Genomic DNA, 115,350 nt, shown 5'->3' with positions numbered 1-115,350 from the left:
GGAGAAACCTAGAGAGACAGCTGAACCAAGCTGGTGGCTTAGTTTCCGAGGTCCAGTCCTTTATGATCATGACGGGGAGCGTGGCAGTATGCAGGCAGATGTGGTGGAGCCAAGAGTGCTACATCTCACAGGCAACAGGAAGTCAACTGACATCCTGGGCACAGGAAACCTCAAAGTCTACCCTCGCTGTGACACACTTCCTCTAACAAGGACAAACCTATTCCAACAAAGCCACACCTCCTAGTAATGCATTACCTATGAGATTATGGGAGCCAATTACATTCAGACCACCACACCATTATAATTTATTTAGTGTATGTGTATGTATATGTATGAATGCATGTGTATTTATGCTTGTGTGTGTGTGTGTACATTCAGAAGACAGGACAACTTTCTGGAGTGTTCTTGTTCTTGTGTTCCAGTATGTGGGTCTCACACGGATCCTCAGCTGTCTCAGATGTCCCACTGAGCCATCTGCCCATGGTTTTCCAACATCATGCTAATAGTTTCCTTTGATTTCATAAAATATTAAATATATTTATAATTTTCCTCTAAACACACTGCTTGGCTATTTCTATCACCCAAACCTCTCTGATATGTTCCTCTGAGGCAGTTTCTTTTCCTCTGGAATCATAGACTTCTCTATATCTGTACATACCAATTGATTTTTTAAAAAACCTGGAAAGCAGTCATTATGAATTTTATATTATAGGCTATTTTATATTGTCCAGGCCTCATTTTTCTTGCTTTTTGACACAGGGTTTCTTGGTGTCGTCCTCACTGTTCTAGAACTCTATGGAGACCAGGCTGGCCGCGAACTCACAGGAACCCCTGCTTCCGCCTCCCGATGCTGGGATTAAAGGTGTGCACCACCAGGAGCGGTGTGTGCAAACCACAGTGTGGAGTCCATCAGTCTTGAGAGCATTTATCTTTATGAACTTTCTGGCTCCTCCATTTCTGAGGTAGTTGGGATTGAGTCCATGATTTCACCCACAGCAGACAGGTGCCTTCACTGAGCAATGGACCCGGCCTGATGTTTGATTTTCTAAATGTTAAGTGTCATTAGCAGGATGAGCTCCAGTGCCAGCCATTCCCTGCAGATGATGCTAGTCCAGTCCTTTTTTAGTCTTTGACTCATTATTCATTAGCAGCCTTCAGTTCTCTGCTCTCCCTGCCAGTCTCCCTACCTGGGACCCATCCTGAAGTTTTGATTCCTACAGCAGAAGCAGTGGAGGATCACCCCTTTCACCAATGGTGACCAGTGGTGAAGGGACTGCACAGTGCAGGGTCTCCTCCTCTCAGAATCAGGGAGACAGGCAGAAAGGAGCCAGATGCCCCCAGGGGGAAAGGCAGGTCTGGAACCTGCTGTTTCTGGAGTCCTGGACCCCTGGAGGGGCTTCTGGGTGGACTGCCAGGCTGGACCACAGGTGTCTGGACACCCCAGGAGACACTTGCCCACTTCGGGTGAGGGAAGGTTTGGCTTGAATATGCGGGGGGGGGGGGGGTATCTAAGTACTTTGTGTGGAATCAGATGGCTGGAGATCATTCCCTTGAGAGAGGCTCTCACCAAACCTGGAGGTAGGTAGGCATCCAGGAAGCCCCAGTGACCCCCCCCCCCGTCTCTCCCCACCCAGTGCTGGGATCCAGCTGTGTGCCATGCTTTCCTGCAGGTGCTGGGATCCAGCTGTGTGCCATGCTTTCCTGCAGGTGCTGGTCCAGCTCAAGTCCTTGTGCTTGTGTGGGAAGGCCCAGCTGTCTGCTCAGCCCTCGGGTTGTTTTTGAGGTTTTCTGATTTTGGTTTCCATACATATGAAGTCCTTAAGTGTGGCCTTTTTCCCCATCATTATCACATACATATGATATATAATCTATTTATATACATGCCATATAAAGTATCTTTTTTTTTCCCTCAAGACAGGGTTTCTCTGTGTAGTCTAGGCTGGCCTCAAACTCAGAGATCCACCTGCTTCTGCCTCCCAAGTGCTGAGATTAAAGGCGTGACCACCACCACCCAGCTATATAGCATCATATATATACACATGTGTATCTATAAATTTTTTGAGTAGGGTCTCACTCTGCAGTCCAGGCTGACCTTGAACCTGCAGTGATCCCTTACCTCACTTTCCTAAGTATGAGGTGAGTTTCCTTTGATCCACATGGGACTTTGCAGGCTTCTTGCCCCTTTCCCTAGTCACTGCAGTGGTGATGAAATAGCAGCAGAAACTGCCTGAGAGACTTCAAGCAAAGTTGCAGGGCTTCTGGACTGAGGCTTGTGCAGAGTTCAGGGTGGGTCCAGATGGAGGCTGGCAGTTCAAACAGGCCACAGTAGGAACTCAGCTGAGCGGCACCCCCAGAACACCTGGGAGTTGGCTGCCTGCCGCTCCGTGATAGACAGACCAGGCAGCCAGGTGTCTTCATGAGGTCTAAAGGAGGATGCTACACCTTTCCTAGCTCTGGTGGGTTTTGAGAAATTCTTGGGTCTTTTCCACCTGCCTCTGCCTCCCAAGTGCTGGGATTAAAAGCATGGACCACGATGCTCAGTTTGAATTTATTTACTCTGTGTTTTACCTGCACGCCAGGGCATGATGTGCATGCAGTGACTACAGAGACCAGAAGAGGGCAGCAGATCCCCAGGGCTGGACAGCTGAAGCTGCCGTGTGGGTGTTGGGACTCAAAGGTGGGTCCTCTGTAAGAGCAACCCGTGCTCTTAACTGTTGACCCATCTTCTCAGTTTCTATTTGTTCATTTATTATGAGTATATTTTCCTGTGGATCTTGGAATGTAGTTATAATAGCTGCTTTAAGTCTTGAATGTTGCCATGCATGGAGGCACACACCTTTAATCCCAACACTTAGGAGGCAGAGGCAGGTGGATCTTTGTGAGTTCAAGGCCAGTCATGGCTACAAAGTGAGATCATGTCTAAAAGTCTTGAATGCTGCTAGGTATGAGGGCCTATGCCTGCCGACCTGGCTACTCAGGAGGCAGAGTCAGGAGGCAGAGACAGGAGGATCAGTTGTGGCAGCCTGGGCAACACAAGGATATCTGTCCCTGAAATAAGGCAGCTCCCTATTCTGAGCTCCACACGCAGTGTGGCATACATACATAAAACAGGAACACATGCATACATATTTATAAGTAATAAAAATAAAAATAATTATCTAGAAACCTTTATGGTTCTAGCAACACCTGGGCCACTTCAATTGGTACAAACTGCCTTGAAGTACGGGTCTCATTTTCTGTTCAAATGTGAATAACTAGAACTGTGTCCTGAGGATTCGCACACCACAGAAATTCTACTGAGGAGTTTCCTTTAAATCTGGGCGCGTAGGCCTGGGCGATGGCTCAGTTGGTCAAAACACCAGCTGTTCAAATTTGGTGACCCAAGTTCAATCCCTGCATCTCACAGAACAGGCAGATATGGCTGTGCACACCATGACCCCAGCATTCCTATAGAGACAGAACTGCCCGAGGCTCTGGGGCCAGCCAGGCTAAAGTGTGCAGCCAAAGCCAGAGACCCTACCTCAGCAAGGGGAGGACAGGAACACTCATGGCTGTTGTCCTATGTAAGGGCAGCAAGCACTCTTCACCACAGCCACCTTTCCAGCTGATGGCGGCTCGTGGAGGCCCTCGCTAGGACATCTCCCCCTGCTCCGTCACTCCTCACTGCCTCTTGGGTGGTTTATTTGGTTGGGACTTCACAGTTGTCACTTCCAGGAGGGTGTGTGGACAGGGGCTCCTCCTGCCCGTCAGACTTGGTACCCTTTTTAGTACCACTTGGGACATCCTGTTTCATGTGTCTAAGGTTCTGTCTGGCAGGACTGCAGTCTCAGTGGCAGCTGCTGTCTTCACACTGGCCACAGGCGTTCTGCTGCTGACATCAAATCTGCTGGGACTCTGGCTGGCTGAATGCACGCATCCTGCTGCCTCCTTTCTAGGGATTCTTGGTTTGTGTGAAGCTGTGATCTCATGATTAGGAAAATCAGTTTGTGTTTAGAGATTTCTTCTGTAAACTTTGCGTGTGTGTTCACAGGTACTAGGGCAGAAGCGTGGCGTCCCCTGGAGCTGGGGTTGTGAGGGGCCCAATGTGGGAATGCTTAAAGCCCTCTCTGTACTGGTGGGCAGAGGGTTTTTCTGGTCCAGTCTGGTGCTGTGGCCTGTCCTCTGACACCGATAGCACCTGCTTCAAACGACAATGGGAGTTGTTTCTGATGCCTGGTGGCTGTCATCCACCAGACTCACTAAAATTTCACTGGGCTGATAGCCTATTCCTCCCGTCCTCTGGCCTTAGGGTCTCAGGCAGCAGACCTGGTTCTGAGAAAACTCCTAGCTGTGTGGTCCTGGGCTGTACTCTGTGTCTCATACATGGGCGTGGTGCCAGGGTGAGGCAGAGGAACTGGCACTCACGGCCTGGAATGCTGGCAGGCGGCCATCCTGCTCTTTGTCCTGTGGACACCCACTTCTTTCATTCCTTACGAGGCGTAGTCTCCCTGCCCACTGCTTGGCTGATTCCCCTGCCTGTGTCTTAGCCTGTTTCCACCCCTGCCCAACAGCTTCCCTCCTGCCCCCTTTTCATCTCTGGCAGGGGTGGGACTTGGAGCAGTCGAGGCTCATGGATTGAGACCCTCAGTGCCTTTGAAGCTGGAGTACCAGCACCAAGCTTCACACGATCTACTGAACAGGGAAGTGGCCAACTAGGCAGAACCAAACCACGGGAAGTAGAGGCTAGCCTGGTCTACAGAGTGAGTTCCAGTACAGCTGGGGTTAGAAAAACCAGAGGACATGGACTACCATTCCAAGTGTCCATGCTAGGGTTTGTAATTCTTCTGATCTTGTAATGTTCCTATATAGGCCGCCACACCCAGTATGACTCAAATACCCAAGGCAACAGCACACCGGTTTAACTAGCATTAAGTGCCACACATAGGACTGTCACGCCCTCCTGGCCGGGGAACGCCCCTAAGACAGACTTCTGAGCCCCGCTGTGCTTAAAGGTTACTGTGCCGTGCTTTCTTTCTGTGGCCATTTATGTTACATCTAACAGGAGCCCTGGCTTCTGCACCAGCCTGCTCTTCAGTCCTCTCTTGGCCAGCATGTCTAGCTCTGCCACATGGGACTTGGGATGCTGTGCTATCCATAGGGAGGCAGAGTAGGTAGCGAGCCATGGGATCTTCTACTGAGCTCAACGTGGAGATGCTGTGTGACTGTGTCCTTGTGTCCAGGGTTGGCTGCCACATCAAGTGTTCACGAGCTACCTCTCCCATCCTGACTGCAAAGGGAAAGGGACTAGAACATTAAACTTGGTTTGTGTAAATACCCAGTACCTGTGCCAGTAATGACATATGACTGACCGTCTTACAAGAACAGAAAGGACCTTGGGTTCTCAGGGAGAAGTGGAGGGAATCTTCAGGAGGCTGAATGCAAACCCAGGCAAGTTTGAGTTCGCACTTCCCGAGAGCAGCTGGACTGTAGGCATCAGCTCCAAGTTTCAGCTGACTGCTTTCATCTCCTGTTCAAAGACATTGGGGCCACCATTCCAAAGGTATCTATCTCACTGTCACGGGTGCCAAAGAAATGGGCAGTGGTGAGGTTTGAGGGGCGAGCCCTGGAGAGTAAGCGTGCATACTGCTGGCTTCTGTCTCAGCATCTTTAAGAGGTGGACAGATGGTTCAGTGGCTAAGAGCACTTGGTCCTGCAAAGGACCTGGGTTTGGTTCTCAGTACCCATAGCAGCTTGCAAACACTTCTGATTGCAGTTCCTGGGGAGCACACATACACGCAGGGGAAAACACCCACATCCACTCTTTAGAGAAGGGGGCGCCTGCAGAGGACTCACTGGTATCTAGCGTTCACAAGACAGTTCACAACTACCTGTAACTGCGGTTTCAGAGGAGCCGGGACCGTTTTCTGGCCTCCATGGACATCAGACAAGCACATGGTGCACCCTTAAGACCTAGAGATAAAAAGAATAAAAACTCATTTTATTCCCCAGCTCTGAAAACATGTGCTTCCTAAACTGCAGTATCTCCACAAGGGCTGACTGGGTGGCCCGTACGGAGTGCTCCACAAACCCCAGGTTCTACTTTCAACACTAGTGACAAGACCAAATCCCTTTCCCACCACCCTTTATTCTTGTGGGTACAGTAGACAACCCAGGTAGCGAAGGCTATGCTGGCCTGCTGGAAGATTGTCCCCACAGCACCAGCTGTCCCACACAGGGAGCTATGTGGCGCACCTTACTGGAAGATAGCCTATACCATGGCAGTCTGAACGGAGCACGCCGCACTTTGGGTGAAATATTTACCAGCTCACCCGTGAGTGGGTGCGAACGCAGCATGCAGGTTTGGGAACCAAATCTGAGACTGATGAAGACCCTGCCTAACAGACAATTGAGAACACATCGAACCCAGGAGGAGCAGGACAAGAGTGTAGCAGGCACAGGGAGGGGACAGCATCTCCCCAGGCCCCATTTCCCTCTGATAGCCTTCCAGAACAGGAAGACATTCTGGTATCTGCCAAGGCTTCTGGGACGTGCTTCCAAGCTCTGAAGACAGGCTTGTGAATGTGTGCTGAAGTCAAAGTGGCATGCAAGATTTTCCTCACAAACTCATACCATGGCAAGTTAGAGTCCCATTCCTTAGTCTGGGACTGAAATGACCAACTGCTGGGCATTCTTGGCCCTTACAGGCACTTACTATGGAGTTCCCTCCCCACCAGCACTGAGTGCAGGGGCCTGATTCAGGGGTCACCAATGCCACATGTAGCCTGAGCTTCTGCAGACAATGGAGCTTCCACACTGTGACACTGCCACAAAGGAGCCAGAGCCAGTGTCTGGCACAGTGCAAGTTACAGGAGCTCAGCATCAACCAGCAAAGCGAGTCAGGACAAGAGCTAGAAAAGGAGTCATTTATTAGACAAAACCCCAAACCCTCAAACCCTTCAGCAGAATTTGAAGATGACAGAGGAACCCAACACCACGATGGCATCCTGCTCTGTTGACAAGATAGGCCACAACTGTGATTTCTGCCAGAAGACAGCAGTCTTGGGGTCGACAGCACCAACTTACTGCACAGGCAGGCCATGCTGGCGGTGATCCCAGGCAGTTTACCAGCCTGAGAGACGCTGTAATAAAGGTGAGCAGACACTATGCTAGTCACTGGGTGCCCGGCCCTGTAGAGGCCACAGACAGCATGGGGCCAGGATCTGAAGTCATGATGCAGCTTCCTCCGGCCCCAGCTTGTGGACTTCAGTCCCATTTTCAGAGAGGCAACTGACATCTGTCCCCAGATGTCACCACAGGTGAACCAAGACTGTAACCACACCAGCAAGGACAGGATTGTGTTGATTTTTTTCCTTTTTTTTCCTTAAAGGAGTGAGGGCATGGAAAATACAGCGCACCAATGAAACGAAATGTCAAAAAAAAAAATACAAAAAAATATAAAATAGAAAACTGTATTTACAGGTAGTACATTACTATGATCGGAAAGCACAAAGACACCTGGCTGCTATAATACATGCACTGGTTCAAGAGGCGATTACTAAAAACTGTGAGAAGCCTGTAAAAAGAAAAGGGCCAAAAAGTTGAAACTTTTTATCCCTAATTTGCTACACTGATCAAAAGAAGTAGGGGTCCCCAGAGCCCACGAGTGACTCCTGAGGGAGAGGCAGCTTATGCAAGGAAGCCACAGTGACTGCTCTACATGCTTAAACCACAGCAAGCCCTGTCTGCTACACGGCATGATCTTAGCAGGGTTAGTCGCTGTTTACTCATAGATATCTATGTGCGCGTATATATATATGTATATATATATATGTATGTATGTATAAAACCGTGTCCTTGCTTACTGCCAACACGGTTGGACACAGTCATTACAACAAATTCTTATGTGTATGTTGTAAGAAGTCATTCAATGTCTGTGGATTTAATAAGTCACTTCACACCACAGAAAATATTTAATAAATCCAAAAGAAAAAAAAAATAGAAGGACAGAACTTCTGTCCCAGGTCTCTGAAATGGAGTCCCCCATAGGAAACTGGTCCCAAAGTTTTGGAGGGTTCACTGAAGAAACTTCTGTTTGCTATTTTTTCCCATCCTTTTAGTGTTCAACGTTCTAGAACAAGTCCTTGCTGTCTGGAGTTGTTAAATAAGTCAGCTCCGCTGCTCCCTGCAAGGAAACAGTCTGGTGCAGATCCATAAAAACCCAGGGAGGGAGTGCTGGGGAGAGCAGTCACTTCTGGAAGGTCCACTCTCCTAGCGTGCAGGAAGCGAAGGGCTTGCAGGCTCCAGCACCCTCCGGCACTCCCTTCAGAAGCAAATCCCAGTCACGCTGCAGCTCCTCTGAGTACCAGGCCAGCTTTTAGAGGTGAGAGATAGGGCGATGATAACATCCTGGTCACTCCCCACGTGATCCATCATACTTCCAGGAACCGGGAGCTGCTGGACTTGGAGTGGAATGGCTCAGACCACATCCTTCTTAAGTCACCCTGGGGACACAAGGGACATTGATGAGTTCAGGGTCAAACTCCTTTCTCATGTTGGAATGCTCTGTGGTAGTCACAGAGCGTCAGCCTTACTCAGTGCAGGTGCCTAGGCCTCTAGGGACTTGGTGCACTCACTGTGAGCCTTTCCTGAGGGAAGGTCTACCTCTCTGGCACGTTCATGAACATCTGTCTGTTTCTTATCTGTAAAACGAGAGACTAAAAACCTGGTAAATAAGAAATCACTCTTAGGGCTGACACAGGTATACACAAAATCTTTAGGGTTGTGCATGGTGGTATGTCCAGTATACATAGGAAGCAGAGGCAAGTGTATCCTTGTAAGTAGGCCAGCCTGGACTACATAGCCAGTTCCAGACCAAGCAGGGCTACATTGTGAGACCCTGTCTCAAAAACAACAAAAATCTTTAAAAAAAGAAAAAAAAAATTACTCCAAATTAAGGATTTGGGGGACTGAAATCATATACTGTGTTAATAGTAAATATTAATTTAGGTTAATATACATGTGTATGTACAGCATGTGTGTGTCTGGTGCCATGGAGTCCTAAGATGGTTGTGAGCTGCCATGCAAGTGCTGGGAACTGAAGCTGGGCCCTCTCCAAGAACAGCAAGGACTCTGAACCACTGATCCATCTTTCTAGCCTCAATATTAAATAATTTATCCCAAACAAAGCTAATAAAGTCCCAACAGGATGACTCTTGTGACTTCAGTTAATTAATCAGTGACCTGTGACAATGTAGTGACTTAGTCACTAGCCCTTCCTGTCAACAGCTCTAAACAAAACCTACTAAAACCAAGAGTGCACGTGGCTGCAGCTCTCTCACCTTTAAGTAGGCCATGGTGAGGAGTGGCAATAAGGTAAATGGCACCAAGTAGAGGAGGGCAGGTTGGGCAGCTCGGTGGATTCGAGATGCCACAGTTGCAGTGAGCAGTCCTAGGAGAGAAGACATTGTTGAGTGGCTCTGAGTGGCCAGAAGACAAGAGAGACCCTTTGCCACCTGACTGTGACACAGTTAACAGGTAGAACTGTCACGGCAATTCCCATGACTGGCTCACAGCGCACTATGCGGACGGTTCTCACATTAAGCCCAGACTCTTGAGGTGACGACAGACTTAAGATACTTGACAACTTGCCTGAGCATTCCCCTCTCGGCCTCCTTACCTGCTAGATGCGGTAAGACTACCCTGACTCCTCAGGGTTTACAGACTGACAGGACCTCAGGTGTATGCCAGGTCAGTAAAGGCAGATGCTTTCTTATACTTACCCTGCAGCATCAGGAGAAGGAGAGAGAGGAGCTTGTGTATTGTTTCTATTTCTAGTCTAGTAACAACTGTTTCTTTCTGTCTGTGGTTTGTGTGTTGGCTAGAGAAGCACTAAGATGGAGGAGTCAAGAGGCGATGCAGGCACTGGAACCAATGGAGGTAAACAACAAAGAAACAGGACAGTTTATCTGGCGGCTAGACCCTTGGCACCTGGCGTGTGCTGGACTGAGCAATGGCCATGCTCTTCCTACATGTGTCTCAGACATGGGCACTGGGCACGTGGAGCACACACCTTCAGGGTCCCTCCCCTTGGTTATAAGCGGCAGAGTCACCGCTCTTCTGGGCAGCAGCTGAAGGCGTGGTCTAACTGCAAGTGCTGGGGAAGGGAGGAAGGGACTGGCTGCTTTCCTACTGGCCTTTCTTACCTACAAAGTACCCGATGAGGGTGCAGTGGAAGTAGGAGACCTTCTGCATGCGCCCAGAGATATTAGCCGGACCAGGGGCACCACAGGAGTCGCCACTGGCTTGTTTCTTGTAGTTGTCATAGCGAAGGACAAAGCATAACAGGAGTCCAGGCATCACAATGTCCCCGATGCCCAACATAGAAAAGTGACTGCCAGTGGAGCTGAAACACAAGACCACTTGTTAGGGAAACCACACTCTACAACCTCTATGCTTCTGTTTGAAGTCCATTAGCTTTTTAAGACATAAAAGGATCTCTACTCGTTTCTTTTGGTTTGAGACAGGGTCTCATTGTAGCCTAGCTTGCCTGGAACTCACTATATAGACCAGGCCACTTTGAACTTAACAAAGATCGACTTGCCTCTCCCCCAAATTCTGGGATTAAAGGCATGTGTCACCATGCCTGGCCCTGTCTGTTTCTTTCTGATATAGGATTTTGCTATGGGCCAAGGCTGGCCTCAAACTTACATCATTCATTAGCCTTCTGAATGCTGAGATTATCATCATGCACCACTATGACAGGCTCAGCACTAGCTTTAAAAAGTGCAAAGACCTCAGAGCATTGGCCTTGGCGGTCTCCAAGGTAGCTGCTGCTTCCAGGAGACAGTGAGTTGAGTACTGGGTGACCTCTTATGGGAGTGTCACCGTCTGTGACACATTCTCTCTTGGAACACATGAGACCTATCCACATGTTACAGGAATCACTCCACACATCTGGGGAAGTAAGGAGAAAGCTCTTCACTCAAGAGAATGAAGAAGCATGAGGAAAGCTGTGGCTAATGTTCTAAGAGGAGCCAACAGAAGAGAAGATGTTACTAACATATACATCTTAGGTTTGTACCTCCATACACTGTCACCCTTAAATCTCTTTTGGTTCCCAGGCCCAGTTTACACTTTGAACAGTTTAAACAGACAGGAGACTGTAAGTCTGGTCAGTTAGGTAAATGGGGGATTAACACAGCAAAGCCAGAACCATTTTAAGTACATCAGCGTTGGTTTTTGAATAGCTGTCACCCAGGGTCTCTTGCCCACCTAACTGAATTATACTTTTCTTGGTAAGAGCACAGGGGACTTGGTGGTAGGGATCCTGCACACATAATGGAGTTGCTTCTTTGAGTATGTCTTCTGTTACAGGATTGGGTTCTAAGTCAGGGCTGTCTCCGTTGTCATGGGAATGGGCCTAACAGCTGGTGAGCCCCGGTGAATAGATGTTTACACCCAGCACCCTACATTCTCTGGCAGGCCTTGCAGAAACTCCTTGCTTCTGACACTCTGCAAGCAGCTCCTTTAGCTAGACTCTACCTGGGCAGAATTGGGAAGAATTAGGAGTCCTTCACAGGGCCTCTTCCCCATCAGACAGAAGCTGAAGCAGCACATTAGTTGCCAAGGCTGCTTCATCAAGACTGTGACCATGAGCCAGGCGGTGGTGGCGCACACCTTTAATCCCAGCACTCGGGAGGCAGAGACAGACGGATCTCTGTGAGTTCGAGGCCAGCCTGGTCTACAAGAGCTAGTTCCAGGTCAGGCTCCAAAGCTACTGAGAAACCCTGTCTTGAAAAACAAAAACAAACAAACAAACAAACAAACAAAGAGAGACTGTGACCATGAGAATAGTTTTACAAATGTCTCAAAAAAAAAACAAACAAATATTCTGTTCATTTCAGCCAACTGTAAGAAGCAGAAACTGCAGTGATATGCCACGGTGTGGCAATATTAAGCAGTACTTGTTCCAAGGTGGAAGATGGCAGCCTAAACAATGTCTCTATGATGCTGCGAATGAGAAGAGTCAGAGTGACAATGAAGGAGCGGCATCAGAAATCACATGAGATGCCAGGACAGCTGAAAAGCACAGAACAACAGAAAGGCTATGAGCAGTGAGACAGGAAGGAGGGGAGCCAGGGTCTCATCTACAGGGTCAGCCAAGTGGCCAGGTGTGGCAGGACAGACAGCACTCTGCCCTCTTCTATCTCAGAGGGCTCAGAACTAGAAGCCACCTTGAGAGGGAGTTTTGAGTTGAGAGTGAGCTACTCTGAAACCTTGAAAACTAGGACTAGGCACATGTCAGTCTGGGGACGGTTGGATGAGGTGGTCTGGCTTTAGACATGCTGAGTTTAGATGGTATAAGTGGTAAGTGCACAGGGGACAGCAGGCCTGCACCTCTGGTGAGAACTGACACCCGAGAGGGTGCTGGATGCTGCAACCTCTCCTTCCCACTTCCCACAGGACGATCACTGCTGGTGGGATGTGAAAGTGCTGAGCTTGGTCCTCAGTACAGAGCTCTGGTGGCTTGCTTCCCCATTCTCCAAAATGAGTGTGATTACTTTTGTTTTTTTGAGACAGGGTTTCCCTATGTAGCTTTGGAGCCTGTCCTAGAGCTTGCTCTGTAGACCAGGCTGGCCTTGAACTCCCAGGAGAGACTACTCATGACTGGAAAAAACTGGAGAAACCCTAGCACGGTGGTTTCTCATCCACCCTGACGCTGCAACCCTTTAATACAGTTCCTCGTGTTGTAGCAGCCCCAAGCATAAAATTATTTTTGTTGCTACTCCATAACTGTAATTTTGCTGTCATGAATTATAATGTAAATATCTAATCTGCGACCTCTGTGAAAGGTCCTCTGTTCAACCCCAAGGAGTCGTGACCCACAAATTAATAACCACTAATCTAAATGCAGGTGATTTTGATTAAAAAAAAAAACCCTAGATGTCTACAGACTATTTCAATTGCTGTGGAGTACACATTCTTCATGGTAGCCTATCAAACTTTAAAAAAAAAAAAAAGTCAACACATCACATTTTAGGTAATAAAGCAAGTCTTAAACCTGAGGTAATTTTATGAATCTTATCAGAGCATACAGGAATAGAACTAGAAGTGAATAAGCAAGAAAACTATAGAACCTGTGTCCTGGTTTGAATACAAAATACCCCAAAGGCTTGTGTTTTGATACTTGGCCCCCAGCTGGTGGTTCTGCTTTCCAAGTTTGTAAAAACCATTAGGAAGCAAGACCTAGGAGGAGGAAGGAGTACCTCTGGGGGCAATCGGGGTGGCATACTGAGGGACTCTTTGCTTCCTGATCCTTGGAGAGAACAAGTTATGGCCCAAGCTTCTACCATCAGAGACGAAGCCACAGCCACACATGCACCTCCCCTGCCAGGATGGACAGTATCCTTTTAGATCATGAGCAAGATAGCTCTGTCCTCTCTTGGGTGGGTATCTCTGTGGTATTTTGTTATTGGGATTACAGAAAACAGACGGATGCCCGTGGTGGGGAAGACACACAAGAAGGCAGGATGTTCATTGCAGGATGGGGACCCAGAGGCCAGTCCTACCTTGGGAAGACCAATTTTCCAGGCAAAGACAGGCGAGGAACATCACGCCCAACATTGGGACCCAGATGGAGTTTCCGGGATAGGACATCAAGGGGATTGTCAGCAGGCTGTGTGGCCACTTTCACCATGACATTGCTGTTGAAGATGTAGGCTGAGAAAAATACCTGCCAAAATGAACACACAACTGTAACAGAAGCTGCACGCCACCCACGTTAGTCAGTTGTCCCCACAGCTCAGAACCAGAAGGCTCTGACTGAAGAATCTTTACTTCCTGTACTGGCTGGCCTGCAGGTCGCTAGGCCTTTCCAGTGGAAATTCTCCTACGCAAGAATTCTCAACAGCCTGTTGCACCAGTCACACATACACCTACTGTATCACAGAGGCCACCAACAAAGGGACAGATGAAGCTTGTACAAGGTCAGCACCTGCAGTTCCAGAGTAGCAGGACTCACCTGGGATGATCAGCACGCCAGGCCTTGCGTATTTAGCAGCAGACAGCTTTTAGCAGCAACTGCTTCAGTTAAACTCAAAGGAGCACAGGGCTTGTACTGAAGCAGACACTCACCCAGAAGACATCGTAGATGAGAAGCCCTGAGAGAAGCAGGCAGGAGACCTTGAGGCTTGGCAGGCGGACGAAGGCGATCATGGCAACACAGAGACCCATGGCCAGAGCTGGGGGTGGGGTGAGCATGGGGATTAGTCAGTGTGTGGATGGTAGGTCTCTCTGCACAAGTCTGTGACTACCCAGCCCTCTAGTCTGTAGTAGTGCTCTGAACTCTCATTTCAGACAACGGTTCCTACTGCAGCAGCCCACCTGGATCTGCTGGGATTTCCAGTAGGTGACAGCTCTCTTTATGCTACTACACAGAGCTGAGCTGTCTGGAGACCCAGGGGATACATTCCCACTCTCACCCTGTGGGTAGAGTATATTATTCTTGCTAAGAACAAGAGTGGCACACATCTTTAATCCCAGCACTCAGGAGGCAGAGGCAGGCAGATCTCTGAGAGTTGAGTTTAAGGTCAACCTGGTCTACAGAGTGAGACCCTTTTTCCAAAAGAGGGGAGTCAACTTATTCCCTGAGTCACGCCCCCTTACTTCATTCAGAAACACCATTAAAGCAATTCACTCTTCTCTATTGCATTTCCTCCATCAATCCATCAATGTAATATTTGCAACATTTTAGTCTTGAACAACATAATATTTGCCAGCATCCCTCTCTCTAGCTGCCTTCCTTTCATTTCTCTGATCTAATTTATACAAAAGTCCTTTAAAGCCAGTTTCTTAAACTGTGTTTAGCAAAAAAATTAGTAAAAGTGAAGGTTTGTAAATACACAAGTCAAAAATTAATTAGAAAACCTAAACACGACAATTGGGAGATCATCCAACAGCGTTCCCCCATGTGCCACTACACCACCTTACGGTTATGTGACTGCTCACGTGACAGGACACGTGGTGTTGCCTGGAACCCAAATGGCTGCACACAGCAGATCCCAGCATTTTTATGCACATTAAGTTTTCTTTCTACTCTTACAGAACAATGGTTAAATTACAGAAATGAAGAAACTAGGTTTTGGATTGTAACATGTTAGCTGCCTTAGGCTTCATAAATGACTATTAAATAAATTCTGTACTCGGGAGACAGAGGCAAGCAGATCTCTGTGAGTTTGAGGCCAGCTTGGTCTACAAGAGCTAGTTCTAGGACAAGTTCCAAAGTTACAGAGAAACGCTGTCTCAAAAAACAAAAACAACAAAAAAGAATTCTGACTTGGGATAAGAACACAATCTCCAACAGTTTCTGATCTGACCCTGAACACCCTCTGCCATTTTGCACTGTGTTTCTGGGAAATGGCACTGCTGGCCCTGGCGATAATAAACTCAATGTGCTGATCATCTCTGGAAGACACCAGGGATAGTCTACAGTGAAAGTCAGCGTGCACACACACACAATTTTTTGGGTAGAGGTAAATAAGCACACCCATTTCATTAGTATGCATGTTTTTGTTTTAACAGTGGAGAGCAGAGTGCAATAAGTAAGCCTCCCTCTTGGAAGTACCTTCAGATCACAGCACTCCTTGCCCTGTGAGCACTGAAATGCACTGTCTTTAATAAATATCTCATGTCTACCAAAAAATTATTCTTCTTTGGGGGACAGGGTTTTCCTATGTAGCCCTGGCTATTCTGGAACCTTCTATGTAGACCAGGCTATCACTAACTCAGAGATCCTCCTGAGTGCTGGGATTAAAGGCACACAGTGACCATCATCTGGATAGAACATAGCTTTTAAAAATATTTTAACTTTTAATGTGTGAATGTATACTACAGGGGTGCAGATGCCTGCAGAACCAAAACAGATGGGATCCTCTGGAGCTGTTATTACAGGCTGTGTGAGACACCCCATGTGCGTGCTGAAAACTGAACTCAGGGTCTCTGAACAAAAGGTTCTCAAAAGGAAGAACTAGAGAGCAAGGCTAAGACTGGTGACCTTGACAACATTCTGCAAACTGAAGAGGTCAGAGGCAGCCTGGGAAAGCTGACTGGCAGACGTCAGTGGGTATAGCTGAGGAATCAGGGTCATGAGTGTTCTAGGACTGTGTGTCTGCGATGAATTTCTAAAGCAGGCTTACATCTTCTTTATTGGCAGCTTCCTTCTGCTTAATAATTTTTTTGTTGATTTTTATTGAGTTCTACATTTTTCTCTGCTTCCCTCCCTACCCCCCAACAACCCTCTCCCAAGGACCCCCATGTTCCCAATTTACTCAGGAGATCTTGTCTTTTTCTACTTCCCATGGAGATTAGATCTATGTATGTTAATATTTCTTTAAGTGTCTTTTAGTAATTTTAGATTCCTCTGTTGAGAGTTCTCTGTTTAGGTCATTATTCCATTTTTTTTCCCATTGGATTATTTGTTCTTTTGATGAACAATTCTTGAGTTCTTTGTATACTGTGGAGATCAGACCTCTGTCTGATGTGGGGTTGGTGAAGATCTTTTCCCATTCTGTAGACTGCCATTTTGTCTTGTTGACCATGTCCTTTGCTTTACAGAAGCTTTTCAGTTTTAGGAGGTCCCATTTATTAAGTGCTTCTTTCAGTATCTGTGCTACTGGGGTTCTATTTAGGAAGTGGTCTCCTGTGCTAATGCGTTCAAGTGTACTTCCCACTTTCTCTTCCATAAGGTTCAGTGTGGCTGGTTATATGTTGAGGTCTTTGATCCATTTGGACTTGAGTTTTAAGCATGGTGATAGATATGGGTCTATTTTGAATCTTCTACATGCTGATATCGTTATGCCAGCACCATTTGTTAAATATGCTTTCTTTTATTCATTTGATATTTTTTGCTTCTTTGTCAAAAATCAGGTGTTCGAAGGTGTGTGGATTGATATCCGGGTCTTCTACTCAGTTCCATTGGTTCTCCTGTCTGTTTTTATGTCAAACGAGGCTGTTTTCAGTACTCTGTAGTAGAGCTTGAAGTCAGGGATTGTGATGCCTCCAGAAATTCTTTTATTGTACAGGATTGTTTTGGCTATCCTGGTTTTTTTTGCTTTTCCATATGAAGCTGAGTACTGTTCTTTCGAGGTCTGTGAAGAATTTTGCTGGGATTTTGATGGGCACTGCACTGAATGTGTAGATTGCTTTTAGTAAGATTGCCATTTTTACTATGTTAATTCTACCTACCCAAGAACATGGGAGATCTTTCCACTTTTTGGTTTCTTCTTCAATTTCCTTCTTCAAAGATTTAAAGTTCTTGTCATACAAGTCTTCCACTTGTTTGGTTAGTGTTACTCCGAGATATTTTATGCTATTTGTGGCTATGGTGAAGGGTGATGTTTCTCTGATTCCTTTTATAATCTGTCTACAGAAGGACTACTGATTTTTTTGAGTTAATCTTGTGTCCTGCTACATTACTGAAAGTGTTTATGAGTTGTAGAAGTTCCTTGGTAGAATTTTTGGGGTTGTTGATGTAGACTATCATATCATCAGCAAATAGTTAAGAGTTTGACTTCTTCTTTTTCAATTTGTAACCCCTTGATCACCTTCTGTTGTCTTATTGCTCTAGTTAGGACCTTAAGAACTATACTGAATAGATATGGACAGAGTGGACAACCTTGTCTTGTTCCTGACTTCAGTGGGATCGCTGTGAATTTCTCTCCATTTAGTTTGATGTTGGCTGTCGGCTTGCTGTATATTGCCTTTATTATGTTTAGGTATGTTCCTTGTATCCCTGCTCTCTCCAAGACCTTTATCATGAAGGGATGTTGTATTTTGTTGAAAGCTTTTTCAGTACCTAATGGGATGATCATGTGGTTTTTATTTTTCAGTTTGTTTATAGGGTGGATTACGTTGACAGATTTTCACATGTTGAACCATCCCTGCATCTCTGGAATGAAGCCGACTTGATCATAGTGGGTGATGGTTCTGATGTGTTCTTGGATTCTATTTGCCATTATTTTATTTAGTATTTTTGCATCAATGTTCATGAGTGAGACTGGTCTGTAATTCTCTTTCTTAGTATTGTCTTTATGTGGTTTGCTCAATAAATGTTTATATGACCCTGGATAGTAGGCATATAAAACTGGTATACAAAGTAAACATTCACTGGTAATAAATTATAAACGTACAGAAAATCTTTGGTTTACATATAATTTTATCATTAGAAACAAAAGAAAATCTGCATACTAATGAAAATTGTGCATGACAACTTTTATATAAATAAATCTTGGCTGAATGACACTGTCTACAAAGACATCTTCACTATTTCCTAAAGTTGATTGCTATCTTGGTCAGTGTCAATGCAAGAATGTTGCTCTGTATAAATATGTAATACAAAACACTAGAAGTATCCTTAGCACCATTTTAGAAACTGTTGGAAATTCTGTCCTAATTCCAAGCCAAAATTTACTAGATTATTTTTTAAAAATGAAAATTAGGTCAGCAACTCAAAATACCAATTCTATTGATTTATTAGATTTTGAGAGGGTCTCACTTAAGCTCTAGAGATCCTGAGTGCTGGAATTAAAAGCGCATGCCACCTGGTCTACAAAAGGAGTTCTAAAACAGCTGGGATACATTTGGAAAATGCATACATACCAAAAAAAAAAAAAAAAAGAAGAAGAAGAAGAAGAAGAAGAAGAAGAAGAAGAAGAAGAAGAAGAAGAAGAAGAAGAAGAAGCAGCAGCATGTGCCACCATGTCTGGCTCAAACAGCAATTGTAAAACTCAATATTCTAATAAAACCCACTCCAAAGCTATGCTTATTCAGTATTTACATGCTGAGAAATGACAGTAGGAAAATACTAAATGTTTCCGTTTTCTATTATACCACTGTGTTTCTATGAGACGAGACTTTGTATTGAAGCAAAAACACTTCAATTATATAACATATAATAGGTGTCATTAGGAGCAGAAGTGTTTTAGGCAGAGGGTGTTGTGCTTTCCGGACTAAGATTGGTGAAAGGACATGATGCTCCAACATGGGTGACACTGTGAGAACACTGTGGATTCATTATGTGTCCTCTAGTCACAGCATGGCCAGTAACCTACTGGTGACGTTCTCTTTGTTTGTTTGTTTTTTATTGCAATTCACACATTCACATGGGTTTCCGGCCCACAGTTGAAGCCATGACCAACTATGAAAGCATGCTAGCTACAATTACAACCTGTCACGTTACTCACCATCCATAAGCAGCCAGTGGCCAGTGAGAACCCAGATGAGGACAAGCATGACAGACAGAGAGAATGACAGTAACTCAGCAGCAGTGAAACGCCCACAGCAACCAAAGGAAATCCTGGAAGACACATTTATAGGACTTAGGGGCGTGTTGCAGTCAATAACCAAATCAGAGCTGTAGGAAACACCTAATTATCTGGGAAACTAAAAGACCCAAGCCTCGTTGGGGTCATCTTTAGCTCCTATTTGGCAAAGCATTTCATTTTTAAAATTTCTTTCTATTTATTACTATTATCGGGTGTGGGTGTGTGTGGGCGGGGTACATGTAGAGGCCGGGTGACAACTTCATGGAGTCTGTCTGTCCTTCCACTGAGGATTCTAAGGATCAAGCTCAAGCCATCAGGAGAGCTCAATGAGCACTTTCACCACTGAACCACTGCACTGGTCTGACAGTGTTTTTATACTGAATTATTGACATGGGTTTCAGTCTCTAGGAGAACTGAACTTAGGGAAACCCTTCTCTTAAGGGAAAATAAAATGAAGAGAAGGAACAGATTCCATTCATTTAGCAATGATGAAATAACATTTGTAAGATGGGAGGAAAATCTACATGGTCAACACTAATTTCTGGAAAACCAGCTGCCACAATTGATTAGTTTCAACACCACTTCCACCAGCATGCTGCATGGTTTTCATGGAGCAATGGCTTCTGGAGGGAAGGTGCAGACAATGCACTGACAAGACAGCAGAATAATAAGGAGTTCTGAGTTCAATCATTATTCTCACTGCCTGTCCTTCCTAATCTAGCTAAGCAGAAAGCAGATTACATCAGTTCCCACTTCGGAAGATTTGTCTGTACTTTCTCTGCCATGAAAAGGTGCAATGGGGACATTATCTCCTAGTTTTAACAAGTGCGGCCAAACATCTCCATTCCCCATCCCTGGCTGTTTGTGTATTCCAGCCAATCCCCATCACTCTTAATTTAGAGGAAAGCGCGAAGAACTTACTTGTTCTGAGGTGAACAGGGTCTTGTTAAATACTGGCACATCGGGAGAAGAAGAAAAGCAAAAGCTATTGTTGCAAGAACTAGGAAAAGAAAATGGTTCATTAAAAACCCTTTTCTTTACTAATTACAAGAAAAATGGCATAACTATGTAAAACAGATTTCCAACACATCTTTCTTGACAACTGGGAAAGTTATGGAAAGATTTTTCTTATTCTCTTAACTCAGCAGGAAAGAATAAGCAGCAGGCAGAGATGAACTGCTAAAGCCAACTAACTTTTGTTAATTTTTCCTGTACTTCCACCATGGTTTAGCTTGAAAGCACACTGGAAAGCTAATGACTTTGGCTGGCTGTAGGCTCAGTGCTGGAGGATGCACTGGCCACTATGCTGAAGGGGGGCTTTGGGCTGCCTGACAGAAAGACGCCACAGACATTTGCTGTCATTGAAGTTCTTCACTTTTCCAATGCCCACCTTTCTTCCAGACTGTGTTAACAGAATGAAGAAGATTTGACTTTCATGGCACAGTAGATAATATTTACATCATAATATTTGAACAATCATTAAAATATAATTTTTTCCTTTTAGTATACTTGAAGCTAATTTACCTGCTGTACATATTGTGAAAACTACTTGAACTGAGTCAAAGAAGAAGAACATTACTAGGAGAGAGACGGATGCTCCAATGGGCAGGAACAGAGCTTGGGTGGAGTCAATTGTCTGGATACCTGAAAGAGAGAAAAAAAGACACACTGACCACTTACTTTATACAGGCCACATGCCCTCCCCCTTCACAATTTACTGTACAAACTGAGTCTTACACAATGAGCCAACATCACCTGTTCTAGGCTTAAAAGAAGAGCTCAGGCATTTTAGAATCCATTTATGTAGTTTTCACAGCTTAAGGATTTTTAAGACCTTAACTGGAAAGTAACAGAGCAACAAAGAAATACTCAAATACGTGGCCAGAACAGAATCCATTCTACTCAAGAGAGTATAAAAAGTACCAAGGCTGGGCGGTGGTGACGCACCTTTAATCCCAGCACTCAGAAAGCAGAGGCACTCTGTGAGTTCGAGGCCTGTTTGGTCTACAGAGTGAGTTCCAGGACAGGCTCCAAAGCTACACAGAGAAACCCTGTTTCGGCATACCAGAACTTCAGTGTATTTTTTTAAATTTTTAGGAGATTTGTCCACATGTATGCAGTGCTCACAGGAGCCAGAAGAGGACACGAGATCGCTCAGAACTGAAGTTACAGACAGTTGTGAAGCACCTCAAACTAAGGTCCTCTGGAAGGAAGAGTCAGTTTCTTAACTGCTGAGCTCTCTTTCCAGCTCTCTGAAATATTTAACATCAGTGAGCCATCTGTCTCTAGACCTACCATTATTTCAATTTTTGTCCAAACTCCATATCCTATAGCTGCCATCTCTGTCCTTCAAGGAATCTAGTTTCTCACTCAGCCTGGGCAGAACATGTCTACATACTTTATGCACTAACCCATGAAATGTAGATGGCTTTTAGGATTACTGTGTGACATGTGTGTTCTAGGCCTGATGACTTCCTCTCAAAGAGACTGTGAGCTTCTTGCTGCCCTGGGTGCTTTCACTACTCAGTGACCACAGACATTCCATCTGAGCCGGGTGGTGGTGGCAGTGCAGGACTTTAACCCAGCACTCGGGAGTGAGAGGAATCAGGCGTGGTGGTGCAGGACTTTAACCCAGCACTTGGGAGCCAGAGGCAGGTGGATGTCTGTGAGTTTGAAGCCAGCCTAGTCTACAGAGTGAATTCCAGGTAGCTAAGGCTTCTTAGTGAGACCCTGTCTTGAAGAGGGGGGGACCCCAAGAATAATTTCCTGGTGCTGGGGGATAGCTTGGTAGGTAAACACTAGTTTTGGAAGCCCAAGTACCTGAGTTTAATTCTCAAAAACATATGTAAAACAAAAACAAAACAAAACTGCTCGGCGTGGTGTGTGCATGTGAGGCCAGCACTAGGCAAGAGCAGACAGGAGGGTCTCTGGAGCTTGATAACCAGTCAGTAGAGCATAACTGTTCAACACCAGGTCAACAAGAGACTGTCCTAAAGGAGGTGGATAGCATTGTCAAAGTGACAACTGAGGTTGTCCCAGAGCTTCATACACATGTACACACATGCTTATGTATTATTAAAAAAATAATTTTGGGCTGGAAAGATGGCACAATAGTTTAGAATATTTGTTGTTTTTGCAGAGGACTCAAGTTCAGGTTCAGTTTTCAGAACCCATATGGCAGCTCCCAACAGTCTGTAACTCTAGTTCCAGGGGGACCTGATATCCTCTTTTGGCTTCCTTGGACATGAGGCATGCTCATGACACACACAGACACAGACACAGACACAGAGAGAGAGAGAGAGAGAGAGAGAGACAGACAGACAGACAGACAGACAGACACTTATAAGCATCATTTCTCTTGGTAGATTCACTGTCATTCTGGTAGGGAGGTGTAGGCAGCTTCAAACAGCCAGTCAGAGAAGGTATTGAAGGTGAGCTTTAAAGACACCAGAACAGGAGGGTAATAGAGAATAAATCCTGGATACAACAGGATGTAGCTCACTGGTTGTTGTTTTTTCTCTTTTTTAAATATTTTATTTATTTATTTGTATTTCTGTACACATTTGTCTGTATGAGGGTGTCCTCTGGAACTGGTGTTACAGACAGTTGTGAGCTGCCATGTGGGTGCTGGGAATTGAATCTGGATCCTCTGGGACAGCAGTCAGTGCCCCTTACTGCTAAGCTATTTTTCCAGGCCCCTGTTCTTTGGTCTTTCTTTCTTTCCTTCTTTCTTTCTTTCGTTTACTTATTTTTTTAAAACAATCTTTTCTCATTTTACATACCTATCCCAGTTCCCACTCCATCCCCTCCCCCACCCCTCTCACCTCCCTCCCTCCATCCACTCTTCAGAGAGGGTGAGGCTTCCCATGGAGAGTCAACAAAGTCTGACATATCACTTTGAGGTAGGACCAAGCCCTCCTCCCTATATCTAGGCTGAGCAAGGAAGTCCTTCAAAAAGAATGGGCTCCAAAAAGTCAGTTCAAGCACTAGGGATAAACCCTAGTCCCACTGCCAGTTGTCCCCACAGTCTGCCCCAGACACACAAAACTGTCATCCACATTCAAAGGGCCTAGTTTGGTCCTATGCTGGTTCCCCCGCTGTCAGGCCTGAGTCAGTGAGCTCCCACTAGCTCAAGTTAGCTGTTTTTGTAAGTGTCCCCACCATGGTCTTGACCCCTTTGCTCACATTATTGCTCCTCCCTCTCTTTGACTGGTCTCCAGAAGCTCAGCCCAGTGTTAACTGCTTCCATCAGTTGCTGGATGAAGGTTATCTGATGACAGTTATAGGGCAAGGCCAGTTCAGGCAACCTCTCTTCACTATTGTTTAGGTTTTTAGCTGGGGTCATCCTTGTAGATTCCTGAGAATTTCCCTGGTGCCAGGTTTTACACTAGACCCAAAATGGCTCCCACAATCAAGATATCTCTTTCCTTGCTCTCGCTCTCTTCCTTCTCCCACCTGGACCATCCCATTCCCTCATGTCCTCTTCCTCTACCACCACACTCCCAATTCACTCAAGAGATCCTGTCTATTTTCCCTTCCTAGGGAGATCCATGTATGTCTCTTTTAGGGTTCTTCGTTACCTAGCTTCTCTGGGGTCGTGGACTGTAGGCTTGCTATCCTTCGCTTTACATCCAATATCCACTTATGTGTAAGTACATACCATGTCTGTCTTTCTGGGTCTGGGTTACTTCATTCAGGATGTGTTTTTTTCCCCTAGTGCCATCCGTTTGCCTGCAAATTTCAAGATATCATTGTTTTTTACCACTGAGTAGTACTCGACTGTGTAAATGTGCCACATTTTCTTTATCCATTCTTTGGTTGAGTGGGCATCCAGGTAGTTTCCAGGTTCTGGCTAATAAGATAATGCTATGAACATGGTTGAGCAAATGTCCTTGTGGTATGAGTGTGCATCCTTTGAGAATATGCCCAAGAGTGGTATCGCTGGCTCTTGAGGTAGGTTGACTCCCAACTTTCTGAGAAACCGCCATGCTGATTTCCAAAGTGGCTGTATGAGTTTGCACTCCCACCAGCAATGGAGGGATATTCCCTTTATTCTACATTCTCTCCAGCATAAATTATCACTGTGTCTTTGATCTTAGCCATTCTGACTGGTGTAAAATGGTATCTCAGAGTCATTTTGATTTTCATTTCCCTGGTGGCTAAGGATGTTGAGCAATTCCTTAAGTGTCTTTTGGCCATTTGCAATTCACCTGCTGAGAATTTTTTGTTTAGATCTGTATTCTATTTTTAAATTGGATTATTTGATATTATGATGTCTAATTTCTTGATTTCTTTATATGTTTTGGAGATCACACCTCTGTCTGATGTGGGGTTGGTGAAGATCTTTCCCATTCAGTAGGCTGCCTTTTTGTCTTATTGACTGTGTGCTTTGCTTTACATAAGCTTCTCAGTTTCAGGAGGTCTCATTTATTAACTGTTGCTCTCAGTGTCTGTGTTACTGGTGTCATATATAGGAAGTGTGTTCAAGGCTACTTCCTACTTTCTCTTCCATGAATTTTAGTGTGGCTGGATTTATATTGAAGTCTTTGATCCATTTGGAGTTTTGTGCATGGGATAGATATGGATCTATTTTCATTCTTTTAAATGCTGACATCCAGTTATGACAGCACTATTTGTTGAACATGCTTTCTTTTTTTCGATTGTATAATTTTAGCTTCTTTGTCAAAACTCAGGTGTTCACAGGTGTGTGAATTAATATCAGGTCTTCGATTCGATTCCATTGGCGCACTTTTCTGTTTTAATGCTAATACCAAGCTGTTTTCGTAACCACAGCTCTAGAGTAGAGCTTGAAGTCAGAAATGATGATGCCTCCAGAAGTTCCTGTATTGCACAGGATTGTTTTGGCTATCCTGAGTTGTTTTTCCATATGAAGTTGAATACTGTTATTTCAAGGTCAGTGAAGAATTGTGTTATGATTCTGATAGGGATTGCATTGAATCTGTAGATTGCTTTTGGTAAGATTGCCGTTTTTATCATGTTCATCCTGCCTATCCAAGAGCATGGGAAATCTTTCACTTCTTTGGTTAGCATTACCCCAAGATATTTTTTGTTATTTGTGGCTTCTCTGATTTCTTTCTCAGCATTCTTATCAATTGTATATAGGAAAGTTACTGATTTTTTAAAGTTGATCCTGCCACATTACTGAAGGTATTTATCAGCTGTAGGAGTTCCCTGGTAGAATTTTTCTACACAGAAAGATTTATTTTGTACCCAGACTAGAGAACTATGAGCATAGTACTCACAGAGAAGGGACTGGCAAAATCTGATCATCACTGAAAGGGAAAACCCCCACAGTGTTTTGTATGCCAGCTATATAATTAATCCCACTGAGATGTCATACGAAAAACTGTCACACAATCTAGTATAATGGATTATTTAAAGTAAAACTCTGTATTAAGGCTACAAGTAAAATACATGACTAGGATAAAACTTAGGCATAAAGGGCTGAAATGACAAGTCAACATTGAAAATGTTAGGGCTGGAGAGAGCTGTTATTGCAAAGGACTTAAGTTCACATCCCAGTACCCACACGACGCAGCTCACAACTGCCTGTATCTATAGTTCCAGGGGATCTGACGTCCTCTTCTGGCCTCTATGACTACCTGCACTCATGTGTTCATACCCTCCCATACACACATGTACATAATTTTAAAAATAACTCTCTCTCTCTCTCTCACATACATACACACACACACACACACACACACACACACACACACACACACACACAAATCTGCCACAGGGCTGGCAAGAGAGCTCATTGTTGGGCAAAGACACATGTGCCAAGCCTGATGTCCTGAATTCCAGGACCTGCATGATGGAAGAACAGAGAGACTCCTGCATCTTACCCCCACACACCTACACTGAGCAAAAATAAAGTAAATAAATAAAGTAAAAAAATAAGTAAGTAAATAAATAAAGTAAAAAAATAAATAAGTAAATAAAGTAAAAAATAATTTTTTTTAAAAAAAGAACAAACACAAACAGGCAATGGCAAAGGTTTATAATCTCAAAACCTGAGGAATGTGGGCAGGAAGATTATGGCTCAAGGACACTAAAACTTTAAAAATCAGAAACAAACAAATCTGCCCTTAAAGCATTTAAATTTGCTTAAGTTCCACTGGTCCTCCTGTATATTTTTATGCCAATACCAGGCTGTTTTCAGTACTGCAGCTCTGTAGTAGTGTTTGAAGTCAGGGACTGTGATGTCTCCAGAAGTTCCTTTATTATACAGGATTGTTTTGGCTATCCATAGTCAAACATATGCTTTTCCATATGAAGTTGAGTACCATTCTTTCAAGGTCTGTGAAGAATTTTGCTGGGATTTTGATGGGAATTACATTGAATCTGTAGATTGCTTTTGGTAAGATTGCCATTTTTACTATGTTAATTCTTCCTACCCAAGAGCATGGGAGATCTTTCCATTTTCTGGTGTCTTCTTCAATTCCTTTCTTCAAAGACTTAAAGTTTTTGCCATACAGGTCTTTCACTTGTTCGGTTAGAGTTATTCTGAGATATTGTGTTATTTGTGCCTATTATGAAAGGTGATTGTTAAGTACTTTTCTTAACCAACAAACCTCTCCACCAATGCAGTAATTCCAGTCAGACCAAATTAAAAGATGTCCAGGTTTAACGGCTGCCAGCGCTCCCAGGTGGCCCTTGGGAAAACACCAAGAATTTGAAAGGAGAACTGGAACGACCATGGGAAACATGGAGACCACATGTTCATGCTGGCGGCGGCGGGAGGGGGGGGGGGGACGGACACGGGGACGGACACGGGATGACCAGTTTAAATACCCTATGGGAGTGGTCTTCACGTTCCCTGGGTAGGGTTCATGGTTTGGCAGGCTTTCTCAGAGGTGGAGTTTGAACTGAGGCAATTCCCAGGGGGAGGGGGCTTTGAAATGGAACTTTCCACCCAACATTCCAGAAATGAATGTCAGCGGGTTGGGGAGAAGCCCCCAACTAAACAATCCAGACTCTTTGTATAAAGGGGTGCCAGCGAGCTGAGGTGATACTTCCAACCAAAGTGATGTTTCTCTGATTTCCTTCTCAGTCCATTTATCATCTGTATAAAGGAGGGCTACTGATTTTTTAAAGTTAATCTTGTATCCTGCTACATTGCTGAAGGTTTTATGAGTTGCAAAAGATCCTTGGTAGAATTTTTGGGGTCACTTATGTGAACTATCATACCACCAGCAAATAGTGAGAGTTTGACTTCTTTTCCGATTTGTATCCCCTTGATCTCCTTTTGTTGTCTTACTACTCTAGCTAGGACCTCAAGAACTATATTGAATAGATATGGAGAGAGTGGACAACCTTGTCTTGTTCCTGGTTTTAGTGCAATCACTTTGAGTTTCGTGCCATTTAATTTGATGCTGACTGTTAGCTTATTGTACACTGTCTTTATTATGTTGGGTATGTTTCTTGTATCCCTACTCTTTCCAAGACCTTTATCATGAAAGGATGTATTTTGTCGAAGGCTTTTTCAGCACCTAATGAGATAACCATGAGTCCCCCCCCCCACCAGTTTATTTATATGGTGGATTACATTGACAAATTTTTGTATGTTGAACCATCCCTGCATCTCTGGGATGAAGTCAACTTGATCATGGTGGATAATTTTTCTGATGTGTTCTTGGATTCTGTTTGCATGTATTTTATTGAGTATTTCTGCATCACTGTTCATGATGGTCTGTAATTCTCTTTCTTAGCAATGTCTTTGTGTCGTTTGGGTATCAGGGTAATTGTAGCCTCATAAAAGTGTTTGGCAATGTTCCTTCTGTTTCTATTATGTGGAACAATTTGAGGAATATTGGTATTAGTTCTTCTTTGAAATCTTGTAGAATTCTGCGCTGAAACCATCTGGTCATGGGCTTTTTTTTTTTTTTTTTTTGGTTAGGAGGACACTTTTGATGACTGTTTCTATTTCTTTAGCAGTTATAGGTCTATTTAATTTGGGAAGTACCCTTGAATGCATTGGCACAGAAGATCACTTCCTAAATATAATCCCAATAACACAGACTCTGAGAGCAGTAATCAATAAATGGGACCTCCTGAAACTGAGAAGCTTCTGTAAAGCAAAGGACACGGTCAACAAGACAAAATGGCAGTCTACAGAATGGGAAAAGATCTTCACCAACCCCACATCAGACAGAGGTCTGATCTCCAAAATATACAAAGAACTCAAGAAATTGTTCATCAAAAGAACAAATAATCCAATGAAAAAAATGGAGAACTAAACAGAGAACTCTCAACAGAGGAGTCTAAAATTACTAAAAGACACTTAAGGAAATGCTCAACATCCTTAGCCATCAGAGAAATGCAAATCAAAACAACTCTGAGCTTTCATCTAATACCTGTAAGCATGGCCAAGATCAAAAACACTGATGACAACTTATGCTGGAGAGGTTGTGGGGAAAAGGGAACACTCCTACATTGCTGGTGGGAGTGCAAACTTGTACAGCCACTTTGGAAATCAGTATGGTGATTCCTCAGAAAATTAGGAAACAACCTTCCTTAAGATTCAGCAATATCACTTTTGGGTATATACCCAAAGGATACTCAACCATACCACAAGAACATGTGTTCAACTATGTTCATAGCAGCATTATTTGTCATAGCCAGGACCTGGAAACAATCTATATGCCCCTAGACTAAAGAATAGATAAAGAAGATGTGGTACATTTACACAATTGAGTACTACACAGCAGAAAAAAGTAACGACATCTTGAAATTTGCAGGCAAATGGATGGATTTAGAAAACATCATACTGAGTGAGGTAACCCAAACCCAGAAAGACAAACATCATCATATGTACTCACTTATAAACGGCTTTTAGACATAAAGCAAAGAAAAGCCAGCCTACAATTCACAATCCCAGAGAACCTAAAAGAGACATACATGGATCTAATCTCCATGGGAAGTAGAAAAAGACTAGATCTCCTGAGTAAATTGGGAGCATGGGGATCATGGGAGAGAGCAGAGGGGGAGGAGGGAGGAGTGGGGAGCGGAGAAAAAATAGCTCAATAAAAAACAAACTAAAATTGCCTATCACAAGAGTTATTTAGAGTTTTAGGAGAAATAAAACATTAAATATTTCTTCAAAACACAACTGCTTGTTAGTGATTAGTGTCAAGTATTTCACTTGGTAACAGTGACTAAGGTGTGGTGACAAAGAGATCTGACTCTGGAAATGATCTGCTTTGAGTTACAGTCACCCCTCAGCATGCCACAAGGGATCCTGATCGCATACTCCTACAGGACAGAGTTCTGTGGCACCATTTCTGCAGTTCAAAGAGCTAAAGAAGAGTACAGAAACAACTGTCTTCAACATAAATGGCTTTGCTATTAGATAACAAATAAAACCCCCATTTTAAACCCACAAACCTAAACTGTGTTCACATTCTCTCTTCTCCTGTAAAACAAAGCATGTTATAGTTTACGAATAAATAGAATTAGTTCATATGGGAGTGTGGCACTGCCAATGATCCCAGCAAGTCGAGACAAGTGTATTAGATCAAAATCATATTTGGCTATATAGTGATTGTGAGGTCATTCTGACCTACACAAAATCCAGTCTCCTGAAACTAAAATATAAACACAAAAATGTGTGTTAGAATGATTAATTAGCAAGCCTGTAAGATGTATTTGTAATTAATCTATGTTTTATCTTGCATAATAACTAAAACACAAAGGAGCACAAAGAACAATGTGAGGATGTTAGAATACACCTAATTTCTATTCTAAAATCACAGATTTTAAACTAAAAGAAGATGTCACTGGGCAAGGGAAGTTCTTTTGGTTGCAGCCACTGTACTTTTCTGGGCATCAGAGAGAATGGTTCTTTAGGGGAGGGGATAGCCAGCTGGACACTCTGGCCAAATTCCAGTAATTTAAAAGTAAAATAAAATAGAGCAAGACATTTAACATAGCAACCATAATCACAATGCAGGTCCAACTGAATTATCTTTAGAACTAAAGTCACCACAATAAAAAGGCATGATTATGGAATTAAAAATTATATACAATAATATTTTTATTTTTTGGAATCTAGTCTTATGTAGCTCAGCCTAGCCTCCAACTCATGAAAATGACCTCAAAGTCCTCAATCTCCTGTCTGTCAGGTGAGCCACCATGCCCAGAACACACCATTCTCTGTGAACACAGCCATAGGCAATACACACCTAGTTATGGAGCAGACAGTGAGAACACCAGTGTGAACTGATAGTTGTTACACTGATGACCTTGTATCTTTTGATTAACTATTTATCAACAACTATCATAAACTAGGCAACAGGAGGGATTAGAAGAAATTTCTAGTTTGTATAGGTTTTACAGTCAAAATGGGGAGATTTAAAGATGTATATTATATACTAACAAAAGGATCCAAGTGTATATCCACCAATTTTCATAGTTCAAAACTTCAAGATGTCCAGTGCAGGGAGTGGAGAAAGTCCAGCATAGATGTGTGTTGTTGACACGAGCTGCCCATGCCAAGGATCCGAATGCTTCAAGCCCATAGGAAAATGACAGCTCCCTGCTGAGGCTCAGAGAAATGGCAAAGCCTTCTTTGGGAGTCCATGCGAACACAGTGTTCTCCTGGGGATATCTAGGGTGTGAAGACTGTTCTTTAACCCACTTTGACTGAATGCAGCTAAACCTGTCTCCCTGACCCAGCGGTAGACTATAAGTCCTGACTCCTTGTTCCACTTTATGTATTAAACTTACACAGAAAACTCAGTCTACCATATCCCAGATTTTTTTTCCCCTGTGTGTGTCTGTCTTTTCTGCATTCCTTCTTCAGTCACCCGGTCTGTCCCTGAAGGCCATGCAACGGACTGAAGTCAAGCAATGGAGTTTATGTGGCTTTTTAGGAAATTTTTTACTAACTAAATGATTATGGAATTGGGCTGGACACAGTGGCGCACATCTATCCTATAATTCCAATACCAGGGAGAATAAAGGCAAGTGGATCTCTATGAGTCTGCGGTCAGACTGGTCTACATAGTGAGTTCCAGGCCAGTCAAGGCTACATAATGAGTCCTGCCTAAATAAACATACATACGCAGACAGGTGTGTGTGACAGAGTTCTCTACATGCCTCTTAGGGCAGACACAGGTGTTAGCACTACACTTGGGGAGTCAGAGATGATCTGGATGGAAATCTTTGACTCTTTCTTCCCAATCATTTTATGTATGTATAAATTTTGATTTTTCTGTTTTATTTTTTGAAAAACAGCCTCTGTGTAATAGCCCTGGCTGTCCCTGAACTCATAGAGATCCACCTGCCTCTGCCTCCTGAGTGCTGGACTTAAAGGTGTGTGCCAGTACTGCCAAGCTTTGACTTAAAAGACAGGGTCTTACTATGTGAGCCCAGAATGACTCTGAGCTGGAAACCCTCATTCCTCAACTATCCAAGTGCTGGAATTACAGGAACAAGCCTCCAGGCTCTACTCTGTATGTTTCTTATCTCTCTATACAAGTACCCTAAGATATTAATATTTACTGTGTTTGGTTTTGAATTTTACATACACTGAATAATGTGTGTGTGGCTTCTTTCTTGCAATACTATTTTATAAGAATATCTATTCCAGTCTATGATTTCATTGTATAAAATATGCTAAAAATTTGTCCATTCTATAGCTGACATTTAGCTTTTGGTGGGGAAGCTTTGTTAACCAATTATCTTTAAGAGCTAGGACCAAGTTAAGGTGTAGCTTTCTGGAACCCGAAAATGGGCACACAGCCCAGGTGCGCTCTCTGTGGTTCCCTTGCAGCACAGCTGAGCTTGGACTTCTTGTTTATGTTTTGTGAGTTTTACCTTTATAATAAATAAAAATATAATTATTTTATCTTTTAGCTACCCTGGTTATTTCACGAATTGAGCTAACTTCTACATTTGGTGCCCAAATTGTGGGGCTCGGGTCTCCAGCAGCTCTAGCCAGCTGCCATCAGACTCCACGTTGTTCATTTGGGTATAGAATTTCCACACAACGGCCCTGAGTAGCCGCAGTCCTTCATATTTTCTCATTAAACATCTCAGCTGGCTTCTGGGTCCAGTCTTTTTCCACAGCGTGGAAACTCAGGTGGGATGTGGGCTTCCCCGGGTGCCTCTCCTCTGTCTGACATCGCTACCTTGCTATTCTTGTGCTTGTGTAACTGCTGACCAATCAGGGACCTCCGCAGAGCACACAGTCTGTGATTTACACTAAATAAATGTTTTTAATTTGAGTGTATCTTTCAGCATTTAACGCTAAAATCAGATTCAAACTGACCACATGGCTACAAGTGTGCCATGACACCTACTGGCAGATAATGGTTATTGCCCCTACTCCAGCTCAAACTCAACCACAAGTAAGATGTATATTAAAATATAAATTTATAAGTTTAAAGGGTAAGATTATGGACAATTCAGCAATCCAGTTCAATAGCTTTTTTACTTATACCATGTATGATATTTTTGCAAGGTTTATATGATTTCCCTCCTACATCCCTCTATTTGATTCTGGGGATTAGCTTTGTCCTTCATATTTTCTCCTTAAAAACATGGTTTGATAATAGGGCCAAGAATGAGGCACTTTAAAAAATAATACAGTCTTTACAGACTGATACTAAGCAACTAAAAGGTAAATTCAGCACTCTGGAAAAGGACGCAACCAATTTGACAAAACTCAGTCAATGACAGAGGGTGCTGAGATATTGTCTGAGAGAATTCATACTGCTGAATGTATTAATCAGACTTTGTCAAATGTTATGATAGATTGAATGATAGAATGTCCCTCTAGAAAGGTAACATGCATACTATAAAAATTATGTCCAAGGATGAGACGTTATCTTTACTGGACAGACTTCACACCCTGGAATCCTCAATGAGAGCATTAGAACAGAACACTGGAGAGGAGATCCAGACTTTACAAAAGGCAGTGGTAAAAAGATTTGAAAAGATTGAGGAATTTATCGAATTTGACAACCAGGGACAAAAGGTACAAAGACAAAATGTAGCCTCATTAGTAAGTACCAAAAATCCAGAGTTATACCTGCTCTTCCAGTGATATCATCAGAAAGAGAATCTGGTACCAAATACCCTATGGTAGTTAAAGAATATACATGGGAGCCCATATGTATGACTGATCTAAAGGAAATTAAACAAGCAATTGTATCTTATGGAATGCATTCGTCCTTTCTTTAGGAAAATGGTCAAAAAGTGGGCTTCAATTAACAAAGCAATGCCACAAGACTGGATTCAGTTAATCTCCACCAGTCCTAAAAAATGGACTTCAGTTGCTCTGGAAGTGTTATTGGAGAGAAGAAGCAAAAATTTTAGATAAACAGGGAAAAGCAAAAGGACTTGAGATTTCCCAAGATTAAATTCTGGGTGAGGGACATTACTCTGATCCTCAGGATCAGGCTTTTTACGATGAACACACCTTGTCCCTATGTAGCACAGAAGTTTTAAATGCTTGGGACAGGATTCAGAACAAGGAAAGAGAATTGAATGATATATTAGGGTTAAAACAGGGTCAGAGAGAACCCTTTAGTGACTTTTTAAAGTCTAACTAAGGCTGTACAGAAAGAGGCAACAGACCCAGAAGCTAGATGTGTACTAATTGAATCTTTGGCTTTTGAGAATGCCAACTTAGAATGCAAAAGGATCCTTGGGCCTTTAAAGGTCAGATCAGCACCAATGGATTAATGGATCTTTCATACAATGAATGTTGAGACACTTGACTATGGTACTGAAGCTTGGATAGGAGAAGCAATTTCCAATGGTATGAGGAGACATCAAAATACCAAATGTTTTAATTGTGGTAGAATAGACATCTGAGAAGGGATTTTAGACAAGGAATTCCTAGGAATAATGTCTCCTCTGGAAATGGCAAGAATAGGAGGACTCAGCCTTCAGGTGTATGTAGGAGGTGTGGCAAAGGCCAACACTGGACCAATGAATGTAGGTCAACAAAGGACAGACAAGGCAACCTGATACCATCGGAAAACTCCTTGGGGGGCCTGAAATGTGGCCCAATCATTCTCAGTTACTGTGAAAAACAAGTCTCACCAGAAAAAATTTAAAAATCCAGTGTCTACTGTAAAAAACCATACTGGTCTGGATGATGGAATAGATGTGGAGGATGAATTGAACACTCGAGTAGGACATAGAAAACATATATTCTAGCAGACTGACCAGGCCATCTCCTTGCCCCTCAGTACTTCATTATTAAATATGAAATATCATTCCACTGTATAGATAAACAATTTGTTTACACACTCACCTATTTTTTTTTGAAAAATGTATATTCTTTTAAGATCTTTGAAATCAGAAGACATTCCTAATGCTTAGGTTTTCAAGTACTTAGATGTGTTCTCTCTCTCTGAGTCACTGAGTGAAACTCATCAATACAAAGCAACCAACCTCACAAAAGAGCCATCAGAGTCACAAGCAGGTGGACACCCACTCCACTTATCTTGAAGAAAGGACTTCAGTAGCGAGCATTAGGCTCACACAGTCAGTGGGTACAGATTTAGAATATAACAGTGTAGCAGATGATAGACTACAGATTGGACTATCTGTATTAGACTACTTACTGGTCTAATAAACCAAAGCCCATCACATGGAGGCCAGCTGAGGTGAACACATGGGGGTGGGGATGGGGATGACTAACAGGAGAGCCTTACTGTTATTGGTGCTGTTGCCATTGAAAGGCCCGGAAGAGCTGCTACTGTCTTTCTCCTTATCTTGGTTTTCAAAGTCCATATTAAGAGACCTATAAGAAAAATTGAACAGGTAAATTTCAGTTTTGCTTAAGAACTTAACAAGGCCAGTCATTAGACAGTGTTCTAAAATGTTAAGCTACTAGGGAAATGATGATCTCTTCTAAACTATGGATACAGTCTACCAGCGTCAGTTCAAGAATTCTCCTGACTACAAAGTGCACTCCAGTGTAGCTGTTTCTTTCAGTGTCTCTCAACACTTCATTATTTCCTTTCTTTTGCTTTTTCAAGACAGGGTTTCTCTGTGTAACAGCTCTGGCTGTCCTGGAACTCACTCTGTAGACCAGGCTAGCCTCAAACTCACAGGGAGGGATCTGACGGCCTCTGACTCTGGAGTGCTGGGATTAAAGGTGGGTGCCACTATTGCCTGGCTTTATTTTCTCGTGATAAAAATCTGAACAGAGAAATGCTGTGTAAGAGCAAGCACATTTTGGGACTTTTATACCCAAGCAACAGCTTTTAGAGAGGGTACACTGAAGACTCCCTAAGGTGAAAACATCCGTGCTTCTAACAACATTCTTAAAATTGAATAAACAGCTGGGCGGTGGTGGCACATGCCTTTAATCCTGGCACTCAGGAGGCAGAGGCAGGTGGACCTCTGAGTTGGAGGCCAACCTGGTCTACAAGAGCTAGTTCCAGGACAGTTAGGGCAGTGACACTGAGAAAACCTGCCTTTAAAAACCATTAAATGAATAAATAAAACAAAATAAAATAAAGATAAACAAAGGCCACTTACACCAAGATGGAAGAAAATACCTGTAATCATGCAACTGGTAAGAACTTGTAGAGAATGGCAAGAACATTCTAGCTAGCTTAACAGTCAAGTGTTGGGAAGGACAAGGCTGGGAACTTTACACACTGAGGTGCTGATGTTAATTGGGTCTGTCAGTCTGGCCAATAGTCCAATCATGCATCTCATTTTGGAGTTCCAGCCTCCAGAACCCTGAGAAAGTAAATTTCTGTTGTCTAAGCTACCTAGGTCATACAGTATTTTGTATGGTAGCATGAGTTAATAAGGAGTACAGACCATGTTTGTATTATTTCAACTTGTTTCATGTGTTTTGGTATGTCCAATATTAGCAAATATCTTACTACATGTTAGGAACGTGTTTTGTTTGGGGGCACTTCACAAACGCCAGCTAGAGTAACCCGACAGAGAGCACTAATCAAGTGGGGCTGTCAGGATTGCTCAGTCAAGACTGCAGTGCAGTCCTGAGTTTGGATCCCTAGAAACCGTATCATAAGGTGGCACACATATGTAATCAAGTACTGGGAAAAAGGGAGTGTGTGTCACAGAACCAGGCAATTCATGAAGCTCACTCGTCAGTCAATCTAGCCCAACTGATGAGCTCAGAGTTCCATGAGAGACAGACAAACAGACTGAGGAAGAAGACACCAGCTATCTACCTCTGACCTGTACATGGCATGCACACATGACACAGACAGACAAGACATTAAATTCACTATACTGTTGTTCATTTTATTCCTACTTGTCTTGTTCAATTATTGAATGAGGGACATTTATTTGTAGTTATATTTGTGGGGTTTGTTTTCTTCTGTCTACGAGTTTTAATTCTAAGATCTTTTATCATATATGAATAGGCATTTAGGAGGTCCAGTGAGATGACTCTGTTGCAAGTCCAGCTACCTGGATCCCACGTGGTGGAATGAGAGAACTGGTTACAGCAAGTTGTGTGTGTGCACACACAGGAGAGTATTATTAATTATGAATGCTCGGCCTTAGCTTAGGCTTGTCCCACCAAGCTCTTTTACCTTAATTTAACCTATCTCTAATCATCTACCTTTTGCTTCGGTGCTTCTTACCTTTCTTTTGTTCTGTATGTCCTACTTTTCCTCCTTTTGTGTCTGTCTGGCCCCTGGCATCTCCCTGTTGTCTCCTTTTTGGTCTAAATTCCTCCTCCTACCTACTCTTCTTGCACAGAAGTCCCACCTATACCTCCTCCCTTGCTATTGGACATGCAGTTTTTTTATTAGACCAATCAAGTGACTTAGGCAGGCAAGGTAAAACAGCAACAAATCTTTACATAATTAAACAAATGCAACATAACTTTATATAGTTAAACAAATATTACACAACAATATTCTCTTATAAAAGTTAACACTCAGGGCTATGTTCTCTGTGGAAATGCAGACAGAGAACTCTATCTTTCCATTGATGAGTATAAGCAACATGCATCTTTTCCAGGCCTTTTAAAGTCTTTATTTATTATTTGTCCCCCTGCCCCAAGTCAGGGTTTCTTTGTGTAGCCTTGGCTGTCCTGGGACTTGCTCTGTAGACCAGACTGGACTGAAACTCAAGAGAGAGATCCATACCTTCCTCTACTGCTGGGACTAAAGGCATGTCCAACCATTTTAACTTTTTCAATTTTGTATTTATGCCAATTATGTTTTTCTGCATATGTATAAGGGTGCACATGCATTTATTCCGTGTATATGTATGGAGATTTAGAGGTAAGTATTAACTGTCTTCCTTTATTATTTCTCCACTTCTATCTTGGATTAGGCTGGACTGGCTGGCCAGAGTTCTGGAAATCCAACTGTCTCTGTCTCCTAGTTGTGCTGCACCCAGTTTTTATGTGGGCTCTGGGGATTTGAACTTAGGTCTTCATGTTTGTGCAGAAGCCACTTTAGGGGTTGAGCAATATCCTGATCCAGGTTTTTCTTTTCTTTTTTTCCTTACAGGTTTTGAGACAGGGTTTCTCTGTGGTCCTGGCTGTCTTGGACCTCATTTGGAGAAGTCCATGGAGATCAGAAAGAGGCATCAGGTCCCCTAGAACTGGAGTTACAGATGGCTCTAACTGAACCCATCTCTGTAGATGACCCTCCCATCTGCAGATGCCACTTTCCGGATCTCCTTTTCTAGCGGTCTGAGCTCTGACATGCAAGTTGTGCTTTACCTTGAGGCACTGTAAGTCAAGCTTCTTGTGTTTGGAGTTTACTGAGGATCTTGGATCTGTGAATTCTGGTTTTCAAGAACTCTAAAAATATATGGCAATGATCTCACTTTTTTGTTTTGAGGTAGGTGTCACTATGTAGCTGGGGATGGATGGGGCAGGGGTCTCAGCATGTGTCCTTTTGTGGCAGCTTCCTGAGGGAGTGGTGTGACAGGAGAGGCAATGACAGGTCTCTGCTTTTCAGTGAGGCCCTTCCCTGCTTCCTTTTGGGAAGTCTCTATTTCTTCATTTTCAGGTCCACTACCTTCCCTGCGATGTCTAATAGCTGACAGTGCCATTCAGTGTATTATTTAACTTCATTCTGCAACTTTGATTTGGGGGTTGGAGAGATGGCTAAGTGGTTAAGAGCATTTTTTGCTCTTAAAGGATCTGGGTTTGGTTCCCAGGAGCCACAAAAGCAGCTCACAACTGTCTGTAACTACAGCTCCAGGGGATCCAATCCCTTCTTCTGACTTCTTTGGGCACCAACCATGCACATGGTGCACAAACGTACTGTGTAAGCAAGCACTTATACACAAAATAATCTTAAAAAACTTCAGTTGATTTGGGTCTTTAACCAAACCCTTTCTGTATATGAAGAATATAATCACATCTGTCTTACTTCTTTGATTACTCTAACATCTATGTGTTGATATGATCAATCTCAGCCAGGTGATGCCTTTATTCTTTGCCTTTTTGCTGATACTGTGTATTTAATCTCATCTGAACACTTTTGTTCCTCGTTTATGTGGTGCTTGAGATCAAACTCAGGGCTCTGTGTGTGTGAGGCAAATGGTCTACCACTGAGTTCTACCTGTTGTCTCCGCTGCTTAAAGATTTTTACACTCATGTTGGCTACTTAGTATTTTCACATCGCTATATAATTTCTCACTTGCTCAGTTGTTGCTCTGGTGCTTATGGAGTGATGTGAAGCAGCACTCGGTCTCGGAGATTATTTTCTATCACTGAGTACTCTACATGTTTATAGACCTAATCAGATGAACACATGATCAGACGATAATCAGATGCCATGTGAATGATAAATTGTGCCAAGCTGGATATTTTCTTCAGATACTGTCCAATAGCTTCCTCATATGCATGGATCCACTCTCTCAGATCTCTCCTTGACTCACAGAATGCTCTTTGCTGCATGGTATAGAAGCTTGAGCCAGTAAACAGGGATCACTCACGGCGAGTCAGAACTGCTTTCCTTTGCTGTCTGCAGAACAGTATCTTGAAAACGTCACTTTTTGTATTTTGTATGCAAACACACACACACACACACACACACACACACACACACACATCCGAGAGACTACTTCTACTACTAATAAACAAATCTAGACTATTTAGTTTTCTAATTCTAACATTCATCTGCTTATATACATTTGGGATCTTATATTTATTTTTAGACTACCAAAAGAAGATGCTTCAGCAGCAAATGAAAGACTAACTTAACTACCCATCCCCATTGGTCTTAGGGGAATTGTTATAGTAACTGGATGTTGGACAAACTGTTACTTCTTGCTTCTAATTAGGTCTATAAAACAACAATAAAACACACACAACAAAAAATACTGAAATACTGTACATAACATTTTAAAACGAATTTCTTTGGCCACGATACCTGTGGTATTTTCAGTGTACGGTTCCACCCCTCTGTACCTAACACTCATTAGGTCTCATGACGGCGCTAATCACCTGAAAGGCTGGGACATCTAGACTGGTGGTGCAGTTCATGGAGACATGTCTGCAGCCAGGGGAACACACAGACTGCCTCTTCCCTGTGGGCATGCTTTGGGAAGATGTGCAGTAATCTGAGTTTTCAAATCCACTTATAATTATAATAACAGAAAGTACATTCGTTATGTCCACACTGCTTCTCTGACTCTCGTGACAGCTGGGTAACTTTACAAGAATCTTTATTTACATCTCTGCCCTGGGGCCAAGCTTGCACTCCTCTGGCACATTCTGACACTCTGGACTGGAAAGCTGCCAGCTGCCTTTTTGGTCTTACTGGAGGTACAGCCTCTCTACGAAGATGGGAGAATGAACCCGGGTGCTGAGGTCAGTGCTAGCCAGGTTAAGGAACTATTTAGCTCTTTCAATTAATTACTAGCTGAGAGCTATTAAGAACTCTACCTTTAGACCTCCCTCCTCTCCTCTTACAGCCATCCTTTCTACTTCATTTCTTATATAAGTATTAAGTAGATGTGTTGTGGGATATTTACATTGTGTGAAGATGTGTCTGTGTTGCCTTACCTGCCTAAGGCATCTGACTGGTTTAATAAAGAGCTTTATGGTTGGTAGGCAAGAAAGAATAGGTGGAACTTCTGGGCAGAGAGAGGAACTCAGGGTTAGAATCTGCACAGCATGAGACACTAGCGAGAGAACAATATGATATTTGTCTTTCCTATTCCAGCTGATTCTGATGAACATGTGTCTAAAGGCACAGAGAAAAAAATTATCGTAAGAGGGTAATAGAATGTATACCAAGAGGGCAGAAAGGGTGTATTTGCGGGAAAAAGAGGACTGGGGTGGAAGGTTCACTGGGGACAGAGAACAAAGCAGAATTAGAATGTACATAGGAAAGGTTACAAACCCACTTACTTGTATGTAATAAAAATAAAAGCAGCATCAGAAAAAAACAGGAGCTGGAGAGAACCTTCAGCCATGAAGAGTGTGCACTGCTCCCGTAGAGGACTGTGATCACTCTCCTGGGCTTCAGCAGCTCATGGCCACTGTAACTCCAGCTCCACGGAGCCAATCAACACCCACTTCTGGCCTCCTCAAGCATCTGTACTCATATGAACTCACCCATAAACACAAATATATAATGAAACTCTTGCAAAGAAGCAAACTGCCACACCCTCCTCCTTTAAAAACAAAACAAAACAAAACAAAACAAAAAAACGCTCTACCTTGAAGATGGGCATGGCAGCACAGGTTTATAATTTCAGTACAAAGGAGGTTGAGGCAGGAGAATTAGAGGATAGCCTGGACTACTTAGAGGCCTTACCAAAAAAAGCAAGTACCAGGGAGATGGCTCAACAGTTACAAGCGTGTACTCTGTTCCGAAAGGACCTGAGTTTGGTTTCTAGTGCCCAATGTGGGTGGTTAGTAACCTGTAACAACAACTCCAAGGGATTGGATGCTTCCTGAACTCAGCTGGGTACCTGTACTCAAACAAACACATTCCCCAACAAATACGCGTACAGACACATGTAATTTTTAAAGAGTATCTTAAAGTAAAACCCCCAACAAATCAACCAAGCAACCAAATGCATCTCTCACTGTCTTGCTGGCAGGTCCTGTTACAGCTCAAGAGGAGTTATGGAGATGACCACTTCTACCAGGTCTTATGTAAGTGACTTTGAGTTTCTCATTTGCTTCAATCCTGCTCAAAATCAAGCCTTGTCTGATCATTAAGGGTCACCACTGTACAACACAGAAATCTGTGTAGGTAAAGTGGAGGGCTGTATACATTTGCTCAAGCTGGGAAGTGTTAGGATTACTGGCCTGGCTTGGGCAGGCCTCTGTGACTGGAATCCAGTAATAGCTTGGTGTACTCACACAGCTGACAGCAGATTCCAACTTTTTAAATACTGCCTTTGCAGAAGACTTCTGCCTTAGAGCACTGGGGCTATTTTGAATTATGGGCTTTTATCCTCACTTACTTGGTAACTTATTAACTACGGACATCAAAGTGTTTGGCTAGACTTTGAACAGTCTGTTCTGTCTTCATAGATGATTACTCTCATTCCCCCAGCCCTGTCCCACCACCACAATCTTATTACTGCTATACAATAACATAATATGATGCCAATACACCAAAATGTTATTACTGTACACTCCATTCAAATTGCACCCTGGCTATTTGCTTACTGAAATCAATGCTTAAATGATCACCGTGGGCTGTGAGACAGTTTCGCTGGTCAAGAGCTTGCTGTGCAAGCCTGATGATCTGAGTGTGATCCACATAAACACGGAGGGAGAGTATCAGCTTCACAGAGTGGTCCCTCCACATGCATGTTGGGGCACACTGCTACAAACACACCACTCACACACAAATACATACACAATAAGAAAGTAAGAAAAGGACCAACAGAAGGAACTGGACATGGTGGCACAAGCCCCAAATGCCAGTAGTTGGGAGGCTGCAAGAGGAGAGCAAGTTTGGATTAAAAGTCTGAATAAGCCAGTGTTATAGTGAGATCCTGTCTTTAAAAAAATATTATTTTTATTTCCACTTTATATCAACTATAACTGAACAGAAAGTAGTAGTAGGTCAAGTTATAGGAGGCAAATATCAATTACTGATGCACACAGTCATCATTCAAGAGGAAGATATAGGAGAACAGCAAGTTTGAGGCCAGCCTGGGCTATACAGCAAAGAAATCCTGTCTCTTGACCATCTGACCCACCATAGATGCATATTAGAGAAGAGGATGGTCTTCTGATGAAGTAGCCGGAAATATTCTGTCTGAGGGCTACAATAATGACAGCTGAGTTTTTTTGGGGTGGGCAAGGGAAGGACAGTGTGAGACTGGGTTGAAGTTACTATGTAACCAAACATGTCCTTGAACTTCTGATGTCCTGCCTCTATCTGCTCACTGCAGGGATAACAAGAGTGTGCCAGCACACTCAGTTTATAATAGCGAGCCTTAACTGACTCACACTGGCCAGGCACTGTGCCAGGATGGTTTCTTATTCAGTGCTGGGAATGGAATCTAAGTCTTCAGATGTGCCATGCAAACGGTCTACCACTGAACTGGATATCTAATATATTCTCTCTCTCTCTCTCTCTCCTTTCTCTGTGTAACAGTCCTGGATATCCTGAAACTCACAGAGATACAGAGATTCGCCTACCTAGTCTTCTGCTGGGATTAAAGAAGTGTGCCACACTGACCAGGGCATGATTTCCTTTGATTTCCAGAGTAACCCTATAAGCAGGGGACTACAAATTCCTAGGTAATTATTCATTATATTTTCCTAGCAAGATTAAAGTACCCCGCTTCAAAATCATTCAGAGTATTGTAGTCTGGACAGCAATATGATCGCTCTTTACCTATGCTGGACTGAACTGTACATTCACAAGATTCGTATCTGTAGTTTTAACTACAGGACCTGAACATGTAACTGACTGAATGTAGACAGTTTTAAATATTACAGGTAAGATTGTTTCCTTTTTCTACCCACTTAGACAGAGTCTCAATGTGCAGTCTTAGGATTGGACTAGGAAGTTGGTCTTGAACTCACAGAAAAACACTTGCCTGTGTTCTCTAAGTGCTAGGACTAAAGGTGTGCACCACCACACCTGACTTAAAATGGTATCACAGGATATGAGCAGATGTGGCGAAGAGAAAGGGAGAGACAAATGGTCCTTCCAAACATCTGTGTAATCAGGAGAGAAGAACATACAAAGGCACCATCTATGAGGCAAGGAGAGGTGTCAGGATGAAGGCCTCCTTGATGGCATCTTATATACTGGACTTTCAGCTTCTAGAGCTAAAGTAAAGCTCTTTGCTGTCTAACCAGGAAGTCTGCGGCTCTTTGTTAGGCAGTCCTGGCAAACCAGTGCTAGCGCTACTGTGTTATCATCTCATCTCCCCTGCCTGACCTTTAGCTACCCACCAAACAAGACCTCTAGCCCCTCACCCCCAGAAAAATAACTTAAAAGCCACAATATGAAACATGCAAAATAACAACAACAACAATAATAATGGTACAAAGCAAGAGAGCCCCAGAACTTTTATCCTCTAGGAATAAGTACATTTCGTATGTGTTTACAATCCCTCCCTGTGTGTGTGTGTTGTGTGCTGTACACAGGAACACATACCCATGTGAGCACCCGCGGAAGACAGAGAAGGACTTCTGGCATCTTCCTCCATCATACTCCCCTTCAGTTTTTGAGATGGTCTGTTACTGAACATGGCTGTTTGGGCTAAGCTGACTGGATCTGCCTGTGTCCATCCCCCAAAGCTAGGGTTACAGGCACACACTGCCATGTGTGCTGGAGAGGTGAACAAACCTACTGAACATCCCAGACACACCACTTTAGAGTCTTCCATGTACTAGTGTGCTAAGGATAGCTTTCATATCACTGCATTATGCAGTTCCTCTGACCTGTGCATGTATCCTGTCTCACTGCAGACAATGTCAGGTCAGCAACCTTCGACATGATGCTACGGTTTAATCCTGAGCTGAGTGGAATCCAAAGGCCAACTAATTAGTATCAAATAGATCATGGTCACAACAAGAATTTATCATAACATTATAGCAGGAAGTTGTTTAACACACTGAATGTCTTAGTAATACTTTAATAAGGCTGAGGTAGAGATCTAACTATATTTTTTTTGTTTAAAGGTAAGAATTAAATCATAAGAAAGGAATAAAATTTGGGGAGATGCCTCAGTCAGTAAACCACACAAGCATGAGGACCTGAGTTCAGATCCCCAGGAGCAGAGTAAAGGCCAGGTGCAGTAGGATCATCTATAGTCCCAGTGTTAGCGCTGGAGACAGATGGATTCACAGTGCTTACTGGCTACTCAGGCTACCGAACTGACGTGTTCCAGGTTCAGTGAGGGATGCTATCTCAATAAATAAGGTAGAGTGCTATTGAGGACTCCATCATAATTCACCCCCACACATGCAGACACCCACATAACATGTACAGGCACCACAAACACCAAAAACTTAATAATTTGTGCCACTGTAGCTCAAAACCAGAGTGAACATGGCTGGCAGGTCAAGTGCTCTACACTGAGCTACACTCTTACCCCATCAATGCTTGGAAATAAACTCATGGTTTAGACTCTAAAGGATTTTCTGTGCAAAGTCCTTGGCCTGTTGTGGAAAACCCACACTATGTGCCTTAGGACAAGGAGAAACATGGTATGCACAAGGCTCTGCCAGGTATGATATGGTGTTGTGTGCAGCTGAGACAATGAGGTCCATATTCAGCTGGCAACATCACACATCTGGATCACCACTGTATTTAAGAGCGCCATGGTCAGGAAGAACTGCGGGATCAACAGTCAGACAGCATGACCACCGCAGGCTATTCTCTAGAGTAAACCTGTCATCCAGACCACAGCCCCTGCTGTTGGTTGTATATCCTCAATTTTGACTGAAATACTTCCCAAATGTTTCTATCAAATAGTACTATGAATCATTTAATAAACATTTATTTATCTGAACGCCTCCAAGGAAAAAGGCTATGAAATGATGTATATGCACACACCCTACATACACACATAACTAAAAAATAAATGTTAAAAAAATTTGGGATTCCCGAGGCTCATGTTTAAATCTGTCATTGTAGCTTGATTTTGATACATCTTTAACAAATTATTGAAAATTGAAAAAAAATTAAAAGACTTTGAGTGGGTATACTAACATCAGACTCAGTAAAATAGTAACAAAAACTGTTAGGGAGGTATAAACAGTGGTTCTCAACCTTCCTAATACTGCAACCCTTTAAAACAGTTCCTCATGTTATGATGACTCCAACAATAAAATTATTTTCATTGCTACTCCATAACTGTAATTTTGTAATTGTTGTGAATCATAATGTAAACATTTTTGGAAAGAGGTTTGTCAAAGGGATCTTGACCCACAAGTTGAGAACCACTGATAAAGAGGGATAATTTACAAAGGTCAGTCCACCAGGAAATATACAACTACAATTATATAGAAAATGAAAAGACAAACCCAGAGACTGAAAGAAAGAAAAAATGTTCTGCAAGTACTTAAGCAGTAAAGACATCTTCACAGTATGTAAAGAACTCTTCAATTCAACACTAGGAAGGTAATAATGGGGAGAGGGACTCAGTGTAAATATGGCATGCTCATGACCCTGGCCTTGACCCCCACGGGGTGGGGGCCACAAAAATCTACATGGATGACAAAACACATGAAAAGATGGGGGACACAGTAAGTCACTAAGAAAATGCAAGCCAAAGCTATGAGGTACCACTTTATGCCCATAGGATCACAGAAGAATGACAGTCGGTACTAAATGATGCTGAGGTTCCATCCTAACCCAGAGTGGCTACCATCAAGAAACAAACAACATATATAAGCCCAAATGCTGGTAAGGACACAGGTGGAAAAAGGAACACATTATGTGCACCCAACTGGTGGGAATGTAAATTAGTTCCAATACCATGGAAATCGGGGTGCAGGTTCTTTAAAAAAAAGAAAGAAAGAAAGAAACTGCAGTAAGATCCTGATAATCACTAGTTACAGAATCAAAGGAAGCTAAGTCAGCAGGCAACAGAGATACCCCACACCAATGTGTGGCAATAGGCAAGTCATGCATTTCCTTTGATGTTTTTTAATGAACCAACGGAGTTTACACACACACACACACAAATTTAGCCATAAAGGAAATGAAATTATACCATTTGCAGGAAAATAGGTAAAAGTGGAATTCATCATTATTAAGTATAATTAACCTGGCTGAGAAAGATAAAAATCATATTTCCTTTTACATGCTGAGTCTAGACTGAACAGTAATAACATAAAGAAGAAAACATGCAAGCAGAAAAGGACTATTTGGGAAGAAGAATAGAGTCAAAAGGAAGGGGAATAAGAGAGTAATGTGCTTGTATGGACTAAGGCGAAAATACTGACATACAGGTACGGAAATCAGATAGTGGAAGTCTATGATATGTAATTGATACATGCTAGTAAAGATGAAGAAAACACTAACATTAGAGAACTGTTGGTGAAAATGTGAAGAAACTAATACAATGCTGGTGAGAACGTAAAGTGGTACAGATGCCTTGGAAAACAGTGGCAATTCTTAAAATGTTAAATCAAAGAATTACTATATCATCTAATATTTCTGCTACTGACAAGAAATAAAAACGCACGCTCACATCAACACTTACTTATACATAAGCATTCACCACATCGTTATTCATAACAGCCAAAATAGTAGCAGCACAGACAGTCAGAAAAGTTACTCAGCAACACAAAGAAGTGAAATACACTAAAAGGTACGGATGTCATTAAAAACACAGCAATGAAAGCAGACAACGACAAGGGGTCACATCCTAAGAAACCTCGGCTGGGGTGTCCTGAGCAGGCACCTCTAGGGAGATGAGTAGTTATTATGGATTGGGAAGTTGGAGCTCTTTGAGTTCAAGAGCAGTCTGGTCTACACAGCAAATTCCAGGACAGCCAGGGCACAGCATAGTGAGACCTTGTCAAACAAAGAAACAAAATGGGCAGGAGAGATATCTCAGATGTTAAAAGCACTTGTTGCTCTTGCACAGAACCCAAGTTCAGCTCCCAGCACCCATATGAAGGTTCACATCTATCTGTAGCTCTGATGTCTTCTGATCTCCCAGGCACACAAGCAGTGCTACAGTCTTCTCACTGTAAACCAGGAGGTTCACCAAAGAGATCCCTGACACGTATACAACAATTTTGTTACTCTCTTTAACACAATGCTAAGATTTGCCCAATCTTGAACTGGTGCAATTTTCTGGAAATAATACGGCAACATGTAGTAGGAAGAGACAGTTCATGTATTTCAACTTTTAAATGTTTATCTTTAAAACAAATATATTTCACACACGAGGGGGAGTGCATGCATGATGTATATATAGGCATGTGTGCCATGGTACATGTGGAGGTCAGAGAACAACTCTGCATAGTTGGTTCTTTCCTTCCTTTTACATGGATTCAAGGGATCTTGCTGTGGGATAATGCTTTTGTACACTGTAGGGGAAAGGTCTGTTTGTTTGACCCAGCCGCCTGGCTAGCTTAGCCCCAAAATAACCACGCAGAAATTGTATTCATTAAAACACTGCTTGGCCCATTAGCTCTAGCATTTTATTGAGTAACTCTTACATATTAATTTAACCCATTTCTATTAATCTGTATATCGCCACATGGCTTACCAACAAAGATTCTAACCAGCATCTGTCTCAGGCAGGGGATCCATGACATCTCTCCTCTGACTCTGCCTCCTCTCTCTTCCAGCATGCCATTTAGCTTTCCCCGCCTACCTAAGTTCTGCCCTATGAACAGGCCAGGGCAGTTTCTTTATTCATTAACCAATGAGAGCAACACATAGACAGAAGGACCTCCCACACCAGTACACTGTAAAGATATGCCACTTATGTTGGTTTAATAAAACACTGACTAACTAGTAGTCAGGCAGGAAGTATAGGTGGGGCAACCAGACTAGGAGAATTCTGGGAAGAGGAAAAGGCAGAGATGCAGTCACCAGCCAGATGTAGAAGTAGTAAGATGAGAATACCTTACTGAGAAAAGGTACCAAGCCACATGGCTAAACATAGACAAGAATTATGGATTAATTTAAGTTGTAAGAGCTAGTTTATAATAAGCCTGAGCTAAGAGGCCAAATGGTTTCTAATTAATATAAGCCTCTGTGTGTTTCTCTGGCACTGAAAGACTGCGGGACTAGAACTAGGTGGGACAGAAACTTGTGTCTACAGGATCTGACTTGGATTTCTGGGCTGGTGTAACAAGTGCCTTTATTTGGTGTAACTTTAACTGGCCCTAAATGTTTATCTTAATAATAGAGTTCAACCAAAGGTGAAAAAAAAATACAAAAATGTTCACAGCTCACATGTCTAACAAAAACAGAGCATGAAGAAATATTAAATTATTAAACACTAATATGATGACTACAGAAACTTGGGATGTTGTGTGAAAAGTATCAGTACATAAAGGAACTTTCTAAATGTACACAACTCTGTATGTGTATGTGTGTGTGTGTAAGAAAAGGTAATTTTCACTAATAAAAGTGGTATGAGTTGTAACTCTAAAGATGCCTCTTTTTGTTTTAAATTGTCTTTTTAAATGTTGCTACATATCAGTGGTAATAAAAGATAAAATATTAGGGGTAAAAATACAAAATACGAATAATATTGATCACTTTGGCAAGGTTCTAAATTGCCATGGCTTCTTAAAAGTGATTAAGAATTGTATCCTAGCTGGGCGAGGGTGGTGCACACCTTTAATCTCAGGCAAGCTCAAGGACAGTACAGTCTACAGAGGGAGTTCCAGGACAGTTCAGGGCTACACAGAAAAACCCTGTCTCAAATAACAAACAAAACAGTCTTAAATTGGGTTGTACTTAAAGAGGCAAAGGCAGGCAGGCAGGCAGGCAGATCTCTGTGAGTTTGAGGCCATCTGGTCTAAGAGGGAGTTCCAGGACAGCCAGTGTTATACAGAGAGACTCTGTCTCAAAGTAAATACATACATAAATAGAAATGTGTCCTATTTTACTCTGCTGGAGAAACATCACACCTGAAAGTGATTCAGTGAAGGTAAGGGTTTATTTATCTGGCTCACAAACCCCGATCACAGTCTATCACTGAATCAGGGTAGGGACTCTGAAGCAGAAACAAGAGGAATGCTGCTCACTAGCTGGCTCTCCATGGCTTGTTCAGCTGTTTTCTTATACAACCCAGGACTACTTGGACTATTTGTCCAGGGGTGGCACTGCCCTGGAAGGCTGTATCTTCCCACATCAATGATTAATCAGGAATATGCCCCACAGACTTGCTTACAGGCCAATCTGATGGAGGAGTCATCTAACAGAGGCTCCCTGTTTCCCAGAGGAGTTTAGCTTGTGTTGACAAAACACTACCACCAACAACACCAAACAGAAAAGTCAACAAACCAGAAAAGAACTTAGGGCTTCTGAAGACATCTTTGTGGTTAAAACTTCAGTCAGTGTGTATATAGTGATACATCTTTCTTCTACAATGGCTATAATAAAGAACTGAAAGTCTGTGATTTCACAAAGTATCAACATCCAGAAACATTAGGTAGTTCAAAATCCTTTTAGTGATATATTTATTATTTTTGCTGTTTCATGAAATTTTAACTTAAATTTCCCAAGCAGCCTTTACTTTCATTTTCATATTTTATGTGTATGTGTGTTGTGTCTTTCTGAGTGTATACCATACATGTCAGAGCTAGTATGACACCTCTCTGGTGCCCTCAGAGACCAGAAGAGGGTCTGGACTTACAACGGGTGCTAGAAACCAAAGGATCAAGCGGAAGAGCAGGGAGTGCTCTTGGCTGTTGAGCCATTCTCTCCAGGCCACAGCCTTCATTTTTAGTTGTGTCAGCCACACAATGATCTGAATTCCACAGCCACTAGAATTCCTTCAACTGAAGATTGTCTAAGAAGGGAACATCTGTCTGTGTCTTTATGTTTTCGTCCTAGTCACTGACTGAGTGCTAGGATGAGTATGTAGTCATTAGGATCTAGTCTCAGCACTCCCAAAAGCAAGAGGGAGAAGACTTGGTAATTTACCACACTCACCTCGGGTAACAGGGTGAGTTACATGAAATGGTTTAAACAAAAAGTCTATTATTAGCAATTTGTAGGACACTACAGTGCTTCTGTAGTGAGGGAAAACTAGCTCTGTAAAGACGCGAGTCATGAAGCAGTTCTGCAGGACAAGGAGAACTTTCCCAGCTCCGTGAGCAGCTGCACTCGGTACTTGATCCTCCTCTGTCTATTAAATGCCTTCTACTACACTTTGGAGTTAGAGAAAACAAACAAACATAACAGTGACTATCATTTATTTTGCAGCATGTACCTTTTTTTGTATTCTGAATTGTCTTTTTAATTTTTGATCCCAGTGGTATAGAATCACTGTCAGCGCCCCTCATAGCCTTTCCAACAAGCTCAACTTTTCTGAGTCACTCACTATCTGCAGACCTAGTTTTAAGCAATTAGTTTTTCCACATTTGCATTAACATGCTAAAGTCATAAGTTTGATGTGTTAAACATGATTGTTTATCAGCAGTCAACCAAAGAACAAATATTAGAATTACCCACTGGAACTCAAAGTCCTTGCAAAAGCCTTTTCTCTCCACAGAGCCAATGAAAACAACCCCATGGAGAATATCTTACCTGAAACTACCATAGACTATCAGAAGAATGGAGATCAGAAATGTCGACACTTGGCTGGAATCCACCAGGGAGTAGGCCCTAGAGACATAGAGAGGACACATATTAACACAGGCTGCAGGTGCTCAAGGAATTCACAGTCCCTGTGTTTACTAAGAGAGATGTACGTTAGCGTTAGCAACACAAACCATTAAAACAAGATATGCTAGCTTACCACACGGGACACACAGAGAGCTTCATGGTATTGTTAGCTAACATTCCTAGGATCTTAAAAGATAATGGTATAAAAACTTCACATCTGTATGATCATACATAACACGTTTGTAACATTAACTACCAACTTAAACCTATTCCAATAAAAAAAATCTCAGTGCTTATGCTTTTATGTGTTTACAATGAATAACCAATAGTCCTTTGTTGGTTTGAATGAATGATGAGGTAAAGACCACATCTCTCCTCGATTCCTTTTCTTGTTTTCTAAGGTCCACTGATTACTGTCATCTGGATGTGGTAAGGAGGATCTAAAACTAATTACTTTCTTATACTTCGTACTCAATTGCCTAAAGAAACTGACATCTTCCTGATGGCTGCTTCTCTTATGAACTGGATGAATGGCAGCCCTGAAATTTCATACCCTTCATCTCCAGTCCCACTATCAATGCCTTAGCTCCCATGATCAACTACAAAAAAATCTTATTTTAAAGCATCTCCAGGAACTCACCATTCACACTACCAGTCCTGGGCAGAACAGTATCTTTATCATCATCATCATCATCATCTTTTTTTTTTTTTAAATTCAGTGAAAAGAGTTCTCTCTATGTAGCCCTGACTGTCCTGGAACTCACTACTGTAGATCAGGCTGGCGTCAAACTCAGAGATCCTTCTGCCTCTGTCTCCCAAGTGTTGGGACTAAAGGCGTGCACCACCATATAAAGATTCTGTTGTGTTGAGGGCTGAATTCAAAACATTTTAAGCATTTGAAATAAATGCTCTATCACTCAACAACATTCTCAGCACACTAATTCTGACAATTTAATGATGCAAATGAGCCAGGTATTCTGAGAGTGAGCCACTTGGGGAATGAGACCTCTTCCCTTTTTCCCCTCAACCTAAGTGAATGCAATTGTGGGCAATGCTGCAGAGGAGAAAGAACAGACACGGCATGTAAGGGTAGAAGGCGGACCCCCTCTAAGAATGGGGTGGAAAGGGGTGAATGAAACACATAACCTACAATAAACAGGATCTGGTTGAGTGTGGGAACCAGGAGAGGGCAACCTGGGGATGATTCCCAGGTTTCTACTGAGTATCTGAGTTGTACTACTCAGAAAAAGAGCAAAACAAAGGCGGGAGAGAGAGTCAGAGCCAAGTTTTGAGTACACTGACAGCAAGATGTACAAGTGCAGAAGCTTATCCGCTTCCTCTAAGTGAGTCCACAGGTGTGTGCGAGGTGTCTTAACCGCAGTGAGAAAAGGCCAGAGATGACGGTGGCCTGAGAACCCTCCAAATCTGAACATCAGCTAGGAGACACCACAGCAAAGAAAATCAAAATGGAGAAAGAGAAGAAGTCAAGGACAGCTGTCACTTTAATGAAGCAGCAGGGTTAGACTATGCTGAGTTTTAATCCTGTGGTCACTGGAGGCTGGCTACTCAATCTCTTTACACGTAATTTTCCCGTCTGCAAACAGCAGCACTCTATAGAGCTATCACTGGTTAAGATGAGCAGGTCACATTTACTCAATGTTGTCCGTGTCACACGGAGTGGTAACCTCAACAAAGAGTGCTCTAACAAAGTGATGAATATCAAATAGGAATCGGTAAGAAATTCAAGTTAAGAAAAATAGAGCTAAGAGTCTCTCTCTCCGTCCCCCTCTTCCTCCCTCCCCCCTTCTCTCTCTCTCTCTCTCTCTCTCTCTCTCTCTCTCTCTCTCTCTCTCTCTGTGTGTGTGTGTGTGTAATAAGGAGAACAGAATGGCATGGAGGAAGAAGGATGGAGAGATCTTTTAAAAGGATTTTTTATGGACTGACAAGATGGCTCAGTGAGCATGCTGGCCCAATGAGGATTTGAGTTCGTTCATTGAGTTACTGATACCAAGGTAGTAGAGGAGAATGGATTCCTGAGAACTGTCCTCTACCTGAAATGTGCTGTGGGGTGTGTGTGTGTGTGTGTGTGTGTGTGTATCACTTAAAAAAAAATTGCAGTTTTATAAAGATGGGAGACACTCCACTCTTTCTGCATGCTGACTGTACTTCCTAGTGAAGAGGAAAGTCTATTAAGTCCTCTGATCTTTAGTTAGGTATGGTGGTGCACACCTGCAATCCTAGTACTCACTTCAGATGTGGAAGTTCAAGAATCAGATGTTCAAGACCATCCTTGGCTACAAACTGAACTCTGATCTACTGGAGATTTTTCCCATGCCATGCCCACACTCAAAGCATACAATAAAAACTTCATGTTAAGACATAAGGGTACACCGGCAGTCTATCTTTAGAAATAATCATTACATTTATTTATTTACTTTTGTGTGTATATGTACACATAGGTATGTGAGACCCTTAGGGTACAATTTTTTCATTCCATTATGTGGGTTCTGGAGATCATCTCTGGTTATTGCTTATCAGTAGCCAGTGCCTTTACCTGCTGAGTCATCTGGCCAACCCTGCAGTCAGTTTCTGAGCAGTAGCTATTACAGATATATCAAGCCCTATGGGTATTTAAAATAAACAAAATTTAGTCAGAAGTTCATAGCTTGGATGGCTCCAACCTTAAGCAAATCAAAACCTGATAGCATATTACCCAATCAGAAACTGTCAATTAATGTCTAACTTGGACTTTCCACTCTAACCAATCAAAAACAAACAAACAACAACCCCCCCCCTTTTGCTTTTGGAAACACCTTATTTAAACCAGATGTGGTGATTTGTGACTGTTGTTCCAGCACTTGGAAGAGGAGGCAGGAAAATCGTAAGTCTAAGGTCATCTTTAGCTACCTAGAGAGTTCAATGACAGCTTGGCTAGAAAATGTCTCAAAGATATTAGCTTGTTTTTGAGAGAAAGTCTGTGTATCCCTGACTGCTCTGAACTCCCCGTGTAGACCCTCCTGCCCACTTGAACTGTCATCAGTGGGGCTCCCAGATTAAATGAGACGTTAAGAGACCTAAACCCATCCTTTGTAAAATATGCATTCTTAAAATATAAAATGTTTCAAGAGAAAAAAAAAGGTAAGAGAGACCTAAATCAAAACAATAGCAAAAACAAAACCAGGGGGAAATAGTTAAGTTAAAATAACAAGTACTGAGAATTTTATTATGGTCTTCCACTTTTGCATATGTTTGAAAATTTCAATAATAAAATTTTGTTTTGTTTTAGAGTCATGACTCAGAAGATGGCTTGGTGAGTAAAGGTGTCTGCAGCCAAGCCTGTTAACATGAGTTCAATCCCCATGTCCCCCAAAGCTGGAAGGAGAACCTACGCCTACAAGCTGTCCTCTGACTGTTCACAAACATAGACTCACATAATAAAATTTAAAAAAGAAAAAAAAATCTAATTTTATTACTGCTAGTTCTCTCTTCTTTCTTGTTGGGGATTGAAACCCAGGATGCTGTACATGCCAGGCGAGCACACAGACACACAAACCTACTCTGGCAAAACCTAAGGCAAAGTCTTAGATTATAATTAGAAGTATGAGGGTTGGCAAGACAACTAAGCTGGTAAACTAGACCCAAATTCAGGTCCCTTGAAAGAACAGCCTGAGCTCTTAACTGCCAACTCACCTCACCGATCCTGGTTGTTCTCCCCACCCCTAACCCTTATGGACAAAAACAGGACCTGATTCAAATTCTACTCCAGCTGATGGAGTGATGCTTCAGCACTTTAGAGTACTTGATACTCTACAGAGGACCTGGGTTAGGTGCCTAGCACCTAAGGGGTGGTGGTGGGTCCAGCGGATCCAATGGCTTCAGACCTCTGTGGGCACCAAGCACATATGTGATGCACATACATAAAAGCAGACAACACTCATACACATAAAATAAATAAAATTGTAAAACTTCTGCTAGAGCAACTACTCTGTATAAAGACTCTTGAAAGCTGTACTCTGGACGCAAGCTTGTGAGATGACGTTCATGTGCAGAGTTCCTGAGAGTGGAGCAGGGAATGAAATGCGTTTGCGACATGGCAGGCCATACCAAACTGCCTACAGATATGGCACGCCATTTTGCACTCGCGCCAGAAATGGATTCAAATTCCTGTCCCCTCATACTCTGTCAAGGCTGCCGTGCTTGAAAACTGCTATGTTAGTATGATTTACATTTGCACTGAATTTCTGATGTAGTTACGATTTAAAATTTGGTTGAAAATGAGGTTAGGTAGCTGCTTGTATGGTTTTTGTAGGTGTTTTGAAAAGCAATTTAAAATTGTTCTTTCCCTGACTAGGGATGTAACAAAGTTCTCTTTGGGGCTGGCTTTTTGATGGTGGTTTAAGGCAATGACTTGGCTTTTGTAGTCTTGCTTTTTTGAAGCATACTGTTATTATTTAAAGGTAATAATAACTCAGACAGGCAGGCAGGAGGAAGGGGGGAAAAGCAGACAGCTCTGCCAAGAAAATGGGAGGGTGTTTGGGGAATTCTAGGAAATTATGCCCAGCAATCTTACTCCAGAGCCTCTTCCTGCCCTCCATCTCAGACTGTCAGAGAATTCTTGGAATGAATTCTTGTACCTCGAGCCCTTTGGTGGGTCTGTTCCCAAAGACTTTGAATGTACATCAAAGACAGAACTATGCTGTTTTATGAAATAAACAAATCCTTATGAAATGTGAAGCAATTACATACATTTGAAACATGTCCAAATCAGGTTGGCCTATATTATATTTTACACAGACAGGAAAACTTGGTCAGTGATGTCTTGATGCCTGTCAGGCGCTGATATTTGAGGCTAAATATAAAAAGCACAGATTCTCTAATCCCATCCCACCAGGGCTTTACTTTAATAGACAAAGCCAAGAAGTACTCTAATATCCAAGACGTTGCTGTGCATCCTAAGAACGTCAGAACCATGCTGGACTTTAGTAACTTGGGCAGTTAAAATCTATTTCGAGCTGCTTTACCAGCGAGTGTGTATAACACTAAAAAGTCCTGCTAAGCCAAAACAGAGAGCACTATTGAGTAATGTGTCCCACGCATCAGTACAATGGAAAGTATTCTTGTTCATCAACAAACCCAATCGTCCTATTCCAGCTCTGAAGAGTGCTGCCTCAGACCAGCCACCCACTTTTTGGCTGTGTGACGATTTACACTCCTAAAACTGAGGACTCTGAAGTTAAGCTTTTATTTGGTAAGTGGAAGTTTATGGTATTTACTCATTAGAAATGGAATAACTTGATTATACATAAACCTGTTAATTAGAGAACTTGGGATGTGGAGGCAGAAATTCAGGACCAGTCTAGACCAACTGACACCATCTCTAAACAAAACAAAACACCCTAAGATATTGAGAAGTTTAAAATATTCGTTAATTTATTTAAAATGAAATTACTGTATGTGAACATAAATAACACCTTCTTTTGTGAACAACACAAAACTGAAAAGGGTCTTCCTTCACACCTTTGTAAGCTTCCCCATGTCCGACCTGGAACACAGCTCGATTCTCTGTGTGTATACTTCACCTATTGCCATAAGCTGTCAGGCCTCAACTCTATGGGGAAAACCCAGCCCGAAAAAAAAAAAAAATCAGGCATGCAAAAGAGTCGGTGTTTAAACAACTTTTTCAAATAATGGGGGTGAGACAGTTTTCTCTGATGTTCATAGGGTAATTTGTTGCTTTTTATTTATTAAAACAGGGTCTCCCTACTTTAGGTTAGCCTTGAAATCACAATCCTCTAGCCGCAGCCTCTGGGATTGCAGGCATGAGCCACCACACTTGACTAAACCGATTTTCTTAAAGGTGAGATTTGAAACCCTGTCAATAGAGTAACCACAATGACAAGACTAGATTACATCTGAACTGGATGGCCTATTTTGTACTTAGAATAGTCTTTTTATCCACAGATGGTTTTGTAAGATGATGCAAACAATATATAAGCTGTTGCTACACTAAATTCATACAGTTCTGAAAGTTATTCAGTTTTCCTGAATATTTGAAAATTCCTGTTAATGCCATTCCTGAAGCTGGTGGCAGTAGATAAAAATCCCCCAAATCTCTAATTTCTATTTGAAAGCTCAAATTTTACCATTAGCAAGGCTTATTCTGCTTTGAAGAACTGACAGTTGGATTAACTTTAATCTGTCCACTGTATTCTTTCAAGTAAAAATGGCATCTTCCCCAAAAGAACAGATAATGTCTACCCCAGCTAGTGTGTCACACAGCTGCACAGGTACTCTGCTAAAGATGAGCAATGACACTGTCATATGCACAGATACTTGTGGGAACTTCCCACTTTCTTGTTAAAAAGTATACAAGGATTGAGACTTACTTAAGGAATCTTTACTGCTTCATCAAGAACACTCTAGGATAAATTGGCTTTAAAAACAAAAGCAAAAATTGCATGCCCGCTGAACACCACCATGATTAGTACTACAGTAAGGTGCCACTGGGTTCAAGGGACCACAGTGAAATTTTTAGGTACCACTGAGTTGTGAACCACAATGGGACTTTTTTGGTGGGTAGGTTAGTCCAAACAATATAGGACACTGACATCTTACATTTTCAGTACATTTGTTTATGTTGTGTGTATCTATGTATGCATATGTGTAGGAGTGCATGTGCGACAGTCTGGAGACAGAATTAACCAGAGGATCCAGGTCTGACTCCCAGTGCTCACACAGTGGCATCTATAATTCCAGTTCTAGAGGATCCAGCACCCTCTGCCCCCCCAAAGGCACAAGGCACACTCACGAAGCACAGACATACAGGTGAGCAAAACATTCAGACACATCAACAAGGCTAAAAATAAATTTTAATAATTAAAAAGATTGTTGGGCACGTCAGTAAGCACCTTTATCTGGTGAGCCATCTTTCAACCCAAACATTTTGTTGTTGTTCTTTTGCTGTTTTGTTTTGAAACAGGGTTTTTCTGTGTGGCCCTGATTGTCTTAGAAATTGCTCCGAAGACTAGGCTGGTCTTGAACATCTACCTGCCTCTGCCTCCCAAGTGCTGGGATTAAAGGTGTGGTGGCCTGGCTAGCCCAATCATTTTGACTTAATCTAGCATAATGCCTAATTATTTTCCTTCTTTTTTCTTTTTAAGGGAAAATCCCAATATGAATCATACCACATGTTGACATTTTGATCAAAAATCACAGACTGTTCAATTTTGTGCAAGTACAAGTACTGATGTCTGCACAGTGACAAACTTCCAGTGAGTACTTCTCAAAACAGTTACACAATTCTGACTGTATTCTAAGCTTGACAGAACCAGTATCTTATCAAATAAAAATTTAACACATCAATCACTTATGTACAAAGTACAAAAAGTGAGTAAGAGCACAATCTTGCGAGGACACACAATAAAAAGCAGAAGAAAAAGTTGAGGGAGAAATAAAGAGCTATGGGATGGGTTACCACATTTCAGGAAATCAGCAAACTACAGGCAATTACTACATTCCAATAGACAAAGGCAAGTCCAATTCTCTATTTAGTGTTGAGGTTGCCACTTCAGCACTTCAACCACTGAGTATTTGTGACAGACACTATATGGCTCACGAAGCTCCAAACATTTACTATTTGAACAGACACTGCTATGTCCTCTTGTTTTCTCAACAAGGACACCTGGCTAAGACAGCCGCTAAGTTAAAGGACAACCTCCTCATTCTTCCCTGTGGGCTAATCTGTACATGAATACACTCTGTTAAGCAGAACCATATACTATTGGATGGTGCATTTAGCAGAAGAGATGAGTGGCTTTTCCTTTCACAAAGGTAGTATTTGTGTGTGAGCCTTAAACCCACCTGGCCACTGTGTACACACAACTGTGTGTATGAGCTACCAGCAATCCTCAGCATCCTAGAGTCAGGCCATGATAATATGGTGTTGCTCAGTATCAAAATATCATCATTCCTTCACAAGTATCAAGCAATTTATTATTTTTCTAACCATTTTAAGTATTTACCAAGCAGAACTGCCAGATACTAAATGGAAAGAACATATACAAAGTAAACTATATGTTAACAGCTGCATTTATCAGGACTAACATGGCAAAAAAAAAAAGATTACTTCCATCAATCATACCAATGAAAAAGTAAATTCAGACAAATCCACACAGCAGAAGACCGCACATGAAAAGGTCCATGTTACAACTTCAACTCTTTCCTATGATGACCCTCTGCTTCCTCAGGCCACAGACGCAAGATTTAATTTTGATTTGAGAAAATATCCAGTAACATGCTGTGACTCTTGTATTAAAGACTTTACTGCACTGACTACAACAAACATATGGCAAAGAAACGTTTAGGCCATCAATTTCCAAAGACAAGTAAGTGCAAACTGGAAGAAAACAGTGCACATATCACACTGTTCAAATGATTTATTCACAGGATGGGAAAAGCAGCTTTTGTGCCGTATCCAAGACTGTTTTAGAACTTGACAGAAACTTTTATTAGTCAGGGTTCTCTAGAGGAACAGAACTGCTAGAATGAATCTATGACCAAAATAAATCTTAAAAACTCACAGAAATTTCTATTAGTCAGGGTTTTCTAGAGGAAAGAACTATTAGAAAGAATCTATAACACATATAAAGGGGTTTATTAGAGTGACAGACAGGCTGTGGTCCAGCTAGTCCAACAATGGCTGTCTATAAATGCAAAGTCCAAGAATCCAGTAGTTGTTCAGTCCATGAGGCTGGATGTCTCAGCTGGTCTGCAGTACATGAATCTTGAAGAAGTATGCTCTAATGCCAATAAAGAAATGGACTTGCCAGGAATAGCTAGGGCAAGCAGGCAAAGAGGGCAAGATTCCTTCTTCTATGTCCTTTACAGAGGCTATCACCCAGAGTATCGGTGGATCCTTCCACTTCAAATGACTAAAAAGACAAAATTCCCTCCCAGGTATACCCAGCCACTTGGATTTTGGTTAATTCCAGATGTTAACAATCAAGAATTGACATCACATTTCATGACCAAAATTGGTATTTTCAATGAAACTGCTACTAAATGCCTCAAACAACATAATATAATTTGGGCATGCATGTTCCAAAAGAACTGAAAGCAGGAACTCAGACACACGAATTTTTGTATTAATATCATGCACAGCACCTCAATGGCAGAAACCACTCACACGGCCAAAGATGGGCAGATGGATGAACAAGGGTGACACACACATGAGTATCAGTCAGACTTAGGAAAGAAATTCTCATCACGCAACAATGTGCATAATTTTGAAAACATGATGTTGAGTAAAATAACCATATGTAAAAGAACAAGATTGATTTCACTCACATAAGGGATCTAAAATAGTTCAAATTCATAGAAATAAAAAGGCTAGAAGTTATGATGGCTGGAGCAAAGGAGATCGGGAAGTTACTGTTTGATGTGTGCAGTTTTTGGGGAGGATAGAAAAGTTGTGGCTATGGGCAACTGTGATACCTATGGGCAGTTACATCAAACATAACTGAACATACTAGGGCCGCTGAGTTGTATACTGATCAATAGCTAATACGGTAAGGCTCAAATTTTGACTCTGTATATTGTAACATAATATTTTTAATAAAAAATTAATGGATTTTTAAAAACACTTACCTTATAACCAGTGGCATAATTGGCTTTTACCATTAAGTCTTGGTTTTTTATGTTCCTGTTTCCCCCCCAAGACCTGGTTTTTCTGGGGGCCCTGGCTGTCCTGGAACTCAATCTGTAGACCAGACTGGCCTTGAACGCACAGAGCTGCCTGCCTCTGCCTCCAGAGTGCTGGGATTAAAGGTGTGCTGGGAATTAAAGGTCGTGTGTGTGTGTGTGTGTGTGTGTGTGTGTGTGTGTTTTTAAAGTAGTCTGTACCAAACTAACCAAAAGGCAGAGAGAGAATATCCAAATTAACAAAATCAGAAACAAAAAGGGGTACATAACAGACACAGAGAAAATCCAGAGAATCATTAGGTCATATTTAGAAAATCTGTACTCCACAAAGGAAAACTTAAAAGAAATGGACAACTTTCTGGATAAATATCACTTACCAAAATTAAATCAATCTTACCAAAAGTAATCTATAGATTTAACATAAGGCCCATCAAAATCCCAGCAAAATTCATCAAAGACCTCAAAAGAACAGTACTCAACTTCATATGGAAACGCAAAAAAACCCAGGAGAGCCAAAACAATCCGGTACAATAAAAAGAACTTCTGGAGGCATCACAATCCCTGACTTCAAACTCTACTACAGAGCTACAGTACTGAAAACAGCCTGGTATTGGCAAAAGAACAAACAAGAGGACCAATGGAACTGAGTAGAAGACCCAGATATCAGTTCACACACCTTCAAACTCCTGATTTTTGACAAGGAAGCAAAAAAAAAAAAAATCAAATGGAAAAAAGTAAGCATATTTAACAAGTGGTGCTGGCATAACTGGATATTAACATGTAGAAGAATGAAAATAGACCCATACTTATTACCATGCACAAAACTCAAATCCAAATGGATCAAAGACCTCAACATAAAGCCAGCCACACTGAACCTTACAGAAGAGAAAGTGGGAAGTACACTTGAACACATTGGAAGAGGGAATCACTTTCTAAATATAACCCCAGCAACACAGACACTGAGAAAAACAATTAATAAATGGGACCTCCTGAAATTGAAAAGCCTCTATAAAGCAAAGGGCACGGTCAACAAGACAAAATGGCAGCCTACAGAATGGGAAAAGATCTTCACTAACCCCACATCAGACAGAGGTCTGATCTCCAAAATATACAAAGAAGTCAAGAAATCAATAGAACACATAACCCAATTAAAAAAAATGGAATACAGACCTAAACAGAGAACTCTCAACAGAGAAATCTAAAATGGCTGACAGACACTTAAGGAAATGCTCAACATCCTTAGTAATCAGAGAAATGCAAATCAAAACAACTCTGAGATTCCATCTTACACCTGTAAGCATGGCAGGGATCAAAAACACTGATGACAACTTATGCTGGAGAGGTTGTGGGGAAAAGGGAACACTTCTGCATTGCTGGTGGGAATGTAAGCTGGTACAACCCCTCTGGATATCAGTGTGGTGATTTCTGAGAAAACTAGGAAACAACCTTCCTCAAGACGCAGTAATACCACTTTTGGGTATATATTTAAAGGATGCTCAATCGTGCCACAAGGACATGTGCTCAACTACGTTCACAGCAGCTTTGTTTGTCATAGCCAGAACCTGGAAACAACCTAAATGCCCCTCGATCGAAGAATGGATAAGAAAAACGTGGTAATTTACACAATGGAATACTGCACAGCAGAAAAAAATAACGACAGCTTGAATTTTGCAGGAAAATGGATGGAGCTAGAAAACATAATTTTGAGTGAGGTAACACAGACACAGAAAGAAAATAATCACATGTACTCACTCATAGGTGGTTTTTAAACATAAAGCAAAGAAAGCCAGCCTACAAACCACAATCCCAGAGAACTTAGACAACAATGAGAACACTAAGAGAGACTTACATAGATCTAATCTACATGGGAAGTAGAAAGTATAAAAAGACAAGAAAGATGTCCTGAGTAAATTGGGAGCAAGAGGACCTGGCGGGGCGGTGGGAGTGTAGGGGAGAGTAGAGGGGCAGGGAGGGGAGCGGAGCAGAGAAAAATGTAGAGCTCAATAAATATCAATTAAAAAAAACTGAAAAAAATATTAAATAAAGACCAGGTAAATTAAATAGACCTATTACTGCTACAGAAATAGAAACAGTCATCAAAAATCTCTGAACCCCCCCCCCCAAAAAAAAAGCTCAGGACCAGATTGTTTCAGCTCAGAATTCTACAAGACTTTCAAAGAATACCAATACTCCTCAAATTGTTCCACAAAATAGAAACAGAAGGAACTTTGCCAAACTACACAAAGACGTTACTAAGAAAGAGAATTACAGACCAGTCTCACTCATGAACATTGATGCAGAAATACTCAATAAAATATATGCAAACAGAATCCAAGAACACATCCAAAAAATCATCCATCATGACCAAGACGGCTTCATCCCAGAGATGCAGAGATGATTCAACATATGAAAATCTGTCAATGTAATCCACCATATAAACAATCTGAAAAATAAAACCCACACGATTATCTCATTAGATGCAAAAAAAAAAACACACTTTGACAAAACCCAATACCCCTCATGATAAAGGTCTTGGAGAGAGCAGGGATACAAGGAACATACCTAAACATAATAAAAGCAATATACAGCAAGCCAACAGCCAACATCAAGCTAAATGGAGAGAAACTCAAAGCAATCCCACTAAAGTCAGGAACAAGACAAGGTTGTCTGTTCTCTCCATGTCTATTCAATATTGTCCTTGAAGTTCTAGCTAGAGCAGTAAGACACCAAAGGAATGGTACATTTACATAATGGAGTACTACACAGCAGAAAAAAATAACAACATCTTGAAATTTGCAGGCAAATGAATGGAGTAAGAAAAAAATCATATTGAGTGAGGTAATCCAAACTCAGAAAGACAAATATCATATGTACTCACTTATATGTGGTTTTTATATATAAAGCAAAGAAAAAGCAGTCTACAACTCACAATTCCAGAGAACCTAGACAACAAAGAGGACCCTAAGAGAGACATACATGGATATAATGTACATGGCAAGTAGAAAAAGACAAGATCTCCTGAGTAAATTGGAAGCATGGGGACCATGGGAGAGGGTAGAAGGGGAGGGGAGATGAAGGGAGGGAAGTAGAGAAAAATATATAGCTCTATAAAGACAATAAAAAAATAAAAAAATCTGTGCCATTCAGTGACTTTAGAAACAAAGTCTTGTTTGTTTAGGGACATCCATCCAGTTCCATAATCTAAGAAGACACTGCATCATCTCTGGGGCTTACCCTCCTGGTGACAAATATCGCCCTACACAAGGCAGAAGGAGCAAAGTGATTAATATTCTGGTACTTTCCACTGCTTGCTTGTTCTTTTTTTTTTTTAAATCAAGATAACTAGAAAGTGAGTAGTGTCTCTTGAACAGTTTTAAATACTATTCTTTTGCTTTGAAGAAACATCATGACCAAGAAGTAATTGGGGGCTTAAAGCTTCAGAGAGTTAGTCCATTATCACCATGGCAGTGAGTAGACAGGCACAGCACCCAAGCAGTAGCTGAAAGCTATACATACTGATCCACAGACAGCAGGTAGAGAGAGAGCAAGGGCCTGATATGGGCTTCTGAAACCTCGAAGTCCATTTCCAAGTAGACACACCTTCACTAACAAGGCCAATCTCCTAATCCAATCCTAACTCAGTTCATCAACTGGGTACTAAGCATGCAAACATATGAGCCTATTTTCACCCAATCTATAACAAACACCAAGTCTGAGACTGAATTTCAGTAAAGCCACCTGCATTTATTATGGTCCCCTCTAATTCACTAAATCTAAAACCAAACAGATTTTCTGTCTACTTGTAGGAGTATCTGCTATGAACTCCAATTAGCAGACTCTTTCTGGCTACTGTTCCACCTTGCTGTATGCATGCCGCATGCATGATCAAGACATCAAGCAGGACAACTGAGCTAGAGAAGAGAGCATTGGTCCATGAGACAGACAGGAAGATCAGTGCCTACCAGTGACTAAGAAAAGGCATTCCCTCTGAGGCCACGAGAGCAGGAAACGAGAGAAAAGGCAGGATGGTGACTAAGGCCAGCTCAGAAGGGGGATGCAGTGCATGCTGCATGTTGGGCATGACCCCCATTCTCTACCACTCCCCTTTCTTCCCATTAGGCACCCTTTCTCCCAGACAATTTTACAAATTTCCATTTGTTATACGTATACAATCTATTAGGATAATATGTACACATTTGACATGACTATATAAAATCCTTGAAATACAGCTGAGGAAAAATTATCAGGTTTTATTGTTCTAGACTGGCTTAATTTGCTCACAATGACTGCCTCCAGTCGCATCAATTGTCCTGCACAGGACATAACTTGAAATTGTAATGTATACACCCAAAAAAACATGCCTACATACCCGTGTTCTAAAAGCTGACAGCATTAATTTCAAACTATGTATATGTGTGTGTATTTGTGCACGCATATGTGATTTGTGCTGGTGTTCTTGAAGGCCCGAGGTATTCCTTCTGGATCTGCAGTCAAAGGCAGTGGTGAACTGTTATGATGTGGGTGCTAGGAAGCAACCTAGGTTTTCTGCAAGAGCTCTGAATAACCCCAAGCTCTAATGTTTGTTTGGTTGTTTGGTTTTTGAAGAAAGGGTTTTTCTGAGTAACCATCCTGCCTGTACTGAAATGCACTTTGTAGATCAGGCTGGCATTGAACCCACAGAAATCTAGCTGCCCCTGCCTCTGGGGTGCTGGAATTAAAGGCATGCACCACTACTGCCCCGCCGCCTCCAATTACTTATGCAGTTGAGGATGATCTTGAACTTTCAATTCTCTTGCCTTTGGAGTGCTGAAATTGTAGGTGTGTAGTACCTCCAACTTAATATGACCTTTTATTTATAGGTTCATTTAAATAAATCCAAGACCAAGGATGTTAGGGGCTGACTTTTGCTGTCATCACCATCCCCAATATTACATGTTCATACTAAGTTCACATATAAATTTCAGGTTTCCCTTGGCTTCATCTACTTTCACTTCAAAAGCAACCCAACTTTTACCCTGAGCATTGGCAACAGGAGCCCTGTAAAGAGAAACACAGTGTCTATTTTAAGGTACCTTGTTTATACCAAGGATTGAGTGACCACAGGGAACACAAATAGTAAGGCAAAAATAAAGGTGACAATATGCAAACACTAAACAAACTGCAATATCAGTCAAAAAATTCTTTAATTGTTTTTCATTTATGTGCTTAGGTATTATGGGGAGGGAGCTGTGTATGTGTGTGCAATTTGTGGCTCTCTTTCCATCACATAGATGTTGGGGATCAAATACAGGTGAGGCAAGTGCTTTAACACACGGAGCTGTCTTGCTGACCTACTCAAAGCATCTTAAACAATGTTTCTCAAAGCAGACTCTGTAAGACAAATGTTTCTTAATTTGATTTTTTGGGGGGGGATGTTCACTTGCACATATGCCAAAGGAGGCCAAGCTTGCTGGTGGTGGTGTCATTTCCTCTCTCCTTGTTCTAGGACAGTCTCTCACTGACCCTAGAGCACACTGCTGCTCTGGCTAGATGAGCTGACAGGAGCCTGACCACTGGTGTCTGAGCTTCCAGGACTTTACTGTGGGGTCTGAATTCAGGTCTTCCTTCTTGAACAGCAAGGGTTTTTATCCACTGAGGTATCGAGCTGATTTATGTGACTTAACAGCAGTGATGGGCAAATACATGTGGCCAAACTATTTGGCCTTTCCTAAGTAAAGTGCTCTCTGACATATACTGCCCACAAATCTTACCTTTGCTTTATCCTTTGTTTTCTTAGAGAATCTAATAGATTTTGTATTCCAGAATATATACTTTCGGAAGCCTTGCGCCAATAGAGTTATTTTCTAAAACCTAAGGCTAGGAAACACTTTTAACTCAAACATTGAATACAAAATAAAGTATTTATTATGTGCAAGTAGCATTATACACAATTTTAATTTCATTATTTATCATCCAATGAAATATGTAAAGTTTATTACTCCTAAGTTAGAAGAGAAGAAACAGATGAGAGAAACTTATTCAGTGTTACAAAGCTAGCATTAAGAATCTGGACACACACATCAAGATGAGCTCAGAACACCATGCACTCCAAAGAATAAGTACTGAGCTATGCAGGGAAAACTGTTCTACATCCTTAGCAACAACAGGAATAACTAACACTTGTTCTTTCGGAGGTATAACAAAGGATCTATGACAGGTGGTTGACTGGTATGAAGCCACTTCTCTAAAGACTCAGATCAAGGGCTGGGGAGATGGCTTGGTGGGTAAGAGTGCTTGCTCTGCAAACACAAAGACTGAGGCCAGGCTGGGACATGTGAGAACTTGTTTTAGCATGTGTGTGCAAACACAGAGAGACATATACAGAGAGAGAGAGCCACAAACACACAGAGAGACATTTGCAGAGCGACACACACAGACACACATAAACATACAGAAAGACACACACAGAGACATATGTAGTGACACACAAGACATGCAGATGACACACAATGACATATATACAGAGTGACACACACAGGCATATACAGAGCGAACACACATACAAAGACATATACAGAGAGACACACACAAAGACACACATATACAGAAAGATACACACAAACATATACAGAGCGAACACACACACAAAGACATATACAGAGCGACACACACACACATAGATATGTACAGAGCGACACACACAGAGAGAGACACACACACATAACTGCTAAAGAAGCTGACCTAAACCTTTGATGTCACTTTCACAACAAAATGAAGTTTAACATTTCACAGAAAAATCTCGAGACAATGCTTTCCTAGTTTCAATTACTTGCCCAATAACGTCTCTTTTGTTCTTTAACCTCTTAAAACATTTGTTCTGTGAAGCTAAAAGCATCCTAGAATACAGTATCCATACATGCCTTACCTGAAACACAGCACAATTTGTGTGGTCTCCTAATATTAATAATCACAGAATCTGAAACTATGTCCACAAGTCCCCTCTGTTTTAAGAGCACAAGAAACAGTTGGCCTAGGGAAATGAGAGCGGTTGAGTCTTTCCTCACATTCTACCAGCCACCTGAAGCTACTGTCTCTCCAACCTTGGGGATCCTCAGCCTAGTCGAACTCTGGCAACTTGCCTTGCAAGAGAATTGTTTTATGTGAAGCGGCTGTTTGCAGAAGGAAGCTAAGTAATCATCGCATTCTATTTCTTACTTTTTATGGGGTTTCAAACATCCACATTTACAAAAATGAAGAAGATAGCATTTGTGTTTAACCATACGGATCTCAATGGCATGTAATAATTATCTGTCTGATGGGCTAGAGAGAAATGGCAGACAAAAGTCAATCATGGAAAAAGTTAATATCGACAAGGACACACCTGCTCCACATTTTGGCAACTTTGAAGTTGAAGTACATTTTAAAATTGATCAGCTTATTTTTTTTTAGTGGCATAAAAAGAATGGTTCATTTAAAATCAATTCCTCAATTAATTGAAACAAATGATGTTCAAATCATTCTTTCGAGTTCAAATTAGCTGCATTTAAAATAGTGACTTAATTTTCCCCTTTATTATCAATGAACTTGAGAATTAGCACATCTGTCCTCACACTTTACTTATATGGTAACTTTACATTCACTATGAAAAGGAGGTGAGATCCCTACAAGGCAACAGATTAACTTCTACCAAGACAATTTAGCAGGCAGCCACCTATACCCCATCCCCAAATATCCACTGTATAACTGCACCTCTTTGATTAACAAAGGAAAAGACAAAAGCAAAAGAAACAACAAAGCTACAACACAGGAGACTGAAGGCTTCACTCCCAACCCTGTTCTCTTTCTTCTTGGTACAGAATCCTTACTGCAGAGTAGGGGTCCTGGAGACTGAACACACTTTGAACACACTAAGTGTTGTATAACCAAGTTCAAATGATGTTTAAACTAACTTATTTTCTAAATTTGACTGAAGTCACACGTAGCAAGGACACTAAATTTTTACAATACCAAGATGGCATAGTAAAAATACTGTGTGGAATTTATAGGAAATCTTCTTAAAAGAAAATATGGCCTTCTCCTCTTCTGCATGCAACATAAATTCAACCGGCCACCTAATCCTCAATGGCCTGGGTAAGAAGTACCCACTAACAGTCTCATGTATTAGTGGCTTGGTCCTCAGCTGGCAGTTTAACTGAGATTTTTGAAACAGGGCACAGTGGCTCACTTCTTTATTCCTAGTACTTGGGAAACAGAGACAGGAGGATTGCTGTGAGTTGGAGGACAGCCAGAACAACATAAAGAGACCCTGTCTTAATGAAAAAAAAATAAGATTTGACTGAGACTTCTGTTTAATATGAAGGAATTTAGTCCTAGAACAAGTAGAGATCAATTCTTACATTAAAAAAAAACAATATTAACTGGACTTTCTACAACTACTATGAGAAAACCCTCATTATTACTTAACTCAATTAACTGCTTTGTTATTTGCACATATAACCATTCAGTTGATAAAATTTTCACCAAGAGTAAATGAGTATTATAAGATTATCAAGGTATGTAATCACCATTCCAACAAAGTATGCAGACTCAAAAAAAAAAAAACTGATGGATTTTTCTGTAACTCATCCTTTTGGGGTGCCACCACTTTCAGTCTCTTACACATTTTAAAGCTAAAAGTGTTCTCCTTAACTAGCCAAAGGTGGGGAAAGCAGATGAAGTCCTGAGCTCTGTAGCTAAACTCAAGTATACACGTACACCTTTACATCCTAGTTACCTACCAAGTCAATGACTTATTTAAGAAAAAACAGATGATAGCCTATCTCTAAACACCAAAGTAGACCAGGTTTGGGGACACAGCTCAGTGGTAGAGCACTTGCCTAGTATGAATAGGGCTCTGGGTACACACACACACACACACACACACACACACACACACACACACACAAGGGTGCTCTAAAATAATGCAATCATACGAGGAGTAGGGCAGGGGAGACAAACACAGACAGACTGTAAAATTTACATCCATTCAGTCATTCTGGAAACAAACCTGGCTCCTCCAAACCTTGACACAGGAGCTGGAGAGAAGGCTTAGCAGTAAGAGAGCCTCCTGCTCTTGCAGAGAACTAGAGTTTGGTTCCTAGCACCCACCTTGGGCGGCTTACAACTTCCTGAAACTCCAGCACAAGGAGACAGGAATCTCTGGCACCTGCACTCATGTACACACACACACATATATATATACATGTAATTAAAAATAAGCAGCAATGTTCATCACCAAAGGAAAGGTTCAATACACTGTGGTAGAGCAAGGTAATGGGGCATTTTGAGCCACTGAAAAGAATGAAGTACTAACATGAAACATGACATACCATGGTGTGTACTTTGATGCTGGGAATCATCCTTGACTGCCTTTTTACCTTATTCATTGAGGCCTCCTAATCAAATTGAGAGCTCACAGGTACGGCTAGCCTTGCAAGCCCTTCCCGAAGGATACCATCTCTACCTTTCTAGGCAGGACTTATGGTTGGACAACCACGTCCACCTGACAGGTTCCTGGGGATCCAAACTACACTTCTCCAGCCTGAAAAAGCATGTCTGGATTCGGTGGAAAGCTGTTATCACAAGAAATAAGATTCAAAAAAACAAAAACAAAAAACCGTGAACCATTATAAGTTTTAGTTCTTTTTGCTGTATTTTTAGGTGGAAAAAATAGTCAAACACCTCTCCATTTGACTCAATATTCCACATTAAGAATTCTTTTTATAAAGATTTTATTTATTTATTATGTACACAGTGTTCTTCGTATATCCCTGCATGCCAGAAGAGGGTACCAGGCCTCATTACAGATGATTATGAGCCACCATGTGGTTGCTGGGAATTGAACTCAGAACCTCTGGAAGAGCAGCCAGTACTCTTAAGCTCTGAACCATCTCTCCAGACCCACATTAGGAATTCTTAAAACTTGTATGTTGTATACCTGGTCATATTTTCCCTTAAAGAGTGAAAAGAAAGACATCTCCAGCTTATGTTAATTAGGTCACCACTTGTCAGTCAGAAGTTTCAGATTAAGAAACAATATGTACATTAGGTAAACCACTACACTTTGTATAATTAACCCAATGACATAAAAACAGTCCCTTGTACAATCTACTCAGCTTCTGAGTGGTTTATCAAGTAAAAAATCCAACTTTGATATAAATTAATTTTTCTCTTGTCAAAGAGGCTCAATATCCAACTAGTTAGTTAACTTTCTCTTCCTAGTGACATGTGCATACAGGGAGCTTGCTTAGCTTTTCACTTTGTCCACTAGTCAGCAGCCTGAATCACAAGTACTGGCTTATGGACTTATGTGCATCACATATTTAAAGAGAAATTTGACAATATTATGTCTAAAGCATCCATCAGTATATCTTAGTACTTTTCTTTTTTATACTTAATTTTATTTTATGTGCATTTGTGTTTTGTCTGTGTAAGGTATCTGAACCCCTGGAACTATAGTTACACACAGTTGTGAGCTACCATGTGAGTGCTGGGAATTGAACCTGGGTCCTCTGGAAAAGCAAGCCATCTCTTGATGTTAACTGTTGAGTCATCTCTCCAGCCCTCTTTCCCCTTCTTTTTAAAGAATTTATTTTTATGTTTTTTATGTGTGTGAGTGCTTTACCTGCATGAATGTGTGTGCCCGGTGCTGATGGAAGACTGAAGAAGGCATCAAATTCTGGGCACTAAACCCAGGTCCTCTCTGCAAGAGTAGTCAGTGCTCTTAACCACACAGCAATCTACGTCTCCTGCCCCCATCAGTACTTTATTATTATCTGGAACTGTACATTCGAGGATCTGAAAGGTGAAACATTTCTGATTGTCAAGACAGACTGTATTCAGGAGTTTAGACCGAAAATAAGGCACAGGAAAAAAAACCCACGATAGCAAGCTAGGAAGTGCTTCCAGCGAGAGATGAAAGGGTCCCTACATTCGGTGGTGCAAGACCAACACAGACTTCATCTTGGGGGGCAGGGGAAAGACATTAAGAAATAAAGATTTCTGAAATTATAAGCCTAAAGCACACACAGGAAGCTGGTGCTCCTCAGGTAGAGTAAGGACAGACTGCTATGCACGTCTCCTGATGGCCTATTTGACTAATGAAAGCAATGATGTAACAAGTCCCACAGAGTTAGAGACAACCATAGACAAACCAGAAACTCTTAAGACAAAAGTAGAGTGTGGGTATGTATGTCACTACAAAAGGCTGCAGGCAGGGAGAGAAAAATGTAGTTAGGGTTTGTACTGGAGATAGGTAAGAGAACCTCATAAGCAATCATGAGGACCTGAGTGTAGATTCCAGTATCTATGCTTATTAAAAAAAAAAGAAAGAAAGAAAGATGGGAGTGAGAGCATTTAGAGCTCAGAGCACTGGCTGCTCTTGCAGAGGACCCACGTTGGGTTCCCAGCAACTACATGACAGCTCATAATTATCTGGAACTCCAGTTTCAGAGAAGCTGACACCCTCTATTGGCTTCTATGGGCAACACATGTATGTGGAACACAAATACAGGCAAGCAACACACTCACACATGGAAGATAAACATAATTAAATCTTAAAAAAAAAAGTTAGGCATGGTCATGTGCACTTTTAAGACCAGCTCTGTGGGGTCAGAGCAGAGATGGGGATTGTTGGTATTTGCTAGCCAAGAAGACATTTCAAAAACAGCGGAAAAGAAGAATTCTTAGAATTCTTAACAGTATGTTAAGACTGAGTTGCTAAAACTGATAAAGTAGATTATTAATTGTAAACAAAGGAAATGTATCTCTTACAGCTCTAGAGGCTGGGATGTCTGATATCAAGGTGCTCCTAGGTTCTACCTGGTGAGGACTCACACTGTTTTAGAGGCAATGTCTTCTCAGGGCGTGCTTACCTGGGTGGAGGAGCTACTAGAGGTTTGAAACTCTTGAGTAAGGATATTGAAGCTCATTTATAAGGGAAACTCCCTAATAGTCACTGCCCCTAAAACCTCACTTGATATCACAACATGGGGGATTAAGTGTCAACACCTGACTTTTGGGGGCAGAGTCAACCACAAAAACTGAGATCACAGCACAAATTACTGAAGACAGAACATCTAGACATTAATCCTTAATAGAAAAAAAATGCCAAGAAGACTTTTAAAAAATGTTGAACAACCTGTTTGATCAATGATATGGAAGCTACAGAGGCAACTCACACATACACAATCATGTTGCGTCAATTCTAGCTGGAGATATACTAAATTACAACCTCAAAGTACTAAAGTCTCTCAACACAAACCTCAACTTTCAAGCCCTCTCTGTGCTTGGGCTCCATTCCACAGCACTAAGTGACTGGTCACAATCCACTAAGAACAAGCATGGTCCATAGGTATCAAGTATGTACACATAAGCTGACCAGCAGCATTTCTGCAGGTTTACCTTAGGATCAAAGCATGTTTGCTATCTACTATCTTAGTACAATTAATTACCTGTTACAGCCATGGTTTTATATAATCTTTTGTGACTGCTTCCTCTCTCCTAAGAATGTTCCTGTCAAGACCAGGAGTGGCTCCGAAGGCCAGCACCTCTAAGTGCTTGGCAGTTTCCAGCTCCTGGATCCAAACACTGCAAACCAGTTCCCTTGCCTCACTTGCTGCTGTTCTTCTCTCGGTCACTCAGATGACTCTTTCTCCTGGAGTCTCCAGGGCACTAGGTCTCCCCCTCTTTCTAGCCTATATTTTCCCTTATTACTTTTATGGAGTCCAGTGTTGTTCTGTGACACTGGGAATCAAGTCTAGGGCCTTGTGCACACCCTTCTGATAAAGGCACTTCTCACCCCGATACACAAGGTAAAATCTTTGGCATAAGCAAATCACCTACACCTCCAAAACTTACCAACTTCTCACCTCCAAAACTTACCAGCCTTTTCCATCTCTAACTCCACAATGAACACCTTAATTCATGTCATTACTAAACTATCTGAAGCGCCATCACAATCTCCTAACTGGTCTGTAGCCAAGGTCCTCAACGTCCGTACCACGGTCATACCTGTTTAAAATCCTAAGTGACTATCTGCTGTACTGTTAAAATCTAAGCTCTTAGACTGAGATGACATGGGAGGGGAAGAAAAGAAATTATGTAATTATAAGATAAAAAAATTTATAAAAGCAAACTAATCACTCATACACATAAATTATCTTTTTTAAATGTAAAAAAAAATAATAAAATCTAAGCTCTTGCCTATCTCTCTGGTCCCCAATTTTGTCCTTATTCCAAGCCTCCATCTATCCCTCCCCATCTTAACAAACATGGCTTGTCAGTTTCATGATTTTCTTTCAGTTTTTTTTTAAAATACAAGTTACTGAACAACTTTATTAATTCATTCTATACAAAGACATACACATAAAACACATTTCAAATATAACTATATACACCTTAGGTGAACCTGATGGAAAATTTCATTATCAATATCACACAATTTTTCATTAGAATTATTCATTCTGTACAGAATATTGCTTCCTCTGACCTTTCTTTTTACCCAGACACCATTTCCCACCAAGCTACTCCAATCACTCCAGCACACTGTTCTCTAGTTATCTGCTGAGGAATCATTACTAATTTTGTTTGCATTTGCTTATGCTCAGCAGCAGCAGTGGCAAAGCTCCGTGAGAGCAGGGGCTTTGAAGACATGTTCACTGTTCTAACTAGAGTACTTAAGACAGTGTCCAGACACACCACATGATATTGCTAAATACTACAAATGATTACATAACTGAATTGTGGGGACACCAAGGGAAATCAATAAATGTCTAATTTCACAAATTTATTACAAACATGCACAAGGAATAACACATCTAAACAGCATGTCAAGTTGTCAAACATGTATGATGAGTTCCTCAAACATATTTTTTTAAAGATTTTAGTGTCTTGTCTCATGTATATATACACACCATGTGTGTGGCCTGGTGCCTATGGAGATCAGAAGAGGGTGTCGAATCCCTTGGAACTGGAGTTACGGGTGGCTGTGAACCTCCATGTGAGTGCTGAGAACTAAATCCAGGTCCTTTGCAACAGCAAGAGGTACTCTGAACCTCTGAACAGTCTCTCCATCCCTTCAAACATAATTTTGTTCATTCGTTATTTATTTATTTTTTTAGGCAGGGTTTCACTGTGTAGCCCTAGCTGTCCTGGAACTCACTATGCAAACCAGGCTGGTCTTGAATTCAGAGATCTGCTTGCCTCTGCCTCCTGAGTGTTGGGATTACAGGTGTGCTCCATCACAGCCCAGCATTCTTAAACAGATTTTAGCTGTATTAAAAATTAAAATCAATGGAATTCTGCTGCTTTATATCGATGAAACAATGTATCATCTGGCTTACACAGCAACTATTTCAGTTTAAAACAGCTGTCCCAGAATTCTAGTATCTTGTCATGGTCTACTACAGACTTCTCAGAGGCTCTGAAAGGGAGAACAGTGAGCTATGCATGTTTGTATATGCAGTGTGTGTGCGCGCCTGAATGCACATATGTGCTTTGTGCACATGCAGGAGCCTGTGGGGCTAGAAGAGGGTGTTGGATTCCCTAGTACTGTAGTTACAGATAGTTGTGAGCTGTCTGACATAGGTGCCAGGAATTAAATCCAGATCCGATGTTAAGAGCAGCCAGTGCTCTTAACTGCTGAGTGTCTGTCTAACTCCCAAATCTGAGTTCTAAAAACCTGCAACAAATTAAAAGTTCTTAGGAAGGGAGTGACAATGCTTTCAAAAGTAACCAATTTTCCTATTTCTACAGTGTGGATAAAGTTGGTAAAATGGAACAGAAACGCCAGACTTTGGCATGCCTTCCCCAGGTTTCTAACTGCTTTCACAGAAGGTTTTGGAACAGATTTGCAGTTGTTTGCCAGACAGAGAACAGGAATAGAAAAGCCAAGAGCTTGTGGAGGTGTGGAAGCTTCTACAAGCCCTCTACTTGTGACAGTGAACTCTGACTAATCTTGAGGTGGTAATTAAGTAAGTGGCATACATATTATACCTTAAGTCCCAATGGATTTTTTTTAAAGGTTTCTCCAAAGGCTCAAGAAGTATAACAGCAATTTAGGTTAATAAATGCAAATAAATGAAGTTTTATGTTACTGAATCTCTATACCAACAGTCAAGTGCAAGTGACCATATGCACAGAACAAGATGTAAGCAGCAAGGAAGACACTGTTGATTATAAAAGTAACAAGGAAGGAAAGGACTAATTCACCTCCTTGCTTTTGAGGAGTCTGAAAACTGATGAACACTAGTGTTGAACTTCACATCCCCTAGCAGAGCACTGTCCTCCTGCTCGCCTGTATCCTGTACCATATTCAACTGTCTCAGCAAATATGAATTTGTGCACCTTAAAGGGCATAATCACTGGCCTGAGAAATTTTTTTTTAGATTTAATGCCTATTATTTTTAATTATGCATATTTGGGAGCTATATGCATGTGAGTTGCCTGTGAATTTCAGAGAAGGGCATCATCTCTGGTGAAACTGGAGTTACAGGCAGTTGTGAGTCACCTGATATGGGTGCTGGGAATCAATTTCAGGTCCTCTATAAGAGTAGATACTATAACCCGAGCCATCTCTTTAGCCAGAGAATAATTTTTAGAAGCAGCTAAATCGTGGAAGAAAGAGAGGCATGGAAAACACCCTAGTCTGGTCTGCATCACTAGCACTGGGATGGGGGGGGGGGTGCCTGTGTGCCTGTGAGACCACCATGTAACCCAGGCCACTCCCAAACAGTCGGATCTACTATAGGGAGAGAAGACCCGCCAGCACTGAATGACAAGAACCTCATCTTTCTGCTTCCTGACAAAGAGAAAAAGGAAGACTTGATGTCTAATCTCACTGTCTTCACCAGCTAGTTCCTAATATACAGGGACAGAATAAATGTCAGGCACCTCACAGGAAGTGCCTAGTCACAGTCAACAGTCCTAAGGCAACCTGAGGGATAGGGTTGGATCTAGAGTTATCTATCCTCACTCCACCTCAAGTTAATGAGCTTAAACTAAGAAGGTGGAGGGCTGTGTGTGGCAGATGCTATTTCTAGGCTAGTCCAAGTGGTTTAGACTAGTCATACCATTAACAGAATGGCAGAGCTTTATTTACCCCAAGTTCCTTGTTGCCCCCTGCCTAGAGCTAGCTTAACAAGTATTATTTTAGAATTGCTATTTTAAATGTTATATTTTACATATACTTGAGTAACTGAACTACATATTTACAATTAAAGGAAGTCAAATTTATAATTTGTATTAACTACTACTGATTGTTCCATTTCCCAAAAATCTCACTTAAACCCAAAGGTACACAAATGGCTAGGTTCTTACTAAACTAAATTACCAATCTTTTTGGCATATCAGATTACATCTGACATGTAAGAAAAGTAAGCGAACACCGAAGATAAAATTTCTCATTTTATTTTTTTGAGACAGGCTTCATATAGTTCAGGCTGGCCTTGAATATGCTACGTATTGAGGATAATCTTAAACTCCTGACCCTTCTGCTCTCCAAGTGCTGGGATAAGAGGTTCGCACCATCTCACCTGGCTATAAACTCTCTTCTCTTCTCTTCTCTTCTCTTCTCTTCTCTTTTTTTTTGAGACAGGGTTTCTCTGTGGCTTTGGAGCCTTTCCTGGAACTCGCTCTTGTAGACCAGGCTGGCCTCAAACTCACAGAGATCCGCCTGCCTCTGCCTCCCAAGTGCTGGGATTAAAGGTGTGTGCCACCAACGCCCGGCTGCTATAAAGTATTCTTTCGCCAACAGTATGTGCAACAACTGTAATGAGCACACAAAAATTTAAATAACTTCTAACATTAAAATTTTTTTATTTTATGTGAGCCACCATATGGGCACTGGAAATTAAACCTGAGACTTCTGGGAGAGCAGCCAGTGCTCTTATCTGCTGAACAATCTCTCCAGCACTAACAACTTTAAAATTTAACTTATTTTGTTTTACTCTTTCAGGACCTAATGCATACTTGATAACCATGAAAATTCTTTATGTTAAAAGAACTAAAACTGCATTTATATATTACCTTAATGTATTTTCTTTTTTCTAACAAAATTACCAAAGATATTTCTATCCATGAGTGCGATAGTGGCATGCATGTTATGGGGTTAACAAACTCTTTCCCAATTGGATTTCCTCCTCGTTCTAGAGGAGGAAACGCATGCCTGATACTGCAAATGTGGCCAACAACCCATAGTTAGGGAGCCTGCAGGACCCAGGGGGGAAACTTCTACTATTCTGCTAAATGGATATAATATAAACTGCCTTCTAAATTCTTATGCCAGTCTTCACGGATTGGTGCAGTTCTCAGATCTCATAAGATTAGTCTCTTTGAGCAGCGGACAGTGGTCAACACAGAAACTCATAATCAAGTACAGAGGAGAAGCGCCAGTGAAGTTGAGTCACAAATGGAACATCTACATCCCATCCTCTCCTGAAGGCTCAGGCACCATCACAGAAGAAGGGGCAGAGGACTGTAAGAGTCAAAGGTCAAGGAGGACAAAAACAATGCAGTGCCTTCTGACACAACAGGACCAGAGCAACCATAAACTCACAGCAGCTACAGCTGACTACACAAGACCTGTCCATGATCAAGACAATCAGCATCAGTTTGGAAATGGAAGGGACTCATAAGATCCCTGACCCTAACTAAAGAACTATGGGTAATTTCTGGGGAAGGACAGTCAGTTTTCTTTACAGGCGGGGCCACTGCTAAGTAAACCACATTGTAGTATACGCTTGGGTATATGAGCAGTGCTTAAAAAATGAGGGAAGGTATACCAAGTTGGCAGGGTAAGAAGGTGGTAGATTTAGAAGGAGTTAGGGAGAGGAGTGAGGAGTAAATATAATAAAAATACATTGCATATATGTATAAAATATTCAAAATATACTAATAAAATACTATGTATAATCCACCTCTGAACTATTTTAGAATGTTGAAGCTAGCTTTAATAGTACTTGTTAAATTGTATATGCTAGTAGCTGGATGTAATTAAATCTAGTCTTATTGATATATATATATATGCACACATATATATATATATAAAGAAAGAAAGGCTAGTTATTTGAGCCTGGTTATTTGAGCATTTCACTTGCAGTACCTTCTAAGTTTTCTTATAGATAAAACTTTAAAATCTCCCACAGGAAAATTTTACTGTGCCTCCAAGAAACCTAAGAGGCAGAATTTTTTTTCTTAAAATGTTATTTATTTCCAAGACTCTGCAGCAGTGCCCGAGGTTCATAAAAACTTTTGGGCATTAGGTGTTTCAGTTTTGACTTGAGACAGGGTCTTACTATGTAGCTGTGGCTGACCGGAAACTTGTGATGTATACCAGGCTAGCCTCCAATCAGAAATCCACTTGCCTCTGCCTCCCTAGTGCTAGGGCTGATAGAAATAAAGTTTGAGATGGGTATCAATCCAGAAATGTTTCACCTAGGATGGAAATATGGGCTAAGTATTTAGGAATAAGTCAGGGGTAGACAAATGTGGGAACTGTGAGCACAGGGACAGTAAATAAGACCATGAAAATGGAGACCACAGGGAGAAAGCATTTAATAAGGGGTGACGGACAGTGGGCTGAGAGAGAAGAGTTGGAAAAGTAGTAAATGGAGAAGGTACAGTCAGTGGCACAGGAGAAATGACAGACAGAATGTGGGATCCTGGAAGCCAAGCAGAAACTCAAGTGTGTCAATACACGGAGAATTAATTGACCAATTACTGTCAGTTAGTTGCACAGTGGTCACTGGTGACTTTGAGAAACTGTTTTGGTGAAGTGGGTTGAAACAGAATGGAAGGAGACAGTGAGCATAGGCAACTCTTGGCAGAGCTGAGATGGTGTGGAAGCAAAGAATGGATAAAGAGTATTTATAGCATCATTGTAGGGAAATGATCCGTTACTCGGGGGCTATGGGTGATGGAGTTTGGGGAGCAAGTAAGCCCCCTTCTGAATGAGAATTCTTAACATAAGTATGATTATGTTAAGGACTCCAAAGCTAAAGACCTGTGGGAATATCAAGGCCTTTCCCTGGGTGCAGAAAGCACCAACCACTGCTTCCTCTTCCCATATGACTGATGAGACTGCTCCTCAACAAAGAAACAACACTGAGATTAGCTAACCTGTATCCTCCTCCAGATAAAAACATACATGCATGCGCGCGCGCACACACACACACACGTATATAATAACCGGGCTGCACATGGTCCATCTGATTCCAGTTTTTCTGTGTCTTCCTGTTGTCCCAGCCCTGCTGATTGAGGCAATGTAGCAGGGGAAGAAAAGGAGAAGAGGTGGGCTCAGAACCAGAATGATGGCCTTAGACAGAACATAGACCATTTTATTCATACTGGAAGGGGGCAGAGGCTGCAAGCAGATTCAGGTGCGCAGAAATAATTTAGCCAGGTGGTGATGGCACATGCCTTTAATCCCAGCACTCAGGAGGCAGAGGTAAGGGGATCTCTGTGAGTTTGAGGCCAGCCTGGTCTACAAGAGTTAGTTCCAGGACAGGCTCTAAAGCTACAGGGAAACCCTGTCTTGGGGGGGGGGGGGGGAGGAATGAAGTAATTTATCATATTAACGAGAGAAATCTAGAAAATCTAGAATCAGCCATTTTTTAAACTGGGAAATGGTTCAATCCATTAAAGCACATTATATGCAAGCATGAGGGCCTGAGTTCAGGCAGGTCCTGAGCATAAGGACCATGTCAAAGTCAGGTGCAGTGAAGGGCGTGGTGGGAACAGGCGCATCCCTACAAAATCACTGGTCAGTCACCCTGGCCAATTAGGGATTCTCAGATCCAGTGGGAGACTCTCAAAAAATAAGATCAAAAAGACCCAACGTGACCTCTGGCCTCCACTTGTAGACCCACATGAAAGTTTCTAATTTTTTTTTCCGAGACAGGGTTTCTCTGGAGTTTTTGGAGCCTGTCCTGGAACTAGTTCTTGTAGAACAGGCTCGCCTCGAACTCACAGAGTGCTGTGATTAAAGGTATGTGTCACCACCGCCCGGCCTTCTCTTTCTAAAATAATAAATAATTTTAACAGATATCTGTGAGTTGCAAGATTACCAGGAACTCTGTCTTCAGGCTCTAAATTCCCTCAGTTAGCAAATTTGGAAACTTAAAACAAGGGTTCTCTTAATCCTTGGAAAATATTATATACCCATGTGCAATATTTAAAATACTGAAAAGCTGGAAATAATATAAATATCTAACACAAGAGATTATTTCAAAAATAAATGGGAGGAAAACTGTTATGAACTATTAAGAAAGAATTATAAACAGACACTTCAGAAAGTTTAAAAGTAATAAAAACAAAATATGAAGCTACAGATACCATGATTATGTACACACACACAGAAAGTAATTAGATCTATCTAAGGCGCGGCATTAATAGTCACCTCTGTGAACTCAACATTTATCATGCATTCCTCCTATTCCCCGCATCATTTCCCATGTACATTTATTATTTTTATAACTGTTGCCAGGGATGGTAGCATATGCCTTTAATCTCAGGACTCAAAAGGCAGAGGCAGGTGGATCTCCATTAAGTTCCAAGCCAGCCTGACATACATTGCAAGTTTCAGGCCTATAATGAGACCCTAGCTTAAAGAAAAGAAAAAAAAAATGAGCATCAGGAAAGAAAACTGTTAATGCTCCCACAAATAGTTCCCAGGTGCAATGGGTAATGCCAAATCTGAGGAGAGACCCAATTGGCTGCACTAATTTTATTATTTAAATGTTTTATTTTTAATATTAATGTTTATTATTATTTTACTACCACATGCAGGTTGAAAACACATGTTTAAAATAGAGAAATGTAAAGACAGGTGCCTTAAGAACCTCTTCATTGACATTCTGGTGTCCTTTGAAACCTAGTCTACTCAGTGGCCATCTGGTCATATGAGCACCACATAACCTTTCAGGACACCGTGTCTCAGGATGAAATCTATATGCCTTAACGAGGCTATGTAAGAGTCCAAAGGTCTCTGCTATCTACCCCATTGGTTTCATTACATCCTGTTTTGTACCCTTGTTCAATGGCTGCTTCCTCAACCACAAAATGACTCCTCCTCCATGAAAAGCTATGACTGCTTGCTCCTTTATATCCTGAGTGCCTAGATGAGCACCTTGTACCAAGTAGTTGCTCAAAAAATGTAGCCAAATACCTGAAAAAAGGCAACTCAGAGGAGACCGTTTTGTTTTGGCTCAGTTTCAGAAACTTCCATCTAGTTACTGGGTTCTGTTTGTTTGGGCACAACATGATGGATGGTATCTGTGGCAGAGACAAGTTGTTCACTTCATGAAGGACACGAAGCAGAGCAGACAGGAATACAGGAAGGGTAGGACACTCCCAAAGCGGAATCACCTGATCACCTCTCAGTGCTGTCAAGGAGGAGCCCATCCATCAGGTCAAAGCCCATGGTCTCTGGATCACCCTCACAGACACACCCAAAGGTGTGCTTTACTTACCTAGGTGGTTCCCCAATCCACCTTAGCTGATTGCAAAGATAATCATCATAATATATAATGGGACTTCTCTTGGGCAAGTGCCAAGCCTATCTGGACTATGTACTTGTTTAAAGTACAGTAAATATACAGAAGAAAATGCAAACTGAATAAACATTACTCTCTTCCACATACACATATCCTGCCCTTGGTCACCATAGTATCAGGTTCCATCACTTTAAATGTCACCTGTAAGCTTATGGCTTCCTGCATTCTACCCCTAGCCTGCACTTACTTGAAGAACTTATATATACATATACAACTCTGTATTTAACACCTCCACTGAGAATGTCTTAAAGGGACCTCAACCAAACCATAGTGCAGACAGAATTTTTTTTTTTTTTTAACCAGCCTTTGTGTCACAATCTATTCCTGTCACTGTTCAGGTCACAGAGCTGGAGTCTTTGACCACCCTTCCCTCCTATTCTGTATCCAATCCATTAGTAAAACTGTCAGCTCTACCTTACGGTTGGATTTGGCCATCGCTTGTCTCATCTCTGCCACTACTATTCTGGTGTAAGACAGCATGACCAGAGTACTACGACAAGCACTAGCTGACCTGTGTGCACTGGATTCCCTGGGCTGACCTCTACCTAGGAGCGAGGTCATCGTGTCCGGGCTTCAAGGGCATTTCTCAAACAGGCCCTCTTGAGATTCTAGTACAGCAAAACTTTGAGTCTGTCAACTTTGATTCTCTTATTTTTATTACTGTACTTGCCAGGGCCAGGTTATTTATTTTCATTTATTATCTGTTGAACAAGTTTTAGAAAGACTATCCACTTTGCTTCCATACCACCTAGAACAGTGTGACAAGTGCTCTCTCAAAAATCTTTCGCTAATCTTTTCACACATACATAAGGTTTATTTTATGAATGTGAAGTGTTTAGTCTACATGTGTGCCTGTACACCATGCATGTATGAGATTCCCTAGAACTGGAGTTACCAGCAATTTTAAGCTACTATGTGGGCGCTGGGAACTGAGTCTTCTATAAAAGCATCAAGCGCTCTTTACTGTTGAGCCATTTCTCCAGCCCCTCTCAGAAATCTTAACTGAAGGTCTGAACAAACTCTCTTAAATTTTGGACAGTCAGATTTTTTCCCAGCCAGTGAATTAGAATGTAATGCCAGAATCAGGTCCTATCGCCTGTTCCTCAGTTCAGAGCCTCTAATGATGGGCAGCTGAGGTTCAGTGCTAGAGTACTTGCCTGTCTTGCACAGAGCTTTCGTTCCACTAACACTGCAAAAAGAAAGAAAACCCAAGTGTTAACTGGGAACCTCACAATATATAAAACACAACACTGAGTCAAATCCAGCTCCTTAGCTCCTAGAGCTGACTACACCTCCTATGGTATACTCTACCCTCAAGCCAGTGTGATCTGTAATTGAGAATATTTCCACCCTTTCATCTGTAAGTGGGTCTGAATGCCCTGTAGACTTCACGTGGTGCTAAGAGAGGCGCTCATTACAGACTATGTGGGGTGGTTACGCAACAAGAGGTAAGCAGTTTTAGCCTTCAGAGGACATCTGCTATCATCTGTATACATTTTTGGTTCTTAACACTGGAAGTGCAGTGTGACAACATCTCCTGGGTAGTGGTCAGATATCCATTAAACTGCTAATCTAAAAAACTGTAGGAGGTTCCTATTCTGCAGGAAGTTTCTACAATAGGCCCTAAAAGGCCAGGATAAAAGTGAAGATGGCGTCACTAAATACAGAAGCTCCACCTTATCAAACTAAAATGAACTATGTGACCCTCCTAGAAGGTGATGGTACAGCAAAGTTTCCCAAACAGGCCAGTTTCAATGGGCATAAAAACAAAGGTCCTATGTTTCAAACTTTAGAAAAATAATCCACTTTAGCCAGCCTGTCTCCCTGTTCTGTCTCCCTGTTCCCTATCATCTTCCAAGGAAAAGATCATTTTGGTTTGTTTGTTTTTTCCTGTGTTTTTACCTCCTTCAGCCTCTTTCAGCCTAACTGACCTCTGCTTAGCACATGGGGACACTATGAAGTACACATGACTATGGAAGGGCAAATAACACCAATGCAGATCTTTACATTTAAATCCTTTGATAGCATCTTTTGAGGCATGGAACAATTTACAAAAAACAAAAAAAAACCCAAAAAAACAAAAAAACCTTTCTAGTCCAAACATAGACAGTGGTTTTAGGGTAAGGCTAATTAATTGGCTGCTAGTATCTTTGGTAAGGTGTCTAATACCATACTACATATTCTGAATATAGCATTTTATTTCCAAATTGCCCCTAAGAAATAAGGACTATCACAGTCCCCTTTGTATGAGAAAACCATAGATGAGTTTGCCAAATTAAACTTTGTTGGGACAGAACTGGGATGTGTATCCAAGGCTGTTTTCACGATCCTCCTGCCTCCACCTACCTTTTCTCATCTGCTCTGAATGGCTGAGCCCACTGACTAGGACTGAGAAGCCTACTAGACACTCTGCATGTAACATAGCAGGGTGTCATTTACTCAGGCAATGCTTGACTATGGTCACAGGGACCTTGAGTTGTCTCACCTTATCTGGCTTCACTCTGCCCACAACCAAGTACCATCCTTAGCTCCCCTGCCTGCCCCAGCTCTGTGAGGTAGAAGATAGGGGTTCAAGATCTAGACCTTACAACCTCCTCTTTGGCAAGGGCCTTGAATCTTAAGTAAACCCTGGAATTTTATTATTAAGAACAATTAGAATTCATGCCAACACCAATATTTCTTCCACTTATTTAGTTAAACATATTTAGAAGGTTCTTACCAAGGGCCTATTCCCCAATAAAAGATCAGTACTGTTGTCTAGGAAGGTGGAGTAGCTCAGAATCTACCTGTCACATTGGACTGTGGGGTCACCTCTCTGAACATCAATGGAGCTGGAGTTACAGGTGGTTGTGAGTGCTGGGACCCAGTGTTCTTAACCACTGAATTATCTCTGCGTGCAGCACCTTTTATGGCGGTTCTGTGTGGAAAACTCTCAAGGGCTTTACTTCAGCACCAGCACCAGTTGCAGAGGAACCAGAGATGACCTACATTTGGTCTATCTGTCCAACAGGACAGAACATAAGACTTTTAAGCCCCCATTCTTTCTGTTTCCCCATGGAATCCCTACAGTCCAAAGGAAACCTTATGGGATGCCAATCCATCTGTACCAGACTGTCTTTATGCAGCTCCAAGTACATGTTGGTGATACAGTCATTCATTTATTCAGAATTCATTCAGTAAACAACATATGCCAGGTAATATAATCCATTTGCTCCCACAGAAATATGAATACCCTAGCACCCAAGAATAAGCCAGTCTCTCTGATGCTATGACAAAGCCCTGAACTTGGGATCAAAATAAATAAGAGGTTGCAGGTAGGAGGCCCAGAACATACTTAAACTGTAAACTATGTTAGTAATAAATTTACATTTCTGATGTGGGATTTCCCTCTGTATGTTGTGATTACCATTGATTAATAAAGAAACTGCTTTGGACCTATAGCTAGGCAGAACTTAGCAAGGTGGGGAAAACTAAACTGAAAGCTGGGAGGAAGAAGGCAGAGTCAGGGAGAAGCCATGGAGCCACTAGAGACAGAGACAGACATGCTGAAACTTTGCTGGTAGGCCATGACCTCATGGAGATGCACAGACTAATGGAGATGGGTTAAATTAAGATGTAAGAATTAGCAAAGAAGGAGCTAGAGCTCCTGGGCCAGGCAGTGATTTAATTAATACAGTATCTGTGTGGTTATTTGGGGGCTGAGTGGCCACGAACCAGCAAGCGGCCTTCATTACAATACATTTCAAGCTGAGGATATGCCCATGAAAATAACCTAGATATCTGATATTTTCTTAAAAATCAGAAATATTAGCAATACTGCGGGGCAGCACTTCTAAATGACAACATTAGCCTGGCACCTTTATAGGGGCATTTTTACTTACCAGTTTCCACTATTCCCACTTAGCTCACACTCATTTGCTATCTTCTCAGAACGAATCAGGTAGTTTATGATAATCCAGAAGCTCCTTGAGGGTGGAATTCTAATAGGCTTCACACACACTTCAAACTTCTAAAAGCTGCATTGCACTGCACAGCACAGCACAACACTTTTCTGCTAATGGGGACATTTGCAGTCTGCAGGAAGATGAGGACTCTTAATTTGATGAATATTTGTTGCTTGTAGGGAAGTTCTATTATCACCAGACAGTTGACAAGAGTGTAAAAAATGAGCAAAAAAGGAATGAAAAATGGTCAAAGGTTTTAGGTTTCTGTAGTGGTTTGAATGAAAATGGTCCCCATAGGCTCATATATTTGAATGCATGATTCCTAGATGTTGTACTACTTAGGAAGCATTAGGAGGTGTGGTCTTGTTGGAAGAGCTATATCAATGGGGGCAGACTTTGAGGTTTCGAAAGCCCACACTACTTTCAATTTCTCACTCTTCGCCTAAAACTTGTTGGCCAGATGTGAGCTCTGTTCTCAGTACTCCTACAGTACCATCTTTGCTGCCATGAGTCCTCTGAAACTGAAAGCAAGCCCACAATTAAGTGTTTTCTTTTTCCTTTTTTGAGACAGGATTTCTCTGTGTAGCTAGCCCTGGCTGTCCAGTAACTCACTATGTAGACTAGGCTGGCCTCTAACTCAGAGAGATCTGTCTCTTCCAGAATTCTGGGATTTAAGGCGTGTGCCAGCATTACCCAGACTAAATGTTTTCTTTTACAAGTTGCCTCATTAATGATGTCTCTTCACAGCAATAGAACAGTGACTAGGACCACATCTAAGACAGTACCCCCCCACACAACACACAAAAGAGCCTTTGCAGCAGTTGAACAGTAACCAAGAAAACATCTAGAACAGTACTCCTACATCAAAGAACCTCAGGGGTAGAGGCAGTAGTGGCACACGCCTTTAATTCCAGCACTAGGGAGGCAGAGGCAGGTGGATCTCTGTGAGTTTGAGGTCAGCCTGGTCTACAGAGAAAGTTTCAGGACAACTAGGGCTACACAGAGAAATTCTGTCTTGGGGGGGGGGATACTCTTGTGGGTAAAATGATGCTTGTCCAGCGGGAAGCAGGCCCTGAGTTTGAGCCCCAGCAACAGAAACAAGCAAGCCCTTGATCATTTAAAAAAATAAAGGAGTATAGAGAAAACAGTATGTTCTTAGGAAATTAATTTTGTAATCTGCAGATGAAGGACACAAGACCTGGTAGCTTTAAATCCAATGCTGATGAAGGATGCTGACTCAAGCAGTCAGGAGCAGATACACTAAGGAAGCAAGTAACACACGAGAAGACACTGCTGAATGCAATGGACACGATGAAAGTACTGTGGATAGTAACTAAAGGGGGAGGTACCACCTAAGCTGGAGTCTACATGAAAAGACAGCTTTGCAAAAAGGGAAGGAGAAAGTGACCCCAGGAAGAGCTGCTTCTGAGCAACTGCAGACGGACTGCCAGTGCCAGTGCTGAATCTGACGGTTACAACCACTCAGTGACCGTCCCTCAGTCTCCTGAAATACTCTCAGTTCTTTAATTCAAATAAATGAAACAAGGCTGGCCAAGCCTTTAATCAGAGGGCTGTGTGTGTGTGTGTGTGTGTGTGTGTGTACACGTGTGTGTGCATCAGAGGTTCAGATTTTGGTATCATCATTAGTGTTATAGTGCTGAATCTTAGGCTTTACTTGGTGCCACTTCTTCCTCAGGATACAAACCTTATAGAATGATGAAATCCTCAAACTCCTAAGCCCAGCATTAGAAAAATGCAGGAAAAAAGGAACTCTTTTTGTATTTTATATTTATTGCTCCTCGGAGAAATTCTCATTGTTACTACTATCTTTCTCTTTTATATTATGTGTCTCTGTTCAAACTGTTAATCAAACCAAGTAGAGAAAAATGTGAAAATGTAAACAGGAAGCTTCAAATTACATTACTGACATACAATTTATGTATCAAAACTACATACACAGGCATTTAAGCGTTGTTCTTCTGTGGCTTTGGGAGACAATTACTTGATTCCCCATTTCATTTACTCACTTGAGCAGACATGGACTGCAAACAGCTAGTGTGTGACAAGACTGTCTACACCCAGATCTGTCCCTGGGCTCTTCCTCAATTTTCACTGCTCTGCAATCACTTAAGTCATCAGTTTCCCTAAATTAGGGGAGACATCTCAGATGAACACCTTCTTGTCCACTGGGGCATTTCCCCCCAAATACAATGCTAAATTAAGAGATTCTCTCACACTGAGTAGCTACTTCCTTCCCTGGGGCAAACAGTGCCATCCTTTACACACCTTGGGGTCAATAAGCCCCAATCCATCCAGAACACCAACTTCTTAAACTTAAAATCCGCACTGCCTGGTGAGATCCCTTTGGGGATAATAATCCCTGCGTTTAAAAACAAATCTCCCTCCCTTCTTATCCCAAGTTCCCTAATGCTGGGCTGCTTTAGTGTAGGAGCAGTTATAAGTGGGATCCCTTATCCCTTGCTAAGAATGTAAGCATTCGGGTGGGAGCGAGACTGTGGTTGGAATGTAAAACGGATAAAAACAAACAAGCGATCAAACAAACAAAAGAATGTAAGCATTGCTAAAAATTAAGAATGAGACAGTAGCAGCCCCCAAGGACTCTTCCTGAGCCAATGTGCCTGCAGCATACCTCGGTAGCTATTCCCAGTCTGCCCTATTTCAGGTACCTTTGGAAGAAGGGAGAGGCCACCCATCCCCGGAGGCCTCTGTCGGAGAGTATACTTGAGTACACCCGACAGCCACTTGGGATTTGACATGACTTTCCGCACAGCTGGGAAAAGCTGCCGGGCGTGCCTCACCACAAAGCAGCAGAAAGGATCCAGTCAGCAACCATTGCGTCCACGGACCAATGGGAGAATTCTGGGGATTATGTTCTGCCAATAGAGACAAGCGGTGCGGGAGTAGGGGTGGGTTCGGGACAACAGAAGGCAGCATCATCCGCTTCCCACTGAGCTGCACTGGCACCTCCCCAGATGATGACTGCAGTTGGCCAGTTCCTGTTCTCCTAAGACTTCTACCATCTACTCCCCAACAATGACAGACCCCACTATGCTGCCTGGGAGAGTAGCTGGGGATTTAGAGTCCACCGCAGAGAATGATGTGCTACAGAAAGGTAGCTATCAAAGACACCCAAATGCCGGAAAAGATGAAACAGGACTTCACAGGATGTGCTACTCAGCCAGAAATAAAACAGAGAAATAAGAGAAATGGACATCGTAGCCCATATTAAGAAGGTGAGGACCGGGTGTAAGGTGTTTAGCTCCTTCCCTGTGACTCTGCTAGGCAGGTTTGGGGGACAGCAAGGGTTGCTCCTGACCCTTGGAAGTTTCCAGAGGTCAATTTTGTGCACCTCATGGGAAGACCAGACTATAGGCGCCCTAAATTCTTGTTGTTTTATTTCCCATCTACAGTGGAGAAAGCAGCACCTAGCAATGGTTTCCAGGATTAAGAAGGTGTGAGCGAATCCATCTTCCTTCAGAAGGATTCCTTCAACCAGCTTTGTGCCCTGGGAGAACTGCCTGCGTTTCAGGTCTAGCCCCAACGTGATCTTGCCAGCGTGGTGGAGTGTGGAGTCAGCGGTTAGGTAAAGTGGTGGAGGGTGGTTAGGGGCTTGGTAAACGGTGATATGTAGAAAGCTGACAAGTCATCAACTTCTGGTGCTGGGAGAAAAAAGCTGGTAGTCACCCACTTTTAATTCCAGCACTCGGGAGGCAGTCGCGGGCAGATCTCTCTGGGTTCCAGGCCAGCCAGGCTACACAGAGAAAGAAACCTGTCTCGAGAAACAAACAAACAAAAAGCTGGTAGCCTAAGCCATGGGGATGGAAGTGGAGGTTCCAGTGAGAATGAGAAGATGAGAGCTTTCAAATGAAACAAATATAGCAGTGTGTGTGTCTGCTTGCGTGCGTGCGTGCGTGCGTGCGAGAGTGTGTAAATGTGTGGGCTGCATGTACTAGGTGTAGCCAATTTTTGCATCACTCCTGGCACCCTCTCTTACTAGAGTATTGTTGGTTGTTCCCTATACAGCAACTGCAGAAGTCAACACAGGGGCCCCAGCGCCCTTTGAAAAGAGTAAAGAATTATCCCTGCAACTGGTCACTTTGTGGACGAGGCAGCGGGTTAACACCATTGAGATGTTTGTGTGTGGGGGGGAGTATTTAAATTCTAATTAAGGATATAATTTAGCCAGCATCCAATATTTTTATAGTAACAGTAGAATACTTATGTCTTGTTCCCTTAAATTTAAATTTTGGTAGCAGGCTGCTTTGTTATCTGGAAGTCTTGGTAAGTGGTACAGGCATACAGTTAAAGTGTGGGTGATGACTAATGGATCTGAATGGAGTACTGGACCAAAATTTTATCATATGCTTAAATTTGGGGTGTACTGTAAATATACTCAGGATAGCTGAGCACTGTTTACACAGAAGAAAAAAATGATAAAATTTGTTCATGTCACCTGGCCTTGAAGAACACCTATAAAGGTGATTACAATGATAAGTAAATGTCCTTTGGCTGGGAATGTGACTTAACAGGTAGTGTGCTTGCTTAGCATGCATGGAGTCCTGGGTTAGACCTGGCACTTTGTAAACAGAATGTGGTGCACTCTCCTAGGAGCACCTCCCAGCACTCCCAGCTGGGGCAGGCAGGAGAACCACAAGTTCAAGGTTATATGCAATGAGTTTGAGGCCAGCCTGAGATATTGGAGACCCTGTCTCAAGTGGGGTAAGGAGTGGTTTTTAAGGCAACTTTTCTACCTTTAACCTTCTCAGCACCCAGAACTCCCATCTTAGCTCAGATCACAAACACGTCTGCACTGCTGCAGTATACACCGACAACTTGGAACTGTAGAATTTTTTAATTCTAACCTTTCTCTCTTCTATCTTTGTAGGCAGCGGCTTATTCAGGAAGCTAACTCTGATGGTTCAGCAATAAAATTCTAGTCTTGTCTTTTCTTCTTTTTTCTTTTTTTGGTTCCTTTCTCAGGAGTATGACAATAAACAATAAGTACAATAAAATTCTACCTGGTACTGCAACTTGACAAAGAGTAAAAAAAAAATATTGTTTTAACAACACATAAAAGTGTGTGTGGGGGGGTTAAGTACTGACAACAAATTTAAAAAAAAAAAGATTTTTTTGAGGGTCTCTCTATGTAGCCCTGGCTTTCTCTGAGTTCACTATGTAGATGAGGCTGGCCTCAAACTCACAAAAATCCACCTGCTTCAGACCTCCCAAGTGCTGGGATTAAAAGTGTGCACCTCCACATCTGGCTAAAGACTGTATTTTTAATAATGCAAAAAGTGGTACTTACCAAAGGATTAGAGCATATGCGTTTCTAACAGACAAGCAGTAGTGCAACTCATAAACCAGTCTTCTAAGATAAACACTGCTAATCAGGCATTGAAAACCACTCAGCGGAATATCTCCTTAAGCCTTACAGAACACACCACATGGCCAATAAACCACCTCTGATATTTGTTTTCAACTAAAATAAAATAAACAGGAAAACTATGGCTACGGTAACCTTTAATACCACTGCAGAATGGAGGCTGTGGCAGCTGATACTGCGCTGATGATATGTCAGTACCGCTCTTAGCTTCCTTAAACACATCACTGATTCACTGTGGTCATATGCCATGATTTTTACTGACAACTACATGTGCAAATAAGTGCAAGAAAACAATTCCTGATTAGTAGCTAATAAATTCACAGTCAGGAATGACTAGGGCTATTAAACAACCACAGACTGAACGCCAGGATGGCTAACATAGTGACACTGTTGCTTTCTAATAGTTCAATGAACACAAACTTTTGTTTTATGAAAAAACATTATTTAAAATCTTGAATAAAATTGTCTTCAGGTTATGGGGGAGGATGACAAAGACTGCTAAAAATTCAATCCGAGATCAGCCTGGACTACAAGGAAAACACTGTCTCAAAATAGAAAACTAAGGAAATCAATTATAATGTCCTAACTGTAGCTAAGCTGTGACTAGAACACCCAGAGTGGCATGTGGCATACTTACCAAATGTTAAACTGTTGGCCAAACTCTAAATAAAAAGGACAGTATACTCCAACATATAAGCATATAGACTCGGGGACATCGCACCATGCTAAATGCTCTAAATTTTTGCACAAAAGCATTTCAGGCTTAAGTAACCAAACAAAATCAAGCACCACACAAGACAGAACAGTTCACTGTAGGATACTGGTCTCCATACTGCAAAAGCTAATAAACCTAACTTGCTCACTAAATACTTGCAACAAGCACACTAAGATGACAACCAAATACACACTCAGACATCAGTAATCTTCTCTAGAGGAGAGTTACTACAAGTGGACAGTGTGCCCACGAAAGAGTGCACAACCCTTGGCACCTGTGTTGCACATTTACTGAAGCAAGTATGTTTGGTGCTACATAGTATTGCTTTGTAGCTCAGAAGCAGCTGTGCATACAGAAACAAATACAATAAACACATACACTGTAAGTATGTGCAATCCAACATTAACTCAAATACAACCGAGAATTGAAATAACACATAACTATAAAAAAGGAATTTCAAATATGCAGTTGAGAAAAAACCAAGAATATCTGGAAATTGCGTTACTGACCCAGCAGGTCCTTCACCACCAGTATCTTATCTAAAATGACAATCTGTGACAAGGCGAAGAAACAAAACAAAAACACTGAAGCCAGCACACTGTTTTAGAATATGTTATTTAAGTTTAAAATTTGTGGAAAAATTCTTCAAAAAGTAATAAAATAGTGTTAACTTAAAAAAATGTGTCAATTCTTACAGGCTAGACCATAAAAAACCATTTTGTTCTATCACCAAAAATGTATCTTTTTATACACTGATTTTTTTTAAAAAAAATGTGCACTGGTATTTTACCTGCATGTATGTCTGTGTGAGGATGTAGGAATTGGAGTTGCAGACAATTGTGAGCAGACATGTGGTTGCTGGGAATTGAACCTGGGTCTCTGGAAGAGTAGTCAGTGCTCTTAACCACTGAGCCATCTCTCCAGTCCCCATATACTAACTTTTTTTTTTTTAAAAAAAAGAAGCAAGTATAAATACAAAACTAAAGCAGAAAGAAAGAAAGGAGAGAGCACTGAATCAGAAGGTCTCAGTGAATTGAGAAGACACTGAGTTTGGGGAGAAAGAAATATCTAGGACTTGTATTCCGTATACAGAAAGCCTGTATTCTGCATGACACCAGAGCTCACAAAGGACTGGAAATAGTTTGTGGTCCACTGGTTAGAATAAAAAAACCACCACAGAGCACAACACCAAAGTCTCTGTAAGAATCTCTGCAAGTATCCTTGGTAGTGGGAACCAATCAGTCCATGCACAGTGACGTCTGTGAATGCCATGAAAACCTTAGCAAGCACCACAGGCTAAGGACAGCACAATGCCATTTGACTATAGGAAGAATACAGCAAACATCAGCACACAGTAAAACACACAATCTACAATGGCTACACATACAAAGAAGCAGGAAAAGATGAAATAGCCAGAAGAAAAAATAATTGGGGGAAGGTTGCTAGACAGACAGCTCAGTGGTTAAGAGCACATGATGTTCTTACAGAGGACCTGGATTTGGTTCCACCCATGTTGGGCAACTCATAACCCTATATAACTCCAGCTCCTGGGATATGACATCTACTTCTGGCCTCTATACACACAGGATAACATTCCTACATACACATGAACTTAAAAAATTAAAAAAGAGTCTTTAAAAAGAAAAAAAAGAGTATGGCTGGGCAGTGGTGGTAAATGCTTTAATCCCACCACCCAGGAGGCAGAGGCAAGTAAGTGGGTCTCTGTGAGTTCGAGGTCAGCCTGGTCTACAGAGCAAGGACAGCCAGAGCTATAGAGAAACCCTGTCTCAAAAACAAACAAACAAATGAGCATTGCATGTAAGTGAGCAAACCTTCAGTACACACCTGTAATTTCCCAAATCAGGGAACAAAGGTAGGAGGAGCTTAGGCCTATACAATGATACACCACCTTAAATACAAAGCACCACCCAAAAACCGCCTTAAGATAATTCCAGTGCCAGCATTGAACTCCCTCAGAATCACAGGCATCCTGGAGTGGGGACACATTTTTCTACGGTGCCCCATTTTCTGCTCAACATACAGACCAAGCTCGTGTAACCAAGTTACTGATGATTTCCCCCCCACACACACACAGGGTTTCTCAGCCTCCAAGTGCTGGAACTAAAGGCGTGTGACACCACACCCAGCTTACTGGTGATTCTTAAATCACTAAAGTAACCTAAACAAGAACATTAATTAAAAAAAAAAAAAGCTGGAAGGCAAAGGCAGACAGATCTGCATGAGCTCAAGGCTAGCCTGGTCTACAGAGTGAGTTCCAGGGCAGCCAGGGCTACAAAGAGAAACCTTGTCTTGAAAAATAAGCAAAAAATAAAGAGAAAAAGAAAAAAGAAAAGAGAGAGAATATGTAACAAATATGAAGACATAAGAACTAACTCCAGGCTAGAGAGACACCCAGAAGTTAAATCCAAGTGTTGCTCTCCAGAAGATCTAAGTTAAGTTCCCAGCACCCACGTCAAAAGATTCCTCACCACCTGTAGCTCCAATTCCAGGGGATCCTACTCCCTTCTCTGGCCTCTGTAGGCACCTACACTCATAAGTATACACCTTCAAACACACACACATAATTAAATATAATTCTAAAAAAAAAACTCATGTTAAAGGAAAAAGAGTAGGAGAGAAATTTTTCAAAAGAGGAAAAAAAATCAAATACAATTTATTAAATAATTATACTAAATGTAAGTTGATTATTTTCTTCAATTAAAAGATAATAAAGATTGTGCAGTGGCATAAAATGGTTGATGTTGGTAGGACCACAAAGTAGGGGCAAAGACTACCAAATCAGACAACAAGCAAGAGTCAACCATCCAGAAATATTCTGAATATAAAGACAGATACTTTACAGAACTTGGAAAGTTGGAAAAAATAACTGGACAAAATACCAAAAAACATTCTATGAAAACCAAGGGGTGAGCATATAGGCTCACACCTGTAATTCCATCACTTGGGAAGTTGAGACAGAAAACTTCAATGAGTTCAAGGATACACTGGGATGCGCAGTGAATTAGTTCCAGGTCAGTCATTGTGAGTTGCAATACAAGATCATCTCAAAACCAAAAAACTAACCAAGAACAGAGAGAGCCATGTGAAATACCAAAAACAATGGCCCACTTTTAATCCCAACACTCAGGAAGCACACAAAAAAAATCATGAATTCAAGGTCATCCCAGCTACCTAGCACATTTAAGGTCAGCTTTGACTCCAAGGTTGCCTCCAAAACCAAACTACTCACCCCACAGCCTCCTGTCACAAAACAAAACACCCAACCAAGAGAATGAGTCTCTACAGAGCTCACAATTGACTCAATACAAATTGGTTACTATTCATTCATTTGCTGACCATCTCTTGACACTACTTTTAAAATAAGACTCATTTTAATTATTTAATATAAATTTATAATTAAATTTGGATATACTATTTAAATAATATATCCCCAACAATCTTTCAATTCTTAAATCAGTTTGTTATCTGTGGTATAACTGAAATAAACAACCATAACAGCTCTGTCAGGGCCAAGACAGAAGCTGTGATTAATACCTGTGAGAGAGAAACACTGCTGGCCCAGGATTATTTTCCATAAATGGCTCTAAATGAGTCTTATTTCTTCCTGTAGCGTAATTTTCACATGTCATATATTCTGAAATAAGCTACAGCTAAGTATTTGTCACATGGACAGGTAAAATTGCAGACACATGCAATTTACCTTTGTGGTTACCCTAGAGTAGACTTTAGGGAAAGAGGAGCGATGTCCTGTCCCCTTCTCCCAAGACTCCAAAACTACATGCCTAAGCTGAATCAGATGAGCCAAGTTTATTATCTCATACTTTATCACCCACTTAGGATTTAATTTTGTGTCCTTAGATTTGATACAAAAAAAGAGAATACAAGAGTAAGGTGTGTGCCCATCAAAATCCCAGGAAATTCTTCAAAGACCTCGAAAGACCGGTACTCAACTTCATTTGGAAAAGCAAAAAACCCAGGATAGCCAAAACAATCCTGGGCAATAAAAGAACTTTCAGAGGCATCACAATCCCTGACTTCAAACTCTACTACAGAGCTACAGCACTGAAAACAGCCTGGTACTGGCAGAAGAACAGACAAGAGGACCAATGGAACCAAATAGAAGACCCGGATATCAATCCACACATCTTCAAACACCTGATCTTTGATAATGAAGCAAAAAATATCAAATGAAAAAAGAAAGCATATTTAACAAGTGGTGCTGGCATAACCGGATATCAACATGTAAAAAAATGAAAATAGACCCATATCTATCACCATGCACAAAACTCAAGTCCAAATGGATCAAAGGCCTCAACATAAAGTCAGTCACACTGAACCTTACACAAGAGAAAGTAGGAAGTACACTTGAATGCATTGGTAGAGGGAACCACTTCCTAAATAGAACCCCAGCAGCACGACACTGACAGAAACAATAAATGGGACCTCCTGAAATTGGAAAGCTTCTATAAAGCAAAGGGCACGGTCAACAAGACAAAACGGCAGCCTACAGAATGAGAAAGATCTTCACTAACCCCACATCAGACAGAGGTCTGATCTCCAAAATATACAAAGAACTCAAGAAATTGAACACCAAAAGATCACATAATCCAATTAAAAAAAATGGAATACAGACCTAAACAGAGAACTCTCAACAGAGAAATCTAAAATGGCTGACAGACACTTAAGGAAATGTTCAACATCCTTAGTAATCAGAGAAATGCAAATCAGAAAATTCTGAGATTCCATCTTACACCTGTAAGAATGGCCAGGATCAAAGACACTGATGATAACTTATGCTAGAGAGGATGTGGAGAAAAGGGAACACTTCTGCATTGCTGGTGGGAATGCAAGCTGGTACAAACCCTTTGGATGTCACTGTGGCAATTTCTCAGAAAACTAGGAAACAACCTTCCTCAAGACCCAGTATATACCCAAAAGATGTTCAATTGTGCCACAGGGACATGTGCTCAACTATGTTGATAGTGGCTTTGTTTGTCATAACCAGAACCTGGAAACAACCTAAATGCCCCTTGATCGAAGAATGGATAAGAAAAATGTGGGACATTTACACAATGAAGTACTACACAGCAGAAAAAAATAACGACAGCTTGAATTTTGCAGGAAAATGGATAGAACTAGAAAACATTATTTTGAGTGAGGTAACCCAGACACAGAAAGGAAATTATCATATGTACTCATTTATAGGTGGTTTTTAAAAATAAAGCATACAAAAAGCTAGCCTACAATCCACAATCCCAGAGAACTTAAACAACAATACGGACACGAAGAGAGACTTACATAGATCTAATCTACATGGGAAGTAGAAAGTATAAAAAGACAAGATCTCCTGAGTAAACTGGGAGCATGGGGACCATGGGGGAGGGTTCAGGTGGGGAGGGGAGAGACAGGGAGGGGAGCAGAGAAAAATGTAGAGCTCAATAAATATCAATAAAAATATATTTAAAAAAGAGGGGCTGGAGAGATGGCTCAGTGGTTAAGAGCACTGACTGCTTTTCCAGAGGTCCTGAGTTCAATTCCCAGCAACCACATGGTGGTTCACAACCATCTGTAATGAGATCTGGTGCCCTTTTCTGGCACCACGCAGGCTGAATACTGTATACATAATAAATAAATTTTTTTTTAAAAAAAAGGGGGAAAAAAGAGTAAGGTGTGGTGGTACAGACAGACCTATAGTCTCAGCATAAGAAAAGCTGAGTCAGGAGGATCCCATTCCTGGGAGAAGGAGAGAGTAGTTTAGTGGCTCACTCATGTAATCCCACCATGTGAAAGGCTGAGGCAATAAGAATACCCAGAGTCTAGGGCCAGCCTGGGCTAAAGGGCAAGATTAAGGCTAGCCTGAGCTACAGCGTGAGATCCTATTGAAAAACAAACAAACAAATCCCCACAATTCTTATAAGAGGCAAGTGTGGGAAAAGAGCATTCTCTCTTTGGGGGAATGAGGACAGTGAGAAGGAAAACTTTAAAGTGACTGTGTAAAAGACAGAGAAGGCAACAGGACACAACCATGACCTAAGTAAGACTGAGGCCCTGCTAAATTAGTATGGTTTAAGTATACACATGCCACGTCACAGCACTGTTTTAATTTACCCTTTCTGGATAATAATGATCAAACAGGAAAGAAGTATAAGTTAAAAGAGAAAACTTCAGAGTCTTTGAGGTGGCTCAGCAGGTAAAGTGACCTGGATTCAATCCTTGGAAATGAACCCAGTCTACAAAGTTACCCCCAACTTCCATACATACACACGTGTACATTGCTGTACACACACACACACACACACACACACACACACACACACACAGAGAGAGAGAGAGAAACACATATGCCCCACAAAATAATAAAATATAGACAACAAATTTATTTACTTTTTTGATAACAGGTCTCACTATGTAGCTCTGGCTGTCTTAGAACTCACTATCTAGGGCTGGAGAGATGGCTCAGCAGTTAAGAGCACTGGCTGCTCTTCCAGAGGACCCAGATTCAATTCCCAGCACCTACACGGTTGCTCACAGCTCTAACTCCAGTTTCAGAGGATCTGAAACTCACACAGGCATGCATGCAGGGAAAATACAAATGCACATAAAATAAAAATTAAAAAAGAAAAGAAAAAGAACTCACTATCTAGATCTAGCAGGCTGGCCTCACACAGACCCATTTGCCTCTGAGTTCTGGAATTAAAAGCATGCACCACCATTCCTGGCTTTAGAAAACAACTTTTAAAAGAAGACATTTAGAAACAGAAAACAAAAAAACAAAACAAACAAACAAACAAACAAAACCCAGCTAAGTGGTGGTGGAGCACTCAGGAGGCAGAGGCCAGCCGGGTCTACAGAGTAGGTTCCAGGATGGCCAGGGCTATAGAAAGTCCCTGAAACTAGACAAACAACAGTTATTTAATTTAGCACAAGTAATATTTTAAAGTGAAATGGGATTGGAAGACCATATTTATTCAAAAGTCAGATGTAAAGAGGTTGAATTTTATATTCAAGAAATTGAAAACAGTATTACTAAAGATAATACAACCAAACCTAGTGGCAACATAATAAAGACCGAGTGACAGAGGCTAGATGAACACACTAAATATTCCCCAATAAATTTCTGTACAACTCTTAGATAATAGCTAAATAATTTAAAGAAAAATAAACTCTAAGCTTAAACTACAAGGAAAACAAAACAATGCCTTTTCTCTTTCCAAAATCTATTTCTTCCTCCTGTCTTCAAACAAACAACTCTCTCTTTCTCAGAGTGAAAACCAACCCTTTATGGCCCCGCTGGTGCTCCCCTCTCCTTTCTTGGTTTTCTCAAGAGGCCTTTACACCTTCACTGTCCAGCCCGCCTGCAGCCTCACCCCACCACTCTGATCTCAGTAGCACACTTCCACTAATGACTTCCTTTGCGAAGTCAATTGTCTGTTTTTCACCCCCTTGGAATCCAGTTTTTTACGCTCCTGCCCCTAAAACTCCTTTGTACCTTTTCCCTTTCCTAATCACTCTACCTCACACAGGCTTCTCCCTCCTGTTTCTCACAGTTAAGTTTCCCAAGTGTTCTGAGTGTCTTCTATTTTAGCCCTCACTCAGTTAATGACCTTATCTCTCTCTAGCCTTTGGCTCACTGCTGGCTAACTGGGCTTGTGGTACCAGACAGCATTGCTAAAAATGTTTGCACTAACCAAGTCAAAGATAAGAGATTTGTTCTTTACAATTCTTACTTCTAAGACTTCTAAGACTTTTTATGAACATTTCTGAGAAATGGGTTTAAATGTGTGGTTGTTTAGATATCAAAAAAGAGCTATGGATGGCAGGAAAATATTTTCTTTAAAAAACAAAAACAAGGCCTGAAGATTTAATCAAGTTTTGAAGGTAAAGTTATATGACATGGAGGACAAATTAAGACAAATTAAAGTTGAGCACAATACTCAGAATGTCTGTGTAGACAGGTCGAAGAAACAATGGACAAAATTCTATCAAGAATGTCCTATTTAGGTCAAGAGTGAGGTTTAGGTCTGCTGCTAGATGGAGGGAAGTGGGTGTGCCTTCAGACTCTGGGTAAGGAAACAGATAAGAAACTGGTAAAACCTTGCCCTGGCTAATAGAAGAGTGGAAAACTTCCACTGCATTACAGATAGGGAATACAGGGAAAGGACCTTAAATAATTATTACATGAAAATAAATGTAACTTTATTATTTCTCTTCTGCTGTGATCTGCAGGGGTGGACAATGAAACCTGCGAAAGGTCAGGACTTGACCACTCAGACTTGTAAGTCAGTAGCAATTTATAAGTAATTCTACTTTTTTTTTTTGGTGGTTATAATTGTTTAAGGATAATTTACTGTGTCAATAATTATTCTACATTTGCAGCGCTCGGTCTTTTGATCATTATTAGTTCACAAAAGAACTTTTGAAGATATTTTCCTTTACCTGTTCCACATATGAAAATTTAACATTAAACACATAGCACACTTCTCTTTACAAGCTGAATATAAGTGTGGGATATTCATCCAAAAGAGAGCAATGTTTGAATCCCTTTAAATTATGAATATTGGATCTTATTTTGAACGTATATCCTAAAACATGATTTATAACAATACATTCTGTAATATAGATACATTTTAATTTAGATGATCTTATGATTATTATCAATTGTCTGAGTTTTAAAACTAGTTTCATTATTTTTTTTTTCTGGATTTGCTTCTTATATGTGACATTTAGGCTGTGCTACAGCTTGGACAAAAGTCCCCAAAGACCCACATGGTAAGTGCTTTCTCTCCCGTCTAAGGCTTTTTATTATTGTTTTTATTGATCTAGATTGTTTTCTCTGCTCCTCTCCCTTCCTCCCCCTTCCCCTTCTACCTTTTCCTATGATCCCCACGCTTCCAATTTACTCAGGAGATCTTATCTTTTTCTATTTCCCATGTAGATTAGACATTCTACTTCTTTTTATATATCATCATTCCTGATAAAGTGGTCATCTCAAGAGTTTAAATGTTGGTTAGACTCAACAAAAACAAAAAGCATTCCTATCCTGAAGAACTGTTTGGAGCCTACCAGAATCTAACAAATAGCTGTAGAAAACAGAGAGTATTTCTACACAGCATCTCACAGAACCTCTGCAGCCCTGTAGAGGACCCACAGAAGCACTGGTGGTGGTGGGTGCTCAGTGGTTAGTGCCTGATGAAACACACTGCACCTGAGATACAGCTAAGTCACAGGTATCAGAGGTAAAAGTCACTCTCAAACTACATAGATTTCCAAGTCAGTTACTTTTAAAATATTCTTCCACCTCAGGAGTAGTGGTGCAAGGTTCTAATCCCAAATTCTAGAGACAGAGGCAGGTGAACAGTGAGTTCCAGACTCAAAACAAAACATGTTTCTTTTTTTTTTAATTTTGTATGAAATGGTTTGAAGAAACAGGTAAGAACAAAGAAACTTAACCATGGGGCTGGAGAGATGGCTCAGGGATTAAGAGCACTGGCTGCTCTTCCAGAGGTCCTGAGTTCAATTCCCAGAAACCACATGGTGGCTCACAACCATCTGTAATGAGATCTGGTGCCCTCTTCTGGTCTGCAGGCATACATGGAGACTGAACACTGTGTATATAATAAATAAATCTTAAAAAAAAAGTTTACAAAATAAAAAATAAAGAAACAGCGATTTATCAATGTTACTGACGTTACTATCAGACAGAGAGCTGCATGACAGACATCTCACACTACAGTGGCCACCTGCCATCTGTAAAGGAAATGAACACATAAAAATGTCTCCAGTTTCTTTTCCCCTCAAAGACTTCACAATAAAATTGAGAAGTGATTTAAAAACAAATTTAAGGTGTTAACTTTAGCTTAAATCTCATATTACCCAAATTAAATCATATTATAGCACTTTAAGCTATAGGCAAAAAACGTTTAAATAACTCAGTCTACAGCCCTCCATGTTTTACACTATGTTCTGAAAAAGGTACAGCTGCTAAAAAGTGATGATCAGAACAAATACAATAACCGAAATCAGAACTGGCCTCCAGTGGCTCTGGAGATCTTTTTCCTTTTCCTTCTCTGCACACAACCACGGCCACGGACCACCTATCTTAATGACATGCTGCTCTACAATCTGTCTGACTGTAGACAGGACAGACAGAAACATTCTCATCCACCTGCTCAGGAAATTCTACCACCTACCTACTACAGGACGAGAACTCAACAGAGCATAGAAACTTCCCCTTCTGTAAGGTGTAAGTTTATCACCTGTCATCTCTCAGAGAGAACTGTACCAAGCAACTGGAATTTTATCCCAACTCTGGCCAAAAATCACGAGCCTAGGACTGCCATAATCTTAGATCATGAGAAGGCCACTCAGAAAAACTGGCATACAAAGAGGAGGCCAATACAGGAACACAATGACAAAAGACACTGCAAAATGACAGTGGGAGCACAGAAGACAGACTGTTTTTTTTTTTTTTAGTCACTAACCAGATTTTTTTTTAATTAAAGCCTTATTTCACTTCTACACACAACTGCCTAGCAAAAGTCTTCCATCTCTCTCACAAACTTACAAACTCTTTCTGCCTCCTCCCTGAGCTCCTAAACTCTGTATGTTTACAGCTTGTTTGCTTTTCTTTTTCTTTAGGTCTCTCTCTGTGGCCCCTGGCTGTCCTGGAACTAACTGGCTATGTAGACCAGGCTGGCCTCCAGCTCACAGCTCTCTCTGCCTGAGTTATTAGATTGTTAATATCACTGTCAACAGTCTTGACCCTGAGGCCTTTTATAGTTTGTATGGTTTTATGGTTTGTAACTCCTTGGATGAGTTACATTCTTTCAAATTTTTCATTTTGTTTGTATACGGAACGTGTGCACATATGTAAGTATGTGCATCTCAGTACTAGCATTCAAATGGAGCGCAGGTCAATTTTGTGTGACTGGTTCTCTTCTTCCATATATATGTTGCTTTAGTAATGAGCTCAGAAGGACAGACTTGTGAGGCAGTCAGTTTTACCTGCTGAGCCATCTCATCAGCCCTACTGTACACTCTTTTGGGCCATATTTTTTTCCTTTATAATCCTCAAAACATGAGCACACAAAAAATACAAAATAAATCACCATGCTAGTTCTTTGGTAATGAGACTCACTTGAATGTTTCAGGAAGATGGCCTTCTCCCTACAGAAACAGGAAGCCAAGCACAACCAACTATTAGCAGGTTCAAGTGCAATCCCACACAAGGATTGCATTGATTTCAAGAGCCAAGTTGGGGTTTCTCACAGTACTTACACTGAAACAACTACTCATAAGTATACACTGGGCAAGTGTTTCCCTTTAACCTTCAATTTGTGTTTTTGCATGCATTCTTTTACTTCCTCAGTGTGAGTAGAAAGGACAGAAACAGGACCTTGCAGTTAATTCATGATGCAGATCCTTGTGAAACTGGGGTGTAGCTCAGTTGGTAACTACTTGCCTAGCACAAATGAGTAAAACTCTGGGTCTAATCCCAGCACTTGGTGAACCAAAGGCAGCGCATGTGCCTGTACTCACTAAAGAGGAATGGGTAAGATCAGGGGTTCAAAGTCAGTCTTAGCTACGTGAAGAAAATCCAGATGGCCCTATCAACTATTTTAACTTCTTCTGTTAACGGCTTTTATTTCACATTTTAAGAGGGAGTAAGTGTTGCAGGCTTGCCACCCCAGCATCCAGCAGACAGGAAGACAGTGAGTTCAAGGTCAATCTGAAATCATGATGTACTCCAGGTCAATCTGGATGCTACAACGAGATCTTGTCTCAGAAAGACAAAGTATGATGCTCCATACTATAAACACGATGGGACATCAGGAAAGCTAGTAGACAGTAGTCCTCCAGTAGTCCCTTCTCTACCCAACATAAGATAAACTGAAAAGCTGTCGTCACATTAATCACGCAGTATTTATCACTGGGCAGAAGTTATGTGCCAGAGGTGCATTAGGCACCAGAGGACAAAGGTTAGTGTGACATGGTCCTCTCTTGAAAGTTCAGTGAGCGGGCTCAGTTTTTACACAAGAAATGGAAGGGGTGACTGCAGGCAGGACTACAAGTATTAAAAATAAAAAGACCAGCATCAGGAGTGAGCAGAAAATCCTTTACAGCAAATGGAGCCCCCTTGAGTGACACAATTTTCCAGGAAACAAGCACGTACAAGAAAGCAGAACCATATGGCCTTATAGGCAGAGTTTAATTTTTTAAATTTTATTACAAAAAAATTAAGCATGCATAAATCAACCAAATAAAATAACAAACACGTGAGATCACAGCATTTACCAATCTTGTTTTATATGTAACTTACATGTCACATCTTATAAGCCTATTTTTAACTAGTACATTCCTTCTGTACTCTTTCTCAGACAAATGCACAGATCATGGATTTTTTTCCATAAATGTAGAATACAAACGGTCAAACACAATTTTGTTTTCAAAAAATCATTTTTTATGTATCTGTATAATCCAAGAATGACAAAAGATACTGCAAAAGACAGAAAACCCCCAAATTCAGCTTACATATACATGCAGAATACCGCCAACACATCGGTATTTCTGTGAGATGGGTAAAGTGGCAAGAGAACTCTAGGCCTCACACCCAGGACGCTCCACTCAGCCTCCTCAGCATGTTTCTTCCTCTGAAAATAGGGATGATCTCCCCACCTTAGAGACAAGAGGGAAGTGAACTGCTGCATGCTAAACACTGTATGTTTAGTTTTTTGTCCCCTAGTTGGGAAGAATCATAAAACAGGGTAGAAGTCTAACTTCTCCATGCTCTCTCAAGATGCTCTGAACTGTCCGCACCTGAAAACATGCTAGAAAGGAAAGGCTGAGCATCCTGATGGCAAGGCAAATTAACAGAGCTGAGACCTAAGCAAATATTTCAAGAGACTATGTCTTGTAAATGCTCAGCCTTCACGAAGTAGTCTCTCCTTAACCAGTAGTACCTATGGGCGGCAAAGGAAGACACTTCAACTTTCTGTGTTTATAGGCAGGGTTAGCTCAAACTGGGATTCCAAGTATGTGCCACCATGCACTGCAGCTTCCCTATTTCCTGACCATCATGTTATTTTTCAACAAACCTACGGCCTTTTCACAAAATAGTCAAAAAAAAAAAAAAAAAAGCCACAAGAAGGCAACCATAAGGGTTCATGGTGCAGGACCCCTCATCAGCAGCATCACTATCCCGATCAACTTCACTTCCTAATCCATCCTCAGGAGAGCAAACTGTAGCCGTGTGTCCCACACCATTTGCCCCTCACTGTTGGCCCAAACTATCAATTAGTCTGTCCTTTTAAAACACAACTGTAATCAACCAAAACCTAACTTTGCTTTTAGTTACCTCCTCTCTGTTTCTCGGCTACTTTCTTTCTGAGGCTGTATATACATCGCTGAAGTTTGCATTATTAAATTATCTTCAATCACGGTGAATTCCTGACTTACTAAAGCCATTCCTTGTTTTCATATATAACCCGTTTCTTACATGGTCTCCCTACGACGATCATTGTAATTTTGACACTTGACAGTTTGTTCTGTGCTTTGTGAAGGTGCCCACTTAATCCGGACAGGCTGTGAAAAGGGCAATTCTTGTACTTTATATACTTGAAAAGTGAGGAAGAACTCACTTTTCCAATGACCAAACCTTCAACTCTGCTCCTGGGAAAGACCACAGCTCTGTTACAGACCACAAGTGCTTCAAACCACCTCCAGCCTCTCCAGACTGCAGCCAGGCATCCCGCCCCACACCTCCCATCCAACTCTTTTCTTACCCCCAAGCCACTACTTGCTCTCAACTACACCATCTCCACTCGTTACGAATATAATCAACCTCTCTCACTGCAAACACTCCACACCTCTGCACTTCTCACCCCTCATTCCCCCCAAAAACTTGGCACTCCCTCATCAGGACACATTAGTCACCCCAGTAAACTCCAAGCCTGTGTTTCAGTCCCTGAACGTGCTGAAAAGTCCCACAGAAAGGGATTTAACTTGCATACCCTCCATCTCGGTAATCGACCTAGAACAGGAGCACACTTCAAATCCCTCCAGCAGAGTACCAACCCTTACAAAGACTGCCCATGCCCCACTGCTACCAACGACTTCCTTTCCAGAATGTGGTCATCCGAACAGACTCCCCTCCGCGGTGCAAGGCTCTCTCCGCGCAGGGCCTCTGCCCACCGTGGAGGCGGCTGCTCCCCCTACCACCACTAGCAAGTTGTGCCTCTTCCCACCTGTTCTCGCCAGAGTGGGGTACATCTTTACCCGGGCCCGCCTCTGCCCACCCTCTCCAGTCCCTCCGGCCCGCCAACACCCGCGGCAGTCGGTTCGGCCGTGCCGCTCGGATGCCCGCCCCTCCCCCGGGCCCCGAGGACGCCCGCCGCCCGCACCCCGACCCCGCAAGCACCTGCGGCCCGGCCCCCCCAAGCCCGCACTCACCACGAATAGGTCTGCTCCGCCATGGTGCTGCCTCTCTCGGGGCTCCGCGGCTCGCTCGGCCGGCGGCAGAGGGCGCGGCCGGGGGCCCGGCGGCTCGCTCGCACGGCGGACGGGCACTCGGGCTCCGACGGGACTCCGACGGGCCCCGCTCCCTGGGCCCCGGCGCGGGCCGGGCTCCGCGCTCGGCCTCGTCAGCCGCGGCGGCGGCGGCGGCTCCGCTGCGGCTCCAAACCCAACATGGCGGCGGCGGCGGCGGCGCGGAGAACAAGGGCCCGGGGCGAGCGAACGGCAGCTCGGGCCCGCGCTCAATGCGCGCCGGGCCGCGGGAGTGCCGCGCTCGGGCGGCGGCGGCGGCGGCCGGGGGACATGGCCGGCGGCGGCGGCAACGGCTGAGGGGGGCGCTAGGCGGTGAGGCGAGGCCGCTCGGAGCACACCCGCCGAGGGAGGAGGGAACGGGCGGGGGAGAGCCCGGGCCGCGCGTGTCACGTGCCCAAAACACGGTCACGTGACCCTCGCGCCCCGCCCCTCGTGAGCGGCCCATGCGCGGAGCGCTCGGCCGGGCTCGAGGCCACCGTTGGCGGCAGCCGCGTGCTAGGCCCTGGTGCGCGTCGTTCGGCTGCCACTCAACTGTCAGCCTTCCATCAACAGTCCGTTGGCCTGGGTTCTCAACTGCCAGTCAGCTGTCATCGGGTGGGCAAAGCGCTGCGTTCCCTCGTGGGTTTCGGCCAATATCCCACGCGGTGCCTGGTGCCAAGTCAAATGCTACATGCTTGTCTTCATAGAATCGACCAGCAGAGCCTTGTTGGGTGACAGCTTGGAGTCAGCTCCTTCACCTGGGCCTTTGTCCTTACAGATACATTCTCAGAGAAGAGGCATGAATTGTTTGTTCAAGCCGACCACAGCACGAATGTTATTTCAGAGTTATGAACTGTTAATAGAATAAGGGTACAGAGACTAAAGGAGGGGTGCAGGCTACTCTAGTTGTGCATTGCACAGTTGATAGAGTGCTATGTGAGACGCTGTCTGGGAAAAAAAAATGCCAGGTCTAATGGTGCATGCCTTTAATCCCAGCAGAGGCAGGTTGGGGCCGGTGGGGGCGGGGGATGCAGGCGGATCTCTTATAGATTTCAAAGCCAGCTAAGACTACATGGAGGCACAGGTAAGCAAATAAATAGGTAAATAAATGAATAAATACGAAAGACAAGTCTAAATATAAGGGTATCTGAGAAGGCCATATAGTATGTGCTTCTGATCACATGGCATTCTGGAAAAATAACTATGGAAACAGTAAAAAAAAAAGTCACTGGCCATCAGGGGCCAAAGGGACAAAAATAGAGGATTTTTAAAGCAACAAAACTAGACTATATGACACTGTAATCCCAGAACTGCAGAAGTGGAGGTAGGCAGAGCAAAAAGATCACGGTCATCCTTTGCTGTACAGGGAAACTGACTTACGGAGTTTGACAGAGTTTAAGGCCAGGCTTGGTGAAGCCTTGTTGAAAGAAAGAACAGAACAAAACAAAAAAAGGAGGAGGAGGAAAAGAAGAAAGAAACTGCCACAGATATAAACTTAATAGATCAGACAGCAACCTTAGGTGCACCTAGGCCTTAGGAAAAATGGGATGGTGCAATGAACTGAACCCCCACCCACCCACTTCCCCTTGGGCTTACCAACAGAAACATTTTGGCAAGATTGTGGCACCGAACAAGACCTAGAAATGGGAATGTCAGGGCTGAGCCTGGAACCAGGCAGGGGAAAGAAGTTTTGTGTTATAGGCTGTTGACCAAAGACACTAAAATTGTGGGTGGAGACCAGGCTTTTAAGGGCCTCCCTAGGACTCCCCCTCCGACATTGTGCTTGTGAATGAAAGTGATCAGGTTCCAGAGACATGGTTGGCTAATAAGCACACTACTCTTCCTGTAGGTCCCCTTTCTTTCTCCCTTCACAAAGCAAGGCTCACACATCCTGGATCCAGGCTCACCCAGTGTTAGGTCAGGCTGTAACTCTGCTCTAGTTTCCCGGTGGGGGGAGGGGGCAAGCTTACAGGGAACGCCAACACCCTGAATCTATCTCCGAAAAGATCAGTTGGACATTACCCATACAGCTGCTGCTTGCCTATTCCCCAAGGGGAAGCCTTTCATAAGATGGCCAAGTACACGGTTTCTGCAAGCTTTTTACCTTCCTCCTTTCCCCCAATATCAGGTACTAGGACCAGCCTGGGTCTAGGGGATCCCTTCTGGGTGTCATCAGAGAGAAAACCCAAGGAAAGGTGTCAGGAGGGTTTAATCCAAGGCCTCAATAAAATCATTTTTCTAACCACTCAGAAAGGTACCAGCCTTCAAGCATCTGCTAAGCCATGAACCCCATAGGTGACATGGGGAGAAAAAACAGCAAAGAGCCCAAATTCTTGACATTCATGGAACTCTTACAATTCTTAGGTAGTTCTCAGAAAAGCCAGTTGTGACCTTAAGTATGGCACAGTCATTCTGAGTCTCCAAGCTGAGAAAGTAAGGTTTCAGATCCCATGGGAAAGGCCCCAAGTCATAAGCAGGAGTGGCTGTGGGAGGTGCCAAAGCTCTTTCTCAGGGGAGCTAAGAACCAAACAAACCAGACATGTCGCTAATGAAACAAAACGACAAGACAAGCGGGTGCTCTGGGCAATTCTCCTAGGCTTTGATTCCCAGTGAGTCACAGGAGATTAAGCCAAGCGAGAAGCTAGTATGAAGTGAACGGAACAGGAGTGGCGGAGAAAACATCAAAGCCTTACTAAGTGAAGACTGTGCTGCCCAGTGGGGGAAATAAGAAAGGAGGGAAATGGGGCTTGATGGAGGTATGGAATAGAGATCTAAACCAGAGGCTCCCAAAGTGAAGTCTATGGCAAGTACCAAATAGCACTTGCTAGGGTAGGAGGGTCATGCAGAAACCCTGTGAGCATGGCCCTTAGAGATTAGGAGGGCCTGGAACCTTGTGACTTGAGTATCTATTAGGCTAAGATGTTGAAGGCATCTCTGGGTCACCATCAAGATCTCCACAGACTTGCAATCCTCTGGGAATAAACTAGAAGCCTAAGCATTGGATGGAAGCTTCCCTGCTTTGTGGCACCAAGGAGTGACTTCCAGTGCCTGTGCCAGCACTTGGCCCCAAGCTGGAGCCGCCCCGGGTGTATCCGCGCAACTTTGAGCCTCAGCCCGGGAGTCAGGTGTGTTTGGCAAGGGTTCAGGTGTTGGCTATCCCTCAAGAGGGGTGCTTCACTTTCCTCCAACCCTACCCCCAAGATGAGAAGGCCATAGCTTGTGTAATATTTGTTGAAAGAGACCATGAAAGTGCCTCTAATTATCCCCATGGTAATTATAGGATGGTTCTATCCACTGAGTGTGTTCAAAGGAGACTTGGAGAGCCTCCCAGGATGCATCATCCGCCTGAGGCACAGACTCCAGGGAGCAAGCATTGCCAGGTCTGGCTTAGGCATGTTTCTGTGAGGGTCAAGGGCTCAGGGAAGACCTGAGTCCTACCTGCCCTCCAAGCCTATCTCTCACTTCTGTCTTCCCACTTCCACTGCACCAACAAGCAGGGGACACTTAGTCGTCCCCAGAGACCCACCTGTCAGTCCCTGGTGGCCTGTGTTCTCTTTTGCTTCTATTATCTGTGAAAAAGCCCAGGCAGCTTCCTCACTGTACCCACCTGAAACTTTCTAAAGTTGTTTCCCTCCTTCTGCATACAGGGATCCTGGAAACCCAACTCAACACAGGATGGCAAGCTTGGCAGCAGGTGTTTTACCCACGGAACTATCCCATTGGCCCTAAACATGGAGTGAAGGCGTGTAATCCTGTAGTAGGGCATGTGTTTTGCACATACAAGGCCCTGGGTCCAATCTCTAGCACCAAAAAGAAAACAAGCAAGCATACATGCAAACATACATACATGAATATGAACACACACATACATTCATGCATACACACATACATACATTCACATATACACACATACATGCATATATGTGCAATGTGGAAAGAGAATACTTTCAAGCTACAGCAAAAATTTCGGGAAAATACAGAGCACGCTCTGACACACAGCTTCCCCTAATTGATTCACCAGTAACAATATATGCTTCCCCTCTGTATTATAAATTCTGTGGGCTAGAACAAGCTTGCCAAGGTATGTATCTACCATCACACTGTCATGTGGACCAGTGTTGTCTTAAAAATTCCCAAGTTGTGCCTAGTTAGCTGTCCCCTCAGCCACTGATGACCAGTGTTTTTTTTTTACTGTTTCCATAGTTTTAATTTCTTCTAGAACATCATGTGATTAGAACAATACATGATGTAACTCCATTAGACAGTCTCTTTATCACTTAGAGACACACTTGTAGCTTTTCTCTGTGTCTCATGTATCCTAGGCAGGATTGAATTTCTGATCCTCCTGCTGGAATCTTCCTGTCCACACAGTAGGATTATTTGGAGAGCTAACCCAGCGCTGTATCTACCAACTGTACGACACATTCAGTCCTCTCCAGGACTTGTTAGGGCTTTTTTTTTCAAGATTTATTATTTTATCTCTATGGGTGTTTTGTTTGCGTGCAAGTAAGTGTGCCATGTGCATGCCTAGTGCCCACAGGGCACAGTTCTCAGCCTGTGGGTTGAGACCCCCTTGGAGTCTCATATATCACATATCAGATATTTGCCTCACAATTCAAAATAGTAGCAAAATTACAGTTATGAAGTAGCAACAAAACATGAGGAACTTCATTCAAGGGTACTGCAGTAGGGAGTTTGGGAACCACTGCCACAGAAGATGGCTGTGAACTGAACCCGCGTCCTCTGAAACTCAGAGCAGCAAGGACTCAGCTGCTGAGCCAACTCTCCAGCCCAGGCTTTCTTTTCATTTGAGACAGATTTTTGCTGTAAAATCCAAGCGAGGACTAGGAATGTGGATCAGGTGGTAAAGTGTGAGTGTTTGCCTGGTATGAACAAGAGCTTGGGGTTTGATCCCCATAAAATACTGTAATCCCAGCATTTGAGAGGTGGAGACAGGGGGATCAGAAGTTTAATGCCATCCTCACACACATAGAAAGTTGGAGGCCAGCCTGAGCTATATGAGTCCCTGCCAAAAATCAAAATAAGGTCCCTGAGATGGCTCATCAAGTAAAGGCACTAGCTGCCCGACCTGATGCCCTGAGTTTGCTCCTCGGAACTCACAAGGTAAAGGAGAACTGCCCCAGAAAGACACCCTCTGGCTTCCACATGTGCACATGAAAGCGTTTAAAAGCGACACCAGCCCCATGGGTTCCGGGTCAGGGGCCTAGAGCTTGGATCACAAGCCTGCATCAACGTGCCCAGCCACACATCCTCCTTAGTCACCAAGCAATACCCTATGATATAAAAATCTCAGGGCTTGTTTATATATCCACTCACTGAAGGGTATCTTGGCTGCTTCCAAGTGTTGGAAATTATGAATAAAATGAGATAAACATTCACAAGCAGAATTTGTTTGGGCATATGTGCCATTTATTTGGGGTTTTGCAAACATATTGTTTAATTTCCCAAACACTTATGGCTTTCCCTGATATCTTATTGTTGAATTTTTCAAATTTAACATATTCTGTAAGATTTCAATGTTTTGAAGCTTATTAAAATGTGATTATGACCCAAAGTCTAGTTTATTTTTGCAAATACTCTTTGTTCAGTTAGAATTCAGGGGTTGGTGTTCTGTCCAAGTAAATTGATTGAAGGCAGTCATTTGTGTCCATACACTCAATCTTTACCTACTGTGTGTGTGTGTGTGTGTGTGTGTGTGTGTGTGGTCGTAGCAAAGTTGAATTGGTTCTGTTCTCTAAAGATCTTTGTTTTAGCCACATTCTAGCAATGCAACATTTAAAAACTAATTTATTTTTATTTATATATCCATGTGCTTGCTTGAGTTTATTATGTGTACCATGTGGGTGCAGGAGCCCATAGAGGCCAGAAGAGGGATCCCCTGAACCTGGAGTTACAGGTGGTTGGAAGCCACTATGTGGGGTGCTGGGAACCAAATTCTGGTCTTCTGCAGAAGCAGCAATTATTCTTAACTGCTAAAGTCATCTCTCCAGCTCCCTGAATCAGTTATTTAAAAGCAAAAGTAATTTTGTTATTTTAGAGGGCAAGAGGTTCATGTGCTTACAGATAAACACAGAGAAACCAGAATTGTTAAACATGCAGGCTTTTCTCGTCTGTTTTCCATCCAGAAGGATGGGAGTAGATATGTGAATATCCTGGGAATCTGCTATCTGGGGAGCCAGGCTTCCCTGGACCCCTGTCCTGAGCGTTGTTTCCCAGTCAACAGAACTCACTCCTGTGGAAGTCGCAGGTGCTCCGCAAAGGCATCTGCTGATCAAGGAGTCTGGATGGAGTCGCGCACTAAGCTTTGCTGTGGTGGCTGTCACGAGGAAACCTTTTCCAAAGTTGTACTGTGTTCAATTATATGAAAACTAATAAACTGCTCAGGCTCAGACTCCAGAAGTCTGAACCAGCAGCCTAAGTTGTGCTGAACCAGATTTCCTTCCTGTCTCTCATCTCTGCCGGCTGTGGAGCTTGCAGAGACCCCACACACACGCTATGGCTGTCTACTTCTTAACACACACACACACACACACATACACACACACACACACACACACACATGTTATGACTGTCTACTTCTTAACACACACACACGTTATCACTGTCTACTTCTTAACACACACACGCTATGGTCGTCTACTTCTTAACACAGACACACACACATGTTAATGACTGTCTACTTCTTAACACACACATGTTATGACTGTCTACTTCTTAACACACACATGTTATGACTGTCTACTTCTTAACACACACACATATGTTATGACTGTCTACTTCTTAACACACACACGTTATGACTGTCTACTTCTTAACACACACACACATACACAGAGGTTATGACTGTCTACTTCACACACATACACATTATGACTGTCTACTTCACACACACATATGTTATGACTGTCTACTTAACACACACATATATGTTATGACTGTCTACTTCTTAACATACACACATGTTATGACTGTCTACTTCTTAACACACACACATGTTATGACTGTCTACTTCTTAACACACACACATGTTATGACTGTCTACTTCTTAATACACACACATGTTATGACTGTCTACTTTTTTTAATTCTATCTAATTTCCTTTATCTAGTTAATACACATTTTTGTATAAGTGTGTGGTGTTGAACTTAGGGCTGTACACATGCTAGGCAGGTGCTCCACCACTGAGCCACAACCACAGCCCAGACACTATATGATTAGGTTAAAATACACTTAAAATTATAATGTCCTTCTAATTAAGAGCCTTTTTATTAACTCTCCCCTTTGAAGTGTTTTATCTGATATTAATATATTTTGTCTGAGACAGGGTTTCTCTGGGTAGCCCTGGCTGTCCTGGAACTCGCTCTGTAAACCAGGCTGACCTCAAACTCACCGAGATCCTCCTGCCTCTGTCTCCCCAGAGCTGGGATTACAGGCAGCTCATGCATACCCTCTCTTTCATGGTCCACACACTTTTGTGGCAAATGCCTTATCTGCCGAGCCAGCCTTCCAGCTTTTGTTAAATTGTTATTTTCCCTTTGTTTTGCTTTTCTAATTTTCTAGTGTGTTACTTGAATAATTTTAGCATTATATTTTAATCCTTTAATTGGCTTTCTTCCTCTTTCTCCCTTTTTGTTCTCTAAATTGCTTTCTAGTAGCTGCTACAGTAAGAATGAATGTCATGGATTTTTAACTTACCACAATCAACTAAAAAAAAATTTAAGGCAGAGTTTCTCTATATAATCCTAGCTGTCTTGGAAGCCACTTTGTAGACCAGGAAGGCTATCCTTGAACTCTGAGATCCACAAGCTTTTGCCTCCTGGGTGCTGGGATTAAAGGCATGTGCTACCAGCACTGGGCTTGGTTCCATATTTCCTATAACACAGGTCTTTCTGAAATCAAGCATCTGCTGAGCCAGGACCCAGGCTGGCCTGGAACTCCCCATGTAACCCAGGCTGGCTTCATCTTCTTTGTCCCCTCCCTTCAGCTTCCCAGTGCTGGGGTCACAGTCACCGCAGCACTGAGCCCAGCTCACTGAGCATTCTTTCCATTTCTAAGGTGAGGAAACTGAGGCCCAGGAAAGTGAAACCCTAAAACCATTGTCCAAGGCCACACAGCTAAGCCCAGGACAGAGAGAGGGTTTGAAACCAGGGAGGAGGCAACTCTATGCTTGCCCTCACTTCCCCACCACACCTTAAGCGTGGTTTGAATGACAGCCTAGATTCCCCTGGAAGATCCTTGGCCGACAAGAGGAGGTGAGAGTCTCCAAAGCCCTATTTAGAGAAGGCTACATTAGTTGTCAATCACCAGCGTCATTTGAGAATCCATGCAAGATAGAGAGGGCATGCTTCAACTACTCAGGTAATCACTCCACAGTAGGGACAGAGAAATCTGCAATTTATTCCGCTTCCCTGGGGCTC

General features: G+C 42.1%; 1 protein-coding gene across 1 annotated transcript; it reads right to left on the bottom strand.

Moving 5' to 3' along the window:
* Window positions 1-6,888: 6,888 nt before the first annotated feature.
* On the bottom strand, window positions 6,889-106,989 carry Sppl3 (signal peptide peptidase like 3). The gene is made up of 11 exons (XM_085680388.2): window positions 106,838-106,989; window positions 50,960-51,037; window positions 34,994-35,082; window positions 20,823-20,942; window positions 20,220-20,298; window positions 19,218-19,330; window positions 14,113-14,219; window positions 13,548-13,711; window positions 10,182-10,381; window positions 9,318-9,427; window positions 6,889-8,480 (listed from the first exon to the last, which is right to left on the bottom strand). Exons 1-11 carry the CDS (start codon window positions 106,858-106,860, stop codon window positions 8,409-8,411), a joined length of 1,155 nt encoding a protein of 384 aa, XP_085536514.1. The 5' UTR covers window positions 106,861-106,989; the 3' UTR covers window positions 6,889-8,408.
* Window positions 106,990-115,350: the final 8,361 nt, after the last annotated feature.

The sequence above is a fragment of the Myodes glareolus genome, chromosome 2 (genome assembly GCF_982192425.1).
Source record: "Myodes glareolus chromosome 2, mMyoGla1.1, whole genome shotgun sequence".
Lineage (NCBI taxonomy): Eukaryota > Metazoa > Chordata > Mammalia > Rodentia > Cricetidae > Myodes > Myodes glareolus.
The sequence above is the reverse complement of the archived record's forward strand: the minus strand, read 5'-3'. Positions and strand labels throughout refer to the sequence as shown.

Coding starts and splice junctions, on each gene's coding strand:
- Sppl3 (XM_085680388.2), bottom strand. CDS start 106,860: ATGGCGGAGCAGACCTATTCGTG. Junction 9,428..10,181: donor CCTCATCGGGTACTTTGTAG/GTAAGAAAGGCC, acceptor CTTCTCTCCTAG/GACTGCTCACTGCAACTGTG. Junction 8,481..9,317: donor TCACCATGGCCTACTTAAAG/GTGAGAGAGCTG, acceptor TTGTGTCCCCAG/GGTGACTTAAGAAGGATGTG.